The sequence below is a fragment of the Rutidosis leptorrhynchoides genome, chromosome 6 (assembly GCF_046630445.1).
Source record: "Rutidosis leptorrhynchoides isolate AG116_Rl617_1_P2 chromosome 6, CSIRO_AGI_Rlap_v1, whole genome shotgun sequence".
NCBI lineage: Eukaryota > Viridiplantae > Streptophyta > Magnoliopsida > Asterales > Asteraceae > Rutidosis > Rutidosis leptorrhynchoides.
The window spans coordinates 401,642,607-401,786,785 of record NC_092338.1 but is presented as its reverse complement, the minus strand read 5'-3'; the positions used below and the strand labels follow the sequence as shown (position 1 = coordinate 401,786,785).

At 33.9% G+C, this 144,179-nt stretch overlaps 3 protein-coding genes across 3 annotated transcripts; all 3 read right to left on the bottom strand.

Annotated features, from left to right (window-relative positions):
* Positions 1–75,262: 75,262 nt before the first annotated feature.
* LOC139851565 (ABC transporter E family member 2) lies at positions 75,263–81,723 on the bottom strand. Its single transcript, XM_071840648.1, has 11 exons — positions 81,512–81,723; positions 79,770–79,855; positions 79,572–79,669; positions 78,980–79,097; positions 78,775–78,864; positions 78,380–78,684; positions 77,759–77,954; positions 77,467–77,652; positions 76,768–77,037; positions 76,272–76,517; positions 75,263–75,772 (listed from the first exon to the last, which is right to left on the bottom strand). The coding sequence occupies exons 1-11, from the start codon at positions 81,612–81,614 to the stop codon at positions 75,653–75,655; spliced, it is 1,818 nt and encodes a 605-aa protein (XP_071696749.1). The 5' UTR covers positions 81,615–81,723; the 3' UTR covers positions 75,263–75,652.
* An 18,243-nt stretch (positions 81,724–99,966) lies between these two features.
* On the bottom strand, positions 99,967–102,619 carry LOC139852845 (F-box protein SKIP31-like). Its single transcript, XM_071842180.1, has 9 exons — positions 102,365–102,619; positions 101,785–101,958; positions 101,435–101,508; positions 101,174–101,249; positions 100,981–101,091; positions 100,597–100,771; positions 100,372–100,490; positions 100,213–100,279; positions 99,967–100,124 (listed from the first exon to the last, which is right to left on the bottom strand). The coding sequence occupies exons 1-9, from the start codon at positions 102,440–102,442 to the stop codon at positions 100,054–100,056; spliced, it is 945 nt and encodes a 314-aa protein (XP_071698281.1). The 5' UTR covers positions 102,443–102,619; the 3' UTR covers positions 99,967–100,053.
* Positions 102,620–103,587: 968 nt separating this feature from the next.
* LOC139855055 (nudix hydrolase 3-like) lies at positions 103,588–115,588 on the bottom strand. Its single transcript, XM_071844313.1, has 21 exons — positions 115,467–115,588; positions 114,517–114,696; positions 113,928–114,005; positions 113,334–113,430; positions 112,882–113,015; positions 112,648–112,729; positions 112,136–112,222; positions 111,920–112,026; positions 111,380–111,551; positions 110,812–111,029; positions 110,653–110,734; positions 110,125–110,190; positions 109,900–109,977; positions 109,725–109,820; positions 109,534–109,640; positions 105,675–105,843; positions 105,487–105,570; positions 105,051–105,145; positions 104,421–104,511; positions 104,202–104,348; positions 103,588–103,972 (listed from the first exon to the last, which is right to left on the bottom strand). The coding sequence occupies exons 1-21, from the start codon at positions 115,586–115,588 to the stop codon at positions 103,913–103,915; spliced, it is 2,352 nt and encodes a 783-aa protein (XP_071700414.1). The 3' UTR covers positions 103,588–103,912.
* Between the last annotated feature and the right edge of the window lie 28,591 nt (positions 115,589–144,179).

Below are 144,179 nucleotides of genomic sequence, written 5' to 3'. Positions count from 1 at the left end.
ATCATCGATATCACTAAAAAATCACGAACCTTAATAACTCGACTATTGTTTTCTTCCATACGTACACCACCATCATCATGTTACTCACGTACGTATCCATCATTATACTCATGGCATCGTCATTGTCGTCCATATCCCATAATCCTCTCCTTTCCATAACCTCATCCGAAGTTAGCAGCAACAGGAAAGCTTTTGCAAGCTTATAGCTTGTGTTATTATTTTTGTTATAGGCCCAACAGACTAACTAACAGGTTCACGGCCCATCAGACCTATTGGGTTTATCTCGGCCCACTTCACTTAGCAACTTATTAAATAAATAAAAGGATCCCGTATAGATGCCTCGGCCAGGGACAAGAAAAAAATACAAAACATTGCCAGCAACTAATCCACTAATCGGTGGATATGAAGGAAAAAGTAGTATTGAGATGTTTTCATAGTGACGTGGTAAAACAAAACAAATTGGTAGGCATTCTTTTGATCCTGCAACCCCACTTCATCATTTATATAAAAAAAACGGATGTAATATCTATATAGGTTGATTTATTTGCAAGTGGTTTCTTTGAGTGGTGGTGGTTGGCCATTACATTCTAACTTGTCCCACAAATAATTGATAAAGCACACTACATCATATTTATTTTGTTTTTGGTTTATGTGTTTTTGTTCGGCTAGGAAAGAGAGACAAAGAGGTGAGGTTATCTGCAGTAGTAGCAACAGCAAGGTCGAGTGGTAAACGAAAATTATTTTGATGGTGTTTTGGGTTGTAGCCTGTAGCAATCAAAATAAAGAAAAACTGTAATCAAAGGGTGACGATTTGAGGTGTTCAAAGAGGGTTTTAAATGATGGTTTATTGTTTTGCGTTCGACAGGAGAAACAAACTCAAGATTGGAAGTGATTGTTGTCGTTGGTTTAGAAAAGGAAAACAAGATGATGATTACTTGTTTTGTTGAAGATGAAGGGTGGTGATATGGTTCGAGTTAAAGACGGTGTGGTGTGGGTTTCGAATAGAAACATGTTCAACCATAGTTTGATGGTGAATGGTGGTGTAGCAAGGTGATACTTCTCAGGGTTGAGATGGTTATTGTAATAACCATGGTGATGATGTTCGTTATGGTGAGTTCAAGAAAATGTAAGAGAGAAAGTGATGATGGTGATTTAGTGTGTTATTGAGTTCAAGAACAGGGTACCTGCTCCCGTTTCCTCAAATTTCTGTTTTTAATTAATTTTTTTTTATGTGCAGTGAGTTTGATAGCATCCTATATAGACAGTAATCATATAATTGAAGCAATAATTTGATATGATCGATTTTGTTCTTCTATAGACCATGAGTTCGACGTTTACAACAATTGCAGCCAGGAAGTACATTAATGGAATTTAAAATAAATAAATTGATATCGATGGGAAACTACTTTTTGGATACTATCTGATTGGATTCGTATATAATTCATTTAGTTAGACAACTTAAACAGAGGAGATAGCAACTTGAGACAAAAATTGTATTTATCTATATTTGAAATTGTATATATACGTATTTATACATCTTTATATATGTATACGTATATATATCTGTATTTGGTATATGTGTAAATATTTAATTACGATCTGTATTTATACTTTCATATATCTGTTATTATATTCGTATTTATATTTATAGATTATAGTTGACTTTATTAATAAATATAAATATAATGATATACTTAATAATAGTAATACAAATAATAATAATGTAATAGTAATGATAATATTATAACTAATGATGATTATAATAGTTACTATAAAATGTAAAACAATAATATTATTAATAACAATAATATTAGTTATCGTACTGCTAATATTATTAATAATAATAATAATATTAATAATAACAATACTAATAATAATGATATTAATATTACTCATGATTCATGATAATATGAACAACTTAAATGTGTTAACTTTCAATAATATAACTAATATTGGTTTTAATGTTAATATTATAATATTAATGACGGTACTAATAATATATATATATATATATATATATATATATATATATATATATATATATATATATATATATATATATATATATATTAAGATTATATATTGTTATTATACACTATATATATTTATCTACACATCATTGTTCGTGAATCGTCGGGTATAGTCAAAGGTTAACTGAATCCATGTAAATAGTTTAAAATTTTAGAGACTCCTCATTACAGACTTTGCTTATCGTGTCGGAAACATATAAAGATTAAGTTTAAATTTGGTCGAAAATTCCCGGGTCGTCAAAAAATTTCCTTCAGAAAACTTCTGAATGTAGACACACTCATCTGCTGCAGTTTTCTTGTACCCTTGACTCACCATGCATGAGTCAAACTTCTTGTACCACTGCCTAGGTGCCTGCTTCAAACCATATAAACTTTTCTTAGCTTGCATAAGAGGTTATCTCCTGAAATCTCAAAACCTTCCGGCTGCTCCATGTAAATGTCTTCATGTAAATCTCCATGAAGAAAAGTTGTCTTTATATCCATCTGTTCAAGCTCCAAGTTCATACTTGCAACCAATCCAAGTATGACTCTAATTGAAGTCATCTTGACTACTGGTGAAAATATCTCGTCAAAATCAATCCCTTTCTTCTGTTGGAATCCTTTGACTACAAGCCGTGCTTTGTATTTCACCACTTTTCCACTACCATCCTTTTTCAGCTTGAACACCCATTTGTTTTTCAGTGCCTTCTTCCAGCGTGGAAGTTCTACAATCTCATAAGTTTGATTTTTATGCAGAGAATCCATCTCATCCTGCATTGCGAGCAACCATTTTTCTTTATCCTTATGAGTTACTGCTTCATGAAAACTCTCTGGTTCTCCATCTTCAGTAAGTAGAAGGTACTCGGATTCTGGATATCTACTCGATGGAATCCGACCTCGTTCAGATCTACGAACTTCTGGAATATACTGAGGAGATCCACCATCATCTTCGCCTTGTGATGGTTCTGGAACGTCTGGCAGATGGGGTTGTGGCTCCCCCTGCTCAGCACCGTCATTTTCCTCATTATCTTCTACTTCCGGCATTTCTTCTTGCACTGAAAATTCATTTCTCATGAATGATTCCGTTGTTGCCTCTGGCACCTTAGCAGCAAAATTTGTCTTCTGAGATATTGTGGGCTTTTCAATATCTTCTATTGTCTGGCTTTCATGGAACACCATGTCCCTACTTCTGATCACCTTTTTCCTCCTTTGGATCCCATAATCTGTATCCAAATTCTTCATCTCCTTAGCCTATGAATATGCATGGAGTAGTCCTTGCATCCAGCTTATGTCTGAGCTCTTTGGATACATGTGCGTACGCCAAACATCCAAATACTCTTAAGTGAGAGTATGATGGATCCTTTCCAGATCAAAGTTTCTCCAGAACTTCAAAATTCAGTGGTACTGATGGAGATCGGTTGATCAAGTAACATGCGGCTCTGACTGCTTCTCCCCAGAATGGCTTTGGCAGCTTAGCCATACTGAGCATGCTCCGAACGCGTTCCATGATTGTTCGGTTCATTCTTTCTGCTATACCATTGTGTTGATGGGTACGTGGGACCATCTTCTCATGTCGGATGCCATATGATCTGCAATAGACATCGAACTGTCTGAAAGAGTATTCACCGCCGTTGTCGGATCGAAGACACTTTAACTTCTTTCCTGTCTCACGTTCTACCATGACATGGAACTGTTTAAAGTAATCGAAAAACTAGTCCTTCGTCCGCAAGAAATATACCCACACCTTTCGAGAAGCATCATCGATAAACGTTAGAAAGTATCGGTTGCCGCCAATTGATTCAACCTCCAAGGGACCACAAACATCAGAGTGTACCAGACTGAGTAACTCTGATCTTCTCGTTGAAGAGGAATTAAACGAGACTCTATGCTGCTTACCAAACAGACAACGATTGCAAGGATCTAGTGCAGCGTCCTTGTCTACATTGATAAGCTTCTTCTTTATTAAGGTACACAACCCTTTATCACTCATGTGACCGAGTCTCTGGTGCCATAAATTTTGTGAAGCCTTCTTTTCTGCAACATTAATGCTATTTGTGCAGATCTTCACATGAGTCTTGTACAGTGTACCACAAATGTGTCCCCGAGCGACTATCATAGCGCCTCTTGACAATTTCCACGTGCCTGTACTGAAATGACTATCATAGCCCTGTTTTTCTAAAGCTACTCCAGAAAGTAGGTTTAGCCGAAGATCTGGCACATGGCGGACATCCTTCAGAGTGATTGTGCTCCCAGAACTTGTCTTTATCTTGAAATCACCAATTCCGACAATCTCAGAGAAACTGGAATTTCCCATCTTCACAGCTCCAAAGTCTCCAGCTTTGTATGTTGTGAAGTATTCCTTATATGGAGTCACGTGGTAGGAAGCTGCACTATCTACCACCCATTCTGTTTCTTCTCGTAAGACGTGAAGGCATGCCTCATCATGGGTTGAACAATAAGCTGCATCACCAGAGATAGTCACTAATGTTTCTCCACCCTTATTCTTCGGCTGTGAACTGCTTTGACCTTGTTCCTCTTTCAATCTATAGCAGTTCTTTTTCATATGTCCCTCTAATCCACAATGATGACATTTATATGTTGGTTTTCTGCCATCAGCTGACATGCCCCTGCTCTTGCTTCTGCCTCTCCATTTATTTTTACTACTCATTCACTGTCTCCCCCGATTCTCTGTGACAAAGGCATGTGTCTGATCTGTGTCCATGTCCTTTCTCCTTGCCTCTTCACTGAATAGGGCATCCTTGACCATTGACATGGTAAGTTTGCCATTCGGAGCTGAGTTGCTGAGAGTTACGACCAGCGTTTTCCAACTATCGGGAAGAGAACTAAGTAGAAATAGCGCCTGAACTTCATCGCCAAGAGGCATCTCTACAGACGATAACTGGTTGACCAAGCTCTGGAACTCACTGGTATGCTCGGCAACTGAAGTTCCACTTTTGAGCTTCATGTTGACTAAACGCCTCATTAGTAGGGCTTTATTCCGAGCAGTCTTAACCTGGTACATGTCCTCCAATTTTTTTCAGAGGACATATGCGTCTGTCTCTTGTGCAACATGGTGGAAGACACTATGATCAATCCATTGACGGATCTGACCAATAGTTTTTCGGTTTGATTTCTTCCAACCTTTCTCTTTGGCAGAATCAGGGTTTATACACTTCAATTCAATAGGATCGAACAAATCCTTACAGCTGAGGAGATCTTTCATCCGAGGTTTCCACAGCGTGTAGTTTGTGGCTGTGAGCATAATCATAGCTCCCGAAGATGATGTTGACTCTTCTATGGACATTATCACCTTACAAATAATTTTTCAACACAAACGGGGTTGAATTTTAGAAAACAAAGATCATCGTTACGTTCGGAACGGTTGAAAATGGTGGAATACACACTTCGCGGCTTAAATTCCACTTACGGGGCAAAATTATAATTTTTATAAACTTCAGGAACCAAAAAAATGAAATTCTGAAAATTTCAGACACCAAATTGTAAAATTTCATAATTGCTAAAGTACTGCTACAGGAACGTGCTACAGTGCCGCCAGCTGCTACAGTGAATTGCTACAGGACTTTCTTCTCCGGCGAAAATTCCGGCACCGGTCGTCTTCTCAGACGATATTCCGGCTAGTTGACCAAACTTTGACCGCGTTTTTTGGGCTCGTTATAACTCCGTTTAAGTCACCGTTTTTTGTGTTGGACTCGGTTCGACGAGACGAATCCAATGGTATACTCAAAATTGGATTTTAAGGAAACTTCAGAAGAACCAAAAATTCAACCAACGTCTCTAACCAAGCTCTTGATACCACTTGTCAGGAAGAGAGGATCGCCTGGACGTTGGGAGATATAAATTTGAGAGAAAATAACTCTATTACTCACAAGAATAGATTACACGAGTATTACAAAACTAAAAAAAAAAAAAAAACTCTCAAACTCACACACACTCTCTAGGTTGTGATTATACTTCTCTGAGTGATTTGGGATGATTTACAATTGAGGTTTGCAACTCTATTTATAGCTAAGATCTTATAGCGGTAGATGTGTGTGAACGAGGAAGGTGACGTGTGAACGTGGAAGGTTGGCGGCCGTCACCGTTTTCAACTTTGCTACTTTCACATGGTGTTCAAAGAAGGCTATTTTGAACATCTAGAAGGTGGCTTCTAGATTGTAGGCTGGAACCTTCACAATTGCATGTCAAATGTAACAAAAGTTGTATAGAAATCTGGTAGGGTCTTCTATAGTATTGCCGTCTCATCCTATCATTTTTTCCTACCTTGTACGGCGAAAAGTGAAAAAAAAAAAAAAAAAAAGGTGAAAGAAACAAGAAATTATGTTATAATATCAATCACAAACAAAATAATTTTCACGATTTAAAACCTAATTTCCACTTACCCGCTTAATCATGACAAACAAGGGCGAACGGCGAACCATGTCTTTATCCCTAAAATATAATTCATCTTGCCATTTATAATTCATAATTGCTTATTAAATAAACCTACCGGGTACTAGTTAACGAATGGCAACTGCGGAAAAGGAAATAAAGCATGTTGTCGATTTTGACAATAAAAAGTTAAGCAGATAATACCATGATAAAAATAGAAAGTATCTGGATAATCCATATCATCGACCTCCATTACTAATTTATAACATGAAATTTTTTGCAAATAAAACATGAACTTTGTAATAAAGGAAATACTTTATCAAAAAGATAAAGGCTCACTACAATATGACGAAGAAAACTAGCTAAACAAACAAAACCAAAAAAAAAAAAAAACCACGAAAAAAATAACTAAAACTAAAAACAACAAATACACCGAAACGCTAAAAGAGATCCCAAACAAAAAGGAAGTCGAGGAACCAACAAAATCAACAAAGAAACCAAAACACCCCAAACTGCAATGTAGCATCAAATAACCTTCACGAACTCCAGGAAGTCTTAAACTCAGCACCTTCGACGATCTTTTTCTAGGTTTTTAGGCTTAACTGACAATTTAGAGTTAATTAGTTTAGTTTCAAACTGATCAAATTCGAAACCTTTCATGATCGATTCAAAGAAATCGGTAGAGGAACCTGCCTTAGAAGTGCACGACCCATGTATTCGGCCAAACAAGATAGGATCTTTGCCATTAAAGGTGGACTTTTTGCTAGTTCACACCTTTAAACATAAAATCTTCCACACCAAAAAGTCTCGTGTTAGCATTAAACGTAACCATACCCTCATCAACACAAACAAACTCCGGGACAACGACACAGTTCTAGCTAATCCCCATCAATAGCAATATTCGACCTACCACCCGAATCGCGCTCCAAATCCATATCCAAGCTATTGATTTCCCAAGAGAACCCAATCGGTTTGAATAAAGAGCTTGAATATATTTCCAAGCCTTTTTACATTTCACCTTGTTGGAGCTAATCGATCCATTGTGTCCCGCATCGGACAGTGATAGAAACAAATGTGCATATATAAGCTTATGAGAACCTCCCTCTATCACCAATTGGTTTTAGAGTAATGTGAAACTCATACATGTTGGTGGACCTTAAACGATCCTACACACCTTTCTTCTCAATGTTTCTCAATGTTAAGTCAAAATTTAATAAGAATCAAGATCTTCATCTTATCTCCCTTTAAATTAGTTAGGATATTAGAAAGTTATAAAGGGCACCTTTATTGGTTTTGTTTCTTCTTGACATTAAAGAGCACATTAAGCTTAACAACCACTTTTATGCCGAATTTATATGTACATACGATATTAGACGTGTCAACAATCAACAACTTTGTTGATAAAGAACCTTTATTGGTTTTGTTTCTTCTTGATATTAAAGAGCACATTAAGCTTAACAACCACTTTTATGCCGAATTTATATGTACATACGATATTAGACGTGTCAACAATCAACAACTTTGTTGATAAAGAACCAACTAATTAAAGTTTACATAGTTTCTTTTACTTATTTATATATAATGTTTAGCAAAATACAACTAATTTCGGATTCAAATATATTTATTTATCTTTGATGGTAAGAAGAAACCAACTATATGACCTTAACAACTCGAATTTACAGTCATTTTAAATCGTGCAATATATACATATACATATATGATGATATATGATGTAAGATAATATACTGTAATAAATAATTATATATATATATATATATGAATTTACAGTCATTTTAAATCGTGCAATATATACATACATATATGATGATATATGATGTAAGATAATATACTGTAATAAATAATTTATATATATATATATATATATATATATATATATATATATATATATATATATATATATATATATATATATATATATATATATATATATATATATATATATATAATAAATAATTATATATGTGAATTGACCCGACCAAGGTGTAATGTAATAAAAAGGATAGAGCTACCACCCACCCATACTTCTTTAATAAAATTTGCCTAATAAGATTGAGCACAAATATCTAATGTTCTACTAATAGCTAATATATATAAATGCTAGTATTTTGTACTTTTACGACATCCATTGTAATCCCTCTATGTATTTCTATCGTGCATTATTCCTTTTAAAAATTTTCAAATTAATTGTTTATTTTCAATAAATGAATAAAAATAATATAATAATATAATTAATTGTTTCTATCAGCTATTAACTCCCTTGTAGGCTGTAGCTACGGAGATTTATCCGCCATGACTTCAACGAATGGTCAACATTAAATTAGTCATTTTTACAGAAAAGATTGGAAATCCTAATATCACCCAAAAAAAAAAAAAAAAAAAAAAAAAAAAAAAAAAAAAAAAAAAAAAAAAAAAAACCTATCAACTACTCCGTACTAATACCATAAATATGAACATTATGGATGTGTACGGATTTCAGTGTATTCACGTTGAAGGAGGAGTGGCATGTATTTGTTGACCAAAGTAGACCATGACAAATTTGATAACATCACATTTTATCAAAACTAGTTGTGGATCCCTCGCTTCGCGCGAGGGGGTTCCGTTTTAAATGCGAGTTAAATAAAAAAAGTTTTGATCTATTTTGTAAAAAAAAAAAAAAAAAATTCGACATCTAACATTGAAGGGTTGTTCTTTTTGTGAAAGTTGCTTTTTTTTTAAGTTAGTTGATCTATTTTGTAAAAAAGAATGTTTTTCGACATCTTTTGATAGCATTGAAGGATTGTTCATTTTATGAAAGTTGCATCTTTTATCGTTGAGGAAGAAAAGAGAGAAAAAAAAGTTAGTTGATTTTTTTGTAAAAAAATATTTTTTTCGACATTTTTTGATAACATCGAAGGGTTGGTTCTTTTACGAAAGTCGCTTATTTTATAGTTGGGGACCAAAAAAAAGGGTGAAATGATGAAAATACCCCTAGTACTATTGGTGAATAGTGAAACAGTGTTTTGTCTATTAATATATATATAAATATAAAGTCTTGATCTATTTTGTAAAAAAGAATTTTTTTCGACGTCTAACATTGAAGGGTTGTTCCTTTTGTGAAAGTTGTTTTTTTTTTTTAAGTTAGTTGATCTATTTTGTAAAAAAAAAATATTTTTCGACATCTTTTGGTAGCATTGAAGGGTTGTTCATTTTATGAAAGTTGCCTCTTTTATCGTTGAGGAAGAAAAGAGAGGAAAAAAAAAGTTAGTTGATTTTTTTGTAAAAAAGTATTTTTTTCGACATCTTTTGGTAACATTGAAAGGTTGGTTCTTTTACGAAAGTTACTTATTTTATCGTTGGGACCAAAAAAAAAAAGTGAAATGACGAAAATACCCCTAGTTACTATTGGTGAATAGTGAAACAGTGTTTTGTATATATATATATATATATATATATATATATATATATATATATATATATATATATATATATATATATATATATATAAAGTACTAACAAATACAACAATAACAAAACCCAATACCACATAAGTGGTGTATGGAGAGGTGAGATGTAGACAATCCTTCCCCTATCCGAGAATAAAGACAAGTCATTTCTCCACCCAGAGTGAAAACACTCTCAAAAGTAGAGAAAGTCATCTCTCTCTCTATTCGACGGATAGAGAGATTGCTTCCGAGTGGACCTCCGGCCAATAAGTAGGAAAAAAATTTTAAAAATAAAATAAAATTGAGACGTATAACAACCCGAAAATTTCCGACAAAATTTAAACAAAAATCTTTTAATGAATTCATTAAACTTTGACCAATTCCGACGACTCACGAACCATTATTTGTAAATAATTATGTATAAATATTAATTTGTTATATTAATATTATTATTATTTATCATCATTTACAAGTATTATTATTCTCAATATTGTAGTGACCCGAACTTTTCCATGTTTATGTATATTAATTGATATTGATATTTACATGATTAAATGTTTCCAACATGTTAAGCAATCAAACTTGTTAAGACTTGATTAATTGAAATATGTTTCATATACACAATTGACCACCCAAGTTGACCGGTGATTCACGAACGTTAAAACTTGTAAAAACTATATGATGACATATATATGGATATATATATAGTTAACATGATACTATGATAAGTAAACATATCATTAAGTATATTAACAATGAACTACATATGTAAAAACAAGACTACTAACTTAATGATTTTTAAACGAGACATATATGTAACGATTATCGTTGTAAAGACATTTAATGTATATATATCATATTAAGATATATTCATACATGATAATATCATGATAATATAATAATTTAAAATCTCATTTGATATTATAAACATTGGGTTAACAACATTTAACAAGATCGTTAACCTAAAGGTTTCAAAACAACACTTACATGTAACGACTAACGATGACTTAACGACTCAGTTAAAATGTATATACATGTAGTGTTTTAATATGTATTTATACACTTTTGAAAGACTTCAATACACTTATCAAAATACTTCTACTTAACAAAAATGCTTACAATTACATCCTCGTTCAGTTTCATTAACAATTCTACTCGTATGCACCCGTATTCGTACTCGTACAATACACAGCTTTTAGATGTATGTACTATTGGTATATACACTCCAATGATCAGCTCTTAGCAGCCCATGTGAGTCACCTAACACATGTGGGAACCATCATTTGGCAACTAGCATGAAATATCTCATAAAATTACAAAAATATGAGTAATCATTCATGACTTATTTACATGAAAACAAAATTACATATCCTTTATATCTAATCCATACACCAACGACCAAAAACACCTACAAACACTTTCATTCTTCAATTTTCTTCATCTAATTGATCTCTCTCAAGTTCTATCTTCAAGTTCTAAGTGTTCTTCATAAATTCTACAAGTTCTAGTTACATAAAATCAAGAATACTTTCAAGTTTGCTAGCTCACTTCCAATCTTGTAAGGTGATCATCCAACCTCAAGAAATCTTTGTTTCTTACAGTAGGTTATCATTCTAATACAAGGTAATAATCATATTCAAACTTTGGTTCAATTTCTATAACTATAACAATCTTATTTCAAGTGATGATCTTACTTGAACTTGTTTTCGTGTCATGATTCTGCTTCAAGAACTTCGAGCCATCCAAGGATCCGTTGAAGCTAGATCCATTTTTTTCTTTTCCAGTAGGTTTATCCAAGGAACTTAAGGTAGTAATGATGTTCATAACATCATTCGATTCATACATATAAAGCTATCTTATTCGAAGGTTTAAACTTGTAATCACTAGAACATAGTTTAGTTAATTCTAAACTTGTTCGCAAACAAAAGTTAATCCTTCTAACTTGACTTTTAAAATCAACTAAACACATGTTCTATATCTATATGATATGCTAACTTAATGATTTAAAACCTGGAAACACGAAAAACACCGTAAAACCGGATTTACGCCGTCGTAGTAACACCGCGGGCTGTTTTGGGTTAGTTAATTAAAAACTATGATAAACTTTGATTTAAAAGTTGTTATTCTGAGAAAATGATTTTTATTATGAACATGAAACTATATCCAAAAATTATGGTTAAACTCAAAGCGGAAGTATGTTTTCTAAAATGGTCATCTAGACATCGTTCTTTCGACTGAAATGACTACCTTTACAAAAACGACTTGTAACTTATTTTTCCGACTATAAACCTATACTTTTTCTGTTTAGATTCATAAAATAGAGTTCAATATGAAACCATAGCAATTTGATTCACTCAAAACGGATTTAAAATGAAGAAGTTATGGGTAAAACAAGATTGGATAATTTTTCTCATTTTAGCTACGTGAAAATTGGTAACAAATCTATTCCAACCATAACTTAATCAACTTGTATTGTATATTATGTAATCTTGAGATACCATAGACACGTATACAATGTTTCGACCTATCATGTCGACACATCTATATATATTTCGGAACAACCATAGACACTCTATATGTGAATGTTGGAGTTATCTATACAGGGTTGAGGTTGATTCCAAAATATATATAGTTTGAGTTGTGATCAATACTGAGATACGTATACACTGGGTCGTGGATTGATTCAAGATAATATTTATCGATTTATTTCTGTACATCTAACTGTGGACAACTAGTTGTAGGTTACTAACGAGGACAGCTGACTTATTAAACTTAAAACATCAAAATATATTAAAAGTGTTGTAAATATATTTTGAACATACTTTGATATATATGTATATATTGTTATAGGTTCGTGAATCAACCAGTGGCCAAGTCTTACTTCCCGACGAAGTAAAAATCTGTGAAAGTGAGTTATAGTCCCACTTTTAAAATCTAATATTTTTGGGATGAGAATACATGCAGGTTTTATAAATGATTTACAAAATAGACACAAGTACGTGAAACTACATTCTATGGTTGAATTATCGAAATCGAATATGCCCCTTTTTATTAAGTCTGGTAATCTAAGAATTAGGGAACAGGCACCCTAATTGACGCGAATCCTAAAGATAGATCTATTGGGCCTAACAAACCCCATCCAAAGTACCGGATGCTTTAGTACTTCGAAATTTATATCATATCCGAAGGGTGTCCCGGAATGATGGGGATATTCTTATATATGCATCTTGTTAATGTTGGTTACCAGGTGTTCACCATATGAATGACTTTTATCTCTATGTATGGGATGTGTATTGAAATATGAAATCTTGTGGTCTATTATTATGATTTGATATATATAGGTTAAACCTATAACTCACCAACATTTTTGTTGACGTTTTAAGCATGTTTATTCTCAGGTAATTATTAAGAGCTTCCGCTGTCGCATACTTAAATAAGGACGAGATTTGGAGTCCATGATTGTATGATATTGTGTAAAAACTGCATTCAAAAAACTTATTTTGTTGTAACATATTTGTATTGTAAACCATTATGTAATGGTCGTGTGTAAACAGGATATTTTAGATTATCATTATTTGATAATCTACGTAAAGCTTTTTAAACCTTTATTGATGAAATAAAGGTTATGGTTTGTTTTAAAATGAATGCAGTCTTTGAAAAACGTCTCATATAGAGGTCAAAACCTCGCAACGAAATCAATTAATATGGAACGTTTTTAATCAATAAGAACGGGACATTTCAGTTGGTATCCGAGCGTTGGTCTTAGAGAACCAGAATTTTGCATTAGTGTGTCTTATCGAGTTTGTTAGGATGCATTAGTGAGTCTGGACTTTGACCGTGTTTACTTGAAAAATGATTGCGTAACAAATTTTGTCGGAAACTATATATTTTTAACATGTGAATATTATGTGATATATTAATCTCTTAACGCGTTTGATATTATGTGATAGATGTCTACCTCTAGAACAAGTCCCATTGACTCACCTAATAATAATGAAGAGTCAAATGTAAATTGGAATGATTCGTGGACTGATTCACAAGTTCCCGAAGAGGAACCGGAAGAAGAGTCGGAACCGGAAGAAGAATCGGAACCGGAAGAAGAATCGGAACCGGATGAAGAAATAGAACCGGTGGGGGAAATAATAAAACGGTTAAGTAAAAGAAAATCCTCAGCCAACCGACCAAGGTTAATTATGGTCAATGGTGTTTCCGCCAAGGAAGCAAAATATTGGGAGGATTACCAATTCTCCGATGAATCGGATTCCGACGAGAATTCCGATGATGTTATAGAAATTACCCCAACTGAATTTAAAAAGGCAAAAGAAAATAATAAGGGAAAGGGCATAAAAATAGAGAAATCTAATTTCAACCCCGATGAACTTTATATGTATCGTCAACCCCCGAAGTCCTTAAGTTGTAATAATGACCCGGGAACCTCTAAACCACCAGGTTTTTCTAAATCAATGTGGAAAACGACGGCTCGTATTAGGGGAACATCATATATCCCTAGAAACTTGGCAAAACGAACCAAAACCGAAGAAGAAGAAGAAACAAGCGAGTCGGAATAAGATAGTTGTATTCGTGTGGTGTAATATATGTAATATAGTGTGCTTATGCTTTATGATATATGTAAAAATTGCTTGTATTAATAAGTATTTTTTTTTTATGAATCTAACTCTTGTTCTATTTTACAGTATAAAAACACAAAATGGATAGACAACCCAATATTTTAAGAGACCTACCCGGAGACATGATTGATGAAATCTTGTCTAGAGTCGGTCAGAATTCTTCGGCACAACTATTTAAGGCGAGATCAGTTTGTAAGACATTCGAAGAACGTTCCAAGAATGCCTTGGTTTATAAAAGGCTTTCGTTCGAAAGATGGGGGATATCACATTGGGAAATCCATAAGTTACGATGTGTTTACTTTGACGCATATATTGCGGGGAACCCAAATGCTATTTTACGCAATGGGTTAAGAAATTATTTTGACTCAGTATATCCGAATATTGGACTTCGTGATTTAGAAAAAGCGGCTAACATGCAACATAAAGAAGCATGTTATGCTTACGGATTAGTAATGTTCGCTTCTTACCAAAGTGAGAACAAGAACATCGGGCTACAACTATTAAACAAAACGTTCCCACAAGTGACGGAGTCGGTAATTGGGGTAAGAAATGAGGTTTTTAGATTGTTACGAGACTGTTGGACATTACGTAACCCTCGTCCCTTTGACGACGTTACAACACGCTGTCTTATCAACGGCCATAACGGTTATGTTCCACAAGACCAAGGATGGGAAGTAATCCTAGTAAAACCAGAATGCATGACTTGTTTCTGGACGTATGAATTACGTGTCTTTATTGCCTTTGCTGAACGACTTGTGTACTAGCTAGAATTATCTTCACAACCATCTTGTATCAAATTTATTGTGTGCTATATTTCATGCTATATATAAAATAAGCGGTATTGTAAGTTTGTAAAATATTGTGTAAAAGTTTGAACGCGAAATATTATTATAATCAGTTTTTCATATAGAATTGTAGTAGTTGAATTGTATATTAGCTACTAAGTATGAACTTAACGGGTAGGTACTACCCGAATTTAAACTTATAAAATGCTAATATGAAGAAAAAGCTTTTATAAATGAGTTCATATTATGCTACGAAATACTATTAACTACTCTTAATATTCTGTATGATTAACTTGTTCCATTTGATTATTTTGAAGGAAATGGCACCGACTACTCGACACACCGTGAATATGAATGAAGAGGAATTCCGTACTTTTCTAGCTTCAAACATAGCCGCAGTACAGGCTGCGCTACATACCAACAATAACCTTGGATCTAGCAGTACAGGAAATCGTGTAGGATGCACCTACAAAGAATTCACTGCCTGCAAACCTTTGGAATTTGATGGAACCGAAGGACCGGTCGGATTGAAACGGTGGACCGAGAAGGTCGAATCGGTGTTTGCCATAAGTAAGTGTATTGAAGAGGACAAAGTGAAGTACGCTACGCATACCTTCACATGTTCTGCATTAACATGGTGGAATACCTATCTAGAGCAAGTGGGACAAGACGATGCGTACGCACTACCGTGGTCAGCATTCAAGCACTTGATGAACGAGAAGTACCATCCCAGAACCGAAGTCAATAAGCTCAAGACAGAACTTAGAGGGTTACGAACCCAAGGATTTGATATTACCACGTACGAAAGACGATTCACAGAATTGTGCCTATTGTGTCCGGGAACATTCGAAGATGAGGAAGAGAAGATCGACGCATTTGTGAGGATTACCGGAAAGAATCCAAGAAGATATAAGTTCACACGAGCCCGCCTCTATACAACAGGCATGTAGAATGGCTCACAAACTAGTGAACCAGATTGAAGAAAGAATTAAAGAACAGACTGCTGAAGAGGCCAATGTGAAGCAAGTCAAAAGAAAGTGGGAGGAAAATGGTGATAAGTGTAGTGACCTGAACTTTTCCATGTTTATATATATTAATTGAGATTGATATTTACATGATTAAACATTTCCAACATGTTAAGCAATCAAACTTGTTAAGACTTGATTAATTGAAATAGGTTTCATATAGACAATTGACTACCCAAGTTGACCGGTGATTCACGAACGTTAAAACTTGTAAAAACTATATGATGACATATATATGGTTATATATATAGTTAACATGATATTATGATAAGTAAACATATCATTAAGTATATTAACAATGAACTACATATGTAAAAACAAGACTACTAACTTAATGATTTTTAAACGAGACATATATGTAACGATTATCGTTGTAACGACATTTAAATGTATATATATCATATTAAGATATATTAATATATCATAATATCATGATAATATAATAATTTAACATCTCATTAGATATAATAAACAATGGGTTAACAACATTAATTGAGATCGTTAACTTAAAGGTTTCAAAACAACACTTACATGTAACGACTAACGATGACTTAACGACTCCGTTAAAATGTATATACATGTAGTGTATTTAGATGTATTAAAATACTTTTGGAAGACTTCAAGACATATATCGAAACACTCATAATTAACGAAAATGGTTACAGTTACTTTCCCATTCTTTTCTTTCATCAAGAATTCTAGTCGTATTCTTACCCGTATTATACACAGCTTCAAAACGTACTCACTATGGGTATATACCAATAGGAACTAGCATGGGATTCCACTCTTGATTATGTCATGTATGACTAATCAATTTTAACTTCTACCATGAGCTAGTCAACTAACTAGAACTCCTTTTAACCCCACTCACCACTCACCAATTAACACTCATCATTCACTCCATTTCACTTCCAAATCTCTTTCTAATTCTCTCTCAACACACCCACACTATTATGAACGTATTTTTCCAGTAGTTAATCATCATATTCATCAAAAATCACTTCAAGAATCAAGCTATAATCATCATAGGAAGAACACTTCAAGAATACTTCAAAAATCCCTTCAAGTTTACTAATTTACTTCCAAGCTTTCTAATCCATTCCAAGTAATCATCTAAGATCAAGAAACCTTTGTTATATACAGTAGGTTATCTTTCTTATTCAAGGTAATATTCATATTCAAACTTTGATTCAATTTCTATAACTATAAACTATCTTAATTCGAGCAAAAATCTTACTTGAACTTGTTTTTGTGTCATGATCCTACTTCAAGAACTTTCAAGCCATCCAAGATCCTTTGAAGCTAGATCATTTCTTGTCACTTCCAGTAGGTTTACCTACTAAACTTGAGGTAGTAATGATGTTCATAACATCATTCGATTCATATATATAAAACTATCTTATTCGAAGGTTTACACTCGTAATCACTAGAACATAGTTTAGTTAATTCTAAACTTGTTCGCAAACAAAAGTTAATCCTTCTAACTTGACTTTTAAAATTAACTAAACACATGTTCTATATCTATATGATATGCTAACTTAATGATTTAAAACCTGGAAACACGAAAAACACCGTAAAACCGGATTTACGCCGTCGTAGTAACACCGCGGGCTGTTTTGGGTTAGTTAATTAAAAACTATGATAAACTTTGATTTAAAAGTTGTTATTCTGAGAAAATGATTTTTATTATGAACATGAAACTATATCCAAAAATTATGGTTAAACTCAAAGTGGAAGTATGTTTTCTAAAATGGTCATCTAGACGTCGTTCTTTCGACTGAAATGACTACCTTTACAAAAACGACTTGTAACTTATTTTTCCGACTATAAACCTATACTTTTTCTGTGTAGATTCATAAAATAAAGTTCAATATGAAACCATAGCAATTTGATTCATTCAAAACGGATTTAAAATGAAGAAGTTATGGGTAAAACAAGATTGGATAATTTTTATCATTTTAGCTACGTGAAAATTGGTAACAAATCTATTCCAACCATAACTTAATCAACTTGTATTGTATATTATGTAATCTTGAGATACCATAGACACGTATACAATGTTTCGACCTATCATGTCGACACATCTATATATATTTCGGAACAACCATAGACACTCTATATGTGAATGTTGGAGTTAGCTATACAGGGTTGAGGTTGATTCCAAAATATATATAGTTTGAGTTGTGATCAATACTGAGATACGTATACACTGGGTCGTGGATTGATTCAAGATAATATTTATTGATTTATTTCTGTACATCTAACTGTGGACAACTAGTTATAGGTTACTAACGAGGACAGCTGACTTAATAAACTTAAAACATCAAAATATATTAAAAGTGTTGTAAATATATTTTGAACATACTTTAATATATATGTATATATTGTTATAGGTTCGTGAATCAACAGTGGCCAAGTCTTACTTCTCGACGAAGTAAAAATCTGTGAAAGTGAGTTATAGTCCCACTTTTAAAATCTAATATTTTTGGGATGAGAATACATGCAGGTTTTATAAATGATTTACAAAATAGACACAAGTACGTGAAACTACATTCTATGGTTGAATTATCGAAATCGAATATGCCCCTTTTTATTAAGTCTGGTAATCTAAGAATTAGGGAACAGACACCCTAATTGACGCGAATCCTAAAGATAGATCTATTGGGCCTAACATACCCCATCCAAAGTACCGGATGCTTTAGTACTTCGAAATTATATCATATCCGAAGGGTGTCCCGGAATGATGGGGATATTCTTATATATGCATCTTGTTATTGTCGGTTACCAGGTGTTCACCATATGAATGATTTTTATCTCTATGTATGGGATGTGTATTGAAATATGAAATCTTGTGGTCTATTATTATGATTTGGTATATATAGGTTAAACCTATAACTCACCAACATTTTTGTTGACGTTTTAAGCATGTTTATTCTCAGGTGATTATTAAGAGCTTCCGCTGTCGCATACTTAAATAAGGACGAGATTTGGAGTCCATGCTTGTATGATATTGTGTAAAAACTGCATTCAAGAAACTTATTTTGTTGTAACATATTTGTATTGTAAACCATTATGTAATGGTCGTGTGTAAACAGGATATTTTAGATTATCATTATTTGATAATCTACGTAAAGCTTTTTAAACCTTTATTGATGAAATAAAGGTTATGGTTTGTTTTAAAATGAATGCAGTCTTTGAAAAACGTCTCATATAGAGGTCAAAACCTCGCAACGAAATCAATTAATATGGAACGTTTTTAATCAATAAGAACGGGACATTTCAGTTGGTATCCGAGCGTTGGTCTTAGAGAACCAGAAAATTTGCATTAGTGTGTCTTATCGAGTTTGTTAGGATGCATTAGTGATTCTGGACTTCGACCGTGTTTTCTTTAAAAATGATTGCTTAACATTTTTGTTGGAAACTATATATTTTTAACATATGAATATTATGTGATATATTAATCTCTTAACGTGTTTGATATTATGTGATAGATGTCTACCTCTAGAACAAGTCCCATTGACTCACCTAATAATAATGAAGAGTCAAATGTAAATTGGAATGATTCGTGGACTGATTCACAAGTTCCCGAAGAGGAATCGGAAGAAGAGTCGGAACCGGAAGAAGAATCAGAACCGGAAGAAGAATCGGAACCGGAAGAAGAATCGGAACCGGTGGGGGAAATAATAAAACGGTTAAGTAAAAGAGAATCCTCAACCAACCGACCAAGGTTAATTATGGTCAATGGTGTTTCCGCCAAGGAAGCAAAATATTGGGAGGATTACCAATTCTCCGATGAATCGGATTCCGACGAGAATTCCGATGATGTTATAGAAATTACCCCAACTGAATTTAAAAAGGCAAAAGAAAATAATAAGGGAAAGGGCATAAAAATAGAGAAATCTAATTCCAACCCCGATGAACTTTATATGTATCGTCAACCCCCGAAGTCCTTAAGTTGTAACAATGACCCGGGAATCTCTAAACCACCAGGTTTTTCTAAACCAATGTGGAAAATTACGGCTCGTATTAGGGGAACATCATATATCCCTAGAAACTTGGCAAAACGAACCAAAACCGAAGAAGAAGAAACAAGCGAGTCGGAATAAGATAGTTGTATTCGTGTGGTGTAATATATGTAATATAGTGTGCTTATGCTTTATGATATATGTAAAAATTGCTTGTATTAATAAGTATTTTTTTTATGAATCTAACTCTTGTCTATTTTACAGTATAAAAACACAAAATGGATAGACAACCTAATATTTTAAGAGACCTACCCGGAGACATGATTGATGAAATCTTGTCTAGAGTCGGTCAGAATTCCTCGGCACAACTATTTAAGGCGAGATCAGTTTGTAAGACATTCGAAGAACGTTCCAAGAATGATTTGGTTTATAAAAGGCTTTCGTTCGGAAGATGGGGGATATCACATTGGGAAATCCATAAGTTACGATGTGTTTACTTTGACGCATATATTGCGGGGAACCCAAATGCTATTTTACGCAACGGGTTAAGAAATTATTTTGACTCAGTATATCCAAATATAGGACTTCGTGATTTAGAAAAAGCGGCTAACATGCAACATAAAGAAGCATGTTATGCTTACGGGTTAGTAATGTTCGCTTCTCACCAAAGTGAGAACAAGAACATCGGGCTACAACTATTAAACAAAACGTTCCCTCAAGTGACGGAGTCGGTAATTGGGGTAAGAAATGAGGTTTTTAGGTTATTACGAGACTGTTGGTCATTACGTAACCCTCGTCCCTTTGACGACGTTATAACACGCTGTCTTATCAACGGCCATAACGGTTATGTTCCACAAGACCAAGGATGGGAAGTAGTCCTAGTAAAACCAGAATGCATGACTTGTTTCTGGACGTATGAATTACGTGTCTTTATTGCCTTTGCTGAACGACTTGTGTACTAGCTAGAATTATCTTCACAACTATCTTGTATCAAAGTTATTGTGTGCTATATTTCATGCTTTATGTAAAATAAGCGGTATTGTAAGTTTGTAAAATATTGTATAAAAGTTTGAACGCGAAATATTATTATAATCAGTTTTTCATATAGAATTGTAGTAGTTGAATTGTATATTAGCTACTAAGTATGAACTTAACGGGTAGGTACTACCCGAATTTAAACTTATAAAACGCTAATATGAAGAAAAAGCTTTTATAAATGAGTTCATATTATGCTACGAAATACTATTAACTACTCTTAATATTCTGTATGATTAACTTGTTCCATTTGACTATTTTGAAGGAAATGGCACCGACTACTCGACACACCGTGAATATGAATGAAGAGGAATTCCGTACTTTTCTAGCTTCAAACATAGCCGCAGTACAGGCTGCGCTATATACCAACAATAACCTTGGATCTGGCAGTACAGGAAATCGTGTAGGATGCACCTACAAAGAATTCACTGCCTGCAAACCTTTGGAATTTGATGGAACCGAAGGACCGATCGGATTGAAACGGTGGACCGAGAAGGTTGAATCGGTGTTTGCCATAAGTAAGTGTACTGAAGAGGACAAAGTGAAGTACGCTACGCATACCTTCACAGGTTCTGCGTTAACATGGTGGAATACCTATCTAGAGTAAGTGGGACAAGATGATGCGTACGCACTACCGTGGTCAGCATTCAAGCACTTGATGAATGAGAAGTACCGTCCCAGAACCGAGGTCAATAAGCTCAAGACAGAACTTAGAGGGTTACGAACCCAAGGCTTTGATATTACCACGTACGAAAGACGATTCACAGAATTGTGCCTATTGTGTCCGGGAGCGTTCGAAGATGAGGAAGAGAAGATCGACGCGTTTGTGAAAGGATTACCGGAAAGAATCCAAGAAGATATAAGTTCACACGAGCCCGCCTCCATACAACAGGCATGTAGAATGGCTCACAAACTAGTGAACCAGATTGAAGAAAGAATTAAAGAACAGACTGCTGAAGAGGCCAATGTGAAGCAAGTCAAAAGAAAGTGGGAGGAAAACGGTGATAAGAATCGCCAATACAGCAACAACAGCAATTACAACAATAATCGCAACAATTATCCCAACAATCGCAACTACAACAAACGGCCCAACAACAACAACAACAACAACAACAGCAACTACAACAATCATCCTAACAACAATAATAACCGCAACAACAACAACAATCAGAAGCAGCTATGCCAAAGGTGTGAAAAGAATCACTCGGGGTTCTGCACCAAATTTTGCAACAAGTGTAAAAGAAATGGTCATAGCGCGGCGAAGTGTGAGGTCTACGGACCAGGGGTTAATAGAACGAAAGGAACAAATGGTGTCGGAACGAGTAATGGCGGAGCAAGTAGTGTCGGAGCAAGTTATGCCAATGTAGTTTGTTATAAATGTGGAAAACCGGGCCACATTATTAGAAATTGCCCGAACCAGGAGAACACGAATGGACAAGGTCGTGGAAGAGTTTTCAATATTAATGCGGCAGAGGCACAGGAAGACCCGGAGCTTGTTACGGGTACGTTTCTTATTGACAATAAATCTGCTTACGTTTTATTTGATTCGGGTGCGGATAGAAGCTATATGAGTAGAGATTTTTGTGCTAAATTAAGTTGTCCATTGACGCCTTTGGATAGTAAATTTTTACTCGAATTAGCAAATGGTAAATTAATTTCAGCAGATAATATATGTCGGAATCGAGAAATTAAACTGGTTAGCGAAACATTTAAGATTGATTTGATACCAGTAGAGTTAGGGAGTTTTGATGTGATAATCGGTATGGACTGGTTGAAAGAAGTGAAAGCAGAGATCGTCTGTTACAAAAATGCAATTCGCATTATACGAGAAAAAGGAAAACCCTTAATGGTGTACGGAGAAAAGGGCAACACGAAGCTACATCTTATTAGTAATTTGAAGGCACAAAAACTAATAAGAAAAGGTTGCTATGCTGTTCTAGCACACGTCGAGAAAGTACAAACTGAAGAAAAGAGCATCAATGATGTTCCCATTTCAAAAGAATTTCCCGATGTATTTCCGAAAGAATTACCGGGATTACCCCCACATCGATCCGTTGAATTTCAAATAGATCTTGTACCAGGAGCTGCACCAATAGCTCGTGCTCCTTACAGACTTGCACCCAGCGAGATGAAAGAACTGCAAAGCCAATTACAAGAACTTTTAGAGCATGGTTTCATTCGACCAAGCACATCACCGTGGGGAGCTCCTGTTTTGTTTGTCAAGAAGAAAGATGGTACATTCAGGTTGTGTATCGACTACCGAGAGTTGAACAAACTTACCATCAAGAACCGCTACCCACTACCGAGAATCGACGACTTATTTGATCAACTACAAGGCTCGTCTGTTTATTCAAAGATTGACTTACGTTCCGGGTATCATCAAATGCGGGTGAAAGAAGATGATATTCCAAAGACTGCTTTCAGAACACGTTACGGTCATTACGAGTTTATGGTCATGCCGTTTGGTTTAACTAATGCACCAGCTGTGTTCATGGACCTTATGAACCGAGTGTGTGGACCATACCTTGACAAGTTTGTCATCGTTTTCATTGATGACATACTTATTTACTCAAAGAATGACCAAGAACACGGTGAACATTTGAGAAAGGTGTTAGAAGTATTGAGGAAGGAAGAATTGTACGCTAAGTTTTCAAAGTGTGCATTTTGGTTGGAAGAAGTTCAATTCCTCGGTCACATAGTGAACAAAGAAGGTATTAAGGTGGATCCAGCAAAGATAGAAACTGTTGAAAAGTGGGAAACACCGAAAACTCCGAAACACGTACGCCAGTTTTTAGGACTAGCTGGTTACTACAGAAGGTTCATCCAAGACTTTTCCAGAATAGCAAAACCCTTGACTGCATTAACGCATAAAGGGAAGAAATTTGAATGGAATGATGAACAAGAGAAAGCGTTTCAGTTATTGAAGAAAAAGCTAACTACGGCACCTATATTGTCATTGCCTGAAGGGAATGATGATTTTGTGATTTATTGTGACGCATCAAAGCAAGGTCTCGGTTGTGTATTAATGCAACGAACGAAGGTGATTGCTTATGCGTCTAGACAATTGAAGATTCACGAACAAAATTATACGACGCATGATTTGGAATTAGGTGCGGTTGTTTTTGCATTAAAGACTTGGAGGCACTACTTATATGGGGTCAAAAGTATTATATATACCGACCACAAAAGTCTTCAACACATATTTAATCAGAAACAACTGAATATGAGGCAGCGTAGGTGGATTGAATTATTGAATGATTACGACTTTGAGATTCGTTACCACCCGGGAAAGGCAAATGTGGTAGCCGATGCCTTGAGCAGGAAGGACAGAGAACCCATTCGAGTAAAATCTATGAATATAATGATTCATAATAACCTTACTACTCAAATAAAGGAGGCGCAACAAGGAGTTTTAAAAGAAGGAAATTTAAAGGATGAAATACCCAAAGGATCGGAGAAGCATCTTAATATTCGGGAAGACGGAACCCGGTATAGGGCTGAAAGGATTTGGGTACCAAAATTTGGAGATATGAGAGAAATGGTACTTAGAGAAGCTCATAAAACCAGATACTCAATACATCCTGGAACGGGGAAGATGTACAAGGATCTCAAGAAACATTTTTGGTGGCCGGGTATGAAAGCCGATGTTGCTAAATATGTAGGAGAATGTTTGACGTGTTCTAAGGTCAAAGCTGAGCATCAGAAACCATCAGGTCTACTTCAACAACCCGAAATCCCGGAATGGAAATGGGAAAACATTACCATGGATTTCATCACTAAATTGCCAAGGACTGCAAGTGGTTTTGATACTATTTGGGTAATAGTTGATCGTCTCACCAAATCAGCACACTTCCTGCCAATAAGAGAAGATGACAAGATGGAGAAGTTAGCACGACTGTATTTGAAGGAAGTCGTCTCCAGACATGGAATACCAATCTCTATTATCTCTGATAGGGATGGCAGATTTATTTCAAGATTCTGGCAGACATTACAGCAAGCATTAGGAACTCGTCTAGACATGAGTACTGCCTATCATCCACAAACCGATGGGCAGAGCGAAAGGACGATACAAACGCTTGAAGACATGCTACGAGCATGTGTTATTGATTTCGGAAACATTTGGGATCGACATCTACCGTTAGCAGAATTTTCCTACAACAACAGCTACCATTCAAGCATTGAGATGGCGCCGTTTGAAGCACTTTATGGTAGAAAGTGCAGGTCTCCGATTTGTTGGAGTGAAGTGGGGGATAGACAGATTACGGGTCCGGAGATTATACAAGAAACTACCGAGAAGATCATCCAAATTCAACAACGGTTGAAAACTGCCCAAAGTCGACAAAAGAGCTACGCTGACATTAAAAGAAAAGATATAGAATTTGAAATTGGAGAGATGGTCATGCTTAAAGTTGCACCTTGGAAAGGCGTTGTTCGATTTGGTAAACGAGGGAAATTAAATCCAAGGTATATTGGACCATTCAAGATTATTGATCGTGTCGGACCAGTAGCTTACCGACTAGAGTTACCTCAACAACTCGCAGCTGTACATAACACTTTCCACGTCTCGAATTTGAAGAAATGTTTTGCTAAAGAAGATCTCACTATTCCGTTAGATGAAATCCAAATCAACGAAAAACTTCAATTCATCGAAGAACCCGTCGAAATAATGGATCGTGAGGTTAAAAGACTTAAGCAAAACAAGATACCAATTGTTAAGGTTCGATGGAATGCTCGTAGAGGACCCGAGTTCACCTGGGAGCGTGAAGATCAGATGAAGAAGAAATACCCGCATCTATTTCCAGAAGATTCGTCAACACCTTCAACAGCTTAAAATTTCGGGACGAAATTTATTTAACGGGTAGGTATTGTAGTGACCCGAACTTTTCCATGTTTATATATATTAATTGAGATTGATATTTACATGATTAAACGTTTCCAACATGTTAAGCAATCAAACTTGTTAAGACTTGATTAATTGAAATAGGTTTCATATAGACAATTGACTACCCAAGTTGACCGGTGATTCACGAACGTTAAAACTTGTAAAAACTATATGATGACATATATATGGTTATATATATAGTTAACATGATATTATGATAAGTAAACATATCATTAAGTATATTAACAATGAACTACATATGTAAAAACAAGACTACTAACTTAATGATTTTTAAACGAGACATATATGTAACGATTATCGTTGTAACGACATTTAAATGTATATATATCATATTAAGATATATTAATATATCATAATATCATGATAATATAATAATTTAACATCTCATTAGATATAATAAACAATGGGTTAACAACATTAATTGAGATCGTTAACTTAAAGGTTTCAAAACAACACTTACATGTAACGACTAACGATGACTTAACGACTCCGTTAAAATGTATATACATGTAGTGTATTTAGATGTATTAAAATACTTTTGGAAGACTTCAAGACATATATCGAAACACTCATAATTAACGAAAATGGTTACAGTTACTTTCCCATTCTTTTCTTTCATCAAGAATTCTAGTCATATTCTTACCCGTATTATACACAGCTTCAAAACGTACTCACTATGGGTATATACCAATAGGAACTAGCATGGGATTCCACTCTTGATTATGTCACGACTAATCAATTTTAACTTCTACCATGAGCTAGTCAACTAACTAGAACTCCTTTTAACCCCACTCACCACTCACCAATTAACACTCATCATTCACTCCATTTCACTTCCAAATCTCTTTCTAATTCTCTCTCAACACACCCACACTATTATGAACGTATTTTTCCAGTAGTTAATCATCATCTTCATCAAAAATCACTTCAAGAATCAAGCTATAATCATCATAGGAAGAACACTTCAAGAATACTTCAAAAATCCCTTCAAGTTTACTAATTTACTTCCAAGCTTTCTAATCCATTCCAAGTAATCATCTAAGATCAAGAAACCTTTGTTATATACAGTAGGTTATCTTTCTTATTCAAGGTAATATTCATATTCAAACTTTGATTCAATTTCTATAACTATAAACTATCTTAATTCGAGCAAAAATCTTACTTGAACTTGTTTTTGTGTCATGATCCTACTTCAAGAACTTTCAAGCCATCCAAGATCCTTTGAAGCTAGATCATTTCTTGTCACTTCCAGTAGGTTTACCTACTAAACTTGAGGTAGTAATGATGTTCATAACATCATTCGATTCATATATATAAAACTATCTTATTCGAAGGTTTACACTCGTAATCACTAGAACATAGTTTAGTTAATTCTAAACTTGTTCGCAAACAAAAGTTAATCCTTCTAACTTGACTTTTAAAATTAACTAAACACATGTTCTATATCTATATGATATGCTAACTTAATGATTTAAAACCTGGAAACACGAAAAACACCGTAAAACCGGATTTACGCCGTCGTAGTAACACCGCGGGCTGTTTTGGGTTAGTTAATTAAAAACTATGATAAACTTTGATTTAAAAGTTGTTATTCTGAGAAAATGATTTTTATTATGAACATGAAACTATATCCAAAAATTATGGTTAAACTCAAAGTGGAAGTATGTTTTCTAAAATGGTCATCTAGACGTCGTTCTTTCGACTGAAATGACTACCTTTACAAAAACGACTTGTAACTTATTTTTCCGACTATAAACCTATACTTTTTCTGTGTAGATTCATAAAATAAAGTTCAATATGAAACCATAGCAATTTGATTCATTCAAAACGGATTTAAAATGAAGAAGTTATGGGTAAAACAAGATTGGATAATTTTTATCATTTTAGCTACGTGAAAATTGGTAACAAATCTATTCCAACCATAACTTAATCAACTTGTATTGTATATTATGTAATCTTGAGATACCATAGACACGTATACAATGTTTCGACCTATCATGTCGACACATCTATATATATTTCGGAACAACCATAGACACTCTATATGTGAATGTTGGAGTTAGCTATACAGGGTTGAGGTTGATTCCAAAATATATATAGTTTGAGTTGTGATCAATACTGAGATACGTATACACTGGGTCGTGGATTGATTCAAGATAATATTTATTGATTTATTTCTGTACATCTAACTGTGGACAACTAGTTATAGGTTACTAACGAGGACAGCTGACTTAATAAACTTAAAACATCAAAATATATTAAAAGTGTTGTAAATATATTTTGAACATACTTTAATATATATGTATATATTGTTATAGGTTCGTGAATCAACAGTGGCCAAGTCTTACTTCTCGACGAAGTAAAAATCTGTGAAAGTGAGTTATAGTCCCACTTTTAAAATCTAATATTTTTGGGATGAGAATACATGCAGGTTTTATAAATGATTTACAAAATAGACACAAGTACGTGAAACTACATTCTATGGTTGAATTATCGAAATCGAATATGCCCCTTTTTATTAAGTCTGGTAATCTAAGAATTAGGGAACAGACACCCTAATTGACGTGAATCCTAAAGATAGATCTATTGGGCCTAACAAACCCCATCCAAAGTACCGGATGCTTTAGTACTTCGAAATTATATCATATCCGAAGGGTGTCCCGGAATGATGGGGATATTCTTATATATGCATCTTGTTATTGTCGGTTACCAGGTGTTTACCATATGAATGATTTTTATCTCTATGTATGGGATGTGTATTGAAATATGAAATCTTGTGGTCTATTATTATGATTTGGTATATATAGGTTAAACCTATAACTCACCAACATTTTTGTTGACGTTTTAAGCATGTTTATTCTCAGGTGATTATTAAGAGCTTCCGCTGTCGCATACTTAAATAAGGACGAGATTTGGAGTCCATGCTTGTATGATATTGTGTAAAAACTGCATTCAAGAAACTTATTTTGTTGTAACATATTTGTATTGTAAACCATTATGTAATGGTCGTGTGTAAACAGGATATTTTAGATTATCATTATTTGATAATCTACGTAAAGCTTTTTAAACCTTTATTGATGAAATAAAGGTTATGGTTTGTTTTAAAATGAATGCAGTCTTTGAAAAACGTCTCATATAGAGGTCAAAACCTCGCAACGAAATCAATTAATATGGAACGTTTTTAATCAATAAGAACGGGACATTTCAATAAGAATCACCAATACAACAACAACAGCAATTACAACAATAATCGCAACAATTATCCCAACAATCGCAACATCAATCGCAACTACAACAAATGGCCCAACAACAACAACAACAACAACAGCAACTACAACAATCATCCCAACAACAATAATAACCGCAACAACAACAACAATCAGAAGCAGCTATGCCAAAGGTGTGAAAAGTATCACTCGGGGTTCTGCACCAAATTTTGCAACAAGTGTAAAAGAAATGGTCATAGCGCGGCGAAGTGTGAGTTCTACGGACCAGGGGTTAATAGAACGAAAGGAACAAATGGTGTCGGAACGAGTAATGGCGGAGCAAGTAGTGTCGGAGCAAGTTATGCCAATGTAGTTTGTTATAAATGTGGAAAATCGGGCCACATTATTAGAAATTTCCCGAACCAGGAGAACACGAATGGACAAGGCCGCGGAAGAGTTTTCAATATTAATGCGGCAGAGGCACAGGAAGACCCGGAGCTTGTTACGGGTACGTTTCTTATTGACAATAAATCTGCTTACGTTTTATTTGATTCGGGTGCGAATATAAGCTATATGAGTAGAGATTTTTGTGCTAAATTAAGTTGTCCATTGACGCCTTTAGATAGTAAATTTTTACTCGAATTAGCAAATGGTAAATTAATTTCAGCAGATAATATATGTCGGAATCGAGAAATTAAACTGGTTAGCGAAACATTTAAGATTGATTTGATACCAGTAGAGTTAGGGAGTTTTGATGTGATAATCGGTATGGACTGGTTGAAAGAAGTGAAAGCAGAGATCGTTTGTTACAAAAATGCAATTCGCATTATACGAGAAAAAGGAAAACCCTTAATGGTGTACAGAGAAAAGGGCAACACGAAGCTACATCTTATTAGTAATTTGAAGGCACAAAACTAATAAGAAAAGGTTGCTATGCTGTTCTAGCACACGTCGAGAAAGTACAAACTGAAGAAAAGAGCATCAATGATGTTCCCGTCGCAAAAGAATTTCCCGATGTATTTCCGAAAGAATTACCGGGATTACCCCCACATCGATCCGTTGAATTTCAAATAGATCTTGTACCAGGAGCTGCACCAATAGCTCGTGCTCCTTACAGACTCACACCCAGCGAGATGAAAGAACTGCAAAGCCAATTACAAGAACTTTTAGAGCATGGTTTCATTCGACCAAGCACATCACCGTGGGGAGCTCCTGTTTTGTTTGTCAAGAAGAAAGATGGTACATTCAGGTTGTGTATCGACTACCGAGAGTTGAACAAACTTACCATCAAGAACCGCTACCCACTACCGAGAATCGACGACTCATTTGATCAACTACAAGGCTCGTCTATTTATTCAAAGATTGACTTAAGTTCCGGGTATCATCAAATGCGGGTGAAGGAAGATGATATTCCAAAGACTGCTTTCAGAACACGTTACGGTCATTACGAGTTTATGGTCATGCCGTTTGGTTTAACTAATGCACCAGCTGTATTCATGGACCTTATGAACCGAGTGTGTGGACCATACCTTGACAAGTTTGTCATTGTTTTCATTGATGACATACTTATTTACTCAAAGAATGACCAAGAACACGGTGAACATTTGAGAAAAGTGTTAGAAGTATTGAGGAAGGAAGAATTGTACGCTAAGTTTTCAAAGTGTGCATTTTGGTTGGAAGAAGTTCAATTCCTCGGTCACATAGTGAACAAAGAAGGTATTAAGGTGGATCCGGCAAAGATAGAAACTGTTGAAAAGTGGGAAACCCCGAAAACTCCGAAACACATACGCCAGTTTTTAGGACTAGCTGGTTACTACAGAAGGTTCATCCAAGACTTTTCCAGAATAGCAAAACCCTTGACTGCATTAACGCATAAAGGGAAGAAATTTGAATGGAAGGATGAACAAGAGAAAGCGTTTCAGTTATTGAAGAAAAAGCTAACTACGGCACCTATATTGTCATTGCCTGAAGGGAATGATAATTTTGTGATTTATTGTGACGCATCAAAGCAAGGTCTCGGTTGTGTATTAATGCAACGAACGAAGGTGATTGCTTATGCGTCTAGACAATTGAAGATTCACGAGCAAAATTATACGACGCATGATTTGGAATTAGGCGCGGTTGTTTTTGCATTAAAGACTTGGAGGCACTACTTATATGGGGTCAAAAGTATTATATATACCGACCACAAAAGTCTTCAACACATATTTAATCAGAAACAACTGAATATGAGGCAGCGTAGGTGGATTGAATTGATGAATGATTACGACTTTGAGATTCGTTACCACCCGGGGAAGGCAAATGTGGTAGCCGATGCCTTGAGCAGGAAGGACAGAGAACCCATTCGAGTAAAATCTATGAATATAATGATTCATAATAACCTTACTACTCAAATAAAGGAGGCGCAACAAGGAGTTTTAAAAGAAGGAAATTTAAAGGATGAAATACCCAAAGGATCGGAGCAGCATCTTAATATTCGGGAAGACGGAACCCGGTATTGGGCTGAAAGGATTTGGGTACCAAAATTTGGAGATATGAGAGAAATGGTACTTAGAGAAGCTCATAAAACCAGATACTCAATACATCCTGGAACGGGGAAGATGTACAAGGATCTCAAGAAACATTTTTGGTGGCCGGGTATGAAAGCCGATGTTGCTAAATACGTAGGAGAATGTTTGACGTGTTCTAAGGTCAAAACTGAGCATCAGAAACCATCAGGTCTACTTCAACAACCCGAAATCCCGGAATGGAAATGGGAAAACATTACCATGGATTTCATCACTAAATTGCCAAGGACTGCAAGTGGTTTTGATACTATTTGGGTAATAGTTGATCGTCTCACCAAATCCGCACACTTCCTACCAATAAGAGAAGATGACAAGTTCGAGAAGTTAGCACGACTGTATTTGAAGGAAGTCGTCTCCAGACATGGAATACCAATCTCTATTATCTCTGATAGGGATGGCAGATTTATTTCAAGATTCTGGCAGACATTATAGCAAGCATTAGGAACTCGTCTAGACATGAGTACTGCCTATCATCCACAAACTGATGGGCAGAGTGAAAGGACGATACAAACGCTTGAAGACATGCTACGAGCATGTGTTATTGATTTAGGAAACAGTTGGGATCGACATCTACCGTTAGCAGAATTTTCCTACAACAACAGCTACCATTCAAGCATTGAGATGGCACCGTTTGAAGCACTTTATGGTAGAAAGTGCAGGTCTCCGATTTGTTGGAGTGAAGTGGGGGATAGACAGATTACGGGTCCGGAGATTATACAAGAAACTACCGAGAAGATCATCCAAATTCAACAACGGTTGAAAACCGCCTAAAGTCGACAAAAGAGCTACGCTGACATTAAAAGAAAAGATATAGAATTTGAAATTGGAGAGATGGTCATGCTTAAAGTTGCACCTTGGAAAGGCGTTGTTCGATTTGGTAAACGAGGGAAATTAAATCCAAGGTATATTGGACCATTCAAGATTATTGATCGTGTCGGACCAGTAGCTTACCGACTTGAGTTACCTCAATAACTCGCGGCTGTACATAACACTTTCCACGTCTCGAATTTGAAGAAATGTTTTGCTAAAGAAGATCTCACTATTCCGTTAGATGAAATCCAAATCAACGAAAAACTCCAATTCATCGAAGAACCCGTCGAAATAATGGATCGTGAGGTTAAAACAGTTAAGCAAAACAAGATACCAATTGTTAAGGTTCGATGGAATGCTCGTAGAGGACCCGAGTTCACCTGGGAGCGTGAAGATCAGATGAAGAAGAAATACCCGCATCTATTTCCAGAAGATTCGTCAACACCTTCAACAGCTTAAAATTTCGGGACGAAATTTATTTAACGGGTAGGTACTGTAGTGACCCGAACTTTTCCATGTTTATGTATATTAATTGATATTGATATTTACATGATTAAATATTTCCAACATGTTAAGCAATCAAACTTGTTAAGACTTGATTAATTGAAATATGTTTCATATAGACAATTGACCACCCAAGTTGACCGGTGATTCACGAACGTTAAAACTTGTAAAAACTATATGATGACATATATATGGATATATATATAGTTAACATGATACTATGATAAGTAAACATATCATTAAGTATATTAACAATGAACTACATATGTAAAAACAAGACTACTAACTTAATGATTTTTAAACGAGACATATATGTAACGATTATCGTTGTAAAGACATTTAATGTATATATATCATATTAAGAGATATTCATACATGATAATATCATGATAATATAATAATTTAAAATCTCATTTGATATTATAAACATTGGGTTAACAACATTTAACAAGATCGTTAACCTAAAGGTTTCAAAACAACACTTACATGTAACGACTAACGATGACTTAACGACTCAGTTAAAATGTATATACATGTAGTGTTTTAATATGTATTTATACACTTTTGAAAGACTTCAATACACTTATCAAAATACTTCTACTTAACAAAAATGCTTACAATTACATCCTCGTTCAGTTTCATTAACAATTCTACTCGTATGCACCCGTATTCGTACTCGTACAATACACAGCTTTTAGATGTATGTACTATTGGTATATACACTCCAATGATCAGCTCTTAGCAGCCCATGTGAGTCACCTAACACATGTGGGAACCATCATTTGGCAACTAGCATGAAATATCTCATAAAATTACAAAAATATGAGTAATCATTCATGACTTATTTACATGAAAACAAAATTACATATCCTTTATATCTAATCCATACACCAACGACCAAAAACACCTACAAACACTTTCATTCTTCAATTTTCTTCATCTAATTGATCTCTCTCAAGTTCTATCTTCAAGTTCTAAGTTTTCTTCATAAATTCTACAAGTTCTAGTTACATAAAATCAAGAATACTTTCAAGTTTGCTAGCTCACTTCCAATCTTGTAAGGTGATCATCCAACCTCAAGAAATCTTTGTTTCTTACAGTAGGTTATCATTCTAATACAAGGTAATAATCATATTCAAACTTTGGTTCAATTTCTATAACTATAACAATCTTATTTCAAGTGATGATCTTACTTGAACTTGTTTTCGTGTCATGATTCTGCTTCAAGAACTTCGAGCCATCCAAGGATCCGTTGAAGCTAGATCCATTTTTTTCTTTTCCAGTAGGTTTATCCAAGGAACTTAAGGTAGTAATGATGTTCATAACATTATTCGATTCATACATATAAAGCTATCTTATTCGAAGGTTTAAACTTGTAATCACTAGAACATAGTTTAGTTAATTCTAAACTTGTTCGCAAACAAAAGTTAATCCTTCTAACTTGACTTTTAAAATCAAATAAACACATGTTCTATATCTATATGATATGCTAACTTAATGATTTAAAACCTGGAAACACGAAAAACACCGTAAAACCGGATTTACGCCGTCGTAGTAACACCGCGGGCTGTTTTGGGTTAGTTAATTAAAAACTATGATAAACTTTGATTTAAAAGTTGTTATTCTGAGAAAATGATTTTTATTATGAACATGAAACTATATCCAAAAATTATGGTTAAACTCAAAGCGGAAGTATGTTTTCTAAAATGGTCATCTAGACGTCGTTCTTTCGACTGAAATGACTACCTTTACAAAAATGACTTGTAACTTATTTTTCTGACTATAAACCTATAATTTTTCTGTTTAGATTCATAAAATATAGTTCAATATGAAACCATAGCAATTTGATTCACTCAAAACGGATTTAAAATGAAGAAGTTATGGGTAAAACAAGATTGGATAATTTTTCTCATTTTAGCTACGTGAAAATTGGTAACAAATCTATTCCAACCATAACTTAATCAACTTGTATTGTATATTATGTAATCTTGAGATACCATAGACACGTATACAATGTTTCGACCTATCATGTCGACACATCTATATATATTTCGGAACAACCATAGACACTCTATATGTGAATGTTGGAGTTAGCTATACAGGGTTGAGGTTGATTCCAAAATATATATAGTTTGAGTTGTGATCAATACTGAGATACGTATACACTGGGTCGTGGATTGATTCAAGATAATATTTATCGATTTATTTCTGTACATCTAACTTTGGACAACTAGTTGTAGGTTACTAACGAGGACAGCTGACTTAATAAACTTAAAACATCAAAATATATTAAAAGTGTTGTAAATATATTTTGAACATACTTTGATATATATGTATATATTGTTATAGGTTCGTGAATCAACCAGTGGCCAAGTCTTACTTCCCGACGAAGTAAAAATCTGTGAAAGTGAGTTATAGTCCCACTTTTAAAATCTAATATTTTTGGGATGAGAATACATGCAGGTTTTATAAATGATTTACAAAATAGACACAAGTACGTGAAACTACATTCTATGGTTGAATTATCGAAATCGAATATGCCCCTTTTCATTAAGCCTGGTAATCTAAGAATTAGGGAACAGGCACCCTAATTGACGCGAATCCTAAAGATAGATCTATTGGGCCTAACAAACCCCATACAAAGTACCGGATGCTTTAGTACTTCGAAATTTATATCATATCCGAAGGGTGTCCCGGAATGATGGGGATATTCTTATATATGCATCTTGTTAATGTCGGTTACCCGGTGTTTACCGTATGAATGACTTTTATCTCTATGTATGGGATGTGTATTGAAATATGAAATCTTGTGGTCTATTATTATGATTTGATATATATAGGTTAAACCTATAACTCACCAACATTTTTGTTGACGTTTTAAGCATGTTTATTCTCAGGTGATTATTAAGAGCTTTCGCTATCGCATACTTAAATAAGGACGAGATTTGGAGTCCATGCTTGTATGATATTGTGTAAAAACTGCATTCAAAAAACTTATTTTGTTGTAACATATTTGTATTGTAAACCATTATGTAATGGTCGTGTGTAAACAGGATATTTTAGATTATCATTATTTGATAATCTACGTAAAGCTTTTTAAACCTTTATTGATGAAATAAAGGTTATGGTTTGTTTTAAAATGAATGCAGTCTTTGAAAAACGTCTCATATAGAGGTCAAAACCTCGCAACGAAATCAATTAATATGGAACGTTTTTAATCAATAAGAACGGGACATTTCAAATATTACTAATATTATTATCATTAATATTATTAGTGTTATCAGTTTTACTAAAAAGTGATAAGATTAAAATAAATATCATTATTATTAATACAACTTATCATTTAAAAATATTATTATTATTATTAATTGTATTATTAACATTTTATAATGATTATTATCATTATTACTAATTATAATTAAAATTATCATTTTATTATTAATATTGTCATTTATATTATTATTATGTATATATTAGTATTTTTATTACTCTTAATAATACTAAAAGTATTATTATTAATATAATTATTAGTATTATTATTATTAATATATTTAATAATAATATCAATTAAACATAAATTAAAAAGTCAAAAGAAATGTGCCAATCTTATATATTAAATCTGCTTTTTATATATATTTTATTAAATCGTGATTTTTTTATATATATTCACGATCTGCTTTATTTTTTTTAATTATTGTGATCTGCTTTTTATTTTTTTTATTCATAAAGATCCAACTTTATTTTTTATTTATTCATCTGATTATATTTTTATTTATTCCTACTGGTTTTTATTTTATTTTCAGTCGACACTTTTTGATTATAAAACAATTGATAGATCAATAATGTGGATCAATTTATTCGTTTCTTCAGTATCAATATCAATTAAAATCACTCCAACATTTAGCTGATTGAATTTAAAACAGAAAAGATAGAAAACAGCTCGCATTCCTCAGTTTTTCTTCCATTTTCTCAAAACTTCAAAAACGAATCCCATTTCAAAATTCATAAATGTAGTTGTGTTTGGAATCCTCTAAACAATCTTCCTGTAAAATTCCAAAACCCAATTCATTATATCGTGTACGAATTTTGAAGTCAAAGTTTTATTTTTAAAAAGTCAAACTTCGTTCTTTGATCAAATTCAAGTGCAATTTGATGTTTCCAGTGAAATTAACTATTGATAAAGTTTCTAGGAGTGTTTTTAAACATAACTTGTGTTGTAACATTTGTCTATAACGATCTAAAAGGCAAAAATCAAATTTTTTCTCTCTTTACAACAGCAACTGCAGCAGCTGTGCTATACCTTTTTTTTCGTGTTTTAATTAATTTAATTACCCACTAATTATTACTGTATCGTTTTAAAATCCTAAAACCAATTATGCATTCGTGTTTTGATTAATGGATTAATTTTGGGTCGACTAAGTTATTTGAGGAAGAAGATGAAGTTGAGCACAAAACAGAATACGGGTTATATATTTTGGAAAGGGAAATAAATCAGAAAACTGATTTGGAAGGATGGTTTGGGTGTGTTTGTGTTAAGCGGGAGGTCACGGGTTCAAGTCCCATCTTGGGCATATATTTTTTAAAGGGCTCCTAAGGTAGTTTTATTTACTCTTATTATTATTATTATTATTATTATTATTATTATTATTATTATTATTATTATTATTATTATTATTATTATTATTATTATTATTATTATTATTATTATTATTATTATTATTATTGTTATTGTTATTATTGTTAAAATTTAATTTTGTTATTATCACTAGTATTATAGTTATTACTAGTATTAATAATAATAAAAGTATTAGTTACCACTTTATTATTATTATTATTATTATTATTATTATTATTATTTTTATTATTATTATTATAAAAACAAAACAACTTACTATTATTTTCATAAATATTAGTATTGGTATCATTTCCTAAATTTTAAGATTATTTTTATCATAAATACTATTATTAATATTATCACTATGATTATTACTATTGTTATTATTAAAAAGTATTATCATTACTATCATTTTTACAAAAATTATTATTTTTATTACTAATATCATTCTTATTATTACTATTACTATGATTATTATTGTAGATATTACAAAATTATTAATATCATTACCACTGTAAACATATAACATTTTAATTATTATAAGAACTTTCACTTTTACTATTATTATAATTATAATTATTATTTTTACACCTTATTATGATTATTAACACTTTACTACTAGTATTATTATTATTATTACAAAATAATACAACTCATTATTTATTATCATTATAAATATTATTTCATCAAACAAATACTTATATATGGAATATATATAAGTATATATATACAGAAATATATAACAATTGAAATAATATATATAAACTTATTCGATTACAAGTATATGTGTTAATATATATACTTGATATAGGTTCGTGAATCCGAGGACAACTCTGCACTTGTTCAGTGCCATCATACTCGTAAAATATGAAATACAGTATCGTGAGTTTTCATAGCTCCCTTTTTATATATATTTTTGGGCTGAGAATACATGCGCAACTTTTATAACTGTTTTACGTTTAGACACAAGTACTCAAACTTTTATGCTATATACATGCTTTGTCATGCTAAATCCCTGCCGTAATATCGTTAATTGCTGAGGTATAAGATGCAAGCTTAGTTATTATGAGTAGCGCTACTGAGAGTGACGTCTCTAGGCAGTTGACCGTTGGTCTTTGACTACATAATAATAATTCAACGACATGAATAACAAGTGTCACGGGGTAACTTTTGTTTAGTCGCGATATTACAAACAGCAACTCTTTCGATTGATATATTTGGTATTAATCAATTTTAAACTGAAATCTTGTGGTCTAACACTATTATTGAAATCATTATTTATGATAAACTTATGAACTCACCAACCTTTTGGTTGACACTCTTTAGCATGTTTATTCTCAGGTCCTACATAATGCTTCCACTGTGTATTTGCTAATTGAAAGCAACATTTCAACGAGTCATTCATGGATAATTTGAAGGACTTACATTTGCTAATTTGATGATGATTGCTTGCTATGCTTGGAGTCTTCATTTCATATCATATCAATCAAAGACATTTAATGCATTGTTTATTAAATACAATATAATCTATTTATCTTCCGCTGCAAAACTCAATAAAACGTCTCATATAGAGTCGTTCTCGTTTATACAACTGTGATTTGATATAATTAGTCACAAATACCCCAGGCCTTATTTGGGGGTGTGACAAGACGCCATGAAAATGGTAAAATCAAATTTTCATGAATTTTAAAAATTCTGCCTGAAATTTAATTTAAGTACTAAGAAATACGTAGGGGTACGGATTTTAAATACTAACAAATTTTCATGAATTTTCATGAATTTTAAATCCTGCCTGGGGGTGTGACAGATTGGTATCAGAGCAGCGTTGTTGTAGAGAACCAGGATTGCATTTTATGTGTGCCTTATACAATTAGGTACCTTAGCAATGTAGGACTACAACTTTTCTTGACCATAGTGCCTTTAATTGTTGCCTTTAACTGTTAAATGTTACACTATACTTTAGAAACTGTACTTATCTTAGAATGCCGAGCCAATCTAAGAACTCTGCTCATTCCCCTAAGTACTATCCAATTATGCCACCACATCTAAATGCGACACTGTGATTTCTGAAATTCTTGACATTCCTAAGTCATCTATCATGGTTTGTGTATTACATATGTATTACATGAAATATTATCCATGAATTTTGAAACTCCTATATTTGTTACTATTCATACTCAAACATATATAACTCCCTGTTATATCACGTACCTATATGCCTTATGCCATTATGCATCAGTTTGCGAACCGAAAAATGTCATTAGTTTATTGAGAATCTCAAAGACATTATATTGTCATCACTACTCATATTCATTGCTTTTAATCTTTGATTTCTCGTTATTTTTGATCATTGAACTTTCTTGACGGATGGCATCTACGAAACTCTAGAATGGAAGGGTTTGGATTACCGATTTAAAGGATCCTATAGCTCAAGCCCCTAGACCTGAATAGGCCATTGCGAATTGAAAATCTTTAATCAAAAGATTATCCAATTACATACTTATCATCTAGACACGTCATACTGCCATTATTGGAGTATAGACACATCATATCTTATTATATCTTATCATATCTATCTCAATAGACTTTGTCTAACACTTTTCCTAAATTTCCTCCGTAAATTACGGAAATCCATTTGCCATATATACTATTCGAGGAGACGAATATATCATTCAGTATTCAACACCCACTCGTATCAAAAACCCTAATTCCAAACACATAACATGGATTTCTCACTTGATTCCTCGAGCTCCACGGACAGCGTAACCGAAACAAATGAACCAATCAGCCATCATCTATTTTGGATGAATTGGGGATGGGTTCGTAGTAAACTTAACCAATGGAGACAAGAAGAAGGTGATCCCTTCCACCAACCGAATTCACCTCTTGGTGAAGAACCTGAAGCACTTACCGGCGAACCCGTTCGGAACACTATTTTCACCCTCATTTCCAGGATATCCAGTCACGAATATATAATATCTAAAATTCTAGATCTTATTCATCTACTTATCCGAACCGCCAATCATCCCGGAATAATAGAAGAAGTCAACGAGCTTCGCGCTCGAGTGGTGGCTCTGGAGAATATGGTGCAAATTCTACAAGCATCAGCAGCACCAGCAGCATAACCAGCACCACCAGTACCATCAGCATCACCACCAACAACATCAGCTTCACCAACAACAACATCCGCATCCCACGCCTCAACATCGCACTCGGTACCTCGGATATCAACATCATTCGCCCTAGAGACCAAGGAATATTAGTAATAACGAGTTAAGATGTATTGACTCATTCTTCCTGAAGAATTATATATGTATACTTTATATATATATGGTTTAGAACAATAATAAATCTTTTCGTACTAAGCTATTAAGTGTGAATCTTAACTAGTATGTACTACTTGGTTAATTCATATCACTGATATGCCATGATGTACATCCTTCGTTAATAACTTAACCATCGTAAATTACTGCTTCAATACAATAAACTCCATTTCATAATAAACCAAGTGTATTACTCAAATACATGACTGATTGTATACTTCCATTTTCGATATACTCGAAACTTTTTAGAAAAACATTATTCGTGTCTTGTGAATTTCACAAGGATTTCACGAGCACCAACATCATACACCGATGTATATCTATAACAATGAATGATGAACTATTGAATCATAACTTCATTAGAGAAATATTTCGCGAAAATTATGAAATATCTAAGGTTTTGGAGATTATTTATTCTCGTTTCAACCACAAATCAAATGAGTTTAATATTATATTAACTCGTTAAATCCATGATTACATCTGAAGAATATATATATGAACGTATATCTTCATAAAGATGGTAATTAAAAATCCTTTTGTACAAACAGTTAATTGTGAAAATATTTTAACGGGTAGGTAATACCCGAGAAATATTTATATCTCACATTAATACACTGTACATTCTTCAATTTCGATTCATAAATCATTAACTATAGTCACTACCTTCACAGTGATACACAATCACTTTCATACAAATTCAATTACATATTCTGATTTTGACATATCAGAATTCAAGTAAAGCTTTAGCAGATGTTATCTTCCTAAAGATCACTACATTCATGAATTATATTCATTTGTATTCTATGATGAATTATCACATCAAACCACCGAAATTATCATTCATTATTTTTGAAATCAACAACGCCTATTCGTTAACCATTAGATCCATTGACGGTTACAATCAGCGTTTAATCATCTAAAAATAAAATTTCTTGAAACCATCTCGGATTGATAATCAATGATTCAGATTCGTTAACCTTGAGAATGCTGACGAAGCAGCAAAAACTATAGATGGTCTTAATGGCCAAAAGTTTGATGATAAAGAATGACGCATTGAAAAAGCTCAGATTTGGAACAGGAAAACGGATTGAGCAAACCATGAAGGAAGCTGTGGACAAATCACAAGGACTAAACCTGTAATCAAAGAATCTAGATGATTCGATTTCTGATGAAAACCACATAAGATCTTTTTACGCATTCTACATCTTTACGGATGAATTTTCCTCATTATCATTCGATCTTAGAAATTCTAAGATATCATCGTATCTTTTGTTATAAATATCCTCTATATTTCTGAAGATATCTTCATAACGATTCTTGTTCGCAATTAATTATCTCTTTGCGACTGTTTTAGTTTCTATATTCTGTAAAATTCAAGTTTAAATTATAAATGTTTTGAAGAAGTGTTGAGAATTGAAGCATGAGTTAGTATAATATAATGACGTCAGGCCAACGTGATTATATTACAGTAAGTCATGCTAAATTTTTAATGGAAGATGATGATTCATAGATGTAACATTCGGAAACCGGACCTAGGTGAAATTTACTTTTTTACCCTTTTATGTTTTAAAATGCATTTTAGTGTAATAATTAATTATTAATTGTTTATATAATTTTTATTAGTCCTTTGGGTTCGTTTTATGACTACGGTCTCAAAACCAGTTTTATTATTTATTTATGACATTGTTTGGTGTACCGAATCGAATCCGAAAAATATCTGAAAATAGTTAAATACCCGTGTATCATTGGGTGTGGGTTTAATACCCATTTAATTAGCCTAGACCGCCCCCTGATTTCATTTTATACCAGTTTCTGTTTTCCCTTCTCTCCCTTTCGGTCTTCACGCCCCAAATAACAAAACCCTAGCTTAATTCTTGTTGCTTATGGAAGTAATTCAAGTCCTAATCTGATTTTGTGCATCTTTAACATCTAGCAATCAGGTTTGTAACTCCATTCTTATTAATTAATTCTCATTCTCATATTTTAGGGTTTATGCAAGTTTTATTAAAAGTGGTAATTTGTGCTTAAATCTTGGAATTGGGTGATGATATTGCTTGTTTTATGCTAGATTAAACATAGTTAATTGTTAGTAATTGTTTGTGGGTTGTCATTTGTTATTAAATTGCAAGAAACAACACTTTTGGAAACCACCATGAGAAGGACAGCAGCCATGGCTGCTGCCGCTGCTGTTTCTGGGCTGTCGACCGCCGCTATCGGCTGCAACTGGCGGCCAGCGGTGGTGGTTGGCGGCGGTGGTGGTGGTTGTCGCTTTTTGGTGCCCGGGATGGTTTAATTTGATAGTTTGGACCTCGACCCATTCGTATAAATTATGTTTGATTCGGTTTCCCCATCGTAAGACCATGACCCATTTGTTAGCTTAATTTTGGGTTAAAATTGTTTAAGTGTGTTATTTTGCTTGTGGAATGCTAGATTATTGTTGTTGTATGTATGTGCTTGATTATTATCATGTTAAATTGTCAAAAAAACTGCTCGAAACTCGATTTTTGTGGGCGAAAACGAGAGGGACAGCAGCTACATTGCTGCTACTGTTTTGCGCTGCTGAGCGGGGAAGTTTCTGCTGCAAATTTGCAGCTGGAGCTGCTGTTTGCAGCCTTATATGCTGCTGCTATGTTGCGGTTCACCCACCGTGACGCGCAGCGGCTTGGCGTGGACGCACCCCGATGACCCGTATACTTGTTTTATGGTTCGTGTGTTGGTTTGTTCTCCCGTTTGACCCTGTTTGACCCTTTTAGATTATATTGTGTCAAAATGGATATTTGTTGGTTGTTGAAATGTCCCGTTCTTATTGATTAAAAACGTTCCATATTAATTGATTTCGTTGCGAGGTTTTGACCTCTATATGAGACATTTTTCAAAGACTGCATTCATTTTTAAACAAACCATAACCTTTATTTCATCAATAAAGGTTTAAAAAGCTTTACGTAGATTATCAAATAATGATAATCTAAAATATCCTGTTTACACACGACCATTACATAATGGTTTACAATACAAATATGTTACAACAAAATAAGTTTCTTGAATGCAGTTTTTACACAATATCATACAAGCATGGACTCCAAATCTTGTCCTTATTTAAGTATGCGACAGCGGAAGCTCTTAATAATCACCTGAGAATAAACATGCTTAAAACGTCAACAAAAATGTTGGTGAGTTATAGGTTTAACCTATATATATCAAATCGTAACAATAGACCACAAGATTTCATATTTCAATACACATCCCATACATAGAGATAAAAATCATTCATATGGTGAACACCTGGTAACCGACAATAACAAGATGCATATATAAGAATATCCCCATCATTCCGGGACACCCTTCGGATATGATATAAATTTCGAAGTACTAAAGCATCCGGTACTTTGGATGGGGCTTGTTGGGCCCGATAGATCTATCTTTAGGATTCGCGTCAATTAGGGTGTCTGTTCCCTAATTCTTAGATTACCAGACTTAATAAAAAGGGGCATATTCGATTTCGATAATTCAACCATAGAATGTGGTTTCACGTACTTGTGTCTATTTTGTAAATCATTTATAAAACCTGCATGTATTCTCATCCCAAAAATATTAGATTTTAAAAGTGGGACTATAACTCACTTTCACAGATTTTTACTTCGTCGGGAAGTAAGACTTGGCCACTGGTTGATTCACGAACCTATAACAATATATACATATATATCAAAGTATGTTCAAAATATATTTACAACACTTTTAATATATTTTGATGTTTTAAGTTTATTAAGTCAGCTGTCCTCGTTAGTAACCTACAACTAGTTGTCCACAGTTAGATGTACAGAAATAAATCGATAAATATTATCTTGAATCAATCCACGACCCAGTGTATACGTATCTCAGTATTGATCACAACTCAAACTATATATATTTTGGAATCAACCTCAACCCTGTATAGCTAACTCCAACATTCACATATAGAGTGTCTATGGTTGTTCCGAAATATATATAGATGTGTCGACATGATAGGTCGAAACATTGTATACGTGTCTATGGTATCTCAAGATTACATAATATATAATACAAGTTGATTAAGTTATGGTTGGAATAGATTTGTTACCAATTTTCACGTAGCTAAAATGAGAAAAATTATCCAATCTTGTTTTACCCATAACTTCTTCATTTTAAATCCGTTTTGAGTGAATCAAATTGCTATGGTTTCATATTGAACTCTATTTTATGAATCTAAACAAAAAAAGTATAGGTTTCTAGTCGGAAAAATAAGTTACAAGTCATTTTTGTAAAGGTAGTCATTTCAGTCGAAAGAACGACGTCTAGATGACCATTTTAGAAAACATACTTCCACTTTGAGTTTAACCATAATTTTTGGATATAGTTTCATGTTCATAATAAAAATCATTTTCTCAGAATAACAACTTTTAAATCAAAGTTTATCATAGTTTTTAATTAACTAACCCAAAACAGCCCGCGGTGTTACTACGACGGCGTAAATCCGGTTTTACGGTGTTTTTCGTGTTTCCAGGTTTTAAATCATTAAGTTAGCATATCATATAGATATAGAACATGTGTTTAGTTGATTTTAAAAGTCAAGTTAGAAGGATTAACTTTTGTTTGCGAACAAGTTTAGAATTAACTAAACTATGTTCTAGTGATTACAAGTTTAAACCTTCGAATAAGATAGCTTTATATGTATGAATCGAATGATGTTATGAACATCATTACTACCTTAAGTTCCTTGGATGAACCTACTGGAAAAGAGAAAAATGGATCTAGCTTCAATGGATCCTTGGATGGCTCAAAGTTCTTGAAGCAAAATCATGACACGAAAACAAGTTCAAGTAAGATCATCACTTGAAATAAGATTGTTATAGTTATAGAAATTGAACCAAAGTTTGAATATGATTATTACCTTGTATTAGAATGATAACCTACTGTAAGAAACAAAGATTTCTTGAGGTTGGATGATCACCTTACAAGATTGGAAGTGAGCTAGCAAACTTGAAAGTATTCTTGATTTTATGAAACTAGAACTTTTGGAATTTATGAAGAACACTTAGAACTTGAAGATAGAACTTGAGAGAGTTCAATTAGATGAAGAAAATTGAAGAATGAAAGTGTTTGTAGGTGTTTTTGGTCGTTGGTGTATGGATTAGATATAAAGGATATGTAATTTTGTTTTCATGTAAATAAGTCATGAATGATTACTCATATTTTTGTAATCTTATGAGATATTTCATGCTAGTTGCCAAATGATGGTTCCCACATGTGTTAGGTGACTCACATGGGCTGCTAAGAGCTGATCATTGGAGTGTATATACCAATAGTACATACATCTAAAAGCTGTGTATTGTACGAGTACGAATACGGGTGCATACGAGTAGAATTGTTGATGAAACTGAACGAGAATGTAATTGTAAGCATTTTTGTTAAGTAGAAGTATTTTGATAAGTGTATTGAAGTCTTTCAAAAGTGTATAAATACATATTAAAACACTACATGTATATACATTTTAACTGAGTCGTTAAGTCATCGTTAGTCGTTACATGTAAGTGTTGTTTTGAAACCTTTAGGTTAACGATCTTGTTAAATGTTGTTAACCCAATGTTTATAATAACAAAAGAGATTTTAAATTATTATATTATCATGATATTATGATGTACGAATATCTCTTAATATGATATATATACATTAAATGTCGTTACAACGATAAACGTTACATATATGTCTCGTTTCAAAATCATTAAGTTAGTAGTCTTGTTTTTACATATGTAGTTCATTGTTAATATAATTAATGATATGTTTACTTATCATAATATCATGTTAACTATATATATAACCATATATATGTCATCATTTAGTTTTTTTACAAGTTTTAACGTTCGTGAATCACCGGTCAACTTGGGTGGTCAATTGTCTATATGAAACCTATTTCAATTAATCAAGTCTTAACAAGTTTGATTGCTTAACATGTTGGAAACATTTAATCATGTAAACATCAATCTCAATTAATATATATAAACATGGAAAAGTTCGGGTCACTACAGTACCTACCCGTTAAATAAATTTCGTCCCGAAATTTTAAGCTGTTGAAGGTGTTGACGAATCTTCTGGAAATAGATGCGGGTATTTCTTCTTCATCTGATCTTCACGCTCCCAGGTGAACTCGGGTCCTCTACGAGCATTCCATCGAACCTTAACAATTGGTATCTTGTTTTGCTTAAGTCTTTTAACCTCACGATCCATTATTTCGACGGGTTCTTCGATGAATTGGAGTTTTTCGTTGATTTGGATTTCATCTAACGGAATAGTGAGATCTTCTTTAGCAAAACATTTCTTCAAATTCGAGACGTGGAAAGTATTATGTACAGCCGCGAGTTGTTGAGGTAACTCAAGTCGGTAAGCTACTGGTCCGACACGATCAATAATCTTGAATGGTCCAATATACCTTGGATTTAATTTCCCTCGTTTACCAAATCGAACAACGCCTTTCCAAGGTGAAACTTTAAGCATGACCATCTCTCCAATTTCAAATTCTATATCTTTTCTTTTAATGTCAGCGTAGCTCTTTTGTCGACTTTGGGCAGTTTTCAACCGTTGTTGAATTTGGATGATCTTCTCGGTAGTTTCTTGTATAATCTCCGGACCCGTAATCTGTCTATCCCCCACCTCACTCCAACAAATCGGAGACCTGCACTTTCTACCATAAAGTGCTTCAAACGGCGCCATCTCAATGCTTGAATGGTAGCTGTTGTTGTAGGAAAATTCTGCTAACGGTAGATGTCGATCCCAACTGTTTCCGAAATCAATAACACATGCTCGTAGCATGTCTTCAAGCGTTTGTATCGTCCTTTCGCTCTGCCCATCAGTTTGTGGATGATAGGCAGTACTCATGTCTAGACGAGTTCCTAATGCTTGCTGTAATGTCTGCCAGAATCTTGAAATAAATCTGCCATCCCTATCAGAGATAATAGAGATTGGTATTCCATGTCTGGAGATGACTTCCTTCAAATACAGTCGTGCTAACTTCTCCATCTTGTCATCTTCTCTTATTGGTAGGAAGTGTGCTGATTTGGTGAGACGATCAACTATTACCCAAATAGTATCAAAACCACTTGCAGTCCTTGGCAATTTAGTGATGAAATCCATGGTAATGTTTTCCCATTTCCATTCCGGGATTTCGGGTTGTTGAAGTAGACCTGATGGTTTCTGATGCTCAGCTTTGACCTTAGAACACGTCAAACATTCTCCTACGTATTTAGCAACATCAGCTTTCATACCCGGCCACCAAAAATGTTTCTTGAGATCCTTGTACATCTTCCCCGTTCCAGGATGTATTGAGTATCTGGTTTTATGAGCTTCTCTAAGTACCATTTCTCTCATATCTCCAAATTTTGGTACCCAAATCCTTTCAGCCCTATACCGGGTTCCGTCTTCCCGAATATTAAGATGCTTCTCCGATCCTTTGGGTATTTCATCCTTTAAATTTCCCTCTTTTAAAACTCCTTGTTGCGCCTCCTTTATTTGAGTAGTAATGTTATTATGAATCATTATATTCATAGATTTTACTCGAATGGGTTCTCTATCCTTCCTGCTCAAGGCATCGGCTACCACATTTGCCTTCCCCGGGTGGTAACGAATCTCAAAATCGTAATCATTCAATAATTCAATCCACCTACGCTGCCTCATATTCAGTTGTTTCTGATTAAATATGTGTTGAAGACTTTTGTGGTCGGTATATATAATACTTTTGACCCCATATAAGTAGTGCCTCCAAGTCTTTAATGCAAAAACAACCGCGCCTAATTCCAAATCATGCGTCGTATAATTTTGTTCGTGAATCTTCAATTGTCTAGACGCATAAGCAATCACCTTCGTTCGTTGCATTAATACACAACCGAGACCTTGCTTTGATGCGTCACAATAAATCACAAAATCATCATTCCCTTCAGGCAATGACAATATAGGTGCCGTAGTTAGCTTTTTCTTCAATAACTGAAACGCTTTCTCTTGTTCATCATTCCATTCAAATTTCTTCCCTTTATGCGTTAATGCAGTCAAGGGTTTTGCTATTTTGGAAAAGTCTTGGATGAACCTTCTGTAGTAACCAGCTAGTCCTAAAAACTGGCGTATGTGTTTCGGAGTTTTCGGGGTTTCCCACTTTTCAACAGTTTCTATCTTTGCCGGATCCACCTTAATACCTTCTTTGTTCACTATGTGACCGAGGAATTGAACTTCTTCCAACCAAAATGCACACTTTGAAAACTTAGCGTACAATTCTTCCTTCCTCAATACTTCTAACACCTTTCTCAAATGTTCACCGTGTTCTTGGTCATTCTTTGAGTAAATAAGTATGTCATCAATGAAAACAATGACAAACTTGTCAAGGTATGGTCCACACACTCGGTTCATAAGGTCCATGAACACAGCTGGTGCATTAGTTAAACCAAACGGCATGACCATAAACTCGTAATGACCGTAACGTGTTCTGAAAGCAGTCTTTGGAATATCATCTTCTTTCACCCGCATTTGATGATACCCGGAACGTAAGTCAATCTTTGAATAAACAGACGAGCCTTGTAGTTGATCAAATAAGTCGTCGATTCTCGGTAATGGGTAGCGGTTCTTGATGGTAAGTTTGTTCAACTCTCGGTAGTCGATACACAACCTGAATGTACCATCTTTCTTCTTGACAAACAAAACAGGAGCTCCCCACGGTGATGTGCTTGGTCGAATGAAACCACGCTCTAAAAGTTCTTGTAATTGGCTTTGCAGTTCTTTCATCTCGCTGGGTGCGAGTCTGTAAGGAGCACGAGCTATTGGTGCAGCTCCTGGTACAAGATCTATTTGAAATTCAACGGATCGATGTGGGGGTAATCCCGGTAATTCTTTCGGAAATACATCGGGAAATTCTTTTGCAATGGGAACATCATTGATGCTCTTTTCTTCGGTTTGTACTTTCTCGACGTGTGCTAGAACAGCATAGCAACCTTTTCTTATTAGTTTTTGTGCCTTCAAATTACTAATAAGATGTAGCTTCGTGTTGCCCTTTTCTCCGTACACCATTAAGGGTTTTCCTTTTTCTCGTATAATACGAATTGCATTTTTGTAACAAACGATCTCCGCTTTCACTTCTTTCAACCAGTCCATACCGATTATCACATCAAAACTCCCTAACTCTACTGGTATCAAATCAATCTTAAATGTTTCGCTAACCAGTTTAATTTCTCGATTCCGACATATATTATCTGCTGAAATTAATTTACCATTTGCTAATTCGAGTAAAAATTTACTATCCAAAGGCGTCAATGGACAACTTAATTTAGCACAAAAATCTCTACTCATATAGCTTCTATCCGCACCCGAATCAAATAAAACGTAAGCAGATTTATTGTCAATAAGAAACGTACCCGTAACAAGCTCCGGGTCTTCCTGTGCCTCTACCGCATTAATATTGAAAACTCTTCCACGGCCTTGTCCATTCGTGTTCTCCTGGTTCGGGCAATTTCTAATAATGTGGCCTGGTTTTCCACATTTATAACAAACTACATTGGCATAACTTGCTCCGACACTACTTGCTCCGCCATTACTCGTTCCGACACCATTTGTTCCTTTCGTTCTATTAGCCCCTGGTCCGTAGACCTCACACTTCGCCGCGCTATGACCATTTCTTTTACACTTGTTGCAAAATTTGGTGCAGAACCCCGAGTGATTCTTTTCACACCTTTGGCATAGCTGCTTCTGATTGTTGTTGTTGTTGCGGTTATTATTGTTGTTGGGATGATTGTTGTAGTTGCTGTTGTTGTTGTTGTTGTTGTTGTTGGGCCGTTTGTTGTAGTTGCGATTGATGTTGCGATTGTTGGGATAATTGTTGCGATTATTGTTGTAATTACTGTTGTTGTTGTATTGGTGATTCTTATCACCGTTTTCCTCCCACTTTCTTTTGACTTGCTTCACATTGGCCTCTTCAGCAGTCTGATCTTTAATTCTTTCTTCAATCTGGTTCACTAGTTTGTGAGCCATTCTACATGCCTGTTGTATGGAGGCGGGCTCGTGTGAACTTATATCTTCTTGGATTCTTTCCGGTAATCCTTTCACAAACGCGTCGATCTTCTCTTCCTCATCTTCGAATGCTCCCGGACACAATAGGCACAATTCTGTGAATCGTCTTTCGTACGTGGTAATATCAAATCCTTGGGTTCGTAACCCTCTAAGTTCTGTCTTGAGCTTATTGACCTCGGTTCTGGGACGGTACTTCTCGTTCATCAAGTGCTTGAATGCTGACCACGGTAGTGCGTACGCATCATCTTGTCCCACTTGCTCTAGATAGGTATTCCACCATGTTAACGCAGAACCTGTGAAGGTATGCGTAGCGTACTTCACTTTGTCCTCTTCAGTACACTTACTTATGGCAAACACCGATTCAACCTTCTCGGTCCACCGTTTCAATCCGATCGGTCCTTCGGTTCCATCAAATTCCAAAGGTTTGCAGGCAGTGAATTCTTTGTAGGTGCATCCTACACGATTTCCTGTACTGCTAGATCCAAGGTTATTGTTGGTATGTAGCGCAGCCTGTACTGCGGCTATGTTTGAAGCTAGAAAAGTACGGAATTCCTCTTCATTCATATTCACGGTGTGTCGAGTAGTCGGTGCCATTTCCTTCAAAATAGTTAAATGGAACAAGTTAATCATACAGAATATTAAGAGTAGTTAATAGTATTTCGTAGCATAATATGAACTCATTTATAAAAGCTTTTTCTTCATATTAGCATTTTATAAGTTTAAATTCGGGTAGTACCTACCCGTTAAGTTCATACTTAGTAGCTAATATACAATTCAACTACTACAATTCTATATGAAAAACTGATTATAATAATATTTCGCGTTCAAACTTTTATACAATATTTTACAAACTTACAATACCGCTTATTTTACATAAAGCATGAAATATAGCACACAATAACTTTGATACAAGATAGTTGTGAAGACAATTCTAGCTAGTACACAAGTCGTTCAGCAAAGGCAATAAAGACACGTAATTCATACGTCCAGAAACAAGTCATGCATTCTGGTTTTACTAGGACTACTTCCCATCCTTGGTCTTGTGCAACATAACCGTTATGGCCGTTGATAAGACAGCGTGTTGTAACGTCATCAAAGGGACGAGGGTTACGTAATGTTCAACAGTCCCGTAATAATCTAAAAACCTCATTTCTTACCCCAATTACCGACTCCGTCACTTGTGGAAACGTTTTGTTTAATAGTTGTAGCCCGATGTTCTTGTTCTCACTTTGGTGAGAAGCGAACATTACTAATCCATAAGCATAACATGCTTCTTTATGTTGCATGTTAGCCGCTTTTTCTAAATCACGAAGTCCAATATTCGGATATATTGAGTCAAAATAATTTCTTAACCCGTTGCGTAAAATAGCATTTGGGTTCCCCGCAATATATGCGTCAAAGTAAACACATCGTAACTTATGGGTTTCCCAATGTGATATCCCCCATCTTTCAAACGAAAGTCTCTTATAAACCAAGACATTCTTGGAACGTTCTTCGAATGTCTTACAAACTGATCTCGCCTTAAATAGTTGTGCCGAAGAATTCTGGCCGACTCTAGACAAGATTTCATCAATCATGTCTCCGGGTAGGTCTCTTAAAATATTGGGTTGTCTATCCATTTTGTGTTTTTAAACTGTAAAATAGACAAGAGTTAGATTCATAAAAAAATACTTATTAATACAAGCAATTTTTACATATATCATAAAGCATAAGAACACTATATTACATATATTACACCACACGAATACAACTATCTTATTCCGACTCGCTCATTTCTTCTTCTTCGGTTTTGGTTCGTTTTGCCAAGTTTCTAGGGATATATGATGTTCCCCTAATACGAGCCGTCGTTGTCCACATTGGTTTAGAAAAACCTGGTGGTTTAGAGGTTCCCGGGTCATTGTTACAACTTAAGGACTTCGGGGGTTGACGATACATATAAAGTTCATCGGGGTTGGAATTAGATTTCTCTATTTTTATGCCCTTTCCCTTATTATTTTCTTTTGCCTTTTTAAATTCAGTTGGGGTAATTTCTATAACATCATCGGAATTCTCGTCGGAATCCGATTCATCGGAGAATTGGTAATCCTCCCAATATTTTGCTTCCTTGGCGGAAACACCATTGACCATAATTAACCTTGGTCGGTTGGTTGAGGATTTTCTTTTACTTAACCGTTTTATTATTTCCCCCACCGGTTCTATTTCTTCATCCGATTCCGATTCTTCTTCCGGTTCCGACTCTTCTTCCGGTTCCTCTTCAGGAACTTGTGAATCAGTCCACGAATCATTCCAATTTACATTTGACTCTTCATTATTATTAGGTGAGTCAATGGGACTTGTTCTAGAGGTAGACATCTATCACATAATATCAAACACGTTAAGAGATTAATATATCACATAATATTCATATGTTAAAAATATATAGTTTCCAACAAAAATGTTAAGCAATCATTTTTAAAGAAAACACGGTCGAAGTCCAGACTCACTAATGCATCCTAACAAACTCGATAAGACACACTAATGCAAATTTTCTGGTTCTCTAAGACCAACGCTCTGATACCAACTGAAATGTCCCGTTCTTATTGATTAAAAACGTTCCATATTAATTGATTTCGTTGCGAGGTTTTGACCTCTATATGAGACATTTTTCAAAGACTGCATTCATTTTTAAACAAACCATAACCTTTATTTCATCAATAAAGGTTTAAAAAGCTTTACGTAGATTATCAAATAATGATAATCTAAAATATCCTGTTTACACACGACCATTACATAATGGTTTACAATACAAATATGTTACAACAAAATAAGTTTCTTGAATGCAGTTTTTACACAATATCATACAAGCATGGACTCCAAATCTTGTCCTTATTTAAGTATGCGACAGCGGAAGCTCTTAATAATCACCTGAGAATAAACATGCTTAAAACGTCAACAAAAATGTTGGTGAGTTATAGGTTTAACCTATATATATCAAATCGTAACAATAGACCACAAGATTTCATATTTCAATACACATCCCATACATAGAGATAAAAATCATTCATATGGTGAACACCTGGTAACCGACAATAACAAGATGCATATATAAGAATATCCCCATCATTCCGGGACACCCTTCGGATATGATATAAATTTCGAAGTACTAAAGCATCCGGTACTTTGGATGGGGCTTGTTGGGCCCGATAGATCTATCTTTAGGATTCGCGTCAATTAGGGTGTCTGTTCCCTAATTCTTAGATTACCAGACTTAATAAAAAGGGGCATATTCGATTTCGATAATTCAACCATAGAATGTGGTTTCACGTACTTGTGTCTATTTTGTAAATCATTTATAAAACCTGCATGTATTCTCATCCCAAAAATATTAGATTTTAAAAGTGGGACTATAACTCACTTTCACAGATTTTTACTTCGTCGGGAAGTAAGACTTGGCCACTGGTTGATTCACGAACCTATAACAATATATACATATATATCAAAGTATGTTCAAAATATATTTACAACACTTTTAATATATTTTGATGTTTTAAGTTTATTAAGTCAGCTGTCCTCGTTAGTAACCTACAACTAGTTGTCCACAGTTAGATGTACAGAAATAAATCGATAAATATTATCTTGAATCAATCCACGACCCAGTGTATACGTATCTCAGTATTGATCACAACTCAAACTATATATATTTTGGAATCAACCTCAACCCTGTATAGCTAACTCCAACATTCACATATAGAGTGTCTATGGTTGTTCCGAAATATATATAGATGTGTCGACATGATAGGTCGAAACATTGTATACGTGTCTATGGTATCTCAAGATTACATAATATATAATACAAGTTGATTAAGTTATGGTTGGAATAGATTTGTTACCAATTTTCACGTAGCTAAAATGAGAAAAATTATCCAATCTTGTTTTACCCATAACTTCTTCATTTTAAATCCGTTTTGAGTGAATCAAATTGCTATGGTTTCATATTGAACTCTATTTTATGAATCTAAACAAAAAAAGTATAGGTTTCTAGTCGGAAAAATAAGTTACAAGTCATTTTTGTAAAGGTAGTCATTTCAGTCGAAAGAACGACGTCTAGATGACCATTTTAGAAAACATACTTCCACTTTGAGTTTAACCATAATTTTTGGATATAGTTTCATGTTCATAATAAAAATCATTTTCTCAGAATAACAACTTTTAAATCAAAGTTTATCATAGTTTTTAATTAACTAACCCAAAACAGCCCGCGGTGTTACTACGACGGCGTAAATCCGGTTTTACGGTGTTTTTCGTGTTTCCAGGTTTTAAATCATTAAGTTAGCATATCATATAGATATAGAACATGTGTTTAGTTGATTTTAAAAGTCAAGTTAGAAGGATTAACTTTTGTTTGCGAACAAGTTTAGAATTAACTAAACTATGTTCTAGTGATTACAAGTTTAAACCTTCGAATAAGATAGCTTTATATGTATGAATCGAATGATGTTATGAACATCATTACTACCTTAAGTTCCTTGGATGAACCTACTGGAAAAGAGAAAAATGGATCTAGCTTCAATGGATCCTTGGATGGCTCAAAGTTCTTGAAGCAAAATCATGACACGAAAACAAGTTCAAGTAAGATCATCACTTGAAATAAGATTGTTATAGTTATAGAAATTGAACCAAAGTTTGAATATGATTATTACCTTGTATTAGAATGATAACCTACTGTAAGAAACAAAGATTTCTTGAGGTTGGATGATCACCTTACAAGATTGGAAGTGAGCTAGCAAACTTGAAAGTATTCTTGATTTTATGAAACTAGAACTTTTGGAATTTATGAAGAACACTTAGAACTTGAAGATAGAACTTGAGAGAGTTCAATTAGATGAAGAAAATTGAAGAATGAAAGTGTTTGTAGGTGTTTTTGGTCGTTGGTGTATGGATTAGATATAAAGGATATGTAATTTTGTTTTCATGTAAATAAGTCATGAATGATTACTCATATTTTTGTAATCTTATGAGATATTTCATGCTAGTTGCCAAATGATGGTTCCCACATGTGTTAGGTGACTCACATGGGCTGCTAAGAGCTGATCATTGGAGTGTATATACCAATAGTACATACATCTAAAAGCTGTGTATTGTACGAGTACGAATACGGGTGCATACGAGTAGAATTGTTGATGAAACTGAACGAGAATGTAATTGTAAGCATTTTTGTTAAGTAGAAGTATTTTGATAAGTGTATTGAAGTCTTTCAAAAGTGTATAAATACATATTAAAACACTACATGTATATACATTTTAACTGAGTCGTTAAGTCATCGTTAGTCGTTACATGTAAGTGTTGTTTTGAAACCTTTAGGTTAACGATCTTGTTAAATGTTGTTAACCCAATGTTTATAATAACAAAAGAGATTTTAAATTATTATATTATCATGATATTATGATGTACGAATATCTCTTAATATGATATATATACATTAAATGTCGTTACAACGATAAACGTTACATATATGTCTCGTTTCAAAATCATTAAGTTAGTAGTCTTGTTTTTACATATGTAGTTCATTGTTAATATAATTAATGATATGTTTACTTATCATAATATCATGTTAACTATATATATAACCATATATATGTCATCATTTAGTTTTTTTACAAGTTTTAACGTTCGTGAATCACCGGTCAACTTGGGTGGTCAATTGTCTATATGAAACCTATTTCAATTAATCAAGTCTTAACAAGTTTGATTGCTTAACATGTTGGAAACATTTAATCATGTAAACATCAATCTCAATTAATATATATAAACATGGAAAAGTTCGGGTCACTACAGTTGTGATACGTACACGAGGTCGTGTTAAGTGTATATGCATGTTTCAATATTTTAAAATGGGTTCTGAGCTTATTTGGGTTAAAGTGAGAAAATTATGATCCATTTGGGCCATTAGTGTCCAGTTGACCCATTTGTGTGACTTGGCATTGTGTGTGTGTGTATATATATATATACACACACACATGTGCATATATATAGATATATGCGATCGCCCGTTTTGACCGTCGGCCCATTTGAATGAATTAAGTGATATGTATATGTGTAAGTGTATATATATATATATGTATATAGTGTATGTATATATGTATAAATATATATGTGGAAGTGTATGTATATATATATAGTGCATGTATATATATATATATATATATGGTGTATATATAGAATGTAAAGTAGTTAGTAAATGTGGTACGGTTTACTAAATTGTTTAGTGTTTATTCTCAGGTGATTAAGACGAGGAGAAGACTCGGTGACATTAGACTACCGATTTTTGCTAGCGATCGGTGAGTGGGTCTATCTCCGGATAGAGTTTGAGTAGCAAGACGTGCTACTGTTGTTTACTCTATTTATTAGATTAGTGTTATATCCGATTGCCATGTTTAGATAATGGTTAACATGTTAGCGAATTATTACATGTTGATGATATTGTGTGATATTATGTGCACTGTGTTTGACGCCAGCCGGGCCTGGGGACTCTGGGGACTCATAACCGAGCCTGGGGAGGTTAGAGTCCGTATGAGGTCAACCGAGCCTGGGGAGGTTGGGTCCAAAGGCTACTGATTGTGTAGTATAGTATGAATGACGCATCCCCTGCGTCCGGATTACTATACTGTGAATCGAGTAGCGAGGACTATCGGTAGACTCTAGTCCAATCAGCTAGGAGTCGTGTGCTCATACAAGCCGCCGATCCTCGTATTGTCGTTATCTTTGTTGTATGTTGTTAGGACGTTAGCATACTTTGTAGCTGAAGCTGGTTTGATGCTTAGACTTGATCTGTTAGATAGATTCCATTCACTTAGCAGTCGTGCTAATCCCCCACAATTCCACCCTTGCAGGTTCAGTGTTGCATGTTAGATTTCAGGGTGAAGATGGGATGCTGGAAGATAAGTTTGACTAGTCGGAACTCTGATGTCGTGTTTTTATCACTAGTGTCGTATTTAACATAACACCCGGTTTTACTGTTAATATCTGTAATGGACTTTTAATATTTATTATTATATACTGACATGTAATCGAGATGTCTTTTACATAACTAATAGATTTTATAAACGGGACTTTCGCTATATATTGAAAAAAAAAATCAGGGGTGTTATAAGTTGGTATCAGAGCGTAGATTTGGCAGCATGTTCACGTAAGTGATATGTTCCCAAATCAAGTGTCGAGTCAAACATATCTTGGGGGACGGGTTAAGTGAATGGAGTAGGTATAAATGTGTTAGTTGTAAACTACTAACCTTTGTTATACTAAGCTTTGGTGTGAGATGATGTGCAGTACAGATGTGGCTGATAGTGACGGTAACGCTGTGGCCCCCAATGCCCCTAGAACAGTCAGAGCTGCAGAGTACAAATGTGTATGAGGTAAAGAATCTCGAGGACAGATGTCATGGCTGTAAGGAAAAATTACCGAAGGTTCAGGGCAGGTAATAAAGGTTAGGGCAGTAAACGTAGGTGGATTCAAATATTGTACCTTCAGATCAGGCGATCTAGTCAGTGTCAGGTGGGTATTCAGTTTCTTCTTAGATATAACCAGATGTAACCGCGGTGGGTAATATTCTCAGTCATTGATGATGCAACCTCATCAATAGCTCTACAGCAGTACCATTATCCGATACAGAGTAGTAAAAAATAAAATAAATAAATTAAAAATGGAATAATAATAATAATAATAATAATAATAATAATAATAATAATAATAATAATAATAATAATAATAATAATAATAATAATAATAATAATAATAATAATAATAATAATAACGAAAGGGCTCCGTTAGACAGACTTTAGGAAGTGGAGCACTTGGGTATTCCGGGATGAATCAATCAGCAATCTAGGAAGTTTAGTGGATTTGATCAAATAAAAGGATCAAGACAGAATTGTACACGTTCGTCGTATAGGGTATGATGTGGCAGGTACGGGTCGCTCCACTTTGGGATATGATTTCCTCTGACAATGAAATATGTGAGATGTGATATGATAGATCAGGAGGTCAAGTTGGGCTCTTGCTGAGATATTATATATATTGGGTTTGTCAGTGTATGGGATATGGCGCGTCTCGGTGTACTACAAACCAGAGATGGAGTTCTGGGGCGGGGTCCGGGGCACAGACTTTATCAACCAGGTGATCTTTTGCTCTTGTGGTCGGACAGGAGAGAAGAAACCCACAATGTTTATAACAGGAGCATACCAGATGTTGGTAAAGACCGGTGATGCATATGAAGACTTGACTGCCAGTACGTGTTTTATTACATTTTGTAATTTTTATTACATTTGGTAATTATTGGTGTATGTCGTAAGTTACTATTTGTGGATATGTATGCTTCATATTTTTTGTTGATGTTGTAGTGGAAACTTATTTAGATGGTCTGTATAGTTTCCTGTTTAGTTGGTGCATAGCAGCTTAATTACTGTAACATGCTTGCCATGCTAGTTTATATTTGCTACTTGCATTGCATGAAACATGTTAGTTTTGTTAAGTACCCTGCTTTAGGTATTGGTTAGTAATACTGATTGTGATTGGCCTGTTAGTCCAGAGTTGATCAGATACTTACTGCTATGCTTAATTTGGTTGTGTTAATTAAGACTTGTTTGAAGTCTTTTTCTTTACCGTTGACTGTAGACCGGCGGGACACACGTAGTGACCCGTAGGGACTGACTAGTTAGTAGTTCCCTTATTTCTTGACCAGAGACTTGAGCCTTAGTTTGTAGCCGTGTGATGCGTAGTCTGTATGTTTATACACCGTGACTGAACCAGTAGGTGTGACTCGCCCAATAGTATCATAATATGATTGGACTCGTTGTGTAGGACCCGTAAGGTTGTCCTAAGGAACTATATTCCTTCTTTAGTTTGACCTGGACTTGTGTGTGATCCTTAGAAGGTAAGTGTGTGCGGTTTTCTTAAATTGGCCTCTTAGGCAGATAGAGTCGAACTTTGACCTGACCAAGGATCGAGTGTTGGGTGTGCGTTGACCTTATGACCAGTGCGAGTGTCTGATCATGATTGGGGATGGTGACTAATGTCTCCTTAGGATAAGTTGGTATGGCTTGACTATGACTACTTTCCAGAGGTAGTGCGATATCGTCAGTTGACAATTGTGACTATAAAGGACTTAGATAATAGAAATGTCGGGATTTATCAGTGTGTTTGTCAAATGGGATTATTTGGGTAATTTGACCAGTGTAGATGTGACGAACGTGTAAATGTGTTTAGAATATATTTGTTATTAGTGGATTATAACTATAAGTGACCGAGAGAATAGACTATGATGGATTAACGGATTCAATTAGAGTCTTGGTCCGAAATACTCGAAATGAAGGTATGATTTGGGATGATGTATTACGTCTGGCCAACGGAAATACATCATGGTAAATCATGTAGTAGTTTCAGGAATCGGAGAAGATGTAGTGATTGATGGATTAGGCATGATTGACAGTTTATTATAGTTTTCAGAACATTTTGACTGAAAGTTGACTTTGTTGACGTGGTACTGACGGACGTGATGTACTTGGACTTTGTGTAGTTATTGGTTAAATAGGTTTGAATTGTGGACCTGACAGAATTTTAACCAACTGATGACCTTTTTGAAGTAACTTTAGCGATGTCGGGCTCGTGTATTAAGGTTACTTGAGGGAAATAATTAGTAGATAATTACTTTCAGAATATGATGACGGTTATTCTATACATGGGATTCGTGACTTAGTGAATAAATTAACTTGAAATCCGTGTTAGTAATCGTTTCTACTATGGATGAGTTGACCAAGAATGCGATTTAGTCGGTAAATTATTGGGTGAATATTGACTCGGTTGAGCGTATTTCGATGAAATTCTTGAACACCCGGTTTGAAACACGTATTGAGTTACGGAATTCGGGTATTTTTAGTGTGATCCGAGTTGACTTAGCAATATAGTATGGTTGGAACTAGCTAAGTTTGTGAGTTTCAAGATAAGTAATAGCTAATAGCCAGTTAGTTGGACTGTATTGATTTGGAAAATTCAATGAAAATGACTCAGGGATAACCTCAAATCTTGATTGATAGATATGATGTAGTGGGTCATTAGTGGTAATTCGAGAGGTTAATGTGTAAACCTAGACTTGAGGTGAAATTTTCGTGGAAATTCGTAATATTGATGACAGAACAAATATGGGATTTGGACGGAATTGGACTTGTTCAGTTTTTAGTTAGTGGCGGGTTTTCAGCATTGGATTACTTTTGCAAGTGGTGAGGACTCTAATCTATACCAAAGTATAGGGATCGATTCGGGTATTCGTGTAGTGTAAATAAACTTGCAGACCGACGTATAGCGGGTCTTTGATCAGTGGGTTGGTAGTATTATCAGATGATGGTGTTCGACTTTGGACTAGTGAGTTTTCATTTGACCTACGAGAATGGACTGAACTTTGTAACGCTTGTGACTGTAAGACGTGACATGACTTAGGTCTCGTTGTAACCCGTAGTGGTGGTTTCTAGTGCCCATGACCTTTGTTGACTTTGACTGACCGGATTCCGAGGACGAAATCTCTTTAAAGGGGGGGAGATTTGTAACATTCGGAAACCGGACCTAGGTGAAATTTACTTTTTTGCCCTTTTATGTTTTAAAATGCATTTTAGTGTAATAATTAATTATTAATTGTTTATATAATTTTTATTAGTCCTTTGGGTTCGACTTATGACTACGGTCTCAAAACCAGTTTTATTATTTATTTATGACATTGCTTGGTGTACCGAATCGAATGCGAAAAATATCTGAAAACAGTTAAATACCCGTGTATCATTGGGTGTGGGTTTAATACCCATTTAATTAGCCTATACCGCCCCCTGATTTCATTTTATACTAGTTTCTGTTTTCCCTTCTCTCCCTTTCGGTCTTCACGCCCCAAACAACAAAACCCTAGCTTAATTCTTGTTGCTTATGGAAGTAATTCAAGTCCTAATCTGATTTTGTGCATCTTTAACATCTAGCAATCAGGTTTGTAACTCCATTCTTATGAATTAATTCTCATTCTCATATTTTAGGGTTTATACAAGTTTTATTAAAATGGTAATTTGTGCTTAAATCTTGGAATTGGGTGATGATATTGCTTGTTTTATGCTAGATTAAACATAGTTAATTGTTAGTAATTGTTTATGGGTTGTCATTTGTTATTAAATTGCAAGAAACAACACTTTTGGAAACCACCATGAGAAGGACAGCAGCCATGGCTGCTGCCGCTGCTGTTTCTGGGCTGCCGACCGCCGCTGTCGGCTGCAACTGGCGGCCAGCGGTGGTGGTTGGTGGCGGTGGCGGTGGTTGTCGCTTTTTGGTTCCCGGGATGGTTTAATTTGATAGTTTGGACCTCGACCCATTCGTATAAATTATGTTTGATTCGGTTTCCCCATCGTAAGACCATGACCTATTTGTTAGCTTAATTTTGGGTTAAAATTGTTTAAGTGTGTTATTTTGCTTGTGGAATGCTAGATTATTGTTGTTGTATGTATGTGCTTGATTATTATCATGTTAAATGGTCAAAAAACTGCTCGAAACTCGATTTTTGTGGGCGAAAACAAGAGGGACAACAGCTACATTGCTGCTACTGTTTTGCGCTGCTGAGCGGGGCAGTTTCTGCTGCAAATTTGCAGTTGGAGCTGCTGTTTGCAGCCTTATATGCTGCTGCTATGTTGCGGTTCACCCACCGTGACGCGCAGCGGCTTGGCGTGGACGCACCCCGATGACCCGTATACTTGTTTTATGGTTCGTGTGTTGGTTTGTTCTCCCGTTTGACCCTGTTTGACCCTCTTGGATTATATTGTGTCAAAATGGGTATTTGTTGGTTGTGATACGTACACGAGGTTGTGTTAAGTGTATATGCATGTTTCAATATTTTAAAATGGGTTCTGAGCTTATTTGGGTTAAAGTGAGAAAATTATGATCCATTTGGGCCATTAGATCTAGTTGACCCATTTGTGTGACTTGGCATTGTGTGTGTGTTTATATATATATATATATATATATATATATATATATATATATATATATATATATATATATATATATATATATATATATATATATATATATATATATATATATATATATATATATATATATATATTATATATATATAGAATGTAAAGTAGTTAGTAAATGTGGTACGGTTTACTAAATTGTTTAGTGTTTATTCTCAGGTGATTAAGACGAGGAGAAGACTCGGTGATATTAGACTACCGAGTTTTGCTAGCGATCGGTGAGTGGGTCTATCTCCGGATAGAGTTTGAGTAGTAAGACGTGCTACTGTTGTTTACTCTATTTATTAGATTAGTGTTATATCCGATTGCCATGTTTAGATAATGGTTAACATGTTAGCGAATTATTACATGTTGATGATATTGTGTGATATTATGTGCACTGTGTTTGACGCCAGCCAGGCCTGGGGAGGCTGGGGACTCATAACCGAGCCTGGGGAGGTTAGAGTCCGTATGAGGTCAACCGAGCCTGGGGAGGTTGGGTTCAAAGGCTACTGATTGTGTAGTATAGTATGAATGACGCATCCCCTGCGTCCGGATTACTATACTGTGAATCGAGTAGCGAGGACTATCGGTAGACTCTAGTCCGATCAGCTAGGAGTCGTGTGCTCGTACAAGCCGTCGATCCTCGTATTGTCGTTATCTTTGTTGTATGTTGTTAGGACGTTAGCATACTTTGTAGCTGAAGCTGGTTTGATACTTAGACTTGATCTGTTAGATAGATTCCATTCACTTTGCAGTCGTGCTAATCCCCCACAATTCCACCCTTGCAGGTTCAGTGTTGCATGTTAGATTTCAGGGTGAAGATGGGATGCTGGAAGATATGTTTGACTAGTCGGAACTCTGATGTCGTGTTTTTATCACTAGTGTCGTATTTAACATAACACCCGGTTTTACTGTTAATATCTGTAATGGACTTTTAATATTTATTATTATATACTGACATGTAATCGAGATGTCTTTTACATAACTAATAGATTTTATAAACGGGACTTTCGCTGTATATTGAAAAAAAAAATTAGGGGTGTTATAATAGACTTTATAATCATCATTTGCCATGTTACACGACTCTTACATTCTATTTAATCTTTGAACATATCAAGAAAATATATTCTTGATAGTTCTATCCTCAGTAATTCTGGTAATTTACCAAATCAAATCGTGATATTACGCTTAGAACAGTAGGTCCATTCGAAACTCCATACCTACAAATTCTGGACTATTACTCGCTTAACTTTGAGTCGAGAGGAGAATAAAAAGGCAAAGAGCTCTGACATATAAGGGAAAATACAAAGCCCGATAACAAAATGGAAATTACAAATCGTGTATATCAATGCGTATAGCAACATAAAGACACGGGAGAATTAAAAATACTATAACCCCAAGAGCATAGTAGAAGTAAACAGATTCCTCTGGTGGTAAAAGAAAAAGAAGAATGACTGCATATATGGTCAACATAATAACAAGTATCAATACGGGATTGAGCATATTAACAAATCTTTTGGAAGTATGAATTGAGGAAAGAAAGTATAGAAGTGGTGAAGATAATGAAACGAAAGAAGCTAATTTATAGCAAAATTCCAAACACAGCAATCGAGGTAATTCACCGAATTTAATCAAAGAAATCTCAAAATTCCTTAATTACCAGAGAATCAAATCTTATAAAGATTATGAAGATTTCTTTAATCCCTTGAATTCCGGAAATCAACTTTAGCTATGTCAAAAGTTAAGACGAACATTTAATTTTCTCATTCACTTTTTTTACGATAGCTTCGTTTATACTCTTCCTATAACCGAATCGTTTTATCCATATTAGTCAGTAGTGATAAAACTTTATTTTTCAACTTATATCCATCATTAAAATATTCTTAAACAACGAAGATCTCTATCAAACTTCATGACTATGATTTTCATGAACTCCTCTCTGTTTTGTCCGCCCTAATATTGTGACATAAACGCTCGAGATTTTAAATGAGCTCAATAGTATTCATAACACATTTTATGTGTTCAGTTTACTAAAATGCTTGTATAGCACCATCATCCCTTCTAAGGATAACCTAGTCAAATGACACTCTTGTTAATCTTTAGATAACCACCGCATTAATGATAAAATGCATTTCAACGAAGAACCTGTAGAATTTATGGTTTGTATGATTTAAACTCTTGAAACAAAACAATATTCTATCTGTTGGAATTCACGCAAGGCCCCGAGTATACCTGGGAACATGAAGACCAAATGAAACGTAAATATCCTCGTCTATGTACGAACAACGCCGATTGATGGCAACAACTAAATTTCGGGACGAAATTTATTTTAACGGGTAGGTACTATAACAACCCGAAAATTTTCGACAAAATTTAAACAAAAATCTTTTAATGAATTCATTAAACTTTGACCAATTTCGACGACTCACGAACCATTATTTGTAAATAATTATGTATAAATATTAATTTGTTATATTAATATTATTATTATTTATCATCATTTACAAGTATTATTATTCTCAATATTACTAATATTATTATCATTAATATTATTAGTGTTATCACTTTTACTAAAAAGTGATAAGATTAAAATAAATATCATTATTATTAATACAACTTATCATTTAAAAATATTATTATTATTATTAATAGTATTATTAACATTTTATAATGATTATTATCATTATTACTAATTATAATTAAATTTATCATTTTATTATTAATATTGTCATTTATATTATTATTATGTATATATTAGTATTTTTATTACTCTTAATAATACTAAAAGTATTATTATTAATATAATTATTAGTATTATTATTATTAATATATTTAATAATAATATCAATTAAACATAAATTAAAAAGTCAAAAGAAATGTGCCAATCTTATATATTAAATCTGCTTTTTATATATATTTTATTAAATCGTTAATTTTTTTTATATATATTCACGATCTGCTTTATTTTTTTTAATTATTGTGATCTGCTTTTTATTTTTTATCCATAGAGATCCATCTTTATTTTTTTATTTATTCATCTGATTATATTTTTATTTATTCCTACTGGTTTTTATTTTGTTTTCAGTCGACACTTTTTGATTATAAAACAATTGATAGATCAATAATGTGGATCAATTCATTCATTTCTTCAGTATCAATATCAATTAAAATCACTCCAACATTTGGCTGATTGAATTTAAAACATAAAAGATAGAAAACAGCTCGCATTCCTCTGTTCTTCTTCCATTTTCTCAAAACTTCAAAAACGAATCCCATTTCAAAATTCATAAATGTAGTTGTGTTTGGAATCCTCTAAACAATCTTCCTGTAAAATTCCAAAACCCAATTTATTATATCGTGTACGAATTTTGAAGTCAAAGTTTTATTTTTAAAAAAGTCAAACTATGTTCTTCGATCAAATTCAAGCGCAATTTGATGTTTCCAGTGAAATTAACGATTGATAAAGTTTCTAGGAGTGTTTTTAAACATAACTTGTGTTGTAACATTTGTCTATAACGATCTAAAAGGCAAAAATCAAATTTTTTTTTCCTCTTTACAACAGCGACTGCAGCAGCTGTGCTATACCATTTTTTTTATTTTTTTCGTGTTTTAATTAATTTAATTACCCACTAATTATTACTGTATCGTTATAAAATCCTAAAACCAATTATGCATTCGTGTTTTGATTAATGGATTAATTTTGGGTCGACTAAGTTATTTGAGGAAGAAGATGAAGTTCAGCACAAAACAGAATACGGGTTATATATTTTGGAAAGGGAAATAGATTAGAAAAACTGATTTGGAAGGATGGTTTGGGTGTGTTTGTGTTAAGCGGGAGGTCACGGGTTCAAGTCCCGTCATGGGCATATTTTTTTTAAAGGGCTCCTAAGGTAGTTTTATTTACTCTTATTATTATTATTATTATTATTTGTAACAGACTGAAACCCGGACTAGTTGTAAGTTGTCTATTTTACCCTTAGAGTTTGTGTTTAGTCTTAGGTGCTTTTATTTTAATTATTTTATTAGTATTTTATTATAATTGTGTTGTGACCAGTTTGTGACAAGGGTCCCAGAACATGTTTGTTTATTTTAATTGGACCTCGTTTGGGTTACCTAATCTTGTGCAAAAGATATCGGATAACTGTTAAATACCAGTGTGTGATGGGGTATTGTGTTTTAACACAAATAAAAGCTGGTGACCAGCTCCCTTCTTGAAGTTTTCTGATTTTTTTCATTTCACTCTCTCTCACTAAACCTAACCTCACCATCTCAAACCCTATATTGTTTGATCTCGAATTGAAGCTTGATTTTGGTGTCAAAATGTTCCTTGTGTCATTGTGATTCGAACAAGGTAAGGTTTGTAAGATTTCATGATCAAATATGTAATTAAATGGGTTTTTAAGTTAGTCTTTGTTAAAATGGGGTTTTGTGTCAAATTGGTAGAAATTGATGTTGCTTGTCTTTGAATGTTGTGGGTTTATGTTCCAAAAAGTTTAGTGTACGAGTTGTGTTCAGTTTTGAGGTCAAAAACGTGTCCAAAGTCAAGATTTGGTGATTTTGGGTTGAAACCCATCACTTTGCTGCTGTTGCAGCTGATGAACTACCTTCGGCCGATGGTCGGTGACCATCGACCGATGGTGAGGGACGATCGGTCGGTGGACAGGACCATCGACCGATGGTGTATGACTTCTGACCAGCTGATGTAATTTTGACGATCGGCCGATTGGGGGAGACCATCGACCGATGGTGTGTTGACGATCTGCCGATGGATGGGACCATCGACCGATGGTCTTAGGCAGTGAAATTTTTACTAAGTGTTGAATTATAGCTGTTATGTTGTCCGTGTGTTTTTATGATTTTCAGGATGTAAATTCTGAAAATGCACAAGTGTTAAACATGAAAATTTTAGCGGACGCATTTTTTTAATAATTTTGCTATAATGCGCTGTCAGTATGTCTAACCTTGATGGGAACACTATTCTAACTTGATTTTTGTTGTTCTCAGGAGATAAGGACAAGGAGGAAGCTGAGAAATAATAACTGAGCAGTTGCTGGTAATTGGTGAGTGGGTCTATCTCCGGATAGAGTTTAAGTAGCATATCATGCTACTGTGGTTGACTCTTTTATCATGCATAGTGTAGAAATTTCCATGTTAGATTAATATAGTATGCATGATGTTGTATGTGAATTATGTGTGCACTGTGTGAATGGCACCAGTCGGGCCTAGGGAGACTGGGGACTCGAGACCGTGCTTAGGTGAGGTTAGAGTCCGTATGAGGTCAACCGTGCCTAGGGGAGGTTGGGTCCATAGGCTACTGATTGTGAAGTATAGTGTGAACGATGCATCCCCTGCATCTGGATAACTATACTGTGAATTGAGTAGCAGGGACTATTGGTAGACTCAGGCCCGATCAGCTGGGAGTCGTGTGCTCGTACAAGCCGCCGATCCTCGTATTGTCTTATTGTTTGCTAGTCGGTAGTTAGCAAGTGTTGTTGTTAGTATATAGCTTGTGTGTGGCTTAAGCTATATGTGACGATCGCTCCAAATCCATATGGACGCACACGTCATTCATCGATTTCATTGCGAGGTATTTGACCTCTATATGATACGTTTTGTAAACATTGCATTCTTTTGAAAAGACACACCATAAATGAATATTTAAATCAAAGGTTTTCGACATCTGATGATTTTTACATATAGACAATCACCGTAAATAATAGTTTATAATAGTACTTCCATTGACAATGCAGTCAAAATAAGATACATGGTGATGATTTGGTGAATGCAACGTTTCCTTGATAAATATGCCATGTAAGACTCCATGAACATAGCTTGTCTAACATATAAGCAAACAGCGGAAGACTTCTAGGAACCTGAGAATAAACATGCTAACAAGTGTCAACACAAAGGTTGGTGAGTTCATAGTTTTAGTGTTTCGCATAATCTGTATATAAAGGTGGACCACAAGATTTCAGTTGTTTCATCCAGAAATGTTTATCAAAATATTCTACAAGATTGAGCACCCTGGTAACTAAACTTAACGTATATATAATTTGTACCCTTTGTATACTCATCTTAATAATACACTCAAACCAACGTGTACGCTTCTCAAATAGCATACGTCCGTTAAAAGGCTAGTGCTCTAGCTCGGACGAGGATATCAAGCCCTATGGATCCATATACTACTACTCGCGCCCACCAGTTCTTATAACTGGCAGTTACTAGTTACCAAAGCTAAGGGATTTTTGGTTCAAACTCAGTGTAGAATTAAGTATGTACTTGTATCCATTGCGTTTAAAATAAATTGCATGTATTCTCAGCCTAAAATATTTAAAGCATTTAAAAAGGAATCTATAAACTCACCTTAGCAGCATATAAAGTCGTTCACCAAAATGTGACTGAAACTCGGATTACCAAATAACCGTAGATCTCAACCTAGAGAACATATGTTGGTCAATAAATGTCTATTAAGCTAGGTCAGGTCATAGTGTATCACAATCCTAATGCTCGAGATCGACATACAAAAGTTATCCAAAGTTGTTTCAAAAAGTTAATTTTGACAATAGTTTAACAAAACGAGACGTGCCTTATATAAGATTTCATTTACTCGGCTGGTAATATTTAAAAATCCATTTTATCAATCTTGTAAACAAGTTGTTTAAATCTTAATTGCAGATTCAAAAGCAATTTCAATTAACGTCAATCATAATTCAGTTGATCATATCTTTTAATCCATTCATCGAAACTATTCGATATCTAAATGAAAAGTTATTGATTTTTCTCCAGCTTTCCAAAAACATGCATATCATATACCTTTTATCAGTAATATATGTATTTACTTCATGATTCATCATAACTGTTTAACGACGAAATTTAGCATACAAGCATGTATAAATATATATACTCGAGCACTAGACATGGATACACAATTAATATATAAAAGATAAAATATGAGTGCTTACGTATCAATATTGAGATTCAATATTGTAGGAAAGTATGTAGACGTAACGGAGATGATAAGCACTAGGTTTGACTTGCGAATATTACCCATAACCTCCATAATTATAACCCATAATTGTCTTAGCTCTATCCCGCTCGAAACCCATTTTGAAAGTGACACGCTCATGACCTCGTCGTAGTATTTTATGTATAATACTAATTAATAATACTAATAATAATAAGATTAATAATAATATTAATCTTATTAATAATAATAATAATAATAATAATAATAATAATAATAATAATAATAATAATAATACTAATAATATATAATCCGAGAGAGATAGAAAGATGTGTGCAAACTGAATCAGAAGTCGAGCTTTTATACTTGTGGCCTGAATTCTACTGCCATGCGATCGCATGGTCTCCATGACCATTTCCCATGCGATCGCATGGGAACATTTTCCAGCTCACATCTTGTTTAACATTTAGCTTGTCGACATAATAATATATAATATATATAATATATATAATTTACATAATTAATTATATATTATATTAAATTCACGTACATAGTTGATTAGTAATTTTAGTTCCGATAAGTCGTACGTCATCACTCAACTTATGTCCCGGTTCCGGTTTTTCGAACGTTCTTTCGTACATTTAGAAAACTTGCATTTTACGTTTCGTGTCACGTACCTTTGTCAAAATATAGCCTTAAGTTATCCATAAACTATACCACTCAAAGTATATCTTAAACTTTCGAGTGTTTTGGTCATTTACTTCTATAAATCATCGTCTCGCTATTTGTTAATATATATATATAATATATACATTTTCATTTTGAAATAGTGTTTTACTGTAGCAAAGTTACTGTAGCAAAGTTTTTTTACTGTAGCAAATAGTGATTTTCGAAAACACTGTAGCTTTTCGGGTACTGTAGCAATTCGAAAATACTGTAGCAAATTAGTGTTTTACTGGTTCATCTTAAACGTTTTAGTTAACTTATCTAAATATTAATCGAATCAATAATCGAATGTTAATATCGTTTACTAAATAACTTGATATCATATATATATATATATATATATATATATATATATATATATATATATATATATATATATATATATATATATATATATATATATATATATATATATATATATATATATATATATGCACATTAAGTTATATATATATTGTTCGTGAATCTTCGAGAACAGTCAAAGAATAATTGATTACATGAATATAGTTCCAAAACTTTGAGACTCGACATTACAGACTTTGCTTATCGTGTCGAAAACATTAAATCATTTAAAGATAAAGTTTAAATTTGGTCAGAAATTTCTGGGTCATCACACTATATCTGTTAGATAGATTCCATTCACTTAGCGGTGCGCTAATCCCCCACATATTCTCCCCTTACAGGTTTAGGTACTGCTAGTCGGGATGGGTGCTGTCGCAGAAGACATGTTTGACAACCCAACTCTGATGTGGACTTTTGTATAAATAATGTTTTGTAATAACGTAACACCGTTGTGTAAACTTAAACTTAATTACTCAGATTAATGTAATGACGTGACTTATATTGTGTTTGTTAATAAAGTCTCCCGCTGTGTATTTAAAAAAAAAAAAATGGCCGGTGTTACATTATTATTATTATTATTATTATTATTATTATTATTATTATTATTATTATTATTATTATTATTATTATTATTATTATTGTTATTGTTACAATTAAATTTTGTTATTATCACTAGTATTATAGTTATTACTAGTATTAATACTAATAAAAGTATTAGTTACCACTTTATTATTATTATTATTATTATTATTATTATTATTATTATTATTATTATTATTATTATTATTATTATTATTATTATTATTATTATTGTTATTATAAAAACAAAACAACTTACTATTATTTTCATAAATATTAGTATTGGTATCATTTCCTAAATATTAAGATTATTTTCTATCATAAATACTATTATTAATATTATCACTATGATTATTACTATTGTTATTATTAAAAAGTATTATCATTACTATCATTTTTACAAAAATTATTATTTTTATTACTAATATCATTCTTATTATTACTATTACTATGATTATTATTGTAGATATTACAAAATTATTAATATCATTACCACTGTAAACATATAACATTTTAATTATTATAAGAACTTTCACTTTTACTATTATTATAATTATAATTATTATTTTTACACCTTATTATGATTATTAACATTTTACTACTAGTATTATTATTGTTATTACAAAATAATACAACTCATTATTTATTATCATTATTAATATTATTTCATCAAACAAATACTTATATATGGAATATATATATATATATATATATATATATATATATATATATATATATATATATATATATATATATATATATATATATATATATATAAGTATATATATACAGAAATATATAACAATTGAAATAATATATATAAAATTATTCGATTACAAGTATATGTGTTAATATATATACTTGATATAGGTTCGTGAATCCGAGGACAACTCTGCACTTGTTCAGTGCCATCATACTCGTAAAATACGAAATACAGTATCGTGAGTTTTCATAGCTCCCTTTTTATATATATTTTTGGGCTGAGAATACATGCGCAACTTTTATAACTGTTTTACGTTTAGACACAAGTACTCAAACTTTTATGCTATATACATGCTTTGTCATGCTAAATCCCTGCCGTAATATCGTTAATTGCTGAGGTATAAGATGCAGCTTAGTTATTGTGAGTAGCGCTACTGAGAGTGACGTCTCTAGTCAGTTGACCGTTGGTTTTTGACTACATAATAATGATTCAACGACATGAATAACAAGTGTCACGGGATAACTTTTGTTTAGTCGCGATATTACAAACAGCAACTCTTTCAATTGATATATTTGGTATTAATCAATTTTAAACTGAAATCTTGTGGTCTAACACTATTATTGAAATCATTATTTATGATAAACCTATGCACTCACCAACCTTTTGGTTGACACTCTTTAGCATGTTTATTCTCAGGTCCTACATAATGCTTCCGCTGTGTATTTGCTAATTGAAAGCAACATTTCAACGAGTCATTCATGGATAATTTGAAGGACTTACATTTGCTAATTTGATGATGATTGCTTGCTATGCTTGGAGTCTTCATTTCATATCATATCAATTAAAGACATTTAATGCATTGTTTATTAAATACAATGTAATCTATTTATCTTTCGCTGCAAAACTCAATAAAACGTCTCATATAGAGTCGTTCTCGTTTATACAACTGTGATTTGATATAATTAGTCACAAATACCCCAGGCCCTATTTGGGGGTGTGACAAGACGCCATGAAAATGGTAAAATCAAATTTTCATGAATTTTAAATCCTGCCTGAAATTTAATTTAAAGTACTAACAAATACGTAGGGAGTAAAAAACAGTCACTCAGTCCCTGATTAAAGATGTTTGTTTCCTATAATAGGTCAAAACTGAACCATTCAACATTTAATAAGTTTTTTTCTTTTCTTTTTCTTGCCGAAAAAACGAAGACTTTATAAAGAAAACAATAAGTTTTTTTTTCTGACATCGACATCTGAATAACAAATAATGCTTAATGGTTCAGATATTTAGTGTTAAACCATTTAGAGCTGAAATACTTTCTTAACAAGCACATAAATTTTATGTAATATTCTCCTTGAATTAATAAAAACACTTATTAAATAATTGTATTTTAGTTTTTATTCATATAATGGTTAATAAGGTAACCATCGAGACATTGCCTGAGTGGTACAACTCCTATGTTGATTTGGGGCTCACGTCCTTAAAATAATAGGCGAGGGTTCGAAACCTGTGAGAGCGGGTTTTCTCAAAGATTCTGTTGAGGTATTATGGCGCATGTCATAAGCTTCTCAGTTTCTCAAGGATTTCTTGTATGAATTTTTGATTTGTTAGGGTTCGTGAAACCTAGGGTTTAAGTTAATTTTATTGTGAGTTATTGATATTTTTAAAGATATCCCTTCATTGGTTTCTTGTGTTATGATATGGGTGATGATATTTCCAGCACTATTTTTGATAGATGCACACAAATTACCGATGTTACTCTTAAATTATGACTTACATAATTTTTAGTTGGAATTTATTTCTGGAAGTTAGCTACAAATGATTGTGGATTTATCAATTTAGAAAGTGAAAATATCATCACCGATATGATATATATATATAGGATTTATGAAAATCCGGCTTATTTATATATTTTATTAATTTCTTTAGGGGGGTTTGATTTATTGTACAGGCTTAGGGTGCTTTCAATGGTGACACTCTTTCCTTCCAGGACTAGGTGCCACATTAGCACTTTCTTTTCAGGACTAAACCCATGATTAAACACCACCAACAATGACATACTTCCTCATAAAAATTGAGATCCACTATATTAATTAATTAATTAAATGTACAAGCAAAAAATACTACTTAATATTGCATATACCATGTATACACTCCGTCCAGCAACATTTCACAGCAAGACGAAAGAAAGGGCGAGGCTTGTGGGCAGCGCATGTCTGGACGGAGGGAAGGGTATAACCGTTGGGACCAGCCTTAGAATTGTTTATCTTTTCACTGTTTTCTGTGCTGGGTCTCTGATTGTTTAACAAGTGGTTGTGAAAATCAGATTTCTTAGCGTATTTCTTATATTCTGCATTGCAATTTCATTTATCTTTTTAGGGTAATAATGTCATATTTTGATTCGATGTTGATGAGGAATATATGAAGATTAACTAGACCCAATACATCAACCGCATAACATAATATTGCAGAAGTAAAATGTTTATGGTTGATTTAAATGTCTTGCATTTAGTTGCTACATTTATATCTTTGCATCTTTGTGATTATGGATAATTAATATGTCTTGCATTTAGTTGTCACTCATATCTTTGTGACTGGCCAAGCAACATTTGTACGGTGGAGTAAAAACAAACAAAACGCAACTTCATTTTTCTCAATCATATTAAAAGTTGAACATGAAAAAACTCAACAAAAAGGCTTAAAGAAGAATACTTCAAACTCTTGCTTAAAACAATCAATAAATAAACACGAGCTCGTTGTATATCAGTAAATGACAGTATTGAGCCGGAACTTAAAACTAGCGAACAAAAGGGGTTCCTCCAAACGGGAATTTAAACACTCTTAAGTACAACCATCTGTGACACATAACTGAACGTTAAGTTTCAAACAAGAAAAAAGATCAACCATGGGGTAGTAACATTGACGGGGGATGAACCCATGGCCACACACCGCTAATTTTGATGGCAGATTCTGCTTCTACAGTTGCTATTTAGTGCAATGTGACAACCAAAAGTCATGTAGGGTAAAGCTTGCAACTTGAACCAACATATTACTAAGTTAGTCGTCCAAGTAATAATAAGATCCAGCAAGTTTCTGCTCTCTGTCCTTTGTTGAATTAAGCTTGTTGATTCTTGGTCGGAAATTAGTTGGGTCCCGCCTGAATGTGATGGTCAGATGCTGTATCACACATAACAAACATTAGTTAACCAGCTTTTGTCAACAAAATATTTGCATGCATAGTATAACAGAAAACTGAGAAGCAAACAAAGCAACCCCCATTCAGAAAGAATAAGATTAATAGTAACAACTAACAAAGAAAGATGGCAACATCTTTTAACCCAAGTACCAATGGTGGCAATTTCAACCCATTTAGTAACAAACAGACTGTTTGTTTTGAGAATAGCTAATAGGAAAACGAGTTGAAAATCATCTTCATGTAACTTCTAGTGCATAAACCTTCCTTATTGATTTTATTCATAAACTACAATACTACATTATCATTATACAAGTTTTTCACTCATATGTGACACTATCTAATATATACAAAAAGAAAAACAGCAAAAAAATAATATCATATGAAATTGATGGTGTTTTATCGATCCTGTTACAGGATATGTTCAATTAACCAGTTTAAAATTAACAATAATTTAATTAATAGCTGCAGTGTGAGACTTACCGATAAGAAGAGATTCATTCCAGTCAATAATGACTGAGGCGCATTCGCAACACAATCAACAGACGGGGTCCCTTCATAAACGATAACTCGGTCCGCTAAATAAGTTGCCATTATAAAGTCGTGTTCAACCACAAAAGCTGTCTTCTTAGCATGCAGTATAAACCTCTTTATAACTTTTGAAGCAACGATACGCTGCTCAGAATCAAGATATGCACTTGGTTCATCTATCAGGTAGATATCAGCAGGCTAAAAACGAAAACATAAAAAAAGCCAGGTTAGATCATACAAATTATAAGCTAACCAAAACAATCATGATAAGAATATTCCATGCTCATGTACTTACTGCAATAGCAAAGAAGTTAAATCACTGGTTACATACGGATCATGTAAGGGACAATACAAGTTGGTTAAAATTGAGATATATGAAAGTAAGAAACAATATGCATCGTCACATAAAAAAGCAAACATAAAAACAAAAAAAGGAGGGATTAATTACCTTGCCAAGGCACAGAGTCAACGCAACTCTTTGCAACTCACCACCAGAAAGATTCACAACTTCTTGATCCATTAGCTGCTCGATTTGAAGAGGCTTCATGACATCAGAAACAAACTGAGGATGCATGTACGAATCACGAATTTTTTGATGCAGCAAATGCCTGACTGAATGAGGGAACTTGGGACTGATCTTTTGGGGTTTGTAAGAGACATTAAACTCGGGGATCTCCACCTCAGAGTCTTCGACAGTATCAGGCTTCAGTAAACCAGCCTACAAAAGAATAATAACTGATAGTATTAAGCAATAAACCCCTAAATCTTTCCATGTAACAACTCATGTTATTTGATTGATATATTATGGATTGATAATTTATAAAACTACATTTCTTTTGAACAAAAAAGGTTTTAGGTCAACTAAACCTGCACATTCTTAAACATAACAAAAGCAAGGGCGGAATATAGTGTATCCAAAGGGGGTATCCGCCCCACCTGGATTTAAAAAAAAAAATACCTTAAAAATAATTTTTTTACTAAAAAATTTGGTTATTTCCCCTGTCACTAGTTTCACCCCCTCAATAGTCGGGTTCAAGTTCCGCCCGCCAGTGAACACAGGTTACTTGTTTTAACTCATTACCCAACCCACACATTTGCCACTTCTAATAATAACTGTGACTTGTTATAAAAATAAATTATGACTCACCAGCATACGGATAAACGTTGTCTTCCCTGTTCCATTCTCACCAAGCATTACTATGATCTGAGAGTCGGTGAATTCACCCTCAACCACCTTAAGCTTAAAACCACCCTGTGTTTTAGACATGGTTGGGTATCGATATCGTGCATATGTTTCAATTTCCTCAGCACTCTCTTGGGGTGTCTCCGATACCTTTTTCACCATAAATAATTAATGAGTATGTAATTCATCACAAACAAAATATATGACTTTTTTTATGAAATTACAATTACGATGCTGAAGACTTAAGAAAATGTACCTTGAACGTAAGAGATTCATCACGAAAACGAAGATTTTCTGTGGGGACGTAACCTTCTAAGAAGATATTAATTCCTTCTCTGACAGAGAAGGGTAGTGTCACAACACCATATGCACCAGGCTTCCCGTAAAGGCAGCAAATGAAGTCTGATAGGTAATCGAGCACGCTTAAATCGTGCTCAACAACAATCACATAGCTGAAATTGAAGTTTCAAAGATGAAATCGCATTAGTTTTAGCAGAAGTAACCATATATTTATGAAAAAGATAATTATATTAGTGTTCTATTTCAAGCGGCCAGTTACTAAATTAAAACTTTAACTAATAGAGAACAGGTCAGTTATATCAAATGGGTTAAGCTTTGCCTTGAGTACAATAATTTGCATATAGCCACTAAAATCAATTTTCCGACAATATATACATTACCCTATCAGTGCTCAGTACTATAATATTGAAAGATAGGCAACATAGACTGGATTTAACCAATCGTGGTCTTACCCGTTTTGATCTGTAACAAAACGAGGCATTTTAACCAAACATATTTTGAGTCATTAACCAGCCCGCCTGACCTGACGATAAACTAAAGGCTGAATTAAGAATGCAAGCACAATTAGTACAAATACCTGCTAGGTCGAAGCAAGGATCTGATAACTTGGGCAGCTTTAAGCCTTTGTTTGACATCAAGATAACTTGAGGGCTCATCAAACATATATATCTCCGCGTGTTGTATGGCAACAACAGCAATTGCAAACCTCTGAAGTTCTCCACCAGATAAATCTCCAACATTACGATCTATGACCTGATTCAGCTCAAGATCGGCACAAAGCTCAGCTTTCACATCTCGTTCATCTTTTTGTTCAAGTACTTGTCCAACATTCCCTTGAACTGCTTTTGGAATATGGTCAACATATTGTGGTTTTATGATTGCCTATTTTAGCACAAGAACATTACTTTGATGACTACACGTAGATAAAATAAAATTATTCCATTTAGAATCATCTCAAAAGGATAAACGCACCTTAAGATTATCTTCAAGGATTCGCGTAAAGTAGTTTTGCAACTCAGATCCTCGGAAGTAGGTTAAAATTTCTTGCCAATCGGGAGGGTTCTGAGAAAATACATAAAGCATCAAGTAAAAACAAAAGAAGGTAACAAAAATATGTATGCTAGAAATAATATAGAAAAAGAAAAAAAAAAAAAGGTACAGGATCAGATAGACATACATTAAATCGGCCCAAATTAGGTTTCAACTTTCCAGCCAAAACTTTGAGGGCTGTAGACTTCCCAATACCATTTGTGCCAACCAGTCCAAGAACTTGTCCAGGCCTTGGGACAGGCAACCTGATATTACAAGTTTTTGTGTCAGTGATTAATGTAAACAATGCACATGGCAAACTAGAAGGATCAGACTAGTTAGATAGCTTGTCAAAACTAGGTAAGACAAAAGGTCAGGTTGGATTGGCCATACACACTTTTTGAGTAAGAGTTCCACTTTGTAAACAATTAGCGTCTCAAATATAATTCCAGAAAAAGTATCATTGAATAATAAATTTGAAATTCTTAGTATAGTTGTCGTATGTTTTATAGGGCCACTTTCAACACATCCGATCCTTACCTTTAACCTGATATTAATTGGGTGACTTAAGACAGTTCTCAGTAGACTGGACACGTAGCTTACCGAAACAGCTTTATACAGATTTGACCAACTAAAGATAAACCACAACACCAAAAGACCCAAATATAAGTACAAGGTTGATGTAGCCACATCTATTAAACAGCAAGACACATTGTAGCAAAGTAGAGAGGTTCACTAACCTGTGTAATTTGAAGGTATTGGCCCCATAGCGATGAGTTGTATCTTTATCCAAATCTTTTGGTAAATTAATGATCTCAATTGCCTCAAATGGGCATTTCTACATTAACAAAGCAAAGAATATCATGTTTTAACTATAATTGTTATATGTATTAATAAAGTATAGATCTATGCAGAATAACAGCACAAGGCACACACACCTTAACACATATACCACACCCTATGCAAAGCTCCTCCGAGATATACGCCACCTTGGACGCTGAAGTGACCTCAATACATAGTTTACCTGCGAATAGGAAGTGAATACTGAGTGCATGTTCATTAAAAGGTCTATGGGGCCATATAGAAACTTTTCACTTTGAGCACCATTAGTTAAAATACTTATACGACTGAAGTACCACAACGAAACCAAGTGGTGATCTTACAAATGTTTTCATATATACGTTCCAATTTAAGATCATCCTCAAAGTAAAAAACTTTTAATAGCTTTTGAATGCCAGATCAGCATCTTCTAAAAAAAGTTAACTTCAAAAATAAATAAACTTTTCTCGATAGTTGGACTCACTAACATTCAAAAACTTCACTCCAACTCTCAAGATTTTGTTAAGAAAAGCTTTATCGTACGAACGCATTTAAAAAAAGGCCCTCCTTGGAGATGCTCTAAGAAAGTAATTAACCAACATATCGTGATATTAGAATCTTAGCAGGCATACCTTAGTATCACCATACATAACTTGTTTGTCACATATAAAAGTACTATCATTAAGTCCTAGAGACAATATGCTTATAGATTCATTTAGTTGAATAAAAGCATGAAAAATGTCATTTTACATGAGAGACATACTTTAGTTGGTTTAGCATAAACAAACAAGTAAATAAACAATTATAATTTCTAACTTCGGAGATGTGCTTATAGAATAATCCAAATATCATAAAAATGTTTTAACTTTGGAGATGTGCTTATATTATATTACAGTATAAAGTAGTAAAATGAAAACAATTTAGAATTTTTGGTTCATTATAAAGGCATCTCCAAAGTAATAAACTAAAAAGGTTTCTTCACTTATGGGTATAATAAACCAACCAAAGTTTGTCACTAACATAGAATGGCTTATTTTCTTGCTCTATTCAGCTAGCAGCATCTATAAGCAGGATAAAAATATAAACTAGTAATTACACTTGTGACAAAATTATGCTAAGTGTTCTCATCTGGTCTATATTCAAATTGTTGATTTAGATTTTTTGCAACTCACAAAACACTAGAACATCTAAACAAATTATTACGGGTTACTTTGAGACATTTATGTATAATCCTAGCTTCATAAACAATGATTGTTACATACTTTATTCTATCAATCAGAAAAAAGAGAAGTCAAGTTATTAGTGCCATATATCCTTGGTGGGTAAGGCAAGATGATGTATACGGTAATGCTAATATCTTGGTCACTAAACTGATTGGCGTCAACATAAAACGCCTAGCTTTCCTTAATGTCTCAAACTACGAAATATAATGAAAAAAATTTGATGAACAACAAAACTGTCAAGACAAATCATCAATCCAATATAACACAACTACTATCATCAAGTGCAATCCAGAACACCTAATTGTTGATAAATATATGCAAAAGTTCGGCTACCAAAATATCACTAATAATAAAAATTATTCCTTTTTCCACTCTTACAACGATGAATAAAATAAAAATCAGCTCAGAAATTCAATCAAAATAAACCATAAGAAATTAAAGGATGATACAGAAATTCAATCAAATCAGTACATCAAATTCATATATCTATTCATAGCATAACAGTAATTTACTCAAATTCAACACAGTAGAAGATATGAATTCAACCAAATCAGTACATCTAAAACATCGATTTACAACAAAACAGTATTCATTTCAAATTCAATAAAAAGATACAAAATTTAATCAATTGAATATACCAGTTTTGACAACAGGGCATGATTTCTTGCACTCCTGGCGACACTTTTTCGGTTTGCATCGGTCTTCTTTCAGGATAGCGATACGAGTTAATCGATCAGCCATTGATGAAATCAGAGTGTGTGCGGCGTGTGGTAAGCACGAAGATTTAATTGACAAATAAATAAATAAATAAATAAAACGCCTAGCAGCAGCAGTAGACGTACTATGCACGCACAGCTTAAGCTAGGGTTCCGGAAAATTATAATTGGGGATTTGAATATATAGTCCTTTGTTGTAACGTAATTGACACTTTTGACACAATCTTACGGTTATTATCATTTTTAATCCTCCCAAAATTTAATTTAATGAAACGTGCAAATTGAAAAGTTCTCGTATTCATACATTACGATTTATAATCTTTTTTTTTTTTTTAACGGCATAATAGTAGGGGTGTTCATCGAACCGTTTAAACCGGCCAAACCGGCCGAACCGGGGTATTTGGTTTGGTTTGGCCGGGTTGAGGTGTTAGATTACGGTTCGACAGTTTAAGTTTTTGTCAAACTGGGTTTCTTGGTCCGACTACGGTTTGAGAAAAATTCTAACCGTCAAAACCGGACCGGACCGTTGACATATATATATATATATATATATATATATATATATATATATATATATATATATATATATATATATATATATATATATATATATATTCTTTGAATAGAAAAATTGATTGATTTTATTGAGTAACTAAAATTAAAAAACCACACTGTGACATGTAAAATCTAACATGATCTATTTATAATCACATATAATTAATCCACATGAATTTACACCATCTACGAACTCTTACTGTATGTAATTTGAAGTCAATTCAAGTTTGCTCAGGGCTAGTAATTTGATGCCAAAACAACAATTTGAAGCCAAATCACCATTTTAGCTTCCACTAGCATATGTTCAAATTTTTATTTTTCAAATCTAAGGGATAGAGAAACCAATTTTTGAAATCATGTTGTCGTTAATTTCAGATTTTTGTTTTGTCCCCAATCCATAAAAAAAAGAACTCAAAACCGTTAAACCGGCCAAACCGGACCGGACCAAACCTGGCAGCAAAACAACTTTCTTGGTCTGGTCTGGTTTCATATATGTTGAAACCGTGGATGCCGGTTTGGTTCGAGATTTAGTCGAAACCGGACCAAACCGGACCGTGAACACCCCTGCATAATAGTATATATTATATATATGAAAACGAAACATTTACAAGGAATTCCAATTACATAAAAGCACATACATCTATAGAACCAAAAACGAGAAAAATTATAGAGACCGAGATGAAAAGACTCCACAGATGGCAGGAAAACGCCTTAGTCCGTTCATTATCATTAAGGGCGAGATTGGACATGAAAAGAATTAACTTAACAAGCTGGAATGGTAACGGGGCACAGTGTTGGCAATTCAACGACAAAGCACCCCTAACCATCCCAAATTCTCTCGACCAAAACGACTACTCCAGGATTGGGGCAAAAAACCTGCGTGGAGTACAACATATTAACCAATCCCGAATCTCTTTGATGAAAGAGCTAGCGAATCGTAAGCACATGGATTTGCTAACCATACATCCCATTCGATTTTGATGCCTTTTATCCTATTAGAGAACCATTCAAAACTTTTAAGTTGGATGTCTTTAAAGACCAAAGTGCTAGTCGGTTTAGCTTTAGTGAATGTGAAAACGTTTCTATTCTTCCAAATCGAATATCCTGAAACCCATTCGGTAGCTTGCCACAATTGTTTACCAACATCGGTAGTAAACGTGTGACCGTTCCCGAGAAAAGCTTCATTTATACTCATGTTTGAAAAAGGACCAAGATTCCACCAATCGAAAACCCTGCTCCAAACGTCGAAAGCAAAACTACATAAAATGATGGAGTGATCCACCGATTCAAGCCCCGTTGTCACAAACCGGGCATCGAACCGTACCCAAATCCATCCCACGCTTATCAAGTTCGACTCTCGTAGGTAACCGTTTGTGACGAGTACGCCAAATAAACAATTCGACTTTAAGCGGGACAAGGTAGTTGCGAAGCGTCTTAATACACGAGGAAGTGTTGGGTAGATTGGCACGAACTAAGAGATCCGTGAGCTTCTTAACCGAAAACGACCCATCCTTGCTCCAAGACCATGACCATTCTTCACGACCTGAGCTACATGGAACAAAACTCGATAAAAGGTTAGTAAGGTTGGTGAGGTTCCCGACCAATCTCCCCGAGATATCGCGGGACCAACACCAAGAGGTATGAATATTGGAGCCCTCCCAACGGACGCGGTCAAGGATGATGGCATCTTTATTGGAATCAAGTCGAAAAAGTCTATTAAATTTATCTTTTAGTAAACAATCCCCAACCCAATAATCGCCCCAAAACCGAGTGCTAGAACCATCAGAAATCCTTTTTTTAAACGAATGTGCGAAAGCAGAGTTATCAATAAAAATATTTTTACCCACTTTAAGAATACCCGCCCAAGTGGAAGAGGCTCGAGAAGAAGGGGGAGAAAATGATGAACTTAGACCCCCATCTTCACCATAAATAGTTTTTATAATCGACACCCAAAGCGAGTCATTTTCATTATAAAAACGCCCCCACCATTTAGAAAGCAAAGCCCGATTTTTAAATGCAAGAGGGACAATATCCAACCCACCGAACTCACGAGGCAATAGACATGAATCCCATTTAATCCATGCCATTTTTGAGACCTCGGAGGACCCACCCCAAAAAAAGCGTCATCTCAGACCCTCCAGTTTTTCAATGACACACGATGGGGATAAATATAATGAAAAAAAATAGAGAGGTAGACTAGATAATACCGCTTTAATTAGGGTGAGCCTCCCGCCATATGATAATGATCTAGCTTTCCAATCCGCGAGTCGCTTACCAAACTTATCAAAAACCGGGTCCCAAGCTTTAGATTGCTTCATAGACGAACCAAGCGGAAGACCCAGATAGGTGATCGGGAATGTACCTGCTACACAACCAAGCCAGGCTGCCATATTTTCAGATTCAGATTTGGATACCCCGAGACCATAAACACAACTCTTATGAAAATTGATTTTTAATCCCGATGTCGATTCAAAGCATTTAAGAATTTTAGTAAGGTTTTGCACGTTTCGTCTATTCCATTCGCCAAAAAACAAGGTGTCATCCGCGTATTGCAAGTACGTGACACGAACAACCCCCTGCCCTATAGGAATCCCCGAGAACCGGTCGTGAGAGGTGGCCAATTTAGTGAGGTGGTTTAAACCTTCGGCAACCATGATGAAGAGATAAGGGGATAGGGGATCCCCTTGTCTCACGCCTTTCTGAAGAGCAAATTCTTTTGTTGGGGACCCGTTTACTAAAATTGAGATAGACGCGGATGAGAGGCAAGCGTGAATCCATTTCCGCCAACGATGACCAAACCCCATTAGTTCCATGATTTCCATAAGAAAGTCCCAACTAATACTATCAAAGGCTTTCTCAAAATTGACTTTAAATAAGAAGCCTTTCCTTTTAGTAACCTTAACATCATGAAGAACTTCATTTGCGATTAGGACGCCATCTAGAATATACCGGTTTTTGATGTATGCACTTTGCTCGAAACCAATGACTGAAGATATCACCCTTTGAAGCCTTTTAGTTAAAACTTTTGATAGTATTTTATTTAAACAACTGATTAAACTAATTGGTCGATAATCCCCGAAGCCTAGTGGGTCGTTCTTTTTCGGTATTAAGGCGACAAAAGAAGAGTTACAACCTTTAGAAATTTCGCCGACATCCCAAAAACGAGTAAATACCGCAAGAAGATCCTCTTTTACAACGTCCCAATGTGTTGTAAAAAAATTCATATTAAAACCGTCGGGCCCCGGGGCCTTTTCGCCCCCACAATCTTTAATGGCATCGTGAATTTCGGAAAGTGTAAATGGTACTTCCAGGCTCGATGCCTCATCGATGTTGAGCATTTTTTCTAATGGACCCCGAATTTTGAAAGTACGCTCGTTTGTGTTGCTAAAACGATTTTTGAAATATGAAAAGGCGGCCAACTTGATTTCGTCCCGGTTCTCCGTCCATAAACCGTTTAAATTAATACCCCTAATGTTGTTTTTGTTTTGCCTTCTTTTAATGCACAAGTGAAAATACTTGCTGTTCTCATCCCCATCGATTACCCATTTAATTCTAGCCTTTTGCTTCAATATGGCCGCTTTTTCCTTATCTTTAAGAACCCACTTTTTTTTCGAATCCAACCACGAAGCGATCTCCGTATCCGAGAGATCACGAGACCCAAGGTGTGAAGACCCGTCCTAATCCATCCGGACGAAGTCCATATCGATTACAAACGATTCACAACAGTTGATTACATCGCGAGGTAAATGACCTCTATATGATAAATTTTACAAACATTGCATTCGTTTTTTAAAAGACAAACTTTCGTTACATCGACAGTTGACAGGCATGTAAAGCATTTCATAATATATCCAAATATAATTGACTTAATAATAATCTTGATGAACTCAACGACTCGAATGCAACATCTTTTGAAATATGTCATGAATGACTCCAAGTAATATCTCTAATATGAGCAAATGCACAGCGGAAGATTTCTTTCGTACCTGAGAATAAACATGATTTAAAGTGTCAACCAAAAGGTTGGTGAGTTCATTAGTTTAACATAAATAATCATTTTATAATTTTAATAGACCACAAGATTTCATATTTCCATTTCTCATAAACATACGTCCCATGCATAGAGACAAAAATATCATTCATATGGATTGAACACCTGGTAACCGACATTCACAATATGTATATGAGAATATCCCCATCATTCCGGGATCCTCCTTCGGACATGATATAAATTTCGAAGTACTAAAGCATCCGGTACTTTGGATGGGGCTTGTTGGGCCCGATAGATCTATCTTTAGAGTTCGCGTCAATTAGGGTGTCTGTTCCCTAATTCTTAGATTACCAGACTTAATAAAAAGGGGCATATTCAGTTTCGATCATTCAACCATAGAACGTAATTTCGATTACTTGTGTCTATTTCGTAAAACGGTTATAAAAGTTGCGCATGTATTCTCAGCCCAAAAATATAAAGGGAAAAAAAAAGGTAAATGAAACTCACCATACTGTATTTCGTAGTAAAAATACATATAACATCATTGAACAAGTGTAAGGTTGGCCTCGGATTCACGAACCTAAATTAATTATATATATTTATATGTTGGTCAATATTTGTCAAACAATTTAAGTCAAGTCATAGTGTACCATAATCCTAATGCTCGAGACTAATATGCAAAAGTTAACAAAAGTCAATTTGACTCAAAAGCGTTTCCAAAATTTATACATGATTATTATATAGTTTAAATATCGTCGTTTTATATATTTTTAAATATTTTTATAAAAAAACTTATTAGAGTTAATAACATAATTCATTTATTAATAAATAAAATTTTATATTAAAATTTATATAAATAATTATACTTTTATATATATTAGGTAATAAAATTTATAAAGTTTATAAAGACAATATTATAAGTATTATTAACGTAATTATATTATAAATAGTAAAATATCTTTGTATTACATATTTATTTGATAAACTAACATTGATAATAATAATAAGTGATAGTCGTATTATTTCGTTATAATAATAATTATTTTATTAATAAAAATCAATATTTATATTTACTAAGATGATATTATGATAAAGTGATAATTCTAATTATAATTTCTTTAATATTTATGATGCTTTTTAATATTAACTTTAAAGTAATAATTTTTATTTAAAATGATAACAATAATGATATTTTATAATAACAATGACAGTTTTTATACTAACGATACTTTTAATACTACTAGTAATGATAAAAATAATAGGAACGATAATTTTATCTAAAACATTATCTTATAATGTTTAAATTTCATCATGATACTCATACTCATTATTTCCTAATTAATTTGTTAAAAGTTCTTAAATCGTCTTTTATATCGCGTTCATTTTGATGATAATAATAATAATAATTAAATATTTCTAATATAAATTTTAATTATAATAATACTAATAATAATAAATATTATGATAATGAATATACTAATAACTATTTTATGTGATAATAATAATAATACTAATTATAACTTTAACAATAATAGCTATAAAAATAACAATTCTTAATGTTAATACTTTTATTGATAATAATAATAATAATAATAATAATGATAATGATGATAATAATAATAATAATAATAATAATAATAATAATTAGATAAAAATTAGAACAACGATATTAACGACGATAATAATAATCATTTTTACGAAATTTCAATTGGCTGTAATTTCTAATCCGTCCATCAGATCCCTTTGGCATCTAAAGGAAAAGTTATTAATTTTTCACTAGCTTTCCAATGACATGCATATCTTATACCTTATTTCATCCCTAGTATAACAACATTTAAGATTCAACATAACTTATCTAAGGGAAATATCAAATATACAAGCATGCACAATCCTATATTCTCGAGCACTAGTCAGGGATACACTATTAGTAAATAAAAGTTAAGTTATGAGTGCTCACGTATCAATATTGAGGTTCACTATTGTAGGAAAGGTACGTAGACGCAACGGAGATGATAATCACTAGATTTGACTCACGAGCATACCCATGAACCATACCCATCACCTCCATAGCCATAACCCATAATTTCCCTAGCCCTATCCTACTCATAAAACTTGTCTTGAAATGACCCGCTCATGACCTCGTCGTAATATTTTATGTATAATACTGATAATATTACTACTAATATTAATATAAATAGATTAATAATAATAATCTTTAATAATAAATAAAATATTAAATTTAATAAATAATGCGGAGTAATCAGGGAGATAAATGAATTATGAAATTAACCAAAACGTGTTCTTTGATATTTATAGAATGTTTCGGGACCCATTAACTCTGAAATTTCGGAGAGATGAAGGAAAAGGCAACCGCAATTTTCGGTATACATGAATCGTCCAAAATAGCCTGACTTTACATACATACATATGAATCGTCCAAAAAACTAGCTTATATATAGATTTAATATTATTTAATATTTAATATATTTAATCTTTAGAATTAATTAAATATTATATTATATTTACGCTCATGGTAAAAATATAATTTTTACAAAAATGACACGGTCGTAGTCTCACGACTCATGTACCACTTTCGGTTTTTCGTGCGCACTTTCGTACGTTTAGAAAACTGGCCTTTTACGTTACGCAACGTGTACCTTTATCAATAATTTGACTTACTCATCAATAAATTATCTTATAAAAAAATGTAACTTATAAAATTGAGCGTTGTGGTCATTTACTTTTATAAATCAGTGACTCGTTGTTTATCAAAATATTTTATTTTAAATTAAACGTTTGGTGACATGTACCTTTATTATTAACTAGACTTAAATTAATTAAAAACTAACCCACTCAAAGTGTAACTTAATATTTTGAGTGTTTTGGTCATTTCCTTTTATGAATCGACGTCTCGTTATATAACAAAATATATATTTAATCTTATTAGTTTGAATCAAAACGTTTTATGACTAAAATAAAATATATGTACATTTAAAATTTATAAACTTATACATAATACATATGTTTGAAATATTTATCTAATAATATAATATTTCACTTTTCAAAATTAATTATATTTCAAAGACCAATATATATATAACATTAAAATCGTGTGAATACTAGATATTGTTATATCACCTAACGGTTATGCTCAAAAACTTAATCTGATATAACTTATTTATGCGCCAACATTTACTTTGATTTCTCAAAGGCTCTAGTTAAAATATCTAATTATAAATCGAATCAATGAACAAGGGTTACTATCTTTTACCTAACTAATATATCTAATATACATAATCATGTTCTATATACGTTGCAAGTTATCAACCAAGTGTTATGAAATTCAATCCTCCACCAACCTTTGACTAATCCTCGATAAGAACACTGTCGTTCTTGCATGTGTATCATTTCACTAAATTTCCGAATACCGTTAAAAATGTAATAGTCTCTTAAATCATAGTGGACCTTACGACGGAGACTCGTGATCATAAATCAATGTATCTGATAATTCAATCATTTGATATTATCTTTTAATCTCGTCGATAAACTTACATCGAACAAATACGTTCGTATAAAGTATTATTCATTCAATACCTTGATAACATTTCCAACTTCATTAAATAGATCTCATAGCTTATATTCATATTAACTAATCCGTTCACTGTTTCATTAATATATTTCAATTTCATAATCACACCTATGAATATGTATATATCTTTATTTACACATAATTGTTCATGAATCGTCAGGCATGGTCAAAGAGTATTTGATTACATGAATATAGTTTCAAAACTTTCGAGACTCAACATTACAGATTTTTGCTTATCGTGTCGGATACATATAAAGATTAAAGTTTAAATTTGATCAGAAATTTCCGGGTCACTACACAAGGAGTTTTTCCCATTCAGAAATTTCTTTGTGAAGGGTGTCGATCTCAACATTTAAACTGTTAAATTTTGGATTGCACTTTTCTTTCAACTCCACTTTGACATTCTTTACTTTATCACGGAAAACACAATCCGCCCTTGGGTTTCGAATGACGGTACCCCACGGATCTTTTATCAAGTCGACATATTTCTCATCCTCGAACCAATTATTAAAGATCCTAGTTGGTTTTGGCCAAAAATCATTATTCGAATCTTGCATGATGATGGGGCAATGATCGGAGTAATCTTTATCAAGAGTACACGTGGAAATACCAGCCCAGGATGCATAACATGATTCCGAGACCAAGAACCTATCAAGTTTACTATATTTTTAACCCGTCATCGCTGATTCTCGTAAACTTCATGCCTCCCAATGGGATTTCAATAAGGTTCGCCTTGTCGATGAAATCGTTGAACATTTTTGCTCTATTTTCAATAAATTCATAATTTTTCCTTTCTGATCTTCGCCTTACTTCATTAAAGTCCCCGCAAATAATCCAATCATCAATATCTACCTGCATAATATTATCAAGACTTTCCCATAGCATTTGTTTCAAAGTATCATTATGTGGCCCATAAACATTTAATATAATAGAATCAACACTTTTGCCCGCCCAACGACCACGAATCCCCAAGAAAAATTCTTGTTCAACCGCCCCGGATACACAAAATCTAGAAGGGTCCCATATCGTTATTGACCCACCCGACAGCCCCACCGATGGTTTAAAAATATATTCGAAGTTTTTATTGCCCCATAACGATTCGATCATAAAATCAGTGACACGCTTTCTTTTTTATTCTTGGATGGCGAAGATGTCCGGGTTATGAAAACGAATTACATTTTTTATCCAATTAAACTTTTCTTTTTCAAGTTTCCCGAGCCCACGTACATTTAAAGAAATTATCTTCATTTTAAGTAAATTAATTAGAAGAAAACGAAGTGGGAGATAGAGTTACTTCCCTGACGGTGGCCCGACCCATTCAAGCCCGATCTCTGTCCCGAATTCTTTTAGCCCCGAGCTACCATTTGAGAGTGCATGTTCGTTGCTTGAAGTTTGTTTGAGGGAGCCTTCGAGATTGAGTGTTCCTTGATTGATCCCATATTGCCCGACCCAGCAGCCACCACTTTAGCACTACTTTTTTTGCTGTTAACCTTGCTGTTCACCTCATTCTCAAACGCCGAATCATGGACCAGATTAATATTACTTGCACTTTTGTTCGAAGATACATTTTTTCCACAAACCTGCACAGCTTTAAAGGTGGGTAGAAACGAACGTATATCATCCTTATATAATGGAGGAGGTTGGTAACCTGGAGGAACATCACTGGAATTACACGATTTTTGATTTTCAATGTCGATCGACGACAAGTTTGGTTTCGAACTAGTCATGTCATTCTGATCGGTATTTGACTTATATGGCACATATTCAACACCAGGTGAATATACAGGAATTGGTGGAGGCCCATCGTCTACATGGACCTGACATGAATTAGTTGCCGGATTTATCCCAACAGTAGACCCATGCCCACTTACCATCTCGATGTTGTCGTTAACTTCCTCCAAGACATGGTTTTGGCCCAAATTGTTCTCATTAGTAGGCGTGAGATTAATTGGCTCGTTAACAATAGAGGGCTCCGAGATATTATTATCCGAATTGCGCAACACACCTTCCGAACCATGCATCGACACATTATTAGCTTCCGATTTATTTTCATGGAAACTGCTTTCCGATGCCCAACATTTAGAGTGTGTATCCTCTACTTGTTCTTTTTGATAATTAGACATCATTTCTTCAAAGAAATCCGTGGCCATTTCATTATCCTCATTCTCAATTTCTATCGATTTATGATCATCCGACTCTGAAACACCATCACTCCCATCACCATCATCACAGTCATATTTAGTGTCAATTTCGAAAATCCCATTAACTTCTTCAGAAACATAAGCGAAGAAAATCGAGCTATCTGAAATTATCCGAACTATATCATGTACTAAATGAGCATCCGTAAGTTTAACCAACACTTTAGCAACAACCAAGTTTTGATTACCATTAAGCGAGCAGTTTACAAATTCAAGAGGTTGTCCCCACCATCCGGTAATAGATTTAAATGTATTTTCATTCCAAAACTGTACCGGGATACCCGTAATATTAAGCCACGTGATTCGACCTTGACACTTATGATTCTTATCCCATTTACGGATATTAGTCATCCACTTATGAATACAATGATTTTTTGCATTTAAGATTTGATTAGCTTGCTCAACCGATTCAAATATAATCATAACCTCCATTCCGCCAAGGTATTTAACCTCAACATTATGTAAGTTTTCCATGTCACATAAAAACAAAATATGCTCGAGGTATTCAAATTTGGATATGGTATCAATTACAACCTTATTTAAAAGGCCAACATTAGTATCTTTTTCATCAACAGAGATAACCCTAAACTTCCCATTACAGTCCCACCTGTTAAACCAACCAATATCACATAGATCTTGTTGCACGGACGATAATTTATCTTTGTTGCACACCACATCATTAAACGACCTTCCATCTGTTTTGTTAAATAAATTACCTGCGGCCTTACAGTGATTCTTAGGTGCAGCAGTTGCACCACCACATCTCTCAACAGGGACAGAGGCATTTTTGGGACTGTTATTGTTCTTATCACGAGCTTTGTAAGCCCTAAACCACCCATTACCAAGATTGATTGAACATAGTCATTTTAGTAACAAATCAACATCTTCTACATCATTAAATCTAGCAAAGCCAAACCTGTTTCCATTCCTCAAACGTTTGAAATTAGGGATAAAGATGTCAGATAACTTACCATAACGACTTAGGAAGTGGCGGAGGTCCATTTTTCCCCAGTGGTCAGGAAAGCCGAAAAACATTATCGAAGTGACTGTATTTTTGGATTTGAGGGACGAGTCATCACAATCAGGGGTCGATTTGGGATAGTACTTTGTAGGGTTAATAGGTATATTATTAGGGTAAGTAGCATGGGGTTTAGGTTTGGGTGCTAGTCCATGATCTGATATAGGATTTGGTTGTGGGGTATTGTTAAGATATGTATTGTGATAATCACTTTTCTGCTTCTCATCATCTAACGAATTAGGTTTTAACACAGGAGCCCATTGTTGACGGTGCCTATGTTGAGTCTGATTTGTCCCACCGTACCTTCAGATTAGTTCTCTCAGTTTAGGGTTTGCTTGATTCAAAGATTGCTTACCTTTTCGTCTTCTTTCCACCACCTTCCACACACCATTGTTATCTGATGAGACGTTACTCGGGATATGAACGTTGGATGGGTTTTGGTAGTTTTTATTACCCAATTTATGAAAACGATTCCCAACAGCAGTCGGAGTAAAGGGAGATGTTGGGATCTGGTAGTTGATCGGAAATTGAGCATTTTTTGTGATCGGTTGATTGTTGTATGGTGGTCGCCGGTAACGGTAAGTAGCAGGTGTGAAGGGAGATGAAGCGATGGGAGGCATTTTCGATTTTTGCAATTATGTATATTTGACTGAATAATTGAAAGAAGAAGAACTAAATTTACCAGATTAGATATTGGAGCTTTGGAAAAGATGACCGTTCATCTTGATGTTGGTTTTTTTTTTTTTTTTTTTTTTTTTTTTTTTTTTTTTTTTAATCTAAGAAATGCTAAAACAGAACATGATGAAAATTAATAGCAACTGGAGAAGAAAAATTAAAAAGATGGAAGATGAAAAGTAGATCGGAACTTAAACAGAACATGAGTTGTACTACTTACGATTTATAATCTGAACCCGATGTATCGTGAAAGATTTAATGGCCTATGGTGATACTTTTGAAGATATAATCAGACATGATATACGTACTCCATCATGTCATATAGAGAGGTGGATAGAGTCGGATGCATTCTATTCAAGTAGAATGTATTCAATTAAAATGTAGACGGTGGTAGAAATTTAAAATATACGGAGTAATACATACTATAACAAATTACTATGAGAATAAATTACTATGAGAATTTACCAAATGAAGTAACGCAAATTTCATATTTCATAAAAGTAATAAAATTTAAGTAACATTCTCTTTTAATACACTTAACTATATAGGGATGGCAAAAATACCCGTACCCGATGGGAAACCCGAAACCCGATATAATCGGGCCGGGTACGGTTTGGGTATACGGGTTTAGGGTCGGGTATGATTATAGATTTATTTTTTTTTCGGACTCGAGTTTGGGTTTGGGTTTGGTTTTAGTTAAAAATTCATTTACCCGACTCGTATACTCGACTCATTTACCCGACCCATTTACTCGATCCATTTATTATGATTTTATGTTTTAGATTATTAAACTTGTCACCTTTTGAGCCGCTGTTGTTGTTTCTATTATCATTCTATATTTTAGATTTTCATAAATTTTGTTAAGACCTTCTGTTAAGAGTTAAGACATGTTGTTTGATGTTTTTGTTATCACATTCTATTTTTGCATGATATTAGAATTTGATAACTCATGGCTCATGGTACTCTTTTGACATTATATTATTAATGAACCATAAAAAAAATTACAGGTGAATGTATAAACGGGGATCCCCGTTACCCGTGAGGAAACCCGTTACCCGATGGTTAGTTAATAAATGGGTACCCGTCGGGTATGGAACCGAGTTTGGGAGTGAGTTTTTTAATCGGATTCAGGTTTGATATTGTCTATACCCGACCAAACCCGACCCGATGTCATCCCTTAAAAACTAACATCCTCCTTTAATATATCATATAATATAATATAATATGAGTATGTTCTCATTTTAATATTCATTCTATTTTATTAGCTATTTTATAAAAATTATAGTGATAGTGATTAATGATAATGTATGTTTTTATGGTTTATAACTATTTTTTTATAGCAATAATAATAATAATAATAATAATAATAATAATAATAATAATAATAATAATAATAATAATAATGTTAATAATAATAATAATAATAACAATAATGATATTATTATATATTATAATAATAATAATAATATATTAATTATTAATAATAATAATAATAATAATAATAACAATAATGGTATTATTATATATTATTATTACTATTATTATTTGAATTTTACATATTGTGCCTTTCTTTTATACTCGGCGAAAGTCATGATCTCCGCATCATTGTGGGGTAAATTACAAAGTCTTAGAATGATGTTTATCATCACTTTAAGCAAACTTAACTATTAGATACATGTTCAGATAATAGAAATCTACAATTAGAAGGTTCATGATTTGTTGTTGTTTTTTTTTTTTTTTTTTAAAGGCAAATAAGTTTTATTAATATATAAAAGTACACGAAACAAAAAACTAGCAAGGAGCTAGACAAGACACGAGACCACTACCAAACACACAATTAAGAACACATAACCAACAAAATTAACTCGAGATCACATCCAACTCACGATATTAAGACGCACAACAAACAAAAACTCGAAACAAAAGGAACCACATATATCGAAACATCGCGACTAGATGCAGAATTATGTTTTCGAATCCGAGGACGCGCATGAAGAGCAACATGAGCAACAAGCAAATTCATCGTCTTCCTCTTCCGAATTATTCATCACATTCTCGATAAAATATCTTTCATGCCAGCGAAAGTTTTCACGACGTCGGCTACGTTTCATATTTCTCCGACCCCAAACATGTTTAATGAAATGACTTTTAATTAAAGGATGGCTTTTCCTCTCTTTAATTCGAAAGCGAGCTACCGTGGTAGAAATAGAATTAGAGATCACGTCAGGAAAAACAACGCAATCCTTATTGTTTAAGTTAGGGTCACCCATATCACGATCTTCACCATCTGAACCGGAGCCTAGAGCAATTGAGGGGTCAAAGCCCGTCTCGGGTTTGTTGGATTCATTACAGTAATCAGGCCCAATAGAAGAGTTAGAATCTGGCCCATCAGTAATTTGAATTTTTATAGGGTCCAACAACAACCCCTTATTGTCACGCGTGGGAACGGGTGCCTTGACATCTACACAACTTTCATTGGGAATACATCCTTCGATACCTTCGCGACTGCCCGAGGAATTCTCATCGGAAACAGAACCTTTCGACTCTTGAGTTTCACCCGACATCAGATCGTCATATGAGATAGATTCCGGTATGAAAGTAGCCGGAGTATCATCGGAAAGATCTGAAGTTATTTCACCTTCTTCAACACCCTCAGTAACATCTGCAGACTCCCAATTAAATTGTTCATCAGCAGCTTTTTTGTTTATGTCTTCATCACAGGTACCGTACTTCCTACCCACAATGTTAATTGACCCGTCCCCATCATCATCTTGTTCATCAGCACCACAGGTTTCAAGATTAACTTTCACACTCGACATATTCTTTTCCATCACACCTGACACCGATCGGGACAAAAACTCATCCCCCACACTCGACGATTTCATATCTCCCACGCTGGAGATGTCGTGGGAATTCTTTGATGCTTCTCCGCCATCGACATCAACCGGAATCTTATTAACTTCGATCAAGGACCAGGAAACTCGAACTCTGTTAAAACTAAAAACGAGGTTGTGGTTGCTCACCGAGTCAGGTAAATTGAAATCGTATATTTTCCCACCAACCTTAATTTCAATATGATTATTGACAGGGAATTGAAGCTTATTGGATTCCTTATTATCAAGAGAGTCTGCAAAGCTTTTGTCTCCACATTTAAATGATTTATTCTGGCCTTGATTCCAAGGTGCCGGAGGAAAATCCTCGAATCCATCAATATCCGGGATATTTTCATGGTTGCTGCAAGAGGGATGAAATACAACAGTCTTCTTACGATCACTACAATGATGAGCACCTTTCTTTTCCAATGCCTTGTAAGCTCGAATCCATCTTCCGTTAACTTGTATGGAATTCAAGACATTGGAAAAAGACTCGATTTCGGTAATTCCTTCAAATCGGACATAGCCAAAGCGTTGACCACTCGACAATCTCTTCCGTGCAAAATACACATCTTTAAGAGCACCATATTTTTCAAAAACTCTTTGACAATCAACACGAGTCCATGACTCCGGGAAGTTGAAAATCAGAAACGAAGTTACACTATTATCACACGACTTTGAAGACGAAAAGCCATTTGACTTCGACATGTGGGTCATACCATCCTCAGCCAGAAGCCTGGCCGGAGAAGATGTCGTATACCAAGTAACCAAGACGAAATCAGTTCATCAGATACATCCTAAGTTAGCAAATACAAAACATATTTTGACACAATAATACCAGATTCACTTTATCTTTCAAAACCTCAAATTATGTAATAGCTTACAAGTCCTTGCAATTTATAGCTCGATCTCAAATATTCAACAAAGATCATCCATCCTAGCCACTAACAACAGCTAAAATCACCCAAAACCTAAATCAGATCTAGATCCGCAACATAATTTAGGAAAATAAATCAGTAACACAACGGTGTTCGCCGACGATTTCACAGTTTCATTAATATCAATCAACTGGAATACAATTTATCAAAATCGATTGAATCAATTATTGAAATCAGATCAATTACCAAGGAGCGTAGAATTCAACAAGAGCACCGCGATCTTGACCGACTTCCTTCTCGAAGTTTTTTAATATAGTAGGTTCATGATTTGTTATCTTCCACAAATACCAAAGTTCAAATCTTACTTAGTAGTTCCTGTCTCTTATATGTATTTATTTACTTTTATTGTAGGATATATTTTGTTATTGTTATTTAAGATGTATATCTTGACTTTCACACCCATATGTTGATGATGAATAATTTATGGTACCGAATGGTTTAGTCGTTCTCGGTGCTAGATTGTAACCGAAGATGTTGTAGGTGCCATTGCTTTTAATGAAAGAAGCAGTCACTCCGACACGTTAATAACTTTTTAAATGCTTTTCTAAACTCGATATTTGTAAAAAGTATGACATTTTTTATTCAAACCTTTTTCATAATCTCCTTTAGTTTCTGTAAAAATTCCATGATCTATGGGGAATTACCCAACTTATGTTTACACGCGATATGTTACTTGAACGTGGAGGTCGAGATTGTTAGGTCCTATATTCAAAATTTGAGCGTTTCCTTTAAAAATGTTTATAGAAGATGAGAGATAGACATGTACACCATCATATTTTTATTTTTAGAAAAAAATTCACGGTTGGTCCTCAAACTTTGTACCAAAAATCAGATTGGGACCTAAAGTTTAAATCAATCATGATTGGTTCCAATTTTTAAACATAATACACGTTTGGTCCCGGATTTAACTAAGCATTAAAATCATTTAGTTAAATTTAACACGTGATAACATTGTGAGGGGATTTTGACGGAATTACTAACTCTCGTTAGAATAGCATACCCCATATCAATAAGCACATTTAATTTCACACTAATATGAACACAAACATATATATATATCATACTACAATTGAAATTTGTACACACAACCACCAATTGAAAGTTGTACTCATAAACTAAAAGGACAAACGGTTTAACCACAACAACAAAACCCAATCCCGTATATGCGAGGTATGGGGGGGGTGAGATGTAGACAATCCTTCCCCTATCCTAGAAAAAAGACAAGTCATTTCTCCACCCGAAGTGAAACACTCCCAAGAGTAGAGAAAGTCATCCCTCTCAATGTTCTATGGATAGAGAGATTGCTTCCAAAAGGACCTCCGGCCTATAAGTAGGAAAAATTTAAAAAAAAAAAAAAAAAAATTGAGACGCCATGAAAATGGTAGAATCAAATTTCCATGGGTTTTAAATCCTGCCTGGAATTCAATTTAGGCTCTAAGCGACAGTCAAGTCGTCAATAAATCGACGCTTGCTGTTGACTCGATTAATAGAGCCAATAAACGGTTTAACCGTTTCTTAAATAAGACCAATTCGACTCATTTAGTTATAGTTTAGAGAATACTTTTGTAATTCAGTGTTTAAAAATCAAAACAGCGGCGAGTCATACACAATTTCTGTTTATACAATTTACGAAAAAAGCAGAGCAGGGACGAAGAATCGAATCAAACTGTTGCTTGTATCTTCAATTAAAGGTTGGCTTTTTGTTGTTCTGATTTCAATCATATCTTTCTTCATTTTTATATATTAATCTCTTTATGTATATGTTAGCTAGGGGTTGATCCAGAATTAGGTTGTTAAATATGCGCTTCATATTAAATTTGATAATTGAATGTACCAAATACTTATATGTATACATATGATGGTGTTAATTTTTGTTGTTATTCACGAGTTATACAATCGTAATCTTTAAGTTTACTTATTAGAAGAGAATATATTGATATCTTTCTTATTAATTAATCCATAACTTATTTTGTGTTATTCGTGCTCCAAATTACGTTTATACGATGTCAGACAAGAGATGAAATAACCTGGACAGTACGTTGACTCATGACTGGTGTACAACTTTCAGTTGCAGTATGATATAGAGATATAGAGTATATGTTTGTGTTTATATAGTGTGAAATTAAATGTGGTTATTAATCTGGGTTTGCTATTCTAACGACCGTTAATAATTCCGTCAAAATCCTCTAACATGGTTATCACGTGTTAAAAGTTAACTAGATGTTTTTGACGCTCAGTTAAATCTGGGACCAAACATGTATTATACTTAAAATTTGGGACCAACCATGATCGATATAAACCTTAAGTCCCAATCTGATTTTTAATACAAAGTTTGGGGACCAACATGATATTTTTTCTTACTTTTATCACAGGCCACTAAAATATTTATGTTGAGAAAGGACAAAAAAGTTGAGGAAAAAAAAAAAAGTCCATGAAATATCATGCCCACAAACCGCAAACTTTTCATTTTTCCTCCATGTGTGGTAACTTACAACGGAGTATAATAAAACCTTTACTATATAATACCTTAAACTTACATATAGAAAACATAATGTATTTATTTAATGATACTACAATGTCAACTTCCAAATAGCAGGGAAAGAAGTACATGAATATCATTATAAGATTCAGCAAAACCTCAAGCAGGCTTCAAGCTCTTTCTCATCTTCACAGTTATAACCCAACTGGTAGGCCCGTGCTACAACAAATATAATAACAACATATATGAGAATGCAATAAGATAATTGGTGCAGAACCAAGGGTTAGCAAAAGAGACTAATTATTACCAAAACGGCCAGACCCCATGAACGGCTCTGGTTCGTCCGTTGCACCACCTTGCTGCTGCTGCTCCTCCTAAATTTCAACCCGAACCACAAGTGTGTCAACACTTTACAAGTAAAAAACACTAATGAACAAGACACAAAAACACGAATGAAACAACTTACCATGTCTCCTCCAGTTTCAGACGGGGAAAGCAATCGATCAAAACAATGCCCCGAAATAGTACACACCAAGAGCTCATTATCAGGATCAAGTACAATCTCCTTGCAAGTATCATCACACACTGCACAGGCAAAAGTAATAGCACAAATGCCCTAAGACTCCGATTTCCAAATTACCCAAAGAATTCAATGTTTTTAACAGCAAATGTGTAAAACAGTGACTCGTACCATGAACATACCCAGTGTTCTCACAAACAAAAATATCTCCAATTTGATGGTAAGAACATTTTTCTCCAGAACAATCGTGATCGGAGAACACCTTGTCAGTTAATCCTTTGCTTTTCTTCCATATCGATACTTGATCAGCAACAGACTTGTCAAGAATCATCCAGTCGTCTTTCAACTACAGATGCAAAGCGAGAAACAAAATAAATAAATAATAAATGATAATCAATAAGAATTGAGTAATGAATCATCAGATCAACCTGACCCATTCAGAGACAGGTCAAACGTTCCCAACTTGACCAGTCCAATCTGCCACATGTAAAGTCTATATGATATGACCTGGCAGTCTAATTAACACATCAGATGAAAAAAAAGAACTTTCTTTACCTGTGAAATAAGAGGTGCTTGGCTTCGTTTGGCTACTTGCATTTGGATGTAGTACTGTTTGAACTCATTAGGGCAATTCTTAACAAACTCAACCATGTCTTCTTCGTCACGCTACACAGTGAAAAAAGTATATTTTTATTATGTGACCAAGCATGTGAATAAACAACTTTTGTCGATAATGTGAATTTATTACCTGAATATATAGCTTCTTCCAAGCACGATCCCGCAAGTTTTTTGTTGGTGGCAGAACACCCCATCGCATACAGTACCTAAAGGTAGCAAACATTATAAGCATTATATGACACACAATTTAGCCCTTATCATAATTCATAATATATAAAAAAGAGAAGACCAAACAACAAGTGACACAATAACAATACATTTGTTAAAAAGAACACGAATATGGCACATAGTTATTATAACTGTAAATGAAAAGGTCAAATAAATTACTCACAAGCGACGCCACAAGGATTCGTCAGAAGATGCAAAATTCAGGAATCTACAGACCAACGAACAAGCGACAAGATCCTATAATGTTTCAACATCGTAATTAAAACAGCAGAATATAATAGTTAGTATATATCCCTTTCTCGTTCGAGTGTCAAAACAAGTACATCACGAACTCTGAATACATAACATTTCCACATCACTTTATTTTCAATATAATGTTCATTGAATATAGATATAAAATATAGATATAGATAGATAGATAGATAATAAAGTTAAAGTTCATAGCATATTTTGTGTAATGTTATATCAAATCAAACTATTATAAGATCATCGTGTAATTAGCATAAGCACAACCTCAGATGATAGAAACTTAAGGATGTGAGGAAAGAGCTCTGGAGGTATCTTAGCAAAGAAACCGTCATCTATCCTCCTTGAATTTACTTCTTTGTTACTAACAACACCATTTTGCTCGATTCGAAACCTCTTTGGCGGCCGTGGTACGTTCTCTTCCTCCAATTTTACATCTTCCTGAATTACAGAACATTTAATTTAAGCCCTAACATTCACATCACAGAAAAAACTTCAGTATAATACTATTACTATTCGAGATGTTAAAATTAATTTATAAATATAATAAATCTCAATCACATGGCTTAAAAATATCATTCATATTAAGCCATAACTTCAAACACAGATACATATAGATCTCAGATCCAGATAACGAGATAGAGAATTCAAATAGATTAATTTCAACAAACGAAATTAGAATATGATTACGATATATTTTATATAGCCGATAAGCCGAATAAAATCATTAATATGGTGTAACTATTTATACAGTAATCGGAGTATACAATAATCTCAGATCGAAGATCTACATAACGAGAATGCTAAAATTAATCGATTTAATTTGAAAAGAGTAATTAGGTGTTACCTGATCGGAGATCTCTGATAGAACTTCGGATTCTAAGAACTGAGCCAGATTTTCGTCTTCATCTTCAGAAAGGGTCATTATTACACCAAGAACTCGTTGATAGATTGATTGTTAAAAAAGAAATTCAAAATTCTGTTGCCGGAATAAGCCGGAAAAATTCGCCGGCAGCCTGATTTTCCGCTGGTGGTTGTGAGGAGAAATCTCGATATTAGAAACTGGGGTTGCTTTGCGAAAAGCATATCCGGGTCAGATCAGGTCTGGTCGGGTCGAATCATATTTGAAATTGGATCGAGTCGGCTAAATTATAGAAACGGGTTTGAATTATATTGTTACATTTTTTATTTTTAATTTTTTGTGTAAATATTCGAGTATATAAAAAATGCGACTTTCAAATAGCCTAAACGAAAGAATACATCGACAAGCCTAGACATTACAACACAACCATGACATTAAAATATATATTTTTGTACATTATAACAGGTATGAATATGAATATGAATGCAAATAATAATGTCAAAATATTTAACGTTTAAAAATCGTAACGAATTTAGGACTCGGATATAAAAAATGACTTAATCTAATCATGGTTAAATTAATTTAGGTCAATGCATCATTTTCTCGATAGAATCTTTGGTTGAATCAATTGAAAGATAAACTCAATAGGTTGTGTTAAGATTTTAGCTTTGTTCTTTAACATCATCTTTACCAAAGAGCAAATATATCTGAATACATTTTAATCTTCTATATCCCTCTTATATTTCTGTATTTTGTGAATAAGAGAAAAGATATAATCAAAAAGAGAACCATCCCAACATAACTACTCAGTTGAAGTCCTTATATTCTCACAAGATGTCTCAAGTTCAAACCTCAATAGCATCAAATCTTGGAACGACTAGGAAAATAGTCAAAAACGTTAACCAGTGGCCACGGAAGGGTAAAAACAGTCACAATATAAAGCCCTGAGTAGCCTTTATATTAGATTTTCAATCTACGTGATACTTACAGTCATATCCTAATCTTACACTGATACCTACACTCATAATCTATTAGTAGTTGATGAGTTACTTTCATGTTGACTAGTTGAGAAACATACATGTTTGCAAGCCCTCAACGAGATGCTATAAGTATTGCATTACATCGAAGATAAACTTCTCTGGACATTGAGGTTGATGTGCAACAACACAGAAAAATAAGATTGTATCACAATCTTCTTGTACACCAGTTTTGGTATCAATGTTTATACATAATAAATAATACTAGTATATATTAGTTATATATAAAATGCTAAAACGAAATATTCATAGTAATGTTTGCAAATTCAGCTCATTCATCAAGTATATATTTTGTGAAGAAAAATTTCACAAACACGCAATGGTTGAATAGAACAATGAACACAAAGGAACGAGTCCAAAGATATTATTTTGTGAACATTCAATCCTTTAATTTCTCTGGGCTATGTGGATTCGAGCGACAGTAGTCACGAAAACTATCTGCATTGTATGTGATGAATGCCAATAATGCAAAATAAAGGGAGAGAAGAGAAATATATTACTTTTCCTGAAGCAATTTTTTCACAACTGGAAACTCAGGTGCTATATCCACCGGAACCTGCAAATAAGCAAAATTCGTAATGAGGGTCAAAGTGTGAAACTCGGGGGAATTATGATCTTAAGAATATATACTACTATATGCCATTAATACACACAAATTTTAACCTGTTTGACTCGTTTCGAGTTTATGTAAATTTCCTAATTTGATAAGATCTAAAACAAAATCAACTCATTTCAGGTTAACGGGTAAAAATTGACACCTTAAGGACAACAATTTTGTAATTTACCTGAACAGACTCCAGCTTTTCCAAAGCAATTTTCAAAGGGTTTGCCATCACACAATATTCAGCAAGAAGTTGTCTTGCTGCATCTTTGTCTCCTTTAGCTTGTGTTGTTAGGATAACCCTGCTTAAGCTCTCCACTGCATCTTCGATCTATTAAAACAAATGAAAACGTTAATAACAAAAAATAAAATATAAATAAAAAAGAGATTTGGATAGGTATACCTTATCGAAGTCAACAGAGAATGTGTCATCAGGATGTAAAACAAATGCCCCTTTCTCGAATAACCAGTTAAACTGTACTGCCTGTCCTTTTCTGATGTATCAAGAACAACAAAATAAAAATTGAGAAAAAGAGAAACTAGGGATGGCAAAAATGGGTGGGGATAGGAAATAGGTCCAAACATGCGAAGTTTTGTACGGATCAAAATCAGTGGGTGAGGCTGACCCGCAAACACTAGTTTTCGTCGCTTTCTCAAATTTACAGTTGATTGATATGTTAAAAAATGATTAAGGAACTATTTTCTCACAATAATAACTTGATATCTTGAACCTGATATTAAAAATGATTTAGAAGGTTTTATGTTGTACTCATATGACTTTCAACCCGTTTGTCCATCAGCTTGAACACATTAACTTGTTTCCTCTTAAGTTAAACCTTTTAACTTGACCGCTTCAAAGTGTATATATTTGTGGTGGTTGTGTACTGTGTGCGATTATTTGTCTCAAAAAAAGTGTGTGAAATATTACCCAAATTGACCCATTTGTATAAAAATGGGTCAAAACTCAAAAGTCGCCACTAAGCAAACCCGTTCAAAAAATAACAAAAAAACAATATATGGCTAGACAAATTACCCATGAGCTTCCTCTAGCCCGAACCGTACTGAACGGAAGCAACCTGCAAGATAAGAAACATACATGGACTTGACCAGGCTATTTGGAAGCGAACCCTGGTCAACCCAAAAAGGATGGTCAAAATTAAAGACATCATCAAAAGAATGGCCGTTTGTCCTCAAAACCATGAAGTAATACAGAGAATAAATTATCGCCATCCATAGGTAAATAATGCTTAAATTTATGAGTAATTTGGTCAGTTAAATCCATTGGCACAAAAACAAATGTATCTTATATCATAACGCACACCCTATAATACATTTGTTGTATCATACGAACCTAACAACTATGTTCAAAGTTCAATGTTGCATTCTAACAAAATTTTGCCAGGACCATCATTTTCTGCATCATTTAAAGGTATGCCCAAAAATATTAGATAGTGTATCAAAACGCTGACCTTATCGATAAGAAATTTTAGGGCCCAGAGACCAACAATGTCAGCTTTAGCTTCTTCCAAAGCCGAATAGAGTTCTTGTAGCTCCTGTTTTGTCATACAATAGCAGACATAAAGTGATTATGATTATTACAAACAAAACGCATTAATTTAATATGGTAATATAATAATACAGTAATAAAGCAACTGACCAATCTCACAGTTGACTTTTGACCATTTGGAAGTGTAATGGTATGTGGTCCAATCCCATGACAGCACTCATGGCAAATTGTGTGAGTGAAGAAAGAGTCAAAGTCAACTAGTTCCCTTTGTTCCTTTATGATGCATACATCAGCTATTGGCTGAAGAATAAGCTTGAACCTATCAAATCATTTTCAACTTGGTTCTCAACACCTTGGAAAAAATATAACAATAGCTATGGCAAGATCGATGTAGTGACCCGAACTTTTCCATGTTTATATATATTAATTGAGATTGATATTTACATGATTAAATGTTTCCAACATGTTAAGCAATCAAACTTGTTAAGACTTGATTAATTGAAATATGTTTCATATAGACAATTGACCACCCAAGTTGACCGGCGATTCACGAACGTTAAAACTTGTAAAAACGACATGACGATATATATATGGATATACATATGGTTAACATAAGATTATGATAAGTAAGTATCTCCATAAGTATATTAACAATGAGTTATATACATATAAACAAGACTACTAACTTAAGGATTTCGAAACGAGACATATATGTAACGATTATCGTTGTAACGACATTTAAATGTATATATATCATATTAAGATATATTAATATATCATAATATCATGATAATATAATAATTTAACATCTCATTAGATATAATAAACAATGGGTTAACAACATTAATTGAGATCGTTAACTTAAAGGTTTCAAAACAACACTTACATGTAACGACTAACGATGACTTAACGACTCAGTTAAAATGTATATACATGTAGTGTATTTAGATGTATTAAAATACTTTTGGAAGACTTCAAGACATATATCAAAACACTCATACTTAACGAAAATGGTTACAGTTACTTTCCCATTCTTTTCTTTCATCAAGAATTCTAGTCGTATTCTTACCCGTATTATACACAGCTTCAAAACGTACTTACTATGGGTATATACCAATAGGAACTAGCATGGGATTCCACTCTTGATTATGTCATGTATGACTAATCAATTTTAACTTCTACCATGAGCTAGTCAACTAACTAGAACTCCTTTTAACCCCACTCACCACTCACCAATTACCACTCATCATTCACTCCATTTCACTTCCAATTCTCTTTCTAATTCTCTCTCAACACACACACACTATTATGAACGTATTTTTCCAGTAGTTAATCATCATCTTCATCAAAAATCACTTCAAGAATCAAGCTATAATCATCATAGGAAGAACACTTCAAGAACACTTCAAAAATCCCTTCAAGTTTATTAATTTACTTCCAAGCTTTCTAATCCATTCCAAGTAATCATCTAAGATCAAGAAACCTTTGTTATATACAGTAGGTTATCTTTCTTATTCAAGGTAATATTCATATTCAAACTTTGATTCAATTTCTATAACTATAAACTATCTTAATTCGAGTAAAAATCTTACTTGAACTTGTTTTTGTGTCATGATCCTACTTCAAGAACTTTCAAGCCATCCAAGATCCTTTGAAGCTAGATCATTTCTTGTCACTTCCAGTAGGTTTACCTACTAAACTTGAGGTAGTAATGATGTTCATAACATCATTCGATTCATATATATAAAACTATCTTATTCGAAGGTTTAAACTCGTAATCACTAGAACATAGTTTAGTTAATTCTAAACTTGTTCGCAAACAAAAGTTAATCCTTCTAACTTGACTTTTAAAATTAACTACACACATGTTCTATATCTATATGATATGCTAACTTAATGATTTAAAACCTGGAAACACGAAAAACACCGTAAAACCGGATTTACGCCGCCGTAGTAACACCGCGGGCTGTTTTGGGTTAGTTAATTAAAAACTATGATAAACTTTGATTTAAAAGTTGTTATTCTGAGAAAATGATTTTTATTATGAACATGAAACTATATCCAAAAATTATGGTTAAACTCAAAGTGGAAGTATGTTTTCTAAAATGGTCATCTAGACGTCGTTCTTTCGACTGAAATGACTACCTTTACAAAAACGACTTGTAACTTATTTTTCCGACTATAAACCTATACTTTTTCTGTTTAGATTCATAAAATAGAGTTCAATATGAAACCATAGCAATTTGATTCACTCAAAACGGATTTAAAATGAAAAAGTTATGGGTAAAACAAGATTGGATAATTTTTCTCATTTTAGCTACGTGAAAATTGGTAACAAATCTATTCCAACCATAACTTAATCAACTTGTATTGTATATTATGTAATCTTGAGATACCATAGACACGTATACAATGTTTCGACCTATCATGTCGACACATCTATATATATTTCGGAACAACCATAGACACTCTATATGTGAATGTTGGAGTTAGCTATACAGGGTTGAGGTTGATTCCAAAATATATATAGTTTGAGTTGTGATCAATACTGAGATACGTATACACTGGGTCGTGGATTGATTCAAGATAATATTTATCGATTTATTTCTGTACATCTAACTGTGGACAACTAGTTGTAGGTTACTAACGAGGACAGCTGACTTAATAAACTTAAAACATCAAAATATATTAAAAGTGTTGTAAATATATTTTGAACATACTTTAATATATATGTATATATTGTTATAGGTTCGTGAATCAGCAGTGGCCAAGTCTTACTTCTCGATGAAGTAAAAATCTGTGAAAGTGAGTTATAGTCCCACTTTTAAAATCTAATATTTTTGGGATGAGAATACATGCAGGTTTTATAAATGATTTACAAAATAGACACAAGTACGTGAAACTACATTCTATGGTTGAATTATCGAAATCGAATATGCCCCTTTTTATTAAGTCTGGTAATCTAAGAATTAGGGAACAGACACCCTAATTGACGCGAATCCTAAAGATAGATCTATTGGGCCTAACAAACCCCATCCAAAGTACCGGATGCTTTAGTACTTCGAAATTTATATCATATCCGAAGGGTGTCCCGGAATGATGGGGATATTCTTATATATGCATCTTGTTAATGTCGGTTACCAGGTGTTCACCATATGAATGATTTTTATCTCTATGTATGGGATGTGTATTGAAATATGAAATCTTGTGGTCTATTATTATGATTTGATATATATAGGTTAAACCTATAACTCACCAACATTTTTGTTGACGTTTTAAGCATGTTTATTCTCAGGTGATTATTAAGAGCTTCCGCTGTCGCATACTTAAATAAGGACGAGATTTGGAGTCCATGCTTGTATGATATTGTGTAAAAACTGCATTCAAGAAACTTATTTTGTTGTAACATATTTGTATTGTAAACCATTATGTAATGGTCGTGTGTAAACAGGATATTTTAGATTATCATTATTTGATAATCTACGTAAAGCTTTTTAAACCTTTATTGATGAAATAAAGGTTATGGTTTGTTTTAAAATGAATGCAGTCTTTGAAAAACGTCTCATATAGAGGTCAAAACCTCGCAACGAAATCAATTAATATGGAACGTTTTTAATCAATAAGAACGGGACATTTCAATCGATTAAGGGTTAGGGTTGAAATGCATCATTTTTTGTATGGGTTGACTTCACATGCTGTTCAAATATATTGATAAATTTAATATTTAATGTGTCAATAATGATTGCAAGTACAACACTGTTACAAAAGTCTAAACGTCTAGATGAAATGATCCAAGAGGTTGTATGCTTTAGATTTAGACTTTGAGTGACTTTTTGTTTGACCCATTCCCATTCAGCTAAACTTTTTTATTTGGCTCATTTAAGATAGTGGCAACCCAAATTGACCCATCCATATGTATATGGGTTGATATTGTCACCTCTAGGGAATTCTAATCCATAGTGAATATATTATTTAATTGTATGCTAAGATTATGGTTTATTTTCCTTACTTCGCTTCAGAAACATTCTTCAGCATCACCATTGAAGAACCACGCTCTTTGAGTATCCGTTCATCATTTGGAAGATTAAATGCAACGGTTTGAGGACCCTTCACGTCCTGCACTAACATTAATACATTAAACATCATCTTCTAAAAAATAATATAACGCCAAAATCAGATAAGGATATAGTTATGACCCACCCCTGAATTATAAACAAGCTGCACAACACGAATAGGTGCAGATATTACTTCGGATGATTTATAAATGTTGTCCATTGGAAGATTTTGCTCCAAAATCTAAATAGTTCGAGTAGTAAAATATATTAAAATACAGTCGATGGAATTGAAAGCAAGTTAAAATAATATAAAATTGCACCTGCAAATGATCCCCAAATAGTTTAACTTGAGCAGTTGCTTTATCATCCCGAACTCCAATAAATGCCTCAAATGTGGCCTGAGTTGGTATAGACCATTACAATATACTGAGTTACGAGTTACTGATATATAAGTAAATTACAACAGCTCATAATCCAAACTGAAATCAACACTAAGAGTTGGTGCTTAAACAAAAATATATATAATAATCTAACAAATTTAATACCTTGTATCCAAATAGTACATCTTCATAAGTCTCGTATGGGCCAATGGTAACATCCACCTTAGAGTCCTTAGAAACATAAAAGGCACACACCATTTAAAGGCTTTAAGCATACATATAAAAAAACACTTACTAGTTTACACAGCTAATTATTTTAATATAATAATCATCACAGTCCTTCTAAATTTGAGCAGTAAAAAGTTAACAATTAAAAGAAGTTTCTACAATTAATTGCATTTTTCATTGTGATATTTTTAATTTTTTAATTCTCAATAAGTTCTATTTCCACGGCCCAAAATGTATGATAAAGTTAATATTGTAATAGATTATTAACATCACTTCCTTCCCTACCCTAGAACAAACATTTTAGAGATGCAATATTATATGTATGCTATTTGTTTTTTAGTCACCTATTGTTGTAATTTAACAAACATTTTAGAGATGCAATAAATAGAACAAACATTCTATTTATTGTTAGAAAGAAAAAATGTAATAAAGAAAGAGATATATAAGAATGATGGAAGTACTAACCAACTCCAACCAAGCTATATCTGAGTCATAATAATCATTTGAAAGGAAAGCATCAGCCTTGCTTTGTAACAGTCTCTTTAGGCTATAATAATGTGGACCCCATCAAAATAAGGTACCTTTTCGATAAATGGGCCCTACAACATTTAATAGAACCTTTACCTGGGCGAACTTGTCAAATCAGCTGCCTTGTGCAATAATTCAGAAGCTTTTGTGAGAAAAACATAATATTCTTGAGAATAAGGAATGCTATAGAGATTACTGTCAGAACTCGCTAAATTATTCGAATGAGAGTCGATATGTCTTCTAATAACACTGAAAAATCCAGTTGGATCTTGTTTTTGATCACCTGAAATCCCTTTTGTCCACAATTCAAATTCCTGACATTGGGTCAGACAAAGTTTTAATCTTATGAATGAGTCAACTTGTGTTAAATTTTAATCTTTATGAACATTGGGTCAGACAAAATCCTATCTTAATAGGAAACGGTCAAATGGATAGGAAATCCATACTTTGAACTATTGTTATTGTTAAATCTTATAGTAGGATAGGATGTTTATAAATAACATGATACAATAAGTTAAGAGAGATATGTGTTCCAACCCCCCACAAGTGTTGACCCACCCATTTTTCCACATGTACTCAACAAGCTAGAATATTTGCTTTAATATGGACATGATTGAAATAAGAGACAAAACTTTCAAAGAATTGAACATTGCAAATCCTATACCGTTTTATCCATATCTGGAGGGTAGAAATTGGCACCAGGTGGTTTCTGCAAGGGAAACGTGGCCTTATATTCAAGACCTTTCCACCCCGAGATTGGTTTTGTTGCTTCAGGAAGTAATTTAACAGCAGAATCAGCAGTCGTCAAAAAAGCTTCATTTTCATCAAGGCAAGACCTATCAGAGCAGATAACTCTAACTTACAGACGCAATCAATCAATTCTTTTCCAGCATTAACCAGCATATAATTTCAAAAAAGAAACACTTCGTATTAAATTTTCTATTTGATTGTAAATTGTGACAATGTTTTATTATTATCCTAGCAATCTTTTAGCATCTTTTTCAGGACCCTGATGGACAGGTTTGTGATAAACAAGATTCAATAAAGTATAAGCTTATGCATTAGCTTGTATAAACATCAGTTTGAAATAATTGTGAAGTAGATGACTAGTTTTAAAACTAATAATATACGATTGCTATCAAAGATGTTATGCCAAGCTCCCATGGGAGCAATCTTAGATAGCACTTACAGAGCATGGTCTTACCAAGGAGATTTGTTAATTGAATAATAATTCCATTTTAATTTATCAAACTCGGATATCTCAGCACGCCCCTTTAACCATTCCCTTAAAGACGTATTGCTGCACCAAACCTGGCTCAACAATATAAAATAAGAACATTATATCGAATTGAAATGATACCCAGCAATGGAAACAAGATAAAGACAAAATGGGTAGCCTCTCAAATGAATCGAGACAAACCTGCTGATGGAAAATATCATCCATCATTCTTGCAGCTTGAATGAGTAAAACTAGAGCTTTCTTGTCCTCTTCGGTCAGACCAGTCAACTGTGTCAGATAAAATTTTGATTATACTCCAAGTTTTTGGTCCTTTAGTAGACGTGGCGATTGCGACACGTATATGGGTAAATGGGTCGATTTGGGCCATATGTTGCCTCTAATAAGTCAAATGAAAATAACTTACAAAAAAGGATGTTAATACGAAGATGGGATCAGCAGGTTTGAGTGGTCCCACCGGTCAAAAATCCATTGAAATGTTTTCAAAAATGCATATCACACACTATTTCACTTTATTTTCGAAATACTATTATCGCCATAATGATGTAACTATTTTAATCTTATAAATATCAGACATTGATTATTTGTAAAAGAAACGAAAAATGTTTGTGGGTTACTCTAACCCACCCCTCATGTTTTGACCTGCAAACAATACACAGAAGAATGACGATAAAGTACATGAAGAAGAATACAACCTCTGCAGTAAGTGAAACAGGAGCATAACGGTTGAGCTTCTTTTGAAGATCCAAACTCCGTGCTTCGACATTATTTTGATACCTGCAAAAGTTTGAACTAAATAAAAACTCCATAAATTCAGACTTTACAGAGACAAATATACTGTTTTCCTTTATAGCCACAAACAGTTGCCATATATGAGCAACAACATATTCTTTAAACTGAAAACATACAAATGCTTAAAAATGACATACCTTCTATTTATAATGTCAAAGAGTTGACCATATTTCCCATCTACGTTGGATGGAACATACTGAGGATCACCTTTAGTGAGTGCCTGTTTATACTCCTCAAGGGATATGTATTTAACAGTTGAAACTTCTGATTCCTAGTTAAGAAAAAATAGCACATTTTAAGATTTCAATATCGTCTACTTGGATACAATTGCAAAAATAATGTTTCTGTAACCATATTTGACAATGTGTTAAGTTATCAAAAATTGGAAATAGTCCCATTGGGCGGAAATTACCCAACCATTTCTGGCCAAGTAATATGACCCCTTTTAAGTGTCGCCCAATTTACCAAACTTGCCATGTGTAAAGTGGACATATTGTTTTGTAGATTGTGAACCGGCCCCATGAACTCCATTATTACCATAGTTTTGGTATATATTGCCAAAATAAACAATGATCAAATTATCCATCACCTGAAGGGTAAAGGCCTCCAAAGGAATTGGGGCTACCGTCGTGACCAGATAAACATCATCGAATTCATTATTAATGAAGGTGCCATTATTTGTGACACTGCAATCAAATGCAAATACGGAGATAGAAAATACAGAGATAGCACTTCATAAATCAAACTCAGAGCATTATAAAACATTTGACAAAGAGCAAATACAAGCAGAAATGAACAAAAGTTCGCCAAACTAGTACAGGTTATATAAAATTAATACAAAATAAAGATAAATAAAATTATATACTAATTACTCACACAACAATATATTGAATAGTGAATAACAATTTTAAAATGTAAAATGTCAAAACAAGTATGGACTCATCATAATACACATTTGACGAGTGAAAGATGATCAGTTTTCACTATGTAAAGATAAGAAAGGTGAAAGTTCTGATTCTTTATTCTTTATGCTTTTACTCAGAGAATCGGATACAACTTTTAAATTTGTATACACTACCATAACAAAAAATAAAAGTAAATGTAAAAAATTCAAGAATGCACTAGCGTTGAAAAAATTATATATACTTATAATATTTTTACACTGCATGAAAAAAAAATATACCTCTGCTGCAGGAACACAAATAATAACTCGAAGGCATCTTCGGGTAGTGTCAGACCAAGCTCTTCTTGTAGCTCCCTCCTACAAACATACATCAACTTATATTAGGCTAGATGAACCTTCAACATAACCATCGTCAACTAGTGGCAGATACTTCAGCCCATTTCCCTAAAATGGGTTGATTTGGGTTACATTTCCCTCTAACTTGTCAAGTACTTAAATGGGTAAAACAGGCTAAAGAGGTTATGGGTCGAAAGTTACCCTAGGTGTATAAGAGCAGCAGTAAATCATTCTACTAATCATCTAATACGGTGGTGGTATTCCTTGTTCATGTTACCTGGAGAGGGCAAGTATTTTTACTCAGATGTATGCGGACCAATAATCATCTAATCTTTTCTGAAAAGTTACTTAGGAGTTTTTAGGCATAACATGTACACTACTGACAACTAATGGCCTGTTTGACCCGTTTGAAATAAAAACATACCGAGTTAACCATTGATAAGCAATTGAGAGGAAATTGAAACCATAACTTAGAAGACCATATCGTTAACTGTTAAAGAACTAAAAAATTGACAATTAGTTCTAAATTTACTTGGCTGTAATAAGGGATGAGTCCCCAGCAGATATATGACCAGCACTAGAAATATCCCATAATCCAGGCCATGAATCTTTGCGATCAGCCCGTTTTTGAAGAAGAAGTTGGTTCGTACTTTCAGCATAAATCCACACATGAACAGCTCTATGGTAATCGCCATCTCTGTGTACCACTCCCCTGTACATACAAACTAGCAGCTTTATAATCTTTGCAAATAACGTTTTCAAATTTGCTGAAATAACATACCAGACACTTACAATATAACTTTTTTCTACTTCGAACGTAATACAAATATAAGTTAAACAGACTTCCTATTAACACTACAGCAAGTCATAACACACATGTGCAGTGTGTCATCATATCAGACAGATTTTGAACAAGCTCAATACAAACAGGGTGTGTTTAACTTTTAAGGGGCGTCTAGACATACGATTTCATCATGATTATTATATTATTGCTCTGAAATCAGAATGCTTATATCTATATCTATTATCTATGATAACTAAATAATATTACATTTATATCTATTACTTTTCTTTATGTGATTGTGTATCCAATTATCTAAATCTGATTTACTTTGTGTATGAATATTTAAATAAAAATAAACACATAATCATAATAAGTACTACCATTGTGCTACTTCAAATCCTAACAATTTTATAAACCCTATCAGTTATAGCAAAAGTCTACATAGTAGAAATGAGATTAAGCATAGTGTCCTTCACATTCAATAATTTTTTATTTTCAATAAAATAATTAAAAAACATATCAGCTTACATACTGATGCATAATCTAGTCAAACTCAAAGTGAGACCACATAAGAAATTCAGTAGTTGTGAATGTCGATATTAATTGAAATATAACGTAATAATAATTAAATTAGAATTAGAATCATTAGTTGTATTTTGGAATAAAATAAGTTGAAAAAGAGAAGTCTGGAATATGACCTGCGTTTAGTTAAACCAGTTTTCTGGCCGTTTTCTGTCAGGACTTCGAAGTGTTCTTCTTCTTCATGAAATTGGCTCATTTTTCGTTGCGTATACGCTTGTTGTGTTTGATTCGAATTCATTGATGTGTATAGTCAGACGTCTGTTATAAAAATAAAAAATAAATTGAATAGTAAATAGTAAATAAATTAATAGTGGGGCTTGATAATTTGATACTCTGCGTGATTCGTACACAACCTACTTTTAGCCATACACAACCAAATTAATATTTTGGATCATTTTACCCTCTTCATCATGTATGGGTAAAATGGTGGTGTATGAGTGTGAAGGGTAAAATGGTTCAAAATATTAATTTGGTTGTGTATGACCAAAAAAAGATTGTGTACAAATCAATACCCGTTGATATTTCAGATATTTCAGCTATTAGTTTTACTAAATCCACCATTATGTGAGGTTAGAGGCAAATGAGTTACTTTTTAGTGATGTCACAATGTTAGTATTTGACATTCGTTAACTCAAAATGTCAAATGTTTGTGTCAAATATGTGTAGGTTGATGTGATAAAATTTTATTAAAATTTGAGTTGAAAAAAATAAATTAATAAAAAAAATTCATGATTGATTGGTTACCCTCCCACGCCTCCTCCCAATTTAGTCACCTTAGTGACTACCGCCAAAGCTTGTTGCCCCGTTAAATCCGTCACTATCCGTCAAACGTAGTCCAACTCATCTCACTGAGCTTTTTTGACGCGGCGATATTGGTGGTCTAATAATGGTTTACACACATTTTTATTACTATAATTTATCAAGGAATACTTTTTAAAAATACACAATGATGGTAGAAGAATAAATTTGGATGATTTGATAGTGAAAGTATCACATCCCATAAGTAATGCGTAGTACTCCTTAACATAACATACCATAAGAGATGGACGTCACTTGGTCAAGTTCGAGTTGCAGTTATCCGTTTATTCTATAGGCTTTAGAGGTCTCGGACGTTTATGCGTTCGAGCATTACTCGAAGAGGTTTTACCACAAGCGATGCCCGTATAGATTCGTCGTGGGGTTTCCATCTAAGAGGCAGTATGATTGTAATGGTTCGTCCAAGAAAATGATCGAGTGGATAAATATTGACATGACATTCTGATAATGCTAAAAACGAACATATATTTCATAGCATTATCCCTAAAGAAAGACAAGCTTTTAGTTGCAATTGTTCTATTTACAAGTAATATCCGTTTAAATAATAAAAGGTGAAGACAAAAGACAGATTCAACGATTTGAAGACGCAAACGACCAAAAAGCTAAAAAGTACAAAGTACAATCAAAGTGGTTCAAATTATTGATGAGAAACGTCTCAAAATTACAAGAGTACAAGACGCAAAACGCAAAATACAAGATATTAAATTGTACGCAAGGACGTTCGAAAATCCAGAACCGGGACCAGAGTCAACTCTCAACGCGCGATGCAACGGAGCAAAAATTACAAGTCAACTATGCACATAAATATAATATAATATTTAAATAATTCTTAAAATTATTTATATATTATATTTATTTATTAAACCGTCGGCAAGAAAGCAAACAAACTCATGTGAGCTGGAAAAGCAGGCCATGCGATCGCATGGCCTGGAGGCTATAATTCCATGCGATCGCATGGTGAACAGTGTCCGATCGCATGGTGAACAGTGTCAGGCCACATTCCTATAAAAAGCGCAGTTTTGAGCGAATGTAAACACATCTTTTTATTTCCTCTCTTACTCTCAACGTGTGTATATATATATATATATATATATATATATATATATATATATATATATATATATATATATATATATATATTAATTTTAATTTTAATTTTAAATTCTAATAATAAGGGTACGTTAGCGAATGTTGTAAGGGTGTAAGTCAAAATTCTGTCAGTGTAACGCTACGCTATTTTTAATCATTGTAAGTTATGTTCAACCTTTTTAAATTAATGTCTCGTAGCTAAGTTATTATTATGCTTATTTAAGCCGAAGTAATCGTGATGTTTGGCTAAATATTAAAATTGGGTAATTGGGCTTTGTACCATAATTGGGGTTTGGATAAAAGAACGACACTTGTGGAAATTAGACTATGGGCTATTAATGGGCTTTATATTAACTAAATGATACCTCGTTAATTTAATATATAGACCTATAATTTGACGTATTTATATATAACCACATACGTTTGACTTGGTACGGTGGGCGGGATATCTATAAATACCAATAATTGTTCATTTTACCGGACACGGAACTGGATTAATAGTTAATGGACTAGTTGAAATAGGGGTGGATTACATTCAAGGGTAATTGGTGTAATTGTTAACAAAGTAATAAAACCTTGGATTACACGCAGTCGATAACCTGGTGTATTCATTAAACAAATTATTAAGACCTTGTTACAATTCGAATCCCCAATTAGTTGGAATATTTGACTTCGGATATAAGGATAATTTGACGAAGACTCTCGCACTTTATATTTATGACTGATAGACTATTATGGACAAAACCGTATGGACATATCAAATAATCCACGACAAAGGACAATTAACCCATGGTAATAAACTAAAATCAACACGTCAAACATCATGATTACGGAAGTTTAAATAAGCATAATTCCTTTATTTCATATTTAATTGCACTTTTAATTATCGCACTTTTATTTACTGTCATTTTATTTAATTGCACTTTTAATTATCGTACTTTTTAATTATCGCAATTTTATTTATCGCACTTTTATTTATCGCAATTTCATTATCGTTATTTACTTTACGCTTTAATTTAAGTCTTTTATATATTTAATATTTTACATTAGGTTTTAACTGCGACTTAAGTTTTAAAATCGACAAAACGGTCATTAAACGGTAAAAATCCCCCTTTTATAATAATAATACTACTTATATATATATTTATATTTTTACAAATATAATTTTAAAAATATAGCGTTAAACTTGGCGAGTTCCCTGTGGACGAACCGGACTTACTAAAAACTATACTACTGTACGATTAGGTACACTACCTATAAGTGTTGTAGCAAGGTTTAGGTATATCCACTCTATAAATAAATAAATAACTTGTGTAAAATTGTATCGTATTTAATAGTATTTTGTAGTAAAAATATAACTATTTCGTATACCCCTCGCATAACATCAAGTATTTTTGGCGCCACTGCCGGGGAAACTAAAACGCCGGAAGCGCAACGCTATATAAAAAAAAAAAATTTAGTAAGTTTTAGTTAATTTGTTGTAAAAATATACGTTTTAAATTTTAAAAATACAAAAAATTAAAAAAGTAAGAAAAATAAAAATATATATATTTTTAAGAGTCTGTTAAATATATATATATATATATATATATATATATATATATAAGATTATAAAGTCTCTTTATTTTTATTTTAGTTTTTAAAATATAAGTTTTTATTTAATTTATATAAATATATAAATATTTAAACAGAAAAAAAAATATAAGTAATCACTCGGCCTGGTACTGTAGCAGCCCAACATCTGGCCCGAAACCCTACACCATGCGACCGCATGGATTTATAACGCAATGACCATGCGATCGCATGGCCTGATCTGACACGCCAGGTTTGACTTCCTACTGCATTAATTACGGAGTAATAATTATTATTATTATTAATTAATTAAAACCCTAATTAGGGTTTATTATAATAATAATTAAGTTTTAGTTTTATATTTTTGTGTTTTAAGTTTAATTAGTTTTGATAAATATATAAAATTAATAGTTTTATAAAATAAATAATATAAAAATAATATTTTTATAAAAATTGTACTTTTTACAACTTTAAGTTTATTTTTATATTTTGTATCTTTTTATTTGTTTTAGCGTAATATTTGTATTTTTCGTTCGTATTTAGTTCTAAGTCATAGTTTTTGCCGTAGTTATTTTTATTTCCTGATTTTTAAGCTTTGCCGTAAAATCCCTTAAGTACTTTTTCTTTAGACTAAGATTTAGGTGCTTTAGAATTTTGCGACGCCATTTTATAAATTTTAGTACTTTTTAAGTTTATTACCGTTTTGGATATAGAATTTCTTTTAAGCTTTAATACCTTTAGACGCAACTTTTAATTCTTAGTGTTTAGACTTTTAAGTTTCGACGCGCTACGATCTTTTTATTATTTTTCGACCTTTTATTTTTTGACGTTTTTCGACGCACTCTTTTTCTTTCTTATTTTTCGCCGCTCTAGTTTTTAGGACTTAGAATTTTTTCTATTTCTTCTCTAAAATTTCTTTAAATTTCGACGAAAAACTATTTTAAGTGGTTAAATTGATAGACATCCAAAATTTTCTGGTTGGTAATAATAGTTGGATTTGTTAGTGGCGAGTTGTGGCCTTCCGATTTAAAGGGTCCTGGCTACCTGCTGCATCTTTTGGCTATTCGAAACGTGGGCAAAATCAGAAAAGTCTATTAATTTGATAACTTATATAATTTTTATTTTTTATAACTAATAGGATATTCAGTGAATGCACCGAGCAAAACGTTCACCACCTTTCGTACGTTCACCACCTGTAACCAGATCAAGACATCTAGCCAATACCGTCGTCGTTGATTTTTCTTTAGAATTGTCATCTAGTCGACCAAGTACTCCAATTCAAATTTCCGATAATCCATTTTTTGAACCCGACCTCACAATTGAGAATCCGGAGGATATTCAGGGACAATTCAGAGATCCTGAACCATTAATCTTTCCTCCGGAACCACCAATAATTCAAACAGAGATTGTCGAGGAACAACCCATTAAATCAGAATCCTCTAGTGATTCAGATTCAACAAATTCAATCATGAAAAATCTGGAACCTCTAAGTATGGAAGACCGAATGAGAGCTAAACGCACTGTAGTGACCCGAACTTTTCCATGTTTATATATATTAATTGAGATTGATATTTACATGATTAAATATTTCCAACATGTTAAGCAATCAAACTTGTTAAGACTTGATTAATTGAAATATGTTTCATATAGACAATTGACCACCCAAGTTGACCGGCGATTCACGAACGTTAAAACTTGTAAAAACGACATGAAGATATATATATGGATATACATATGGTTAACATGAGATTATGATAAGTAAGTATCTCCATAAGTATATTAACAATGAGTTATATACATATAAACAAGACTACTAACTTAAGGATTTCGAAACGAGACATATATGTAACGATTATCGTTGTAACGACATTTAAATGTATATATATCATATTAAGATATATTAATATATCATAATATCATGATAATATAATAATTTAACATCTCATTAGATATAATAAACAATGGGTTAACAACATTAATTAAGATCGTTAACTTAAAGGTTTCAAAGCAACACTTACATGTAACGACTAACGATGACTTAACGACTCAGTTAAAATGTATATACAAGTAGTGTATTTAGATGTATTAAAATACTTTTGGAAGACTTCAAGACATATATCAAAACACTCATACTTAACGAAAATGGTTACAGTTACTTTTCCATTCTTTTCTTTCATCATGAATTCTAGTCGTATTCTTACCCGTATTATACACAGCTTCAAAACGTACTTACTATGAGTATATACCAATAGGAACTAGCATGGGATTCCACTCTTGATTATGTCATGTATGACTAATCAATTTTAACTTCTACCATGAGCTAGTCAACTAACTAGAACTCCTTTTAACCCCACTCACCACTCACCAATTACCACTCATCATTCACTCCATTTCACTTCCAATTCTCTTTCTAATTCTCTCTCAACACACACACACTATTATGAATGTATTTTTCCAGTAGTTAATCATCATCTTCATCAAAAATCACTTCAAGAATCAAGCTATAATCATCATAGGAAGAACACTTCAAAAATCCCTTCAAGTTTACTAATTTACTTCCAAGCTTTCTAATCCATTCCAAGTAATCATCTAAGATCAAGAAACCTTTGTTATATACAGTAGGTTATCTTTCTTATTCAAGGTAATATTCATATTCAAACTTTGATTCAATTTCTATAACTATAAACTATCTTAATTCGAGTAAAAATCTTACTTGAACTTGTTTTTGTGTCATGATCCTACTTCAAGAACTTTCAAGCCATCCAAGATCCTTTGAAGCTAGATCATTTCTTGTCACTTCCAGTAGGTTTACCTACTAAACTTGAGGTAGTAATGATGTTCATAACATCATTCGATTCATATATATAAAACTATCTTATTCGAAGGTTTAAACTCGTAATCACTAGAACATAGTTTAGTTAATTCTAAACTTGTTCGCAAACAAAAGTTAATCCTTCTAACTTGACTTTTAAAATTAACTACACACATGTTCTATATCTATATGATATGCTAACTTAATGATTTAAAACCTGGAAACACGAAAAACACCGTAAAACCGGATTTACGCCGTCGTAGTAACACTGCGGGCTGTTTTGGGTTAGTTAATTAAAAACTATGATAAACTTTGATTTAAAAGTTGTTATTCTGAGAAAATGATTTTTATTATGAACATGAAACTATATCCAAAAATTATGGTTAAACTCAAAGTGGAAGTATGTTTTCTAAAATGGTCATCTAGACGTCGTTCTTTCGACTGAAATGACTACCTTTACAAAAACAACTTGTAACTTATTTTTCCGACTATAAACCTATACTTTTATGTTTAGATTCATAAAATAGAGTTCAATATGAAACCATAGCAATTTGATTCACTCAAAACGGATTTAAAATGAAGAAGTTATGGATAAAACAAGATTGGATAATTTTTCTCATTTTAGCTACGTGAAAATTGGTAACAAATCTATTCCAACCATAACTTAATCAACTTGTATTGTATATTATGTAATCTTGAGATACCATAGACACGTATACAATGTTTCGACCTATCATGTCGACACATATATATATATTTCGGAACAACCATAGACACTCTATATGTGAATGTTGGAGTTAGCTATACAGGGTTGAGGTTGATTCCAAAATATATATAGTTTGAGTTGTGATCAATACTGAGATACGTATACACTGGGTCGTGGATTGATTCAAGATAATATTCATCGATTTATTTCTGTACATTTAACTGTGGACAACTAGTTGTAGGTTACTAACGAGAACATCTGACTTAATAAACTTAAAACATCAAAATATATTAAAAGTGTTGTAAATATATTTTAAACATACTTTGATATATATGTATATATTGTTATAGGTTCGTGAATCAACCAGTGGCCAAGTCTTACTTTCCGGCGAAGTAAAAATCTGTGAAAGTGAGTTATAGTCCCACTTTTAAAATTTAATATTTTTGGGATGAGAATACATGCAGGTTTTATAAATGATTTACAAAATAGACACAAGTACGTGAAACTACATTATATGGTTTAATTATCGAAATCGAATATGCCCCTTTTTATTAAGTCTGGTAATCTAAGAATTAGGGAACAGACACCCTAATTGACGCGAATCCTAAAGATAGATCTATTGGGCCTAACAAACCCCATCCAAAGTACCAGATGCTTTAGTACTTCGAAATTTATATCATATCCGAAGGGTGTCCCGGAATGATGGGGATATTCTTATATATATGCATCTTGTTAATGTCGGTTACCAGGTGTTCACCATATGAATGATTTTTATCTCTATGTATGGGATGTGTATTGAAATATGAAATCTTGTGGTCTATTGTTACGATTTGATATATATAGGTTAAACCTATAACTCACCAACATTTTTGTTGACGTTTAAAGAATGTTTATTCTCAGGTGAATACTAAGAGCTTCCGCTGTTGCATACTAAAATAAGGACAAGATTTGGAGTCCATGTTTGTATGATATTGTGTAAAAACTGCATTCAAGAAACTGATTTCGATGTAACATATTTGTATTGTAAACCATTATGTAATGGTCGTGTGTAAACAGGATATTTTAGATTATCATTATTTGATAATCTACGTAAAGCTTTTTAAACCTTTATTTATGAAATAAAGGTTATGGTTTGTTTTAAAAATGAATGCAGTCTTTGAAAAACGTCTCATATAGAGGTCAAAACCTCGCAACGAAATCAATTAATATGGAACGTTTTTAATCAATAAGAACGGGATATTTCAGTTGGTATCAGAGCGTTGGTCTTAGAGAACCAGAATTTTGCATTAGTGTGTCTTATCGAGTTTGTTAGGATGCATTAGTGAGTCTGGACTTCGACCGTGTTTACTTGAAAAATGATTGCTTAACAAATTTTGTTGGAAACTATATATTTTTAACATGTGAATATTATGTGATATATTAATCTCTTAACGCGTTTGATATTATGTGATAGATTTCTACCTCTAGAACAAGTCCCATTGACTCACCTAATAATAATGAAGAGTCAAATGTAAATTGGAATGATTCGTGGACTGATTCACAAGTTCTCGAAGAGGAACCGGAAGAAGAGTCGGAACCAGAAGAAGAATCGGAACCGGAAGAAGAATCGGAACCGGATGAAGAAATAGAACCGGTGGGGGAAATAATAAAACGGTTAAGTAAAAGAAAATCCTCAACCAACCGACCAAGGTTAATTATGGTCAATGGTGTTTCCGCTAAGGAAGCAAAATATTGGGAGGATTATCAATTCTCCGATGAATCAGATTCTGACGAGAATTCCGATGATGTTATAGAAATTACCCCAACTGAATTTAAAAAGGCAAAAGAAAATAATAAGGGAAAGGACATAAAAATAGAGAAATCTAATTCCAACCCCGATGAACTTTATATGTATCGTCAACCCCCGAAGTCCTTAAGTTGTAACAATGACCCGGGAACCTCTAAACCACCAGGTTTTTCTAAACCAATGTGGACAACGACGGCTCGTATTAGGGGAACATCATATATCTCTAGAAACTTGGCAAAACGAACCAAAACCGAACAAGAAGGAACGAGCGAGTCGGAATAAGATAGTTGTATTCGTGTGGTGTAATATATGTAATATAGTGTGCTTATGCTTTATGATATATGTAAAAATGTTTGTATTAATAAGTATTTTTTTTATGAATCTAACTCTTGTCTATTTTACAGTATAAAAACACAAAATGGATAGACAACCCAATATTTTAAGAGACCTACCCGGAGACATGATTGATGAAATCTTGTCTAGAGTCGGTCAGAATTCCTCGGCACAACTATTTAAGGCGAGATCAGTTTGTAAGACATTCGAAGAACGTTCTAAGAATGCCTTGGTTTATAAAAGGCTTTCATTCGAAAGATGGGGGATATCACATTGGGAAATCCATAAGTTACGATGTGTTTACTTTGACGCATATATTGCGGGGAACCCAAATGCTATTTTACGCAACGGGTTAAGAAATTATTTTGACTCAGTATATCCGAATATAGGACTTCGTGATTTAGAAAAAACGGCTAACATGCAACATAAAGAAGCATGTTATGCTTACGGGTTAGTAATGTTCGCTTCTCACCAAAGTGAGAACAAGAACATCGGGCTACAACTATTAAACAAAACGTTCCTACAAGTGACGGACTCGGTAATTGGGGTAAGAAATGAGGTTTTTAGGTTATTACGAGACTGTTGGTCATTACGTAACCCTCGTCCCTTTGACGACGTTACAACACGCTGTCTTATCAACGGCCATAACGGTTATGTTCCACAAGACCAAGGATGGGAAGTAGTCCTAGTAAAACCAGAATGCATGACTTGTTTCTGGACGTATGAATTACGTGTCTTTATTGCCTTTGCTGAACGACTTGTGTACTAGCTAGAATTATCTTCACAACTATCTTGTATAAAATTTATTGTGTGCTATATTTCATGCTATATGTAAAATAAGCGGTATTGTAAGTTTGTAAAATATTGTGTAAAAGTTTGAACGCGAAATATTATTATAATCAGTTTTTCATATAGAATTGTAGTAGTTGAATTGTATATTAGCTACTAAGTATGAACTTAACGGGTAGGTACTACCCGAATTTAAACTTATAAAACGCTAATATGAAGAAAAAGCTTCTATAAATGAGTTCATATTATGCTACGAAATACTATTAACTACTCTTAATATTCTGTATGATTAACTTGTTCCATTTGACTATTTTGAAGGAAATGGCACCGACTACTCGACACACCGTGAATATGAATGAAGAGGAATTCCGTACTTTTCTAGCTTCAAACATAGCCGCAGTACAGGCTGCGCTACATACCAACAATAACCTTGGATCTGGCAGTACAGGAAATCGTGTAGGATGCACCTACAAAGAATTCACTGCCTGCAAACCTTTGGAATTTGATGGAACCGAAGGACCGATCGGATTGAAACGGTGGACCGAGAAGGTCGAATCGGTGTTTGCCATAAGTAAGTGTACTGAAGAGGACAAAGTGAAGTACGCTACGCTTACCTTCACAGGTTCTGCGTTAACATGGTGGAATACCTATCTAGAGCAAGTGGGACAAGATGATGCGTACGCACTACCGTGGTCAGCATTCAAGCACTTGATGAACGAGAAGTACCGTCCCAGAACCGAGGTCAATAAGCTCAAGACAGAACTTAGAGGGTTACGAACCCAAGGATTTGATATTACCACGTACGAAAGACGATTCACAGAATTGTGCCTATTGTGTCCGGGAGCATTCGAAGATGAGGAAGAGAAGATCGACGCGTTTGTGAAAGGATTACCGGAAAGAATCCAAGAAGATATAAGTTCACACGAGCCCGCCTCCATACAACAGGCATGTAGAATGGCTCACAAACTAGTGAACCAGATTGAAGAAAGAATTAAAGAACAGACTGCTGAAGAGGCCAATGTGAAGCAAGTCAAAAGAAAGTGGGAGGAAAACGGTGATAAGAATCACCAATACAACAACAACAGCAATTACAACAATAATCACAACAATTATCCCAACAATCGCAACATCAATCACAACTACAACAAACGGCCCAACAACAACAACAACAACAACAACAGCAACTACAACAATCATCCCAACAACAATAATAACCGCAACAACAACAACAATCAGAAGCAGCTATGCCAAAGGTGTGAAAAGTATCACTCGGGGTTCTGCACCAAATTTTGCAACAAGTGTAAAAGAAATGGTCATAGCGCGGTGAAGTGTGAGGTCTACGGACCAGGGGTTAATAGAACGAAAGGAACAAATGGTGTCGGAACGAGTAATGGCGGAGCAAGTAGTGTCGGAGCAAGTTATGCCAATGTAGTTTGTTATAAATGTGGAAAACCGGGCCACATTATTAGAAATTGCCCGAACCAGGAGAACACGAATGGACAAGGCCGCGGAAGAGTTTTCAATATTAATGCAGCAGAGGCACAGGAAGACCCGGAGCTTGTTACGGGTACGTTTCTTATTGACAATAAATCTGCTTACGTTTTATTTGATTCGGGTGCGGATAGAAGCTATATGAGTAGAGATTTTTGTGCTAAATTAAGTTGTCCATTGACGCCTTTGGATAGTAAATTTTTACTCGAATTAGCAAATGGTAAATTAATTTCAGCAGATAATATATGTCGGAATCGAGAAATTAAACTGGTTAGTGAAACATTTAAGATTGATTTGATACCAGTAGAGTTAGGGAGTTTTGATGTGATAATCGGTATGGACTGGTTGAAAGAAGTGAAAGCAGAGATCGTTTGTTACAAAAATGCAATTCGCATTATACGAGAAAAAGGAAAACCCTTAATGGTGTACGGAGAAAAGGGCAACACGAAACTACATCTTATTAGTAATTTGAAGGCACAAAAACTAATAAGAAAAGGTTGCTATGCTGTTCTAGTACACGTCGAGAAAGTACAAACTGAAGAAAAGAGCATCAATGATGTTCCCATTGCAAAAGAATTTCCCGATGTATTTCCGAAAGAATTACCGGGATTACCCCCACATCGATCCGTTGAATTTCAAATAGATCTTGTACCAGGAGCTGCACCAATAGCTCGTGCTCCTTACAGACTCGCACCCAGCGAGATGAAAGAACTACAAAGCCAATTACAAGAACTTTTAGAGCGTGGTTTCATTCGACCAAGCACATCACCGTGGGGAGCTCCTGTTTTGTTTGTCAAGAAGAAAGATGGTACATTCAGGTTGTGTATCGACTACCGAGAGTTGAACAAACTTACCATCAAGAACCGCTACCCACTACCGAGAATCAATGACTTATTTGATCAACTACAAGGCTCGTCTGTTTATTCAAAGATTGACTTACGTTCCGGGTATCATCAAATGCGGGTGAAAGAAGATGATATTCCAAAGACTGCTTTCAGAACACGTTACGGTCATTACGAGTTTATGGTCATGCCGTTTGGTTTAACTAATGCACCAGCTGTGTTCATGGACCTTATGAACCGAGTGTGTGGACCATACCTTGACAAGTTTGTCATTGTTTTCATTGATGACATACTTATTTACTCAAAGAATGACCAAGAACACGGTGAACATTTGAGAAAGGTGTTAGAAGTATTGAGGAAGGAAGAATTGTACGCTAAGTTTTCAAAGTGTGCATTTTGGTTGGAAGAAGTTCAATTCCTCGGTCACATAGTGAACAAAGAAGGTATTAAGGTGGATCCGGCAAAGATAGAAACTGTTGAAAAGTGGAAAACCCCGAAAACTCCGAAACACATACGCCAGTTTTTAGGACTAGCTGGTTACTACAGAAGGTTCATCCAAGACTTTTCCAGAATAGCAAAACCCTTGACTGCATTAAAGCATAAAGGGAAGAAATTTGAATGGAATGATGAACAAGAGAAAGCATTTCAGTTATTGAAGAAAAAGCTAACTACGGCACCTATATTGTCATTGCCTGAAGGGAATGATGATTTTGTGATTTATTGTGATGCATCAAAGCAAGGTCTCGGTTGTGTATTAATGCAACGAACGAAGGTGATTGCTTATGCGTCTAGACAATTGAAGATTCAAGAGCAAAATTATACGACGCATGATTTGGAATTAGGCGCGGTTGTTTTTGCATTAAAGACTTGGAGGCACTACTTATATAGGGTCAAAAGTATTATATATACCGACCACAAAAGTCTTCAACACATATTTAATCAGAAACAACTGAATATGAGGCAGCGTAGGTGGATTGAATTGTTGAATGATTACGACTTTGAGATTCGTTACCACCCGGGGAAGGCAAATGTGGTAGCCGATGCCTTGAGCAGGAACGACAGAGAACCCATTCGAGTAAAATCTATGAATATAATGATTCATAATAACCTTACTACTCAAATAAAGGACGCGCAACAAGGAGTTTTAAAAGAGGGAAATTTAAAGGATGAAATACCCAAAGGATTGGAGAAACATCTTAATATTCGGGAAGACGGAACCCGGTATAGGGCTGAAAGGATTTGGGTACCAAAATTTGGAGATATGAAAGAAATGGTACTTAGAGAAGCTCATAAAACCAGATACTCAATACATCCTGGAACGGGGAAGATGTACAAGGATCTCAGGAAATATTTTTGGTGACCGGGTATGAAAGCCGATGTTGCTAAATACGTAGGAGAATGTTTGACGTGTTCTAAGGTCAAAGCTGAGCATCAGAAACCATCAGGTCTACTTCAACAACCCGAAATCCCGGAATGGAAATGGGAAAACATTACCATGGATTTCATCACTAAATTGCCAAGGACTGCAAGTGGTTTTGATACTATTTGGGTAATAGTTGATCGTCTCACCAAATCAGCACACTTCCTGCCAATAAGAGAAGATGACAAGATGGAGAAGTTAGCACGACTGTATTTGAAGGAAGTTGTCTCCAGACATGGAATACCAATCTCTATTATCTCTGATAGGGATGGCAGATTTATTTCAAGATTCTGGCAGACATTACAGCAAGCATTAGGAACTCGTCTAGACATGAGTACTGCCTATCATCCACAAACTGATGGGCAGAGCGAAAGGACGATACAAACGCTTGAAGACATGCTACGAGCATGTGTTATTGATTTCGGAAACAGTTGGGATCGACATCTACCGTTAGCAGAATTTTCCTACAACAACAGCTACTATTCAAGCATTGAGATGGCGCCGTTTGAAGCACTTTATGGTAGAAAGTGCAGGTCTCCGATTTGTTGGAGTGAAGTGGGGGATAGATAGATTACGGGTCCGGAGAATATACAAGAAACTACCGAGAAGATCATCCAAATTCAACAACGGTTGAAAACCGCCCAAAGTCGACAAAAGAGCTACGCTGACATTAAAAGAAAAGATATAGAATTTGAAATTGGAGAGATGGTCATGCTTAAAGTTGCACCTTGGAAAGGCGTTTTTCGATTTGGTAAACGAGGGAAATTAAATCCAAGGTATATTGGACCATTCAAGATTATTGATCGTGTCGGACCAGTAGCTTACCGACTTGAGTTACCTCAACAACTCGCGGCTGTACATAACACTTTCCACGTCTCGAATTTGAAGAAATGTTTTGCTAAAGAAGATCTCACTATTCCATTAGATGAAATCCAAATCAACGAAAAACTTCAATTTATCGAAGAACCCGTCGAAATAATGGATCGTGAGGTTAAAAGACTTAAGCAAAACAAGATACCAATTGTTAAGGTTCGATGGAATGCTCGTAGAGGACCTGAATTCACCTGGGAGCATGAAGATCAGATGAAGAAGAAATACCCGCATCTATTTCCAGAAGATTCGTCAACACCTTCAACAGCTTAAAATTTCGGGATGAAATTTATTTAACGAGTAGGTACTGTAGTGACCCGAACTTTTCCATGTTTATATATATTAATTGAGATTGATATTTACATGATTAAATATTTCCAACATGTTAAGCAATCAAACTTGTTAAGACTTGAAGTCGGTAGAATAAGTTCCACGAATTAGAGTAGACTTCCCCACACTTAACTTATTCTTCATGTCGTTTTTACAAGTTTTAACGTTCGTGACGGTCAACTTGGGTGGTCAATTGTCTATATGAAACATATTTCAAAAGAAACGCGCTTCTTGATTTAGGTCAGGAAGTTGTCGTCCAGACCAGCTGTAGGTTGACGAAAAATCTAGAAAAGTCATCTCTAAAATCAGCAGGAAATCCACGGACCTCAGCATCAAACAGGGTCGCCAAGTGGTCAGATTTATCCTAACCATGAGAAGGATTTATCTCGTACAATGGGGGGCACCGTGCAAATTAGCTTGATAAGACTAATGAATCAGATCCCCAGAAAGGATAATCTCCTTAAAGATTAAAAATCAGCTTTTAAGACTGATATTACTCAATCCTTGAGATTGACCTTAAAGATTGAGAATTTAAACTCATGGAATTCAATGATATATAAACTCGGGCTTGAACGAGAAAATATTTTGATCAAAATTACAAACCGATTTGTTTTCTGAAAACCCATTTTTAATGCGTTCATTACCATTGAACGTAAAATCCTAGGAATTCACCTGGAATTCATTAGGTCACCTGAACCAAATCGGGTGTCAACCGTAAGAACGGTGGTTGCATAGCTTGGTCGAAGACAGGACCTTGTGCCAGACCGAAAAATTATAAGGATGATCTTTACTATTGCTCCTACAAAGGATAGTAATAGCATCCGACACGTTTTTGGACCATAATCAAATGCATGTCATTAGACATTGCCTTAACAGTTTTTGTTCATCGCTTTCTTTTACAACCGGACGGTAGTTTGCCGAAAGGTAATATACGGGACAGGTAAACTAGACGTGTTGCTTTCCTAATACAAGGTTAGCAAATGGGTAACACAAAACCACAAGTGTTGAGCTAAAATTTTCAAATCTGAAACCCACACAACCCACAAAAATATTTTGCAAACACCGGTGAAGGGTTATTCCGGAAAACTTATCTAGGGTAAAAGCTAGATTGAATTTTCAAAAGATCAAATATTTTCATAAAGATCCAATTTCCTTAAGGATCTACATTTTCATAGTCATGTGGGACTGTAAACCGCCTTTCAAATGTGCACTTTGCTTTGGAAACCGAAAGTAAATCGGCTATTTGATTGCAAGTGTCGTTGACCTAAACCCGAGGCAACTGTGGATGACACACCCACCTTTAACCATGGTTCTATCGTTACTATCATTGTTTATACCACCATATCAAAATCACTGATGTACAAAGTGTGATGAATAAAAAAGTGATTCATGTATGTTTTTATTTCAAGTTCTGTATTGCTTGAGGACAAGCAACGCTCAAGTGTGGGGATGTTTGATAAGGCTAAAAAGGAACATATATTTCATAGCAATATCCCTCCTAAATAATAGGTTTTCATATGTAATTGTATTATATTTTCATTGTAATTGTTTAAATAAATAAGTGCGAAGACAAAAGGCGAAAACGAAGATTTGAAGACACAAACGTCCAAAAAGCTCAAATGTTCAAGATACAATTCAAAAGGTTCAATTTATTGATGAAAAACGTCTAAAAATGACAAGAGTACAAGTTACAAAACGCAAAGTACAAGATATTAAATTGTACGCAAGGACGTTCGAAAATCCGGAACCGGGACATGAGTCAACTATCAACGCCCGACGCAACAGACCAAAAATTACAAGTCAACTATGCACAAGAATATAATATAATATTTAAATAATTATATAAATTATTTATATATTATATATATTTAAAAATTATGTCGACAAGCTATGAGACAAATGATCCTGAGCTGGATTTTCAAACTCCGCGACTCGCGGAGTTTGAAGGCTAAAAACTCCACGAATCGCGGAGCTGTCAGAAATCAAAACTCCTATAAAAGGTCACGAATTCTGCGAGTAAAAATAATAATAATAATAATAATACTCCCTAGTATAATATAAATAAATATAATATATATATATATATATATATATATATATATATATATATATATATATATATATATATATATATATATATAATATAGATTAGTGTTATATTAGATTAGTTCGGGTTATGTAAAGGTTATTTTACGGGTTTTTAAAGTCGGAGCTCTGTCCGTGTACTACTACGCGATAAATAATCAATGTAAGCTATGTTCTCCTTTTTAAATTAATGTCTCGTACTTAAGTTATTATTATGCTTATTTGAGCCGAAGTAATCATGATGTTGAGCTAAATATTAAAGACGGGGTAATTGGATTTTGTACCATAATTAGGGTTTGGACAAAAGAACGACACTTGTGGAAATTAGACTATGGGCTATTAATGGGCTTTATATTAAATTAACGATACCTCGTTAATTTAATATAAAGGTTATGATTTGACGTATCTATATATAACCACATACGCTTAATTGGACACGATGGGCGGGATATTTATAAGTACGAATTATTGTTAATTTGACCGGACACGGGGATGGATTAATAGTCAATGGACTCATTAAAACAGGGGTGGATTACATTTAAGGGTAATTGGTGTAATTGTTAACAAAGTATTAAAACCTTGGTTTACACACAGTCGATAACCTGGTGTATTCATTAAGCAAAGTATTAAGACCTTGTTACAGTTCGAATCCCCAGTTAGTTGGAATATTTGACTTTGGGTATAAGGTTAAATTTGCTGAGCAGTTTATAATTATGACCGATGAACTATTATGGACAAAAACCAGATAGGTTTCAAATACATCCAGGACAAAGGACAATTAACCCAGGACAATAAATTAAAATCAAAACGTCAAACATCATGGTTACGGAAGTTTAAATAAGCATAATATATTTTATTTCATATTTCCTCGTACTTTTATTTATTGTCATTTTAATTATTGTTATTTATTTTATATTGTTAGTTAAATATCGTCATTTACTATACGCTTCGCTTAAAATATAAAATCGATAAACCGGTCATTAAACGGTAAACTCCCCTTTTATATATTATTATATATAATTATATATATTTTGTACAAATATAGTTAATTAAAATATAGTGTGAAATAAGCCAGCTCCCTGTGGAACGAACCGGACTTACTAAAAACTATACTACTCTACGATTAGGTACACTGCCTATAGTGTTGTAGCAAGGTTTAGGTATATCCCATCTGTAAATAAATAATTAAAACTTGTGTAATTTGTAACGCATTTCGTAGTAAAAATATTTAGTATTTCACGTACACCTCGCACGACATCAAGTTTTGCCGCTGCCGGGGAACTCGGCGAAACGCTATATTTTTAATATATATTTGTATAAATATATTTTTAGAAAAACAATATAAAAAAAAAAAAAAAAAAAACGTTTTACATTCTCCGCGACTTGCGGAGTTTTAAGGCAAATGGAACCGCGACTCGCGGAGCCACCCTGTCTGACGCGCCTGAAACCCTAAACCAGCATTTATTAAGGTATATTATTATTTATTATTATTAATAAACCCTAAATTAGTTAATTAATTTATTAATTAGTTTTAGTTTTATTATTATTTAGTTTATTTAGTTTAATTAGTTTTATTAAATTATAAAATTAATAGTTTTATTAAATAAATAATATAAAAATAATATTTTTATAAAAATTGTACTTTTTACAACTTTTTGTATATTTTTATATTTTGTCCCTTTTTAATCGTTTTAGCGTAATATTTGTATTTTTAGCTCATATTTAGTTTTAAACTTAGTTTTTGCCATAGTTATTTTTACTTCTAGATTTTTAGGCTTTGCCGTAAAATCCCTTAAGTGCTTTTTCTTTAGACTAAGATTTAGGTGCTTTAGAATTTTGCGACGCCGTTTTTATATTTTAGTACCTTTTTAAGTTATTACCATTTGGGATATAGTTTTTCTTTTAAGCTTTAATATTTTTAGACGCAACTTTTAATTCTTAGTTTTTAATTCCTTTTTAAGTTACGACGCGCTATTTTCTTATTTTTATTTTTCGACGTTTTTCGACGCGCATTCTTTTTCTTTCTTATTTCTCGACGCTTTAGTTTTTAGGACTTAGAAATTTTCTCTATTTCTTATCTAATATCTCAAACAGAAAGAAAAATTATTTAAGTGGTTAAATTAATGGACGTTGACAATTTTCTGCTTCGTAGTAATAGTTGGATTTGTTAGTGGCTGAGTTGTGAGCTTCCGATTTAAAGGGTTCTGGCTCCCTGCTGCATCTTTTGGCTATTCGAAACGTGGGCAAAAGCAGAAAAGTCTATTAATTGGACAACTTATATAAGTTTTTCTATTTTTATAACTAATAGGATAATTAGTAAATGCACCACATTGTAGCTAAAATTTGACCATCTCAATAAAATGGAAAATTTTAAAAACAAGGCTATGGAAACTCTTTTTGATATCCAAAATCAATTAAATCAATACTCTCAAACGAGTGTTGATGACAATTCGTTCGGTCAATCTTGGATCACGAATGACGAAACAATAACTGGTTGTGAAATCTGTGGAGATTATCACTCAACATGGGAATGTTATTATTACGTTCCTATGGAAAATTACGCACCCACGGAACCTGAATGGAATGATTATGAAGAATACAATTCAAATTGGGATTATTCCCAAGAATATATCCAAACTCAACAACCAGTAGACGAGGAAAATTACGTGTCTGAAAATTTATTAGACCATATGAAAATCAAACTCGAAGAACTCAATGCTCAAAATGAACAAATGAGAGAGTTTGTAAACTGGCAAGCTGAAACTATATCAGACTACACACCTGTTGATCTGAGGAGTATTGTGCAAGAAAATCTCATATCATCGAATTTTGATGAATTCGAGAGCTCCGAAATCACCAACTATCCCGATGATACTTTTTATTCAGTCTTACCAATTTCACAACATATCGACACATTAGCCTCTACCGACGAAATCATCGATCCATCAATGGATAAAGAAGAAGTAAGGGTAACAAATTTTTACTCTTGGGAAAACGATAACGTTGAAAATTTTACCCCCGAGACCAAAATGGAGGGACTGATAAGTACCGTTAATGAAGAAGAATCTACTCCAATCCCGAAATTCACCATTCCACAACCTTCCAACCCAATATTCTCAATAGACGAGTCATCTACCGAAGATGAACTACGAGCTGTAATAGATAATGACACCTCGGATTTCACCCAATTGGGTAATAGAGGTGAAAACTTTGATCTTGAGAATAAAAGGAAGGAAACGTTAGAAATTGTCCACCCTATAATATGTATGTCGGTGTATATCGATCCATTTGACCAAAAACCAGAAAAGAGACATATCCATTTACTAAAAGCTACACTTAAAAAAGAATGAAGTAGTGACAATCGGGCGAGTCTAAACTTTAAACCCATTGATATATTATACACCACCCGAGATGTAAATAACTGGCTCACTACTCTAATTCGTGGAACTTATTCTACCGACTTCACATGTCGTCAGCTAAGTGTGGGGAAGTCTAACCCCACTTAACGTTAAATTAGGGGTTCGGGTTAGTGCATAACTCGTTAATAAAAATGCATGATAATTTAGGGTAAAATACTTATATTCAAAGATTAGCAAACAGTTCAGAAAAGCAACCATTTTTGAAAAAAAGCATGTGTGATAAAACAAGAAGGAATAAACGATGAGGTGCACCATCTATCATCCTGCAATTTTATGGTATCTTTAACTACTTTCTACACTAATCACCCTCATGAATTTATAATTATAGTCTGATTTCATGCAAATGAGGGCATTGCATGATCTTAAGTGTGGGGAAGGGTTATAAATTCTCTCGGGTTTACACTTGGTTTATTTGCCAAAATTTGTGAAAATTTGAAAAATTTTCAACTAAATGAAGTCAAAATCATGTTTATACATATTTATGAACGATGAAAACTAGGTGTTAATACCGAAATTATCGTTACCTCGGAAAGGACATAAATTGAGAAACACCCTAAAACGATTGAATTCATTTAAAATGGAATAAAGGAGAATAAAAAGGCAAAGAAAGAAACTAAGTGTGGGGAGAATGTGCCAAGTTATTCAATTAAAAACTATCTATCACATGTTTCTGTAAAGTTTATTGCAGGTGCTTTTGTTTTGGACTAAATTAACTATTTTACCCGATGAAAGAAAAGAAAAGATGGATCTACACGATGAATCAATTCCATCATTAAAAGGAAGTAAAGTCTTCCGAAAAGAAACGCGCTTCTTGATTTAGGTCAGGAAGTTGTCGTCCAGACCAGCTTTAGGTTGACGAAAAATCTAGAAAAGTCATCTCTAAAATCAGCAGGAAATCCACGGACCTCAGCATCAAATAGGGTCACCAAGTGGTCAGATTTATCCTAACCATGAGAAGGATTTATCTCGTACAATGGGGGGCACCGTGCAAATTAGCTTGATAAGACTAATGAATCAGATCCCCAGAAAGGATAATCTCCTTAAAGATTAAAAATCAGCTTTTAAGACTGATATTACTCAATCCTTGAGATTGACCTTAAAGATTGAGAATTTAAACTCATGGAATTCAATGATATCTAAACTCGAGCTTGAACGAGAAAATATTTTGATCAAAATTACAAACCGATTTGTTTTCTGAAAACCCATTTTTAATGCGTTCATTACCATTGAACGTAAAATCCTAGGAATTCACCTGGAATTCATTAGGTCACCTGAACCAAATCGGGTGTCAACCGTAAGAACGGTGGTTGCATAGCTTGGTCGAAGATAGGACCTTGTGCCAGACTGAAAAATTATAAGGATGATCTTTACTATTCCTCCTACAAAGGATAGTAATAGCATCCGACACGTTTTTGGGCCATAATCAAATGCATGTCATTAGACATTGCCTTAACAGTTTCTTGTTCATCGCTTTCTTTTACAACCGGACGGTAGTTTGCCGAAAGGTAATATACGGGACAAGTAAACTAGACGTGTTGCTTTCCTAATACAAGGTTAGCAAGTGGGTAACACAAAACCACAAGTGTTGAGCTAAAATTTTCAAATCTGAAACCCACACAACCCACAAAAATATTTTGCAAACACCGGTGAAGGGTTATTCCGGAAAACTTATCTAGGGTAAAAGCTAGATTGAATTTTCAAAAGATCAAATATTTTCATAAAGATCCAATTTCCTTAAGGATCTACATTTTCATAGTCATGTGGGACTGTAAACCGCCTTTCAAATGTGCACTTTGCTTTGGAAACCGAAAGTAAATCGGCTATTTGATTGCAAGTGTCGTTGACCTAAACCCGAGGCAACTGTGGATGACACACCCACCTTTAACCATGGTTCTATCGTTACTATCATTGTTTATACCACCATATCAAAATCACTGATGTACAAAGTGTGATGAATAAAAAAGTGATTCATGTATGTTTTTATTTCAAGTTCTGTATTGCTTGAGGACAAGCAACGCTCAAGTGTGGGGATGTTTGATAAGGCTAAAAAGGAACATATATTTCATAGCAATATCCCTCCTAAATAATAGGTTTTCATATGTAATTGTATTATATTTTCATTGTAATTGTTTAAATAAATAAGTGCGAAGACAAAAGGCGAAAACGAAGATTTGAAGACACAAACGTCCAAAAAGCTCAAATGTTCAAGATACAATTCAAAAGGTTCAATTTATTGATGAAAAACGTCTAAAAATGACAAGAGTACAAGTTACAAAACGCAAAGTACAAGATATTAAATTGTACGCAAGGACGTTCGAAAATCCGGAACCGGGACATGAGTCAACTATCAACGCCCGACGCAACGGACCAAAAATTAAAAGTCAACTATGCACAAGAATATAATATAATATTTAAATAATTATATAAATTATTTATATATTATATATATTTAAAAATTATGTCGACAAGCTATGAGACAAATGATCCTGAGCTGGATTTTCAAACTCCGCGACTCGCGGAGTTTGAAGGCTAAAAACTCCACGACTCGCGGAGCTGTCAGAAATCAAAACTCCTATAAAAGGTCACGAATTCTGCGAGTAAAAAAAATAATAATAATAATAATAATACTCCCTAGTATAATATAAATAAATATAATATATATATATATATATATATATATATATATATATATATATATATAATATAGATTAGTGTTATATTAGATTAGTTCGGGTTATGTAAAGGTTATTTTACGGGTTTTTAAAGTCGGAGCTCTGTCCGTGTACTACTACGCGATAAATAATCAATGTAAGCTATGTTCTCCTTTTTAAATTAATGTCTCGTACTTAAGTTATTATTATGCTTATTTGAGCCGAAGTAATCATGATGTTGAGCTAAATATTAAAGACGGGGTAATTGGATTTTGTACCATAATTGGGGTTTGGACAAAAGAATGACACTTGTGGAAATTAGACTATGGGCTATTAATGGGCTTTATATTAAATTAACGATACCTCGTTAATTTAATATAAAGGTTATGATTTGACGTATCTATATATAACCACATACGCTTAATCGGACACGATGGGCGGGATATTTATAAGTACGAATTATTGTTCATTTGACCGGACACGGGGATGGATTAATAGTCAATGGACTCATTAAAACAGGGGTGGATTACATTTAAGGGTAATTGGTGTAATTGTTAACAAAGTATTAAAACCTTGGTTTACACACAGTCGATAACCTGGTGTATTCATTAAGCAAAGTATTAAGACCTTGTTACAGTTCGAATCCCCAGTTAGTTGGAATATTTGACTTCGGGTATAAGGTTAAATTTGCCGAGCAGTTTATAATTATGACCGATGAACTATTATGGACAAAAACCAGATAGGTTTCAAATACATCCAGGACAAAGGACAATTAACCCAGGACAATAAATTAAAATCAAAACGTCAAACATCATGGTTACGGAAGTTTAAATAAGCATAATATATTTTATTTCATATTTCCTCGTACTTTTATTTATTGTCATTTTAATTATTGTTATTTATTTTATATTGTTAGTTAAATATCATCATTTACTATACGCTTCGCTTAAAATATAAAATCGACAAACCGGTCATTAAACGGTAAACTCCCCTTTTATATATTATTATATATAATTATATATATTTTGTACAAATATAGTTAATTAAAATATAGTGTGAAATAAGCCAGCTCCCTGTGAAACGAACCGGACTTACTAAAAACTATACTACTCTACGATTAGGTACACTGCCTATAGTGTTGTAGCAAGGTTTAGGTATATCCCATCTGTAAATAAATAATTAAAACTTGTGTAATTTGTAACGCATTTCGTAGTAAAAATATTTAGTATTTCACGTACACCTCGCACGACATCAGTCTCATATAGAGGTCAAAACCTCGCAACGAAATCAATTAATATGGAACGTTTTTAATCAATAAGAACGGGACATTTCACGCACTGGCCAAGGTCACGCAATTGCTCAACCAGACATTAATGCGCCAGATTATGAAATCAAATGACAAATCTTACACATGGTAACTAATCAATGCCAATTTAGTGGTGCGCCGAAGGAAGATCCAAACGAAAATCTTCGTACCTTTAATAGGATCTATACACTATTCAAAATCAGAGAAGTAGAGGATGAACAGATATATCTCATGTTATTTCCCTGGACTTTAAAGAGAGAAGCCAAAGATTGATTAGAATCGTTACCTGAAGGGGCAATTGATACATGGGACGTTTTAGTTGAAAAATTTCTTAAACAATTCTTTCCGGCATCTAAAGCCGTGAGACTTCAAAGAGAAATTGTTACGTTCACACAAAAGCCAAATGAAACTCTATATGAGGCGTGGACAAGATTTGGAAAATTGTTAAGAGTATGTCCGCAACATGGTTTAGACACTTGTCAAATAGTACAAATATTCTACCAAGGATGCGACATCACTACACGAAAAGACATCGATATAGCAGCTGGTGGTTCCATTATGAAGAAAACCGCAACTGACGCTTACAAAATTATTGATAACACTGCTTCCCACTCACATGAGTGGTACCAAGAAAAATATATCGTTAGATCATCTAAAGCAGCTAGAGCCGATTCTAGCCATGACTTTGATTCCATTTCTGCAAAGATAGATGCTGTCGAGAGACGAATGAAAAAGATGACTAAGGATATTCACTCAATACGAATTAGTTGCGAGCAGTGTGGAGGACCACATTTGACAAAAGATTGTCTCAGTATTGAACCAACAATGGAACAAAGAGAGAATGTTTCATACATGAACCAAAGGCCTGGAAATAATTATCAGAATAATTATCAACCGCCAAGACCAATCTACAATCAAAACCAGAATTATAATCGAAATGTTCCATACAACAACCAACAAGGTCCTAGCAATCAACAAGTATCCAATAATACTTACAATCAGCAAAGACCTATTTTTCAAAACAAACCACCACAAACCGATGATAAAAAGCCAAATTTAGAAGATATGATGTCGAAGCTAGTTGAATCTCAAACTCAGTTTTTCACATCTTAGAAACAAACTAATGAACAAAATGCTCAAGCATTTAGAAATCAACAAGCTTCTATTCAAAATTTGGAACAAGAAGTAAGCAACCTAGCAAGGTTAATAGGTGAAAGAAAACCGGGAAGTCTACCTAGCGATACAAATGCTAACCCCCGGAATGAAACAGCTAAATCCATTACCACAAGAAGTGGTATTACACTTAAACCACCTGAAATACCTGTAATTTCTGATGACGCTATTCCTACTCCACAAGAACCACAGCCTGAACATGATAAGGAAACAGAATCGGTAGTTGAAAAGGTTAATGAAGATAACACAGTTAAGGCTAAACCTTATGTTAAACCATACCAACCACCATTTCCTTACCCGAGTAAAATGAGAAAAGAGAGATTTGAAGCCGAGCAATCCAAATTCTTGGATATGTTTAAACAAATAAATGTAAATCTTCCTTTCATTGATGTGATTTCAGGAATGCCTAGATATGCTAAATTTCTGAAAGATCTAATCACAAATAGAAAGAAAATGGAAGAACTCTCGGCTGTTACTATAAATGCTAATTGTTCTGCAGTACTGTTGAATAAGACACCAGAAAAATTATCAGATCCGGGAAGTTTCACGATTTCATGTTTTCTGGGTAGTCTTAGTTCAATAGAAGCATTGGCAGACTTAGGTGCTAGTATAAATTTAATGCCATATTCACTATACGCTAAACTAGACCTTGGAGAATTGAAACCAACACGAATAAGCATACAACTAGCCGATCGATCAGTAAAATATCCTAGAGGGATAATGGAGAACATGCTAGTTAAAGTTGGTACTTTAGTATTTCCAGTAGATTTTGTTATTCTGGACATGGAAGAAGATTCTTGAGTTCCTCTCATATTAGGAAGGCCATTCTTAAACACGGCTAAAGCAATAATAGACGTGTTCGGTAAGAAGCTGACCCTAAGTATAGAGGACGAGAGTGTTACCTTTTCAGTTGATAGAGCCATGCAACAACCGCAATCTGCAGATGATACATGTTATTATATTCAAACTATAGATTCCCATGCAGAATTGTTAGAAGAATTTCCAGAATTACAAGGAACAGGAGAATGTTCTTTAGGAGAAGGAACTGAACCAATTGATGAAACTGAAATGTTAGATACACTTATGGCTAATGGATATGAACCAACAACAGAAGAAATTCAAATGCTAAAAGAAGAAGACAGATATCGATATAAATCATCGATAGAAGAACCACCGACATTAGAGTTAAAGCCACTTCTAAACCATTTGGAATACGCTTATTTACATGGTAAATCTGAATTACCAGTAATAATAACGTCTTCTCTTACTGAAAATGAAAAATCTCAACTTATTTATGTGCTAAAAGCTCATAAACCAGCTATTGCATGGAAGATTCATGATATTAAAGGCATAAGTCCTTCGTATTGCACACATAAAATCCTTATGGAAGAAGGTCATAAAACGTATGTGCAACGCCAACGAAGACTAAATCCTAATATGCAAGATGTTGTTAAGAAAGAAATAATTAAACTGCTAGATGCAGGTTTAATTTATCCAATCTCTGATAGTCCATGGGTAAGCCCAGTTCAATGCGTACCTAAGAAGGGTGGTATGAATGTCATCACAAATGAGAAAAATGAGCTTATTCCTACTAGGACTGTAACAGGATGGCGTGTTTGTATAGATTATAGAAAATTAAATGACGCCACCAGAAAAGATCACTTTCCCTTACCTTTCATTGATCAAATGTTGGAAAGATTAGCTGGAAATAGTTACTATTGTTTTCTTGACGGTTTTTCCGGATACTTTCAAATTCCAATAGCACCCGAGGACCAAGAAAAAACCACGTTCACGTGCCCTTATGGTACTTTTACTTACAAATGCATGCCATTTGGACTTTGCAACGCCCCTGCAACCTTTCAAAGGTGCATGATGGCGATTTTTCACGACATGATAGAAGAATGCATGGAAGTTTTCATGGATGACTTTTCAGTCTTTGGTGATACTTTTGAAACATGTCTAGTTAATCTTGAACGAATGCTTATTAGATGCGAACAATCAAATCTAGTACTTAATTGGGAGAAATGTCATTTCATGGTTAAAGAAGGCATCGTTTTTGGTCATAAGATTTCAAAAGAAGGAATTGAAGTGGATAGAGCTAAAGTAGATGTAATTGCTAAACTTCCACATCCCACCAATGTTAGAGGAGTTAGGAGTTTTCTAGGGCATGTCGGTTTTTATCGACGTTTCATAAAAGATTTTTCTAAAATTGCCACTCCTATGAATAAACTCCTAGAAAAGGATACTCCATTCATCTTTTCAGATGAATGCATCAAATCTTTTAATATTCTTAAAGAAAAACTCACTAATGCGCCGATCATGATAACTCCAAATTGGAATCTACCATTTGAACTAATGTGCGATGCAAGTGATTTTGCAATGGGAGCCGTTTTAGGACAAATGATTGAAAAACGATTTCAACCTATTTATTATGCTAGTAAGACATTACAAGGAGCACAAACGAATTATACAACTATTGAAAAAGAACTGCTTGCTATTGTCTTTGCTTTTGACAAATTTCGTTCATATCTCGTTCTAGCTAAAACGGTGGTCTATACCAACCATTCTGCTCTTAGATACCTATTTTCGAAAAAAGATGCCAAACCACGATTAATCCATTAGATCTTACTCTTACAAGAGTTCGATATTGAAATCCGAGATAAAAAGAGAGCAGAAAATCTCGCCGCTGATCATCTTTCTCGTCTTAAAAATCCTGAATTAGAAGTTTTAAATGAATCGGCCATACAAGACAACTTTCCTGATGAATATCTTTTGAAGATCGATTATAATGAAATTCCATGGTTTGCAGACTATGCAAACTACTTAGTATGTGGATACCTTGAAAAAGGGTTGTCGTACCAAAAACGAAAGAAATTCTTTAGTGATATAAAACACTATTTTTGGGAAGATCCACATTTGTTTAAAAGTTGTCCCGATGGAATAATACGCCGATGTGTATTCGGAAATGAAGCTAGTCAAATCTTAAACCATTGTCACACAGGACCAATAGGAGGGCATTATGGGCCTCAACTAACAACAAGAAAAGTTTACGATGCTGGATTCTATTGGCCTACAATTTTCAAAGATGCACACCTTCTTTGCAAATCCTGTGATGCTTGTCAAAGGGCCGGAAAAATAAGTCAACGTGATGAAATGCCACAAAATGTCATTCAAGTATGTGAAGTATTTGACCTTTGGGGTATTAACTTTATGGGTCCATTTCCAAAATCTCATAATAATCTCTACATTCTCGTTGCCATTGATTATGTATCTAAATGGGCGGAAGCACAAGCTCTCCCGACTAACGATGCACGAGTTGTAGTCAACTTTTTAAAACGT

Coding starts and splice junctions, on each gene's coding strand:
- LOC139851565 (XM_071840648.1), bottom strand. CDS start 81,614: ATGGCTGATCGATTAACTCGTATCGCTATCCTGAAAGAAGACCGATGC. Junction 79,856..81,511: donor ATGCCCTGTTGTCAAAACTG/GTATATTCAATT, acceptor TCCTATTCGCAG/GTAAACTATGTATTGAGGTC. Junction 79,098..79,571: donor AATACCTTCAAATTACACAG/GTTAGTGAACCT, acceptor TTGTAATATCAG/GTTGCCTGTCCCAAGGCCTG.
- LOC139852845 (XM_071842180.1), bottom strand. CDS start 102,442: ATGACCCTTTCTGAAGATGAAGACGAAAATCTGGCTCAGTTCTTAGAA. Junction 101,959..102,364: donor TATCAGAGATCTCCGATCAG/GTAACACCTAAT, acceptor TCTGTAATTCAG/GAAGATGTAAAATTGGAGGA. Junction 100,280..100,371: donor CTGAAACTGGAGGAGACATG/GTAAGTTGTTTC, acceptor GTTGAAATTTAG/GAGGAGCAGCAGCAGCAAGG.
- LOC139855055 (XM_071844313.1), bottom strand. CDS start 115,588: ATGAATTCGAATCAAACACAACAAGCGTATACGCAACGAAAAATGAGC. Junction 113,431..113,927: donor TTTGTGTTCCTGCAGCAGAG/GTATATTTTTTT, acceptor ATTTGATTGCAG/TGTCACAAATAATGGCACCT. Junction 110,735..110,811: donor GATTTGACAAGTTCGCCCAG/GTAAAGGTTCTA, acceptor ACATTATTATAG/CCTAAAGAGACTGTTACAAA.